Raw genomic sequence first — 109,972 nt, 5'->3', positions numbered from 1 at the left:
CCAAGGGGACACAAAGTTTTTGCGGCGGCCGGCGCTCGGCAGGGTGGAGCGGGGCCGTTCCCCGCGGCCCGGCCGTGCCGAGCCGGGCGGTGCCGAGCAGAGCTGGAAGGGCTCCGCGGCCGCTCGCCCCCCGCTCTGCGGCTCACCTGCCCCGCGGAGGGGGCCCGGGGGCGGTGGCTGCCCCGCCAGCGCCCGCCTCCCACCCCGCTGCCATTAGCAGACATTACCCTAAACACTTGCCGGTCGCCGCCCGTCTCCCTCCAGGCATTGGCGCGGCCGCCTGTCAATCAGGCCGGCGCCCCGCCGCGCCGGGGCTCCGCCGTGCCACAGAGACGAGCCGCGGCGGCGGCAGACACAGCCCTGGAGCGGGGCCGCGCCGCGCCGGGGGAGGCGGCGGAGGATGGAGGAGGAGATGCAGCCGGCGGAGGAGGGGCCCAGCACCCCCAAAATCTACAAGCAGCGGGGCCCCTACAGCGTCCTGAAGACCTTCCCCGGGAAGCGGGCGGCGCTGGCCAAGCGCTATGAGAGACCCACCATGGTGGAGGTGCCCCGCGGGCGCGGAGCGGGGCAGCCCTTCCCGCACGCCGCCGAGCCGCTGCCCTACGCGTCGCACGGCCCCTTCCCCAACGGGCCCGCCCGCCCCGCCGCCGCCCCCAGCGCTGCCCAGGGCCACCCCCGCCCGCCGCCGCCGGCCCCGAGCTCCTCGGGCCGCTACGGCCCCTGCCCGGCGGCGGCGGGGGGCGGCGGCGCGGAGCTGAGCGCAGGTACCCGCAACTCCTCTCCTCCGCCGCGCAACTTCGCGGGGCACTTTGCAGCAGGCAGGAGCGGGAGGGGGGCTGCGGGCTCCCCTTTCCCCGACGCGCACGCCCCTCTCCCGGGCGGCCGGCGGCGGGCTGACCCCCGCTGGGTCCCTCGGCTGGGGGCTGGCGGCGCCGGGCGCCCCGGGGCTGGGTGCGGGGGCACGGGACGGGCGGCTGTGTCCGCCCGTCGGTCGGGCATCGGCTGAAGTTCCCGGGGCGGGCGGGGAAGGGTCGCGGTGAGGGCTGTGCCACAGCCGCACAGGACTTGGCGGGGCGGGCGCCGCCGGCCGTGCGCACCTGCGGGAGGGAGCGCTGCTGTCACCGCTGCCGGCGGGGCGGGGGGCGGACAGGCGGGGAAACCCCGGGCCGGCCGCTCCGCCGGGGAAGGCGGCAGACTGGGGCCGGCTGCCGGAGGAGCTGCTGGTAATGGAGAGGCTGCTGATGGAGAGGTGGTGATTTTAACAGAAAGAAAATAGATCGGCTGCTTGCCTGCACCGTTTTCGTAAGATGCAGCGAGGAACAGGAGATCAAATTATTTTTATTTTTTCCTTCAAAGGTGTAAGATACCGTGATGCTGAACGTGTATCTTTCTTCTAGTGATGGCTTGGAGTTAAAAACCACGTAGATCTTGATATGCAACCTAAATTTGGCATCAGGAAATGGGAAATTGCATCTTTAAGCAGAGTACAATCAAAAATGAATTACAATAAATCCTATATAATTGCATAGGTCATTCTCTTTAATGAGATTTTATTAACCTGACTGTCAAGCTTTTGAGTCAGGCAGATATTTTATCTTCTTCAACTGATAAAAGTGTCAGCTATAAACCACCATATAAATATTCATAAATCTACACATCTGTGGCAGCCTATCAGCATCATTCTTTTGGACATTAAAAGCATTCTAATTACTTTCTGTCTAGCAGAGCTGAAATGCTGCCTGTTATAGTATGTGCTTGGCAGGCATGATTGCTTTTGTTTGCCATCACAAATAGCAGCATCCTATTTTATATACTGATGGTCCAGAATATATTCAGGGTTTGACTGAACAGGATGAATATTATGAAGCACCATCTGGTTTTGATAACATTGGGTATATTAACTCATCTGTTAATTTTTGACACATCATTGATTTATTTATTTAGAAAAATTGGATCCTGTTTTGGTATGTTGCTGTTTGCCTTTGTAACAAATGTGATGACATTTCCTTACTAAACAGGGAGATACGCTAGTTAATAGGATATATGGCTATGTTTTAATGCCTGTTTTCACTTAGAAGCAGCCGTGTACTGGAGGAATTTATCATGTCTTGTTACAAATAATTCAAGTACTTTACCAAAAAAGTTTAATACTTGAATAGATTAGCCTGAAAATTCACGTCTCTGACGCATAGTTCTGTGATCTGTGGCAGAAGGTCATCTTTTTTCATGAAACTACTTCTTGAAATGCCCAAGTGGTGCTACTTAGGTATTCTGTGTGGCTCACAATCAAAACAGTGATGATAAATGTAACACCTACATTTCTTTACAAAAGCAGATTACACCATGGAAAACATTCAGCTGTCTGGTAGATGATATACAACGCCATATTCACAGCAAAGCCCTCTGGGCTTTGGTGAGCAGAAGTTTGGACTCTCTTCTGCCTGTGTACATTGTACTAACCAGGCACTAGAGCGGACTGCAGAGTTTGTCATTGATTCAGTCCTGTGCTAAAGAAAGAGATAGTTGAGGAACTGCCATTTGTGCACTGAAGTTCTTTGAAGTCCCTGCCCCTTCATCTGTATGTTCAGGCTTTACTTTTACTTTCGGTTCCTAAATGGGTCCACACGTACCCTTTGCTCAGACTTAAGTACCAAGAGAAACAGCACAGGAGAAAACAAACCAAAAAACTTGTTACAGTGTGTGGAAGTGGGATTTTGTACAAGTTCTTACCAGAGGCTGATAGTTGTTACCAGAGGTGGCCCACAAAGGTAAGGTGACTAGAGCACCTCCCCTATGAAGACAGGCTGAGAAAGTTGGGGTTATTAAGCCTGGAGAAGAGAAGCCTGCATGAAGACCTCACAGCAGCCTTCTAGCATTTGAAGAGGACCCACAAGGAAACCAGAGAGGGACTCTTGAAGAAGAACTGTAGGGATAGGACAAGGAGTAATGGGCTCAAAGGGGAAATTTAGGTTAGATATATGGGAAAAAATTCTTTACTGTGAGGGTGATGAGGCACTGGAACAGGTCGCCCAGAATCGTGGATGCCCCATCCCTGGCGGTGTTCAAGGCCAGGTTGAATGGGACTCTGAGTAACCTGGTCTAGTGGGAGGTGTCCCTGCCCATGGCAGGGTCTTTGGAAATAAATGTACTTTAAGGTCCCTTCCAACCCAAAATATTCTGTGATTCTATAAAGCAAGAGGCAAGGTTTAGACCTCCTGGGTATTGTAATCCTGGAGGTAAGGGTGCTTTCCTGAGCTATGCACTGGTCCTTCCTGCTTGGTGATGGAGTAATACTATGCATCTTTTGTTGGAGGAGACACAGTGTTGGTAAGCTGAGCAAGGAGCTAGTTGGGACCCCAGAGCTGTATGTATGTGAAGTGCTCACATTGACCAGAACCTTGAAATCCTCTTAACAAATGTGTGAGCCAGTTTAGTAGCTCAAGATGCCTCTCGGGAGGCAGAGCTGGGGTTTTGCCCCTGAGGAGTGGGACCCTTTGCATGTGCTCCATGCATGGTCACTCTGCACTTTGCCCAGCATCTCTGGGTTTCCCACAGGACCAAGGGGCAGAGGCCCAGAACGCCTCCTAGCCAGAGGTTCATCTCAAGTTGTGGCTGTTGTAGGGAGGGACAGATCCTTCTCTTAGCAGGTGTCCAGCTGCATGTCCGTTCTCCACAAGGCAGTCACCATCCATGACTTGTACATTTTTCCCATTAGCTTATCCCTGGCACTTGGCATGTAAACACTTGAATTAAGGAGTGGAGTGCTGTAGGTCATGGTTTTGTAGGGACACCCATTTCACTTCAGTTTCAGAGATGTTTTTGCTGATACTCTTCACCTGTGCAGGCAACAGTGAGCAATATGGCTAGTAAAACACCATTACTGGCATGCCTAACTGTGCCAGCAACTTAAACAGTTAGCACAGTTGGTTCTTAATCTTCAGCCATGGCATTTCTGGCCTCATGAGATTCAGAGCTCCAAGTTTGCTTTCCGGAGCAGGCACCTCAAACACAGCCACAAGTAAGGATGCTTCCATATTTTTGCAACTTTTCCTAATGGTTACAGCTCTCGCCAAGAGCGACAGGTTTCTTCCTCAGTCCCTCTCTAAGAGACTACCCTCACTTCAGACTTCATCAGAACTGCAGGAAGACGGAAAGGAGGAAAAGCAGGTATTCTCCACCCAGTGCCACAGCAAAGAAAAATCTAGCTTGAGGTCCCATCATCTAGGGAAAAATCATGCCTGAGAAATGTCATCTTGCTACGAGAAATGCTGCACTGCAACACAACCCTTCTCTCTCCTCTAGTGAATAGTGGTTACTCTGACCGCTGCTGCTGCTGTGAGCCACACATATGGATGCATTCAAAGCCCCATTTTCTTACATGAAACATTAATCCTTTATTCTGATTATTTTCCTGCTATGAAGACAATGTGTATCTTTGTCTTTGGTAGCATGTACATTAAATAGTATCGTAATCCACCAAAGAAACTCATCTTCCTTAGGAAAGCGTGATGTAGACCTTGCATTGGGGCCTAAAATTTAAGGTGGGCTTTCATGGAAAGCAGAGAAGGAAGAGCAGAGCTGTCTTAGAGGTATTACCAGTCCCAGCAACCTGGCATATTTAACATGACCAGTTAATAAAGCTCTGTCCTACCAAGACAGAAAAACAGTTTGTTAAATGAACAGCAAAGGTGAAGATCCTTGTTTTGACCTTAACTGAGGAGCTAGGAGCCCTCATGTGGAAGTAGATCTGTCAGATCAGTACTGAAATGGCCAGACTGTCTCAGTGATCTTTATGCAAAATGCGCAAGAAAGCATCACATAGTCATGGGAGGTGTCAAATTGTCTCGGTTTTGTGACCCAAGTGTAGATATTTACAGCAGTGGTCATATCTAAAAACATAATGATAAAGTCTCTATGCTTAGATAAAGCCTGCTTTGGGGTGTACAAGGCTGCTGCCCCAGGATCTCAATTAATAAAAATATGATTATAATCAAATCAAGAAATACAAATAATCAGGTGAGAGGGCTGAATCACTTTAGGGTGAAGAGTGAGATGACTGAAACTTCTAAGGAACCTGGACTTCACAATCTTGCTGAAAATTAAATACCAATGAATACATTCCCTGCAGGGAAGAATGTATGGTATTCATAGCCACTCAATAGTTACAAAGATGACTTTTTAAACCAGCTGCCCAAGGATACCAAGGAAACTGTGGAAAAACCACAACTTGAATCCAGAGCCATTGAGACCAAACACAATGCCTTATTAATAAAGCTGTCTGGTCTAAGTATTGAAAAGATACTTAGGTGTAGGAAAAGCTGAAGTTATACCTGCCAATTTTTCCAGACATCTTTTCTGATGCATTAGTGTAATTCATCAGGTTGAGTTTCAGACATTTGCTCTTACTAAACCCTGTTTTCAGTCTGGCAGATGAATAGCTAAGAGACTCCCGTAGTTCAGCATCAATGAGAAAAAGATGTAAAGATGAATGCTGTATCTGGGAGTTGATACCTGATTTGCCATATGTATCTTCTGGTTGCTTGTAGTCTCAAATAATCTAGTTACGAATACTTATACTTTCAGCAATTTAATCCTGCTCTCTTAGTGCTATATGGACCTTATCCAGCAGGTCCACCTTCAGGCAAATGTCTAGTTAAAGTCAATAGAAGTTCTGTTCTGTAAAACTAAAGACTGTGGGGCCTGGGACATTAGAATTACGTGGTTGATGAGCATGGTAATAAGGAAAAGGAATATCACAATAAGGCTGTAATAAACTGTTTACCCTGTTTTAGTCCAGTGCAATGATTTCAATAGAATCCTACTTTCATAGAAAATACATACATTACATTAAATCAATTAAGGATTATATATTGGTGTTTATTCAGTAGTAATCACATAAAAACAACTTTTTGTCATTTCTTAAGTGATTAGATGTTGCACAGTGCTTGCATTTCTAATTACAATCAGTCTGTAAAAGCTGAAATCCCAGTTTCTACAATATATGCTAAATGGGCAGCATTTGTTTTTATTTTTTCTCCATCACAAAAATAACTGTAGTTATCATTTAGGGTTGTTCAAACTGTGGATACATGCACTATAACTGGTGTAGAAGTCGCTTCAGAGTGCTACCCACTTCAGCACAGAGCCAGATGTTTCCAGAATGTGTGCTGAGAGCGTCCCTCGCTGTTGCTGCCCAGTGGTACCCACAAAAAAAATCATTTGTGACCTAGCCCTGCTTTGTCATGACTCTCATTTTTATGTCTTTGAGTATGGGATGAAGTTAAGAAAAAAACCCAGTAATTGCTGTTATTGTGTCTTTGTAGTAGATCAGATACTGAACTGAAGACTAAATCAATACTGTCATTTCTGTATAAAATTTCAGTTACATTTTAAGCCATTATCACAGGGAATGTGCCTAATGCATTACATTTTACAACAAAACTAATAATTAATTTTGTCTTTACTGATGTCAGTGTGTATTATAGCATTCTTCAAAACTAGTATTTTGAATGTCAGGTTACTTTTTGCTGTTTTTTAGGAGAAACCATAATAGTAGAATAACATCTCTTATATTAATCTAATCCCTTTTTTATTGTTTCATTCATATTTTGTCCCCTTGTAACAAGGATATGCAAAGAACGAGTAACTGTTTTGTCAACAGGAACAATAATGATTAAAATACAAACAGGAAATACAATTTTAGGTCTGGAATCAGATTATAGGATTAAAATTAATGAAAAAACTGTTCTGTAGTAGGATTGCAAAGTTCCAATCGATATCATCCTGTAATAATTTTAAAGGGAAATGTGGGAAGAAATAAGGCAAAGAAAGCACAACTTGAGACTGTTAGTGATGCTTCAGTTTCTTGTTTTTCCCTTGGTTTATCAGATCCCAGCTAGAAAGCTGCCAAGTCACTGGGGTTCCATTCTTCTAATTTATATTACGTCTGTTGTGCTATTTGCATTGTAAGAGTTAAATACAGCTGGCCTTAACGTTAGTGCAGAAAAAGAGAGGGAGAGACAGCAGGTATGGAGGCTACAGAGCACCTGGCACCTTACTGGCACCCACTTGCAAAGGGAGTGGCAGTGCCTGTGCATTTTTTGGCTCCTTGGAGTTTGTAGTGTGGACAGAGGGTGTTGCATGCTTTGCACCAAAGGTGTGTTGGAGAAATCTGCCCTGGTTCATTTGAGCCCATTTACAGGGATGTGTTATGGCTCTTTAGCACAGGAGGCTGACTGCAAGGATGCTTAAAGTGGCCTTAGGCCAGTCCAGTCCTTCACACGCTGCTGGGCAATCCTGCTTGGCCTTGGGCAGCCTCATGACCCAGCACTGGGCTTGGGCTTGCTCTGTCCACCTCACATCACTGTTCTTAGAGTTAAGTCCTCAGGAGATCACATCCTCGGGTTTTGTGCCAGGGAGGACTCCTCTGACTGTGTTCAAGACTGAAAGCATTTGTATGCTGCTTCAGCCCTGTCCTCTTTGCAGAGATCTGGAAGATGGTACAAATGCAAATTAGTGTTGTTTCAAATATTCTTCAGGCCAGCTGTACTAACCTCAGTGTGAAGTAGATTTTCCACAAGACAGTGTATCTTCTGGATTGTGAAGAAGTACTGTGAGAAGTGCCACCTCTTAAAGGCCTGAATTCTGAATGTTTCTGTTATTTATGTGTTATCAGTGTGATGAGGCTATGTTTTCATCTCTACTGATGAAGTTAAGATAAATGAAGGTCTGGGGTGCTTAGTCTCATGCATCTGTGGCAGGTTTCAAAAGTAAATGCATTTATCACTTTCTAAAAGTCAAGGCTGCCTGAGAAGTGCTCTCCAAAATTGGCAGCACTTTAACCCACCAATCTTTTTTTCAAATGCAAAATGTTAGTTACATCTGTTTAGACACCTAGAGGAACTCAGCTATGAATAAGCTAAAAGAAATTTAAAAGACATTGTTTTTATTGGGGAACCTAACAGGTTATATTACATACGTCTTGGTCATTTTCTTTCTGAGTCCAAGAAGCATTGCAGCGACTTGGGCTATATACATAGACATTGCAGAAGTAGATCGTCCTACTATGTAGGTTTAGCTTGTAGCTGCTGTTGCTCCCTGAGGTGTGACACCTCCTGTCATTAGAGGTAAGGCTGACTAGATACAGCATCCTTATCCTACTTCCAGAGCTGAGCTGCTGTCTCCAGAAACTGCTGCACATCTCCATGTAGATTTTCCTGATCGTATCCAGAGCATCTTGAAGAACTTCACATGCTGCCCACTGTGTGATACTGACCTGCCCACAAACTCATAGGAGGTCAGCAGGACAGAAAAAATTCCTCCTCTGACCAGAGGAGCTTCATGTTGTACATTTGATGTCTTTGCTTTATTTAAGAAGAGGGTTTTTTGCTTATCACATGGGGTTTTGGATTGTTCTTGAACATATCTTGAACCTAAAGCATAAGGAACAGAAGCAAAGTCCGTAGAATTGGGTGTGGGTTGTGTGAAGTGTCAATGTGAAACAACTGCAGCAAAACCGAAAAGGAATAAAAACAAAGCTTGGAAGCCTTGTTGGAGAGGAACAGGGCAGAGGATGAAAATGTGGTGCAAAGTCCTGCAAATATGTACAGACAATGCTCTCCAGCATTTTGAAATAGACTTTCAGAAAAGTACTTACTTGAAATTTTACTTGTAGCAAATTGGATGGAATTTGTATTTTCTTCCCCATTTTCCTGACTTAATCCCTCTGAAAGAAGATGGCAGTAAGCTGTGTCTATCATCACAATGCATTTCTGATTAACAGCAAGGGCACAAGGGCACTCTCAAAATAGAAACAAAGTCAGGATTGTTTTAAATCACAGTGTTGCAGAAGTATTAAAGCAGAAGCCATAATTTTAATGTGTTCAGAAATAAAATGCATGCTACTGTAAACGGTTGTGTACATTCATCTAGCTGCTACTGCCTGGCATAACCTTTTGCATTAGGTTTCTGTGATTCATGTTTTCTTTTGTTGCAGAGAGTCGAATGATTCTGGATGCCTTTGCCCAACAATGCAGCCGGGTTCTAAGTCTCTTAAATTGTGGTGGAAAACTACTGGACAACAATCACTCTCAGTCCATGATTTCTTGTATAAAGCAGGAAAACCCAAATTATAGTGAAAGACAAGAGCAATGTCAGCTTGGGAAAATGGTCCATAGTCAGACGTCAGACATTTTAGACATAGAGATGCAGTATATGCAAAAGAAACAACAAACCTCAGCCTTTCTGAGAGTTTTTACTGATTCCCTTCAGAACTATTTGCTTTCTGGGAGCTTCCCTTCTCAGAACACCTCATCAATAAGTGATTTTAGCCATTTGGCAGATGTGGATCCACTTTCAACCTCTCCAGTACACACTTTAGGTGGATGGACATCTCCAGCAACATCGGAATCTCATGGTCATCCATCGTCTTCTACACTTCCAGAGGAGGAAGAGGAGGAAGAAGAAGAAGGTTACTGCCCTCGGTGTCAAGAGCTAGAACAGGAGGTAATTTCATTGCAACAAGAAAATGAGGAACTTCGTAGAAAGTTGGAGAGCATTCCAGGTAAATAATCTCTTACTATATAACGTTGCCAATCAGTGATTAAAATAGTTTGGGTAATAGTTTGTTGCAAGTTCTAGTCATTTTTTAAGTCATTTCGAACACTGGTATTTGTCTCCAGCCAAAATTCCTTTATCTGTGCCCAGTGGAAAATTGTCTGCTGATACTCATCCCTATAAACCTCGAGTCATAGACTAGTGAGCTGTGTTCAGGGATGTACTTGGAATCTCAAATTCCACATATCAGGTGATTTGTCACAGTAATTTCAAACATATGCTTTTATAACTCATTATCTGTCTTGTTCTTTAAGTAACATTGCAGCTTATAAGACTAATTCCCTTTTGGGCCTCTTTTTTTTGGTTACTTAAGGAAACTATTCAAAGGTACATCCATACTTTTACCTGAAATAAATTTGGCTTTTAACTTGAATAGTATCTCTTAAATTGCTGTTAGCTTAGTGAGAAGGATTAATACATCTCCTCCCATTCATCTTCAAATAAAACCTAATAAAAAAGCTCAACAATAATTTTTCCAGTTCAGCACTACCTGCATGACACTGGGAGAGAGAGAGGAAGAAGACAGAAACACCCAATCTAGTAGAAACCCCCTATGCAAAAAGCTTCTCTTGCCCTTTAAACCTAGGACTTCTCACTGTTAAGATGTGTCAAGATACTTGACGAGTGGTATTGGATAAGAGCAAAGTATCTTGGACCATATCTTCTCAACTTTCAGCACAGGTGAAAATACACCTCAAATAGTGATACTAAAAGCAAACTGGAATTTAGCAAAGAAAAGAGGCCTACAACACACTTCTGACATGTATAAACACTAGAGAGCTGCACCTTTGCTACCTGACTTTGAGGTGCTTAGGATAGATCCATGCAAAATTAAATGAACTAATCTCTAAATGGCAGAAAAACGTGTAATATAGCATGCACTGCAAGAGAGAAAATACTTGAAATCTGCTAACTGTGCAGAAAGAAGGCAGTAAGCAACTACTGCCCCAATATGGAGGGGCAGTTGAAAAATCTGAGCAAAAAGGAAGCAGCAGTCTTCATAATTCTCCCCAGCTATCAGTGATGTATTATGTATTATTTATATCACATTGTGTTTTTCTTTTGGGCATTGGTCCATAGGGGTGTAGACAAATCCCATAAGAAGCATTGTTCAGTGCAGAGAAAACGCAAAATTTAGAGTAATTCCCTCACCCCTCCCAAAATCTAGAGTTACCGTAACACATGCACTCTCACTGGTTTCAGTAGTGATTAGTACATCATCTGGAAACACTGCATGACAAAGGGAATTGTGTGCACTTGAAGTCCTGCTGCATCCTAGCTTCAGGTGTGTAAGACCAAAAATGATCATTTAGGATCTGTAATCTCACCTACAGCTTTCATTCAGTCTGAATGCAGTACTGAATGCGGTAATCTTTTTGACTTTGACTAAAGCATAATTTACATTTGACTCAAGTAGTATACCAGAAGGCCTCCTGTCCTGAGTTAAAGACACTGGTAAGCAGCAGTTTCACCTCTTACCCTGACACTTGGTTCCAGTGCTTCATTACACTGGTGAAAATATGTGCCTTCTTCCCCGTCTGACTACCTGAAATCAGCTTCTAGCCATTGACTTTTATACTTTGCTCCACTAAATTAAGTGCTCTCTAAGTCTTGGTACTTCTTCTGATTGAAGGTACTTAGAGACCGAAAACTGCCTTAATTTCCATTTTAGATAAACAAAGCAAACAGAGCTTCTTGAAACTCCTCAAATGAGTTGAATACTTCTTTGCAGTTCTTTTCTCCCCTTTTGATCGTTTCTTTAAAATTTGGGCGCTGGAAATGCGTACAACACAATCCTATCTGCCTGATCAACAGTGAATAGTCTCTTTGCTCCTACCCGTGGTTGCCCTGGTCAGTTGACTATTGGTCGTGCTGCTGAGCTTCTCGTTCTGTGCACATTTCTTCCTAGATGTGTGTACTTTGTATTTGGCGGTGTTCATGTACTAAGTGTTCCAGTTTGCTCTGCCTGCTATGCTTGCCCACTGTTTGCCAATTCTTCCATTTCTGTATCATCCAGAGTTTTTTTATTCTTTTTAAATTAACTCTGTGTCCTGGTTAGAAATGCTGAATGGTAATGAGGTTGTTAGACCCTGTTGAACCTTTCTAGAAACCCATCTATTAATGATGATTTCCACAATGACAAATACTTGAGTTGTCAGTAGCAAGTTCCTAATCTATATATGTTCTAGTCTACTGATGTTGTGTGTTGCTCTTTTTGCAATCAGCTAACTCATGGCAGTAAGTTAAATGCCCTTAAGGAGCCTAGGTGTCTTATCTTGTTCAACCCAGCTTTTTCAAGTGAATCTATAATCTCATCAAAGAATGACGATCAGGTTAATCTGACAAGATCTACTTTCCATAAGACCATTTTGATTGGCATTAATTATATTCATGTTCTTTAGTTCTTAGTCAGTTGAATCCCATTGTGATCACCTGTATTTTGCTAGGATTAATCCTGAGTTAAGCAGCCATTATTTACCTGGGTCATCATAGTTACCCTTCATCTCCTTTAAAAGCAATAACCATGCATAATCATAGTCATTTTACACGCCCCAGGAGTAATGAAACCCCTTGTTAACAGTGTATCAAAGGAAGCAGACAAAGATAAAGTAAATGTGCAAGGACGTAGGACTTCATCTGCCAACAAATAATCATCATCAGATGCATCTGTTGCTGTCTGGGTGACATACAGATAGATCTGAAGTGACTCGTGTTTGGAGAAGCAGTAAGAGCCACAGAAGCTGCCTCGGATTTTGCTATGTGGTAGGACAGAGGTTTGAGCTCCTCAGGCAGTCCCACAGCCACCACTGAGCAAAGTTAATCAAAAATCAACTAAAGGCATTGTCTAATTATTTTTGTCTCTAGTGCTGATTTTGTTCCAGTGAGCTTCTACTACCAAAAGAGCTGGCAGAAATTTTTCTGTTACTTGAAATGCCCAACTCTGTGTGTAAATAGGAGCAACACTCATTCTCTGAGCCCTTTTTTTCTTTGCCCATCAAGATGTTGCATGCCTCAGGAGGGAGCCAGAAATCCCTCTGCAGAGTGTTTCCCGCATCTATCAAAGTCATGATGGAAGACAAACTTTCTTCCCTGTGAATTTGTCCACCTCATGCTGGGCATCCAGAGGGCCAGGGAAGGAGATGAGTGCGGTGCAGAAGCAACTGAGGAGGCAGCTAGATGGGCATGAAGGCTGCCATACTGTCTCCACCAAGCCACCGAAAGAGCAGGATATTTTTTACATAGTGGTTTCCTTCTCATCCTTGGGGGAACTGGGCCAGAGCTGCTCGATGAGGCTGGCAGGAGACCCTCTGGGGCGGTGGTGATGTGCACTGTGCTGTCCCCATGGTCGCTGAGGCTCCCACTAGCAACCCTCTCAACAGACTATAAAAGCACCAACCCCTCCTTTCTGGTGTATAATATGAATAATTTTATCCTCTTCCTGAAATACTTTGCATTTCTTTTTTTTACTTTCCATATGCAAAAGCCCTTTTAAAATCCATGAGAGTTTGCGATCTAAAAATAGTTACCGCTATACATCTCTGCCTCTGGTTCTGCAGAGCAAGGCTCACAAAGACACTACTGAGAAGAAGCGTGTTTCCTCAGCAGATGTAAAGGCAATGACTTTTTTTCTTTTTTAACAAATATTACAGAAGACATATCTTCCTGTAGCTTTTGGACATGGAAAATAAGATTTTTCCCTTTTCAGGACTCTGCCCTGTTGCTGTAGAAGCCCTCCAGTTCTGTAGGATCTTTTTACCTATAGCCTAGCATCTTTCTTTGGGGATCACCACTGCAGAAAAACAATTACATGGGTAAAATATTGCATATATTTTGGTTTTTGCATGGGTCAAGGGTTTTTTTCTCAAAAGATATGATTTGACTGAAATAATACTTAAATTTGTGCGAAATCTTAATTGTTCCAGCTACAGAATAAATGAAGAAAAATTCATATTTCAGTTTTTGGGTTTTGGAGCAGTATGACTTCTTTTTCAGTTTCCCCAGTATATTTTTTTATGGAAAATCATTAACCAAACATTTTCAGGTTTCAGTTCAATTGAAGAGAAACATTTTCATTTAGTGCGTTATTTTTTCTTGTTTTGCAATTATCGTTAGATGATTTCTGAAAGGAGTTTGGCAAGGTTATCATTGGCTCTTTAAGGTTTTGAGACCATCAAGAACAGAGCAAATTAATCCATCTATACGAGGATAAAAGTGTCTCCTAATCTTTTGCCTCTGTATAGAAATTACTAGGGCTGTGATACATTCCCAATAGTGAAATTAAAGACCTATTTGTGGAACCACATGTAAGACCTGGATTTAGACCATCTAATATATCAGGATATTAAGCAGTTCTTTGTTATTGTCAGCATGATTTTCTTGCAGTTTTTGACCTAAAAGGAAGAAAATATTTCCAGGTGGTTAAAGGAAAGGCCCAAAATCATGAGTGAGGGTTTGCCTTCTGGTGGTCCCAGCTTTGCTGCATGGTTTTAGACAAACCAGTCTGAAAGTAGTGAAAAGGTATAAAAAAGTAAGATGAAGCACAACGAGGCAGTGATTATTCTTGCCTCGTTAGCCCAGCAGCGAACATACTACAGTAAACAGCAGAAGGGTGGGGGTGGAAACCATCCTCAAATGTAGAGAGCTGATCACCTGTAGAGACAGCATTCAGAGTGGCTGCAAGTAGCCAAAGCAAAGCGGGTTTTACGGGTAGAGTTAATATCAACGTAATTGAAAAAGTCAACCAGGTTTTCCAGGAGGTTTTGTGTGCCCAAGGCTTGACTCTTTTTCCTGACTATTGGATGATCTAATAAAAGATATTACTTTTCACTAGAAATCCAGTCCCCTTTATACTTTCAGAGCATCATATTTCCAAAGAGCCTACTACAGCCACAGCACAGATAAAGCAGCCATCAAGGGTTATGATGAACACTTTTTCATGTCCTTTTTTTTGGTCCTTTTTCTTGATGTTCACATTTAACCACTTCTTTGGTTTCCCTTGATGTTCTGGATGTTTTGGTCTGATCTGTGGCCTTGTTCTGCTGTTCAGCTTCAAAGTGTGAAGTTACTGTGAGAAGAGAGAACCTTGAGCACAGTCACCCAGTGTTTGGCACGAGAACCCCTTTGAACTGACAGCACAGCTTTGCTGCTTGCGGGTGCTGGCTTACTTTACTAAACCTGCCTGAATACAAAAACTTACTGAGATATATAATTGCAGCAGACCAGGGCTTTAATCTGTTTTCTCCCCGCTTCTGGGTACAAACTCATGAGAATTTGGGAGGTCAGATTTCTTAGCCTTCCTTGGGGAGCAGGACCTGGTGGGAGTTTTGTGGGGAGCTGCAGTTCAGCCTGGCAAGGATAACTCCCCAGTCTCAACTTGGGTTTGCCCTTTGCAGGTCAACATTTGTCATTTTAGTGACTCAAACGGCTGTCCCCACTCACTGGGGACTCCTTGATTTCCTTGTTAGTTATCAGCAGTAGAAGTGTATTGTAGAGGGGTTTTTACAGGCAATATCCCTTCAGCAGGGAAGACCAGAGTTCAAAGGGAGCATAAGAAGGAGTACCTTCTAATGAGTGAAGGGAAGTGAGGGAGCACAAACAAAAATAAAAGCCACATGAGCATGTGACAGTATCACTTAAATGAGAGATGCACAGCTGCCTTGCTTTATCTCTTTTCGGCTCTTGTTTAGGCAGAGATGTACGTCCTAGAGGCGTGTGGAAGGGGAACATTCTTATTTCTGGAAGAAATTAAAGAAAATTAAAACTAAAACTCCAGTGGCCTTTTAGATGCGGATTAATAGAAATTAAATGTTTTTCCACTCCACATGGAAAACACTACTGAGAGGGATTTAAAAGTAATGTGATTTTTGCTAGATTTTTTTCTCCCTTCCCTGTTTTTGGCAGGCATGTAGGTCATTTTAGGAAATCTTGAACACCCTTCTATACATAATGTTGATTATTTTGATTTCTCCTGTCTACTCTCACTAGAAATGGTTGCTGCTTTTATTTATTTTGATTTCTTCTGTCTGCTCTCACTAGAAATGGTTGCTGCTTTTATTTTACCATCCAGTTACAAACATCCAAATTTGTAGGGTCTTGAGCACTGAGATCAGTTCCTCCAGAGATCCTAACCCCCATCTCTCCTTGCCCCTTGTTGTTTTTCCAGCTCAACAACTTGCCTTCATGGACCATCCAGCTTTCGCTGGCTTTCAGCTGACTATTGAAATAAAAAAACCATATGAGCTAAAATAATCTGAGCCGTGTACACTTGTCCAAATCCCAGGCAGAGAAGGCATCTCCATTAATGTTGTAAGAAATTCACACAGCCATGTAGTTCGTCAGCACGTTCCCTATCATTTGTTACATCTTTTTGACAGTCGAGCATCAATTTAGAAATGCCCTGGAATGAACTCGGAGAGAAGCATCGCTCAAGGTCAAGTAAAGGAGGACACATTGCAATGCTGAGCCAGTCCTAACTAACAGCTGCTGGCCTGAGCGGGGTGGATGTAAATGTACACCCTTCCCAATTCTCCTCCTGGCAAGTCAGAGGTAAATTGTCTTAAGTGCTAAGGGATTCGTCTTCTGCAAAACACCAGGAGGAATACTAGCCAGTGTCGGCTACAGAGCACATAATCTCATTAGTGAACAGAATAACCAGATTTCATACTGTTTGTTTATGGGGCTGAAGCCACCACAGGCAGACATACTGCCAAGCTGGGGGTGAGCCATCCTTTCTCACTAGGCCTGTCTGATGCTGCGGGAGAGGTCAGAGATACACTTTATTTACCTTGGAGATGCACCTTATTTACAGCAAGCCTAAGCATCTCTTGACAGTGCTGTGCTTTGGCAATATGAACAGCCCTGGAGTGTTTTACACTGGGAGGCCACATTTTGGGGATGATAAATGAGAGCCCTCATTTTGACAGATACCAGTGCAAGTGATGTTGCACAGTAACATTTATAATGAGCAAAACCCCAGCCCAAACCAATAATAAAGATGTTCTTGGCACTTCATAAAAAGTTGGAAACAATTATTAGAAGCAAAGGTTAAAAAGAAAAAAGAGTGGGCAGTAACTGGGAAACATTAAAAGCATGTTATTGAAGGCCCCAAAAGACTATCTAGAAGGAAAAGTTTCATGCTGTTTACAAAAACAACCAGCTTAGAGGGAAAATGAAGGAACAGTTAGAAACATAACAGATAGATTAGAGGGAAATTGATGATGATGAGTAAAAAGCAGAAGTTAGGATCAGTGGCAAATTAATAATAACAATTAAACCTGGAGCACTGTCTTGAGAAGGCTTTCTTTTCCTGGCAAAATTAAGGAAAAATATGGCATGCTAATAACGGTATTGGACCATTATCAGATGGAAATAGGTTTTATCAATAATATGGAACTGCTTATTGAGTATTTCTGTTTTGGTACTTGTGAAGAGCAAAATAATGCAGTCACACTAATATAATGATGATGGTAAACAGGTAGAAATATTTTCCATTTCCATCATAACTCTGGGTGTTAGCACACATTCACCAGCAGCTTCATGTGGGACTGCAGTCTCAGCTGTCTGTCCCATCTTCCTCCCAATGGGGGCACAGCTGAAGAGCTTGTTAGTCAGAGCCAGAATTGTCAGACTTGCTGAAAATTATAAAGAGATGTGGATTCCAGCCCAGGTTATAGGACAGAGTGGTTCAAGAACAGAGATGTCATTGCCAAGAGAGCTGCAGCATGGGCTGCCGGGAGGGGATAGCTGCTTGGGTACACCAGCTTTTCGTCCCTTTAGTGCACATCAACTTATTACCAAAAGAACTAGGCAGCTGCTATCAAAGTGCGATGTTTTCAAAATTGTAAGGCTTGGACAACTCCCTTCAGGAACTAAAACAATATGTTTTGGAATATTTGGGATGCTACAGAAGACCAAAAGATGCAAATACTGTCTGGGTTTTTTTTTTTAAAGGACATAGGAGATGTTCTTTATGATTGTGGGTTCATTGGCCTGATATTGAGCCCAGACTAACTAATTGCACAGCTGATGCCAGCTTCAATTAATAGAGTTCTAAAAGGGAATAATGCCATTAGTACCAGGCCAAATATGATTTTGATGAGACAAAAACTTTGATTGATGAGGGTATTGCAGATATTCAGGGTGTTACATCATATTACAAAAAGTGATTTAAAAATACAAATATATTTGTATCTGGGAAATTGCTACAACACAGTTGAATTTCTGGAGGAAATTTTTGTGAAACTGTTCACAGCCCATGCTTTAATACTTTAATCCGTGAAAGAAAGCACACAGTCATTGCTCACAGCTTGCAAGCAGTGCAGAGGTAGCAGTGGATGAGGAAGATGCGAAGTGACAGACTTGGCCAATCACAGTGCTGATTATCATGTATTGAGGCACAGAGAACATCACTCTACTTGGTTTCAGCCCCTGGGAAATGTACACTGAGAAAGGCTTTTGGATGACACAGTGATTTTCTGCCTGAGTATTGATGCATAGCATGGCCAAAAGGGCCACCATGGCCTTCAGCTGTACCAGCATGTAAGCTGGCGTAGGGCCTGCTTTTAGCAGGAGCCCAGCACCTTGGGAACGTCAGTGTTGAGCTTAGCAAAGAGAAGATGAATAAATTACTTCACCACCAACTATAAGCATGTAACAAGCGACAGGCATTTTCCATTTATTTTTCCAATACTTTATAAACCCAGTTGAAAGAAAAAAAAACCAAAATGCAGACTTGAAATAAAGTTTATGTTTCTGAGGGTGAAACAGTACACGCTGTAACAACGAGCTGAGGGTAGAAACTGCATCACTGGGAGATGATGACTTGGGTTGTACTGTGTTTTACCCTCTGATGCTGTCTGGTGCAAGAAGGATTTAGTCCAGAGAGTCGCTGTGCTGTGTGGCAGCTCAGGCTGAGATATCACAGCCTGGCTTTTGTCATCGGCACATTTGGTGGCCACCACACTCACTGTTCAACTATGTACTAGAAATTAGGATACTCTGCAGAGAAAGCTGTGACAAGCCATGTCAAATAAGCTCTTGTTACAACATACAGATGCCTAGAATGCCAATGAAGTCTTAAAACTTGGATCAATAAACAGCAAATACCTGCCACCTCTTACACATGTCCTGCTTAGCATCTTGGCAAGACCAGCCTTCCCTAGCATGCCAAGTGCCCTGTAGCCCCTCCTCCTCACCCTTTAGCTCCTGCTAAGACCTTACTCTTTCACTTGCTGCAGGCCAGCTTACTTTGCCTCTTCCAGTGGCAAAAAGGTTGAGGAAGGAAAATTACTTCCTCAGGTTGAGGAAGGGCAGGAAAATTACTGCCTCCCCACAGTCTTTCTACTACACCATAACAAGCCAGTGTTATTTCAATACTGGTGTCTTTCCCCTTGGTTTCAGTAGGTACAGATCCTTGTTAGTGATGTTGGTGCTAAGTGGAAACGTGCATAAGAGATCAGCTCTTGGGATTATGATCTTGTTAACTCTAGAGACCACATCAAAGATAAAGATAAACAAAATTAATAAGCTAGTACATTTAAATGATTATTCATCTTCACAGTTGAGAGCCCCAGGCTCTTACAAAGTTATGTTTGCTGCAGGGTTTGGAGGAAATAGAGAATATTTGCAGAGCCATAAGAGGGACTGTATCTCAGTTACAAAACCAAAGCTTTGAGTTTCTGCCTCATGCTCCCCTCTTTGTGGCTTCTTTTAGGCTTCAGTTAATATGGCAGTCCAAGAAATCTGGATTTGAAAATAGCACCTGGTGTTTGAAAGGCTGAAGGTTTGAAAGGCTGTTGTACCAACAGCAAACTGTGCTGTGCAATGGCATTACAAGTCAAAAATGTTCAGCATCCTCAAGTCACTACAGTGATAAAAAAATCATACAGTTTTGTGGCCAAAACATTACTGCTTTTATGAAGATAGAGGGTTTTATAAGCTTTGTCTAGGTTTTAGTACTTTTGTGTTTCTCACTGGTAATGAGAAGGCATTTTATCAGTAGCATACAGTTAAAGTAGAGCTGTACTTCATCTGCTGGGGACACAACAGGTTAAATAATTTCCTGTCATCTCACTTGTGCCTCATCCCTTTGGAAGAACACAGGTAAACATATCTTTGGATAGCCTGCAGTGAAATTACTTACTGTGTGAAAAATCAGCAACAGGAGTAAATACACTGGTGGGCACATTACAGAGAAGTCAGTGTGGGGTGCAATAACGTAGGAATTTATTCGTCATATCAGGCACTTGGCATGGCTTCTGTATGCACACTGTCACGGGAGAGTGGAATGCTAAACTTTGCTTAGACAAAGTTTTAAGAAGCAAAGCCTTGCTGGTGAGTCTTGAGGTGCAGAAAGGACTCTCTTGCTTTCTAAACTCCTTCTCAGAGAAGGGTTTAGGTGCAGCTGAATCCTATCTTAGCCTCAGATTGTGTTAACTGTTTAAATATAAAGGAGTTATGGAGGTATGATTAAACCACTTTGTCTGCTGGGTTTTAATGATGGCAAAACAGATATATTTATATAAATTAATTATTTATTATGACAAATTAACAAACAGGTGAACAGATGAAAGATCTTAATCAGAATTATTTACTACACAGTGTAACAGCTAAAAAATCTATTAGTAGAGTATTATATAACAAAGTAATATAGTGCACTGTAACAAAACAATTATATTAAAGCTGTTGTATTGAAGCTAGCAAAAGAAACAATCATTAAGTAGAGATTGATATAACTCACCATACAAGACAGTGGACAGATCTCTCTCTTTCTCTTAACCCCTGGGGAGTAACGATGAAGAGGCGTCCCTGCTTCACGGGACAACCTCCACACTTCAAGGAACTATGTGGAAGAATCTGCCATAAGGAAGTTTGGACTGGGCTTTTATAGTTACGAAGGGAAGGACTGGTAGTCACAGACTTACAAGGTCACAGACTAGCTTATCTGTCACATCTTGTTTCAAAAAAAGGATGTCTATTCGAAGTCTGGTGAACCAGGATGGTCTTAGCATAATTTAACACCAAGACAGCACCCTGGCACCAGCAGCTGAACTGGCATGATAGTTTGCATGATGGCCTGCATAGTATGTATTATTGCATTTTAGGTCTGTTCAGGGTGGACTGTCCTGCCACACACACTGCTGGATGTAACAGCACTTAGCCCTCAGTAAAGAATCTGTTTTGCATGGACATTCTCAGCTATTTCAATGCTGGCTTTCAGATTGCTAGCTCGAGAGAAAGCCCAAATCACCACATTTTTCCGGGCGTAAAGGCTGAATGCCAAGAAATAATAATAATAAAAAAAATTTCTTCTGGGTTTTTAGCTGAAACTATGATTAAGTCTGAATGTTTTACAAAAACAATCCGTATGAAGTGTGAGAGTGATAAGGGACCTTAGACACTAATGCAGCATTATGACTGACTTGTGTAAGTTTTTGTGTAACTCTCCTGTGGTGTTTCAGGCTCAGGAGAAAAGAGCTGTATCTCAGAAATACTCCAGAGTTAATCACAGTTGTGGCAGCATCTGCTTAAGAGAGACCCATAATTGAATCATCCCTAATTAACCTTTCACCTCAACAGAAGGGAATAGGATGTTGGTACCACTACTGAAATGGATGAGAGTGATGGGCATGGAAAGCGGGAAAGATGAGGGAAAGAGAAATAAAGCAATTTGTTTAACACCTAGTTTTATATCAAATTTGGGAGGAGAGAGGGAATAGATATTAAGGTATATGAATCATTGAATCTCTTCAGTATAGTTAATCAGACTGTAGTTTAAAAAAACATTTCAGCATATTTACATGTTAATCAGTGCATTATTTAGGTCCAAGAAATGTTTTCTCCTTTGTATGGTTTGGGCTTTTTACAGTATTTACAGATTTTTTTTCTTATTATCGTTACTGCTGACCTAATTTGTATTTGTAATAATTATAATTTCAAACTAGGAAAAAACCCTTTGAAAACTAGTGGGCAGAAAATAAAAGCAATGTCACATAAATAGGAATTACATTTGTTGTACATTTATTAAATGAAATACCCACACAAATCAAAATAAGAAGTATTTCCTGTTAGAAATAAATCTCCCAGATGTACAAAACAGATCCTGAAGAACACTGCTTGATTTAGTATTGTTGTTCTATTTCATGCTATATAGCTAATATACAATAATTGCAATTTGTTTCATGCAGTGCCCTGCCAGACTGTTTTAGATTATTTGAAGACCGTACTTCAGCATCACAACCAGCTTATGGTACCACAGCCAACAGACCATCCAACTGAGGTAGTATACAGTGAAGACAAGCTACACCTTTTTATGTTTGAAAATTCATTGAAAACATGTTGGCAAATAAATAAGCACTGAAATAATATATTTAGTTGTAAAAAATATGTAAAATCTATTGTTAAACTGTCATTCTTAGCTTCAGTAATGCCCCAAATGGAGGAGACTAATCATTAGTGTAACCTAGAATGACTTTACTAAGCAATATGCAACTCCCTCCGTCAGGAACAGCTACACTTGCTCTGCTTCAGGTAATTTTTTTCTCAGAAACATCATTTTTTTGATAAAAATTTAGGCTAGAGCTATCTTGGTGAAAACTGTAGCTGGATGACTGGTAGTGACTGCACACGGCAGCTGCTGGTACACGGGGGCTGCAGCCCATGTGTGGGGGTTACCAACATGTTGTGCACAGACACAGACACATGTGTGTAGCCCTGACATGGTTAACACTAAAATACATGTTTTCTTCATTTTGCAGACAGACCCAAATATAGACTTCTGCAAGTCTGTGGAGAGCTCTTTTTTTTCAGAAAGATCCCAAACAAAATGTTGAGTGCGAACAATTTTGTACTTGATGCCAAGTTTGGGGATTTTTGTAATTATGACCTTTTTAAAAGTGGTGCAGTAAAAAGCAGGACATTTAAGTCCTGCCCTTCTCTAGAAGGTAAATAGATGTATAGGTCTCTCTATCAGCTCTAGTGTCATCATGGCTGGGCTTCACGAATGAAGATTTGAGGAGGGCTTTACCCACGTTCGTCACAAGCGCGCTGGTGGCTAAAAAGGCCAATACGAGACAGGCACATCCGGTTGCAAAAGGCACAGCAGAAAGACTCCTTAGGTGGTATATTCTGCAGGGCACGAATCTTTCTGCGTTGTCTTTTCTCCTTGAGAGTGATCCTGCGTGCTTTCTCAAAAGCATCAGCAGCGTTGTAGATGGTGTGTCTCCAGACCTCCCGGTTGGAGGCCAGAGTAGATCAGTTATGTAGATCAGTATGGCCAAGGCTGAGATGTTGTTTCAGGGAGTCCTTGTATCTAGTGTAACTCATGTTAATTTTGCTCCAGTGTCTTTCTATCCAGGCTCGTAAAAATGCCTGAAATTAAGTGGGTTTGTTGAGACTTTTCTCATTTAGACCATCTGCATTTGAGACCCTTGCTATGCATGTTTTTGTATATGTGTCACTGTCCATTCACAGAAAGAAAATCAGAAGAGGGAAGACTTAGGTATAGTCTGATCTCCCTTTGCACATAAATGATACGTAGTGCAAGCCTCACATAGTACAACTTACCCAAGTTTTGCTGAAGATATTTAGCAGCAGTTCAGGGTGTGCATCACTTTTTTCCTCCATTCAGTTTTATCCTGTGCAAATTGATATATACATATTTATATTTATATATAGTTAGTTGTTATCACTCAAATATATTCCAAAGATTCATTTATCATTTTTTAATGCTCTTTTTCTTAACCAAAATTTTCAAGTACTGTAAAAACTGAGGCTGTTCTGTAACGTCCCACAAGGAATAGCTTGTCACAATGTGACATAGTTTTTCCTTCAATTAAACACATAGATATTAATCTTTTATTCATGAGCTTAATCATATACAAATACAAGCATGAAGGCATTTGTATTTTGGGTCTTCCTTCGGGGTCTGCTTATTTTATTTCTGGGCGGTTTTCTGTTTGTTTTAGATTAATGAGTGCTGGACACACTAAACCACATCATATATTTAGTGAGAATGTTTTGCCCAGAAGTACTGTTCTTTCAGAGAAAGCAATTAAAGTGTGTCTGTAGCAGGATCCCAGTAATTGTTTAACGGAGTAGCATAACACTGTATCATGCCTTTGGAGAAGAATGAGGAAAAATATCCTAAATTTCAGGGGGAATAAGGGAGAAGCATTATAAAATTGAGGCTGAGGAAGTTATACAAAATTTATTACCTTCTCCTCAGTTAATAGTAATGGGAGCTCTCATGAAATCTAGACATTGGGCCTTTCTGCACCGTATTTCCATCAGTGCTGCATATACATAAACACAGCTTCTAGGATAGCTTGCTGCTCAGCAAAGCCACATATGAGCATCCATCCTTAATGCACATGAGCAAGCCTGGAGCCTCACGCTGGGCAATGGGCTTGCATCGCATAATCCCTGCCTGCCAGGGCTTAAAAGAAAGTGCCTACAGAGTTAGCTGCAGCTTGTACTTGGCACTGGTATCAGTAAGAATGGTCCTTGCTTCACTAGAGGCTTTTTGTAATAGGAAAAAAATAGGTTTCAGAAATCTAAGGTAGGAAAATAATTGACTTTATAGAAAAGGAATGAGGAGCTAGGTGCTGAAAAAAAAAGTACCAACGTGAGTATCACATGGTTCTGTATACTGCTGTAGAGGAACAAACCAAGGAAGTACTTGTGTCAGCTCCCTCAGGGATACTGTGTTTATAGTTGCTTTAGCATAAGAGTATAACAAACACCTCCAAGGAGCTTTCCATGCTTCCCCTCTGCTCTTCCTCCTCCTCCAGCCCCTTCACCATTTTGGCAGAGGACAAGGAGCTGGACTGGATGGAAGGTAATGTTCCTTCATGTCAGAGCTTTTTAGACTTAGGCTTCCCAGGGGCTTATGTACCTGCCAAAAATTAAAGCAGCTTCTTGTATCATGAATGAAGGGGGAGAACTTGATCCTGACCCTTTTGCAGTGTTATGAGGAGACAATGAAGTGCAAAGAGAAAGTCCTAAATTATAACAGAGCTAGACTATAGGCAAAGGGTCTTTCTCTTAGGGATTACAAGCTTCAGAGGTAATAAAGTGTTGAGTTGTTCTGGGAGGAGTGGCCCCTCAGGCAGACAAAGCCCATCTCTTCCTTTATATTTTGGCTTCCTTTGCAGAGTTTTGGATTTGCCCATAGCTGTCTTTGCCAGCAGCTTGCAGCAAGGCAAACAAGTAGCAGACGGTCACACAGGCTGAGCTCCCAGTGATGGTAACCCCACTGGGAGGTGCTGCTACTCTAGATCATACAGATTATCTAATGGCCCCCTCAGCACAGTCCTCACTAAATTCAATTTTCCATATATCAAGCTTGCAAAAAAATTAAAAGCAAATACCTGAGAAGAAACTTCAAAGATGCACTCAAGCGGTCTCCAAAGATGTTATAATAAATATATGAAAGAAGGCAAGGGTAGTCCTTAAAACAGCTTTGAGATATCAAAGGCCTGGAAGTGAGGAGAACTTTGCAGCGGTTGCCCACAAGTGCAGCATGTGGCTGATTGCCTCCATGAGCACCAGACCCTTGTTTCTGTGGCTCACTGCGAGTTCCTGTCTAAGCCGGGGGCTATACGAAGAGTTTACTAATTAGGCTTCTAGATTTATGCATTTTGATAAAGAGGTGCAGCTGTAAAAGTGAATGAGTCTCTAGGAGAGTGTAGTTTGGGATTTTTGTGTACTTAAATTATTTTAAGTATATTACCAGTACCATCTTACATTAATTGGGTAATCGTGGACTATAACATTTTATGGGCAACAAGAATTAAATACAATTTAGGTACAATTGGCTTAAGAGGGCTTATAAATGTGTGTGGATTATAGGAATCCCCATAATTAGTCCCACAGCATTCATTTAATGTTGGAATGTTGAAGCACACAAATTATGAAGGTTAAAAGCAAAATTTCTTTCCAGCTGACACAGTGGCATTTCTGTAAAGCTATAATTGGAGTTAATACAGCATTCATTAATAATAATAAAGCTTTTAGTTTCCATAGTTCCTTTATTTATTTTCTTTACATTTTTCACAGTAACATAACTGCTGTCAAGTTTCAGATGTGTTCTACAGAAGTAATAAATTTATTATAAAAATAGACCAAAAGAGTCACCTCTGAAGTAAACTGTCAGCTGCAATCAAATGATCCATTTGATCACACTCTTCAAAGACCTTTCTTATGCATTCTAACATATTAAGAAGAAATTTTATAGTTAAATAATATACCCAGTCACTGATTCTTAACTCTTTTGAACCCGCTTGTTAAAGTGGAAATTATCAATAACCAGTTCTCAAAATGTATTCCTTGTGCCTCACTCAATTTGACTTCTAGAAAATGGAAATGTAATTTTAAAAGTAATCATTTCTCAGTAAGAGCAATGTTCACTTTGGGTTGTGTTTCACTGTCAGAATTGTGGCTAATTAAAAAACATATCTTCTATTGCAACTGACATTTTTACCTATTTGTCTTGTAAAATAAGGAATGGAAATATTTCACTTTTCCAGGGGAGTAAGCAGTTGCTGAACAACTACCCTGTCTACATCACTAGTAAACAGTGGGATGAGGCTGTAAATTCTTCCAAGAAAGATGGACGACGGCTCCTGCGCTATCTCATCAGATTTGTTTTCACAACCGATGAGCTTAAGTACTCATGCGGCCTTGGAAAAAGGAAAAGGTCAGTGCAGTCAGGAGAGACAGGTCCTGAAAGACGTCCTCTGGATCCAGTAAAAGTAACATGTCTCAGAGGTACTGCATCTTTTCGCTCAGTGTCCACCATATGTGATCTCATTTCACCACATTGGCTCTGGCTCAGTAGAAGCATTTGGCTGACAGTTGCAGAACTAGAAGGGGTTTTACAGGCAGGTGACAAGCATCCAGAAACCCTCCACTTTCTTTTTATACATACATACGCGTATGTATGTATGTATGTATTATATATGTGTTTTGGGTGGTTTTGGATGGGAAAAACAAGGCTGCTTATTTGAGAGAGGAGAAATGAAAGGCCACATGACACTAATACACTTTAAACAAAGAAGCAAATCCAGACAATCCTGATTACACTCTTTTGTAATAAACTATGAGGGTAATTTTTAACCCTGATACACAAAAATAACCAAAGGAATAATTATAACCTAATGTGTAGAAGAACACAAGGCATCATTGGTGTTAGAAGCTAAACAAGTTTCAGAATAGGTTTGGACATCTTATAGGGTCAAGAACATCTACAGGTTAATTACCTACAAAGTGTATACAAATGTGTTGTTAAGAATTTAATTTCTTTTTTGGCATATTGATGCAACATTGGCTGAAAAAGTTGGAGAATAACTTTCCCCCATGTTTAGCTTGAAAAGGAGGGGGAGTTTTGCAAGCATTTTGCAATGTCGGAGAGTGAGGATATTGGACAATATAGAGGAAAGGGTACAGATTGTGAAGGATGTTCTGTACTTTCATTTCCTAAAATTGTTTGAAAGGCCTGTTACAAAGATTTGTAATAAAACATACAAACCTGGACTTTTTAAATCCCAATTAAAAACATCTTTTAATATCAACATCTGCATTTTATCAATGCATATGCTTATTATTTCCTTAATTAACTCATAGTTAACTTTTTAGTATTTTATGAGCACATACATGAAATTTTGGTTGAACTAACTCAAGAATGTTTAGTAATTAATGCAATGTAAAAAGCTATATTTGGTCAGTCAGTGATAAAAATATCTTTAGTTATTTAACTGGAGTCCAAGGTGGTTATATACACCAGATGGAGCCTCTTGCCATGCAGGGTAGAAGAATCCAACAGGGCTAAGTAGATAAGATTTGTGATTGGGGTACATTGATGTAACCAGGTAATGAACTCAGATTTTGCATACAGGCAAATTAGGCAAAGAGGCTCTTTTTATACTACAAAGGAATCTTTTAACCAGACCTGAATACTCTATCAGAGCTTAACTGAAGGGCAAGTCCATTGCACACTGTGCCATAGAGGTCTGGAGGAAGATTCAGAGTTCCAGAAGTTTTCCTGAGAACTGAAGGCTAGATACAAGTGCTTTAATATTTACTAAGTTACTTAAAATTTTACTTAATAATTTACACATAAGCAGAGTGTTGATACCCTTTTCTCCCACTTTCTTCCCCTGCCTCCCAAGACTACCAGTAAATCCACCTGTACATGGACTTTTGCTTATGGCCACTCTCCTTTCTGGGGTCCTGGACATAAAGAATGTGGGGAGTGCTCCTAGGGAGAAAGAGGAAGGGTAATTTCTTTAATTTTCAGAAGCTTGAAGAGGAAGCCAAAACTTTTCAGTATATAAGGACCGGCTAATAAAGCAGAGTAGAAAACTCTCCCTTTGAGCTTTTGTGCATGGGTGCAAACAGGACAACTTTATCCAGTGCTAAGAGCTGGCCACTGATTCCTGCCCATTTGCAAGCCAAGGTAACAAGTGTCTGACTAATTCTCAGCCAATGGCCAATTATACCTTTCCACCATAGCAGAGAGTGTAAATTGGTTGTCTCTCTGCACTCAGAGTAGTTTAAATATCTATAAACATTTTTAATATATTCCTACAACTGACTGGTGTCTGGAACCAGCTTTAAAACAGACTGGCGTGCTTAAATTATATCATTACTCCTTTATGTGGTAACCATTTCTCCGAGAAAAAGACAAGTCTGTGGAGGCACACATGAGCATAACTAGGAAGGAATTACTGTTGCCTGTGCGGATTTCCAGGGAAATGAATTTAAAACAGAGATTGCTATCACTTTTGCAGACACACTGCTGGAGGAGCTATGCAAAAATCACATCCTAATTGTCCAACAGATGAGATACCTTGCAGGCACAGGAACCCATGTAAAAGCACAGCAGTCCCCGTCTCGAGATGTGGTGACAGTAATGAAGTTACCTTACACCACTTATTGTGCTGTTGGCTTGTCAACAGTAGAAAATAGAATTTAAAAATATCCTGGGACACACAATACTGCATGAAGGAATAACTAATATTACAGAATAAATAAGAAGTTCAGTTTCAATATGAGCTATAGCGTATCCAGTATCTCTAATAAGGTGCCCTCACATTTAAAATTGGTTTTGGATGTTTCAAAGTCCAAATACACCTATTTGAGCTATGTCTAGGAGTTACAACTCCAGAATTGGTAAGGCACCTTGTGCAAGGTCTAGTATATTACATGTCAAAGGATCTGAAAAATAAATTATAAAAAATGTAATCATTACATACAAATAGCTGCATGTGGAAGCACCAGCTACTTTAATAGCCAAATTACATGCAGTACAATTCATTTTCTCCCGCACTGAAAACTATTGGAAGCCTAACCAACTCAGCCCTCTAATCTCATTTAGCTATTTCTAAGGCGAGTTTAGTCTGAAAAAATAGGTGTGAAATACAGGGAGAGGAAAAAAGCAGAACTTAAAAGGAAAAATATCCCAAATAGAAAGGAGCATCAAACAGAAATAATGGCAGTGACATTTTCCAGCAGGTTGTGGGCTCCTGCAGCCTGCAGGTGCTGAAGCAGCCAGCAGAGGGAGGTCATAAAGATCCACGACAGCAATCACCTTGAGGTATAAACACCAACAGGTTTCAAATTAAATACATCCCGTTCATGTTAGCTTTCACATGTATTGCACATGCTGAATCACAGCCTTCACTTCGAATTAGTTCTTTTTATTTCTGCCAGAAGGTATTTTATCTCCAGGTCCCATGCATCACCTATTTAGCTCAGGTATAACAGCATACACTGCATGTGGAGAAACACACTTGTGCAGCAATAAAATAGGTCCCAGTGGCATTATCATGGCATCCCCCATAATGCTTACTTCTGCTTAAGTAGAGCAGCAATATCCCCTTTTATTTCCTGTGAGCTTTTGATGCCTGGGTGATAAAGAATGCTGCAAAGACAAGCTGTTTTTTATCCTTGCATGTTTTCCTGCAGAGTTTATTAGGATGCATTGTACTTCCAACCCGGACTGGTGGATGCCATCTGAAGAGCAAATAAACAAGGTGTTCAGTGACGCAGTAGGACACGCTCGTCAGGGGCGTGCGGTGGGGACTTTCCTTCACAATGGGAACTCATATTATGAAGGGACTGACCATCCAGGATCACAGGATGAAGTCTTCAATAGAGGTATGCAAGATGGATCTGGTGATTGATGGCAGTGAGAACCACCTCATACAACAGTAGCAACCACTTAATTTAGGAGATACTATTTGTTAAACATACTTAACCCTGCTGTCATTTAGGAGTCCAAAGCATGTTTGAACACATACTGCATACATTTCAGCTTCTTCATCCTACCATATCCCAGTTAACAGAAAGAAATCCATTTCAAGTCCTTCTTAATAAGACTTCTCAGTGCCTATTATCCAAATACTTCATAGCACACTCAAAGGAAAAGTGCAGTTCATTTCATCTAGTTGTAGAGAAAAGGTCATTAAAAAAACTAAAAATGTCAAAAGAAACAGCAGCTACTATCTCATCTGCCTATTGATAACAACTCCAGATCTGGACCCAGAACAGCTGGGTGCTATTTGCTTTCCCTGAGTAGGAGATGTAAGAACTAGTCTGCACACTTACAACAAAAAAGAAGTGGTCTCCCATTTTCTAACAGAAAAGAACACAATTATAAATGCTACCTTAAAATACTGCACCAGATGAAAAATTCAGGGACTTCCTTAGGCAACTCTTCCAGGAAATTAAGCTTCCGGGTAAAACAGCAGCACTCATCAACAGCAGAATCCTTCAAAGACCCAGAACAATAACAGGCACTTCCAACAGCTAAAAAATTGCATTGTATATCAGATAGACAGTATATTTATCTAGATTTCTAGAGGAGCAGAGTTGATCATGACAGTTTTCATTAAAACAAGATTGCTAAAAACAAATTGCCATTTCAGAAGACAGATTTTCCATTGCCTGCTGCTATTCTGCAGCCATATTGTATAGCTTTAGAGGCTTCAAATTGCCTTTTCTTGGTTTTGCTTTCATTTGTGTTTTATATCCATTCCTTGAAAAAGATGAGACAATGTGCTGGTTTTGCTCAGAGTTGGATTCAGGGAGGGGTTGGGCAAGAAGAGCCTAGTTTAGACTTCTGTATTTGATAAACATGCATTCCGTACTATCTGAGAGCTATAAGAAAAGAGCTGTTAGAGCAGAATTCACAACAGTGCACAACATGGAAGCAGATACCAGCTTTAAAAACAAAAATCGGTCTACCAAAAACCTTTAATTTTAAAGGTTTAGGAGTCCATTGTCCCTCCAAATTGATGCACTCCAGAAATAGGCAATGCCAAAGAAATTGTACCCTTTCCTTTCCACATTGGGGTGTTTGCATCTCCTTACCCTTGTCTGGTTGCTCAGGCCCATGCAGGCATCCTTTACAGCCTGAACCAGCTCTTCTTGAGACAACATTTCCACACTAGCAGGTACAGGGAACTGGTTTTTGTAAAGAAAGCTCACTTCACTTTTGACCATCCTTAGTGCTACCTCATCAGTGTCGACTCTCCTGAATGCATATCTCACACTCCCCAGCTTTCCTCACCGCCTTGTGCAAGCCATGAGAATAGCTACTAATTGCTCCTTTTATCCATCTCCTCTCCTTCCCAACCTTCTCCCTGTGCACCAGGCAAGGCAGGAGGTACCCAGCCCCTTCCTCAGAGATCAGGAAGGGCTCTCTGGAGCGCAGCGCTCCTCTAGTCCCAGGCAGGCTGCAGGGCTGCAGCCATCTCTCAAAGCTCAGCTTGCCCACACAATAGCTTCTTCCTGCCATCTGCCTCCTCTTTGCCTGCGATTGTAACCAATCTCTCATGGCCCATGGGGCATCTCAGGACACGGGCTCCACCATGCACTGCCACAGACAGGACCTCACTCAGCCAGGATATGCTTTAGGCCCTTAAATGTCCAATACCTCTCAGTTCATTTTAATTTTGGTGATTTTTTAGAAAGGGTTTGAAAGGCACTCACTGGACCCAAATTAACTAATTTATTTTCTAAAAGTCAATTACCAATTTAATCACATAGAACCTCACTAGAGCAAGGGGTTTGGAACTGCATCCCCTCATTACAGGCAAGAGGTGACTTTCTTGGAGCGATCAACGGCACATGGTGGCCTCTAGAGAAGAAATTCAGTGTACAGAAATGTCACAGTACAGATATCCTATCGTAGCTTTTTGGTGTTGAACTTACACTTTTCTAAAAAGAATTATAATAGAAGATGTTACATTGCTCAGATGGTGTAAGTCTTGCTGGTCTATGTTTAATGTGGTGACACATACCAGAACTATTTGGTAAAACATGTCAGAATATGTGAGTCAACATTATACTGTAAATTTGTCCACAGCGATATGTATCATGCTGTATTTTTGTAAACATTGTGATGGTTTCCTTTCAGATATTTAATTGTATGATGTTAAAAATACAAACATTTCACTTTTAACAGTCTCAGAACAGATTAACTGGACTGGACAGACCTCTCATGTAATGACCTAAGGATTTGCTGAAATAACCAGTAAGCTTAGCTTTATTTTTAGTGTAAAAAGTGTAGCCAGCATCATGGAACCACTCACAATCCTCTACTCTCGTATTGTGCAAAATAACCAAAAGTATAGTATCATCCTGAAAGCCATTTTGGCAGTAGAAATGGCTTTGCTGGTTTGGACCTTTCTTTACAAACAAGATTTTGCCCTCAATTGCTTATGTGCACTGGCCAGTGACATGAATCATAGTCACAGACAGGCATTAACAGACACCAGCTCATATTTTTGTTCATGTTTGGTTTTAAAGTAACAGAGTATAAAAAACTTTTCTCAGTTGTCTGTCTTCAATTGCCATCATGACCACTTGACCCACCCATTTCATTTTAAAAACCCCAAAATTTCCACAACATCTTATTCCAGTTATTTTTTTCATGAGGTATTATAAATTCATACACATTGAAGTGTCTAAATATCCACAAGATGTTAGGTATAATACTATGGGACCTGAAATTATAGATAGCACATAAGCCTTTGCAGGGTGAGATATCCATATTTAAGCAGTGTGCTTTGTAAGCCAGCACATCCCTTCCCAGCTCTGGATGTAGACAGCAGGCTTGCAACAGAAGGAAACTGCTATCTATCATGCCACTCCAGAAAGTCCCAGGAGGATAGAGATTCTTGTCTTATCCTTCCATACGCTTTAATCTTACTGTCATTTATGTATCTGCCTTCTCTCAAACTTTGTGTAGCAGTACCGCACGCCCATCTGTGCCAACATGCCTTCGCTATATTTTCTATGACAAATATTTGTGGAGAAACTGTGATTAAAAAAAAAAACATTAATCCTGATATTTTTATTGTTATGGTGTAGTTAATTCTATGAATACTTTCTAATGATGATTGTACTGTGTAAAGTAAGTACAGGTTAGGGATAGACCTTTATCAGATATTGTACAAAAAAAAAGTGCATAGTGTAATATAGACTAGTAAGGTTTTTGTGACAATTTCTATAGGATGTGTGAATTGTTTTCTATGTGGCAACACACATTTCTTTCAAAGAATATAAAATCTTAGAGAATTTTTTAAACAGTCAATATTTTTTAATTATAAAGACATTTGTTACCTACAGTTTACTATTTCAGGTGTTAATTCTAATTTGAATATTGGTTTTATTACTACATACCTCCAGTTCCATTTGTTCTGTTGCATAAAAATGCACAATAAAAGTTAGTCTCTGGTTAACCTGTCTCTCTCTTTCTCTATAGGCATTGTTGTGTCAATGTGACAGCCATCACAACTGGTTCTGACTATAAATATATATTAAAAGTTTTAGACTTATGTTTATATAAAAGGCTAGAGCATTTTCTTTTGCATTAAATGCTTGTTTGGTATGACACACTGGCAAGCACAGTGAAAGATTATGAAGAATTCAAGTATGAATATAAATAAATAATTTTCATCTCAAAATACAACTACATATATTTATGTGTTGGTTAGATAGAAAGACTGTTCAAAGGAGGTACCCACCTGCAATCTTAAGACCTGGATTTTCAAGCAGTGAAGTTTAAATCCCATTTTAATTCAAAATTCGGTGATGGCTGAATGCAATGTCTCCTGTTCTCTTAAACACTTTAGAGAACTCTGAGTCCAGATAATCTGTAGAGGAATTACAGTGACAAACATTCACCATGGCAAACCCCTTCTGCAGGGCTGTGAAGCAAGATGGGCCTGACTGCAGGCTGGTGTCAGCCATTTGAACTGGTTGCCAAATATTGCCATAATAAAGCAACACTTTTCAGTGCCTGTAATGCTGCAAAATTAACTGGGATTGAGCAGGTAGTTTATACAGCCTACTGTATTTTTTTTTGTTTGTGAAATTAGTGAAAACAGTTATTAGTGAAACTCTCACCAAAATCATTTCAAATGATTCTGAGAAGTTTAGGCAAAAAAACCCTGTATTAACCCTTCTGGGGAAAAAAATTATCTTTGAAAAGCTCTGACTTCCCAGACTCCTGGGCTCAGAGGGTGGTTCCAGAGGCAGGACTGAACAGGAATGGGCTGTGGGGAAACCAACAGGGTGAAGGGGTAGTACAGGTAGCACAGAAAGCTGGCAGGGAAGGAGAGCATATAGGTAAGGAACCAGAGGCAGCAGCTGGGTTTGTGAAGTTTTAAAAGAGAGATTAGGTCTAACAGCAGAGCCTGTAAGAAGGTGATAACCATGAGAGTCAGTACATGAGGCTGGGCAGGCAGAGAGAAGTGGTAAGGAAGAGGTACCTGGGATGGCGGAAAAGCAGGGATGGGAAATAACTGAAGGGGAACAGGCAGTACAGATGGGGGCTGCAATTCAGTAATGTCACATTTTATCATTCTTCCACTAAATACCTGTTAAACATACTGGTAAAGCAATGGTTAAACTGTGCTCCTGCTCTGCCACAGTGCTGGTCCCCTCAGAAGCACAGCCCATCTGCTGGCAGTTATGTCTTTGCTGAAGCACTAAGATGTTCCCAAAGAGAACCTTTAAGGTCCAAGGCAGTCATTGAATCTCACGCATATGAAGGAATTTAGTTTTTACCTAATTTGTTTAGAACAGGCTCACATGCAAGCTGAGATTATAAAAGTCTTTGTAATCTTATTTTAATAAGACTACTCACATTGCAAAAGTCTTGCCCTGAGGAGTTCAGATAGGCAGGAATGGATGCTTTCTCTGCCTCCTTCCCTCTACTGAGGCACTGACTGAAGCCAGTGGACTGAGTGTCAGAATATGAAGTGCTTCCATCACAGTGAGGAGACTGAAACATCAGTCCCAAAGGAACACAGCAGGAGGCAGCATGTTTCAACATCAGCCTGCTGTGCTCAGGAACTGAGATAGTTCTACCTCTTCTTTCATAGGGGTTTTGTGAAGATCAATGCTACTGAAGAACCAGAGCTACAGTGCTAAGCACAACAGAAAAGCCCTTGAAGACAGCAACAAGCATGCAGAGTAGTTTGAGTGCACACAATACATAAAACAAGGCCAGATCAAATGAGGATAAAACAAATACCAAATAACTGATGGAGCAGCATCCTCACGCAGGAGGCTGGGGTGCTGGCCAACAGCAACAAGGTAGAGCAGACATAGGTACCCCCAAACACAAGGAAACTGAGATACATTTGCACAGCAGCATTTATTTTGCTGTCTTCTAACATCTGAGTTCTTGAGACACTGCCTTCACAATGTTCTCTTATCACAGCTTTGTGATCAATTAGCTCATGCAGCATGGACAATACAAGATGAGTGCTGACTTGCAAACTTTAGCTTCTATTTGGAAACATGCACATAGATGGCATCTCAAAGAGAACAGAGAAGAAAGAACTCATCTTTCCTTACACCTGACTCTTACTTATGTTCATCTGCACCATGGGTAACTACAAATGGTTCCCAAGTGCTTCAGCAGGAAGAAAGCTCCAGGTGACAATCATATGAATCTTAAGTTATTGATAGTGCAAACCAATATCACTGATATGATGACCACTCCTTTAGTGGGGTCTATTTAAAGCAGAAGCTCTGCCTTGGTTATTTCCTAGCAGCACAGTCCCTTGGATTACTGAGCAGATCTCTGTATATGACCTTGCTCTGTGAAAACAAAAACCCTCCTACACAGACTCTTCAACGTCTGAAGAAAAAAGCAGCTTCTACTGCAAATTTAATGGTGTTAAAGGAGAAAAAAAAGCCACACTAGTAGATTAATTACCTGAGTCAAGGGAAAAAAAATTCTGACATGAACTTGCACAACAATGTTGGGAAAAATGTAAAAAACCCTTTTGTCCTTAAAAATGCTTTAAACTTTCCCACTCATCTGACAGATATAATTGCCTCAACTTAGGCTGTCTTTGTAGGAAAATGGAAAGAAACAGGTTTGCTAATGACTCAAAGTAGTTTCCCATTAGAAAAGTTAATATTAAATTTAGTTCCCATTTAGGAACAGGGTCAATAGTACAGCTGAAAAAGTCTAATTAAACCTTTCAAAAATGCCTAGTAGTGTGAGTGAAAAACTGAAGTCTTGCAAAAGGATATGAACCTGAAAGAGCCAACAACTGAACTACTTACTGAACTGATAGAAGCAAGATTTTTTTTTTTTCATTTTCTAAATGATAATCCAAAATGAGAAGCAGAGGAGCAAGCAGTTCCAATACAGTCTCTTGACAAAAGGAATGTGAAGGAAACACCCAGGGTACCTTTCCGACCCACAGCATCAGAAAGACTATTCCAGGGCAAGACTAATTTCCAAGAAAAAAGTTAACCTTGGCATATTTGCAAACCCACCAAATGCTAGATAGAGCATCATTGTGCTTCTCCCTCGATGATCATTAGCGTCCAACTGCCCACCTAGCAGATGGAGCTCCTGGAACACAGATTTTGGAATTAGTCTTCTCCACCCAAACCCCTTGTTTTGAACTACCTGGAGACTGAAGTTCTACAGCAGAGGTCAGAACCAAGGAAATCATTGCAAGGCATAAAGGGGAAGGAGCAGAATGGGTTAAAGCCACAGCCTTACTGAAATGTCTTTCATCAAAGTTTCCAAATTGTCCAAATTCATTAGGATCTTCTTCCACAGTATTTAATTTTCATTTTTGCTGAGATCTCGGTTCTCTTTCATGAGAAGTATGATCAGTGAGGTACAAATCTACAGCCAAAGATACCTACGTACAATTATAACATGCAAAGACACAGGTTCGTATATGAATGTACTGGTATGTGCATCAAATGCAAGACGGGTTTTCTTTATGACTGCCTTGGAAAAAAAAAACAACCAACATTTTGACCCTAAACTTAATGGTTTGTGTTATCCAGAGTGGCCTAATTTATTTCAGCAGTAAACTGCTGTTCAATCAGTATTTTGGGTGAAAAAAATAATATTTCTCTAAAACATGGAGTATCTGTTTAAACTAGACACTGAATAACATTTAAGCCACCTCGTTTGAAGGAAGGAGAACCTAGAAAAGATCCTATTATGTCTCAATTCAGTAACAGAACTGAAGGAGTCTAAATTAAAAAAAAAAAAAATTCACAACAGAGCTCAGGTAAATCAATATAGGTTATTTACTAGAAGCCAAGCTGTCACGACTTCTGTGAAGGCAGAAATTATGTCCCTTTTCCCAAGGTTTTCAAAAAATGTTTAACTGAAACAGTAAAGGAAGGTTTACTTTTCATGATATTTAATAAAGTCCCTCATAAAATACTAGGAAAGATAGACAAAATTCATTCTCGAACAGCACTGTTAAGATCACCTCCAACCAGCCAACTGCAAGGTCCCATTTCAACCCATTACTCACAACTTAACATGATTATTTAAGAATGGCCTTTCAACAAATACCACAAATGGTAAATAAAGCATTTTGAGGATTCCAAGTTACATCATGTGAAAACACAGAGCTCTCTCCCTCTTTCAAAGTGGCTGATACCACTTGCCTGGTTATTCAGACAGCCCAAAAGACAGTCCAATATTTGGACTTGACGTCAAATAGACAGGAGACAAGGCCCTGAAGTCTCTCCTGTCTCTGCTCAGGCAAATCTTGGTTCATTAGGAAAACAAACAAACAAAACAAGACGACAAACATTCCTCGAAAAAGGGAGTCTCTTAACTATGAAATGAGGCATCTTTAGCAATCAGGACATTATGCTGCACAGCCAAAATCTTTCCTGCAATATGTTGCTTGACCACCTTACTTCTGGTATCTGATACCATACAGACAAAAACTCCCAAATTTTTCAAGCTTCTCTACTTCATCACCCAGGCTTCTGGCATTTTTGACTCTTCTTTCCAACCACATACAGATTTTTTAGCCCAATTACAAGTAGTTCTTTCCATAACTGGATAAATCACTGGTTTTATCAGTATTAGTGATAAAAAGCAGTACTTTAATGAATCAGAGAATATGTTAAATCCCTTCTAAGCTGACTGATTTCAAGCTTTTTCTTAAGAGGCTTGGACAGCTTTGCTGGGATTGTGAAACTACAGTTACTATATGAATCTAATACATAAAACCAACCTCTTCAAGGAATTTTCCCCATGCCCTTGACTATACAGAGACATGCAACCCATCTGTATTACTAACTTTCTTCATTTTGTCCTTATGTCTGGATCAGGACAGGTAGTCCAAACAGGACACGGTGCCAGTGGGGCCTCTGAGCCAGGCAGAAAGAGCTTTCTCTGTAATGGGGAAGAAACTGCACTCTTTTGAAGATGGGAGTGAACAGGATAAAAGGCAGAGTTGCAATAAAGTACAGAGTATTAATAAACAGAGCTTGGCTAACTGGGCATATTGCTCCCTCACCAACTGCATGCTATTTAACAGTGTGTGCACTGTCAGCATCACAAAGGCAGACTGAATAACTAGTACAAATAGATGGATATAACCTTTGTTTTGCATCTATAAAAGTTGTATGCATTTTGAATTCAGAAATTTAACAAATCATCAGCTGCCTAAAGCCACTGTTAGTGCTTACCTTTATAATATATATCAAATTGCTTAAATTAACAGAATGCAACCTTTACTGGCTATGTAACATTTTACTGAGTAATTACAAGTTCCAGACATGATACAGAATGTACTGAATTCAAGTGTAATTACAAAACAAAGAACATATGCAGATAAGTATTTAAATGTCTACACCTCACAAATCAAAATGACTTCCCCATACTAATATGGAGTAACCAAGACACAAAATGAAAAAGCCAATACACCAAAAAGCAAGAAGGGTGACTGGGGGGTAGCGGGTGGGACATGAGGGAGAGTGATGAATTTGATTAAGAGGCTGCATGGAAAAATAGATTTCAACTTTGACATTGCCTTTTGAAAGTTCTACCACCAGTGACAATCCTCACTGTTCAGTTTCAAATTTAATATAATTTTGGCAATAGCCAAAATGCTTTCCAAATGCTTTAGGCATTTTTCAAATTCTTCTCACTTAGTCCTTCAGCATATTTAATTTGAAGAGAAACTTACAAAATCCCCTTTATATTACATCATATATACATCATTGCAGTGCTTTTCTTCTGACTTCAGATTTGAAGCAGCTGATCACAACCTCAAAAGTTTTAAATTTAGTCTAAATTTAGATTACAAAAATCAAACTTATGCTAGAGTGTGCACCTGTATTCCACTATTTTAACAGACATTTTCTTCCCGTAACAGCACTTTGAATCTTGGCTATACAAAAATTTGACTGGGCTTACTGTCAGTATAATTCTTTTAAAAAGTAACTAAGACTCTTTATTTTAATTGGTGGCTTTAACTTACACAGAGAAAAAAAAATGTCCACAAGTACTTCATGTAATATAGAATATTTTCCACCTATCTATAATAATCTGCTATAGTATTTGTCTGTGGTATTTAAAAAACATACATAATTTTCACATTATATTTTAAATGTTTTAGTATCTTTTCATAATGTTATTTAATTAGAAATCTTGCTTATCCACAGATATTTAAGCAACTTGAAAAATACGGACTAATGTATTCACCAATGATTACAGTCCACTACAAGAATTATGCAGTCATTAGAACAGAGCACCTTTTCTTCCATAACATGTTCAGGATGGTTCAATCATTTTCTGTCTAAAAGAATTGATTAATTTTCTCTTTAATTCACTCCAGCTCCCATTTCCACAATTAACATTACTAACCCTCCACTCACCAAACACATACCTCACCAACAAAGCTCCAGACTGAGATTACACCATCACCCTTAGCAGTAAAACTAAGTTTTCAGAGGACAAATAGATTTGTACCTGCAAGGCTGAACACCATATTAGGACACAGTTAAACAGAGGCACTGATTTTCAGTACAGGAAAAAAAAAGATGAGTTTTTGCTGGGGGTGAGAAGAAGCAATTATCCAACCACTGGAATATTGCTAAAAGAAAGAGAATGTCACACTACCTAGTTTTATGCATTCTAATAAAATATTAATTTCTTACTGTTCCTTTCTTCTCCAATCATAATTTCTCATTTCTGGACAAGTTTTTTAGATTGTGTTCATCCTTTCCTTCTCCCAAGTGCTCAACATCTTAGGTCTTTTTCCTTCCTTATATTCTTTTCTTTTTACCACACACTTTTAGTTTGTTTTGCTTCAGCAAAGTCTGACTGACCGCAGTTTCTATAGTCCATACAATCACTTAGAGCTCCTGGCACATTTTATTTTCCTCAAAGGACATGCATTTCAAAAATCTGACTATTGTGCTTTAAAGCTTGGATTCTTTTTTTTTTTAATGTAATAAAGATTAGCCTACTTTTGATCTTACTTATTTGTATGTCACTAACAAGAAAGGAAAAATTACTTAAGCTGCACAATCCCTCTAAAAAAAAAATCTTTTTGGTACATCTCAACTTCTCATTTACATTACACAGGTAAACTGCAAGGAAGATGTTAGTGGTACCCTCTATTTCACTAGCAATAAGAACAGAGGCAGCACAATACTTAAGCTAGAAGAAAAATTAACACTGTCATTTTATATTCACTTCTGTAAGCCTTAAGGAATGTGCAGAAGCAAAGGTTTTGTACAAGAGTCAATACTTATCAATTGTTCTACCAAGACAAAAATGCCTTAAGAACATATGACTGTAAGAGGAAACACTTTGCTTTCAAATCTTAAACAATATGCTTCTGTGGTTTCTTCTACAAGGAAAATATCTAAATCAACTTTAGAAAAAGGATTACTTCATTGAGATGTTTCAAAAATTACCACATTTTCAATAAAGGCCTAAAAACTCTTGCATGATGCCTGTATTTGATGCACTCATCATTATTAGAGGTACTTCTATAATGTATATTTTTTTCTTTGTTACAGAAAAATCAGCAGAAATGATAAAAGAGAGAACATAGAACTGCAATTAGTGTACAATCTAGACAAAACATGCCTAAAAACCTACCCTGTGTTCTCCCTTATCAAAGAGGGGGCAGTAAAAATCTCTCAATAAAAACTGAGTCTGCAGACATAACTAAAAAACCTGCACCTACCATGAGTCAGAAAACTCAGTTTTGGCTAACATGGTTTGTAGCTTTTAAAACAGCAATCATTATTGCCAACTATGAATGAACAAGTACAGTACAAAATCCAGACACTAAGAGTAGAATTTAGCCCTGCTGTTAAAAACATAAGATGTTCATAATGGCTTGCTCCTCTAAAAGTAAGAGTCGTTTAAAAAAAGCAATAAAAGCTGTGTGGGAATTCAGGGAAGGAAAAAAACAGAGCCTAAAAACCTTCAGTCCAAAACTGAGTCACAGAAGGTGAAGGATGCAAATTTGTCCTTATATGTTCTCCTGTTCCCTAAATCCCCACTACTTCTAGACCAGCAAACAAAACAGCAAACAGACCCTGAAATACAGTACTCCACTGGAATATTTACTGCTACCAAACCCTTAATAAATGCTTTAGAAAGTGGAGGGGGAGAGGGAGACCACATCGAATACTGAATTCCAGTGTATAAAGGAGAAATTTAGACTTGAAATTCATTCTTGGGAGAAAGATAATCACTTCAAAATTTTATCTCTTACAGAAAAAAAATTCTACAGAAAAACACATTATTAGCATCCAGCCAACCTGGACTTAAAATACATAAGATCATTCAGTATATTGGAACACAAAGACAATTTTTTTCACACATTGCAAGTTTTAGAGAATTATGAGACACTGCACAGCATGTAAGCAACCTTCCACAAAGCAGAGAGGGAAGTATTATTTTGAACACAATTTGAAAAACCAGAACCTGCAAGGTCAGTCTACAAAAATAAATTATTTTAAAACACCACACTTTAATTGAAAAAATCCTAGAATATAACTTCATTGGTAGGTAAATCCCTACTCCTTTTCTTTAAAATCAACCAAAAAGAATCATCATGCAATTGCATTTGTGATAAAGAAAAAATTCACTCCTCCACACTTTTTAAGTTTTCTTTAATTCTGAGGATTCTATAATGTAAATGTATTTGCTAATAATTTTCCCCAAAAAACATTAAAACAAAAGTAAACTAAGTCCTGGACCCACATCACCTCAAGTTTTTTACTATAAACACAGTTAATGAAAAAAGTAGTAAAAATATCAAAAGTGTTAAAAGCAATCTGCAAATTCTAACATAAAAATTAAAATGTAACAGCTTGGAATTACTTTTCCTTTCCAACCTGACAGGCTACATGAATCAGTATTTTCCATCCTGCATGACATGTAAACTTACAGGGTACTGCTGAAACCAGTCTGCATGCCCTTTTGTGCTACGTCACCATCCAGGGCACTTTAAAAATGGAACTGGGTCCTCAAACTGCTTGACTGTAATATACCTAAAAACATTCAAGTTCTGGCTTCTTAAATTTAACATACTGTGTTGCTATAATTAATAATGAAACTGGGAAACAAGGAAGTTAATTCTATCTTGGAATACAAACAAAAGGCATGTGGATGAGTATTCTTCTGATTCAAATAAGGAAATTAGGATCAGAATTCAGATGAATTACATCTCTGATGAATAAAAAAAAAAAACATTTTTATAGGCTCTTGGAGCAGATGTCCTGTAAGAATATAAACTCATGTCTTTTCTTGAAAACAATATGGGAACCCTTTGCTATTGAGATAACATTTACTAACCTTGCAGGGAAACTTCTGCCCTGCAAAGTGCTTACTGGCACTACTCATTCATCAGTAACTCCAGCACACAAACCACTTCGATCACACTAGCTGTCTTCACTAACCTCCACAGGAAGAATATTTTCCCAGTTTTACTTCTCTTCAGGTTTTTAAGATTTCTGGAATGACTGGCTTACTAACATGTTTATTCAAATTAAAAATCTATATAAAGATTCTAGGGAAAAGAAAACAGGGTATGCGTTACCAGATTCCAGTGCTCTTCATGAATAAGACTAATACCAGCAGAGTGCATACTGAGATGAGATGAATTTTACATGGCCAGGTGAGAAGGTAAATTATTTATAAGGTGCTAAAATATGCCTTAATATTTGATACGGGAGACTTCCAAATTACCTTTGAACTGCATTTCAAATCATCAGGCTTAAATATACTAACTAGTTCTACAAAAGGAGAAAACCAGATAAAGCAAGCTTTTTTTTGAATTAGCCATAGTAAGGTATTATACTATAAAGAAGCCACCAGTGAATAGGGATTATGGACAAAGGTACTGAAGAGTAACTTAACTCTGGAATGTTTTTCTACTTAAAATGACCAGCATGCAAAATGCTTTGCAGTTGCCAAAAAGGCATGCTATTTTAAATTCTCATAATTCACTGGTAAGTGACACTTAGTATGAAAAAAAAATTCTAAAAAGCTTTTAGTCAAATCTGGACATATTGGTCACCAAAATTATTTGCTGCAATGCTTACAATTTAATTTTAAATTGATTTTTGAAGACTTGTGTTTCATATCAACATTTCTTCTTTCAGCAAGTCAGTCATTATTCAGCAACTGAGTTACTAGGATGGTCTTATTACTACCTTTCACCCATGAGCAAATTTTATGTTAAAGTGCATAAACAAATTTTCTCAGTGTTACTTATATACAGTTATTCCACTTATATTTCAACTTTGTGCTCAATACTCATGGCCTTATTAATAAAGACTGGGTCTCAAAGAGTCTGATACAACTTGGGTACCTACTGCAGAAAGCCTTGAGGTCAATTATATACAGTGCTAAAATCAATATTTCAAAGTTATAAACTAAGACCTTCTCTCAGGATTGTTGAGGACCACTGACAGAATTACTTTACTTTCCAAAACAAGTACGGTCAACTTTTAAAAAACAAAATGGTTTTGAATTCAGATAACAAATAATATCTAGAGATAAATAAATTAAGAATATAATGTATTCATTTGTTTAATTATAAATAGTTCATTTTTTACTATTGTGTATTCCAACTACATCTCTCGCACCTTCTAGAAAAGACCATATCTGGCAATAGAGCCTATTAAAATATAAAAAGCCAAAAATGCTAGGTAACTTTTAATAAGCACTACCATAAATATCCCTCAGATTACATCTGAAGATAATTACAAATAAGAAAACAAGTGTCAGAGCAGGGGAAAAAAGAACAAAACTAAAAAGAGGAAGTGCACCAAAATTCGTACACAGTAATTTTTCACAGTAGCTTAATATACTCTGGCTAAACCCATACAGCTGGCTCCACTGAGGTGAAAAATCTTATTTTTCTGAAGTGCAGTTGGTAATCTTGGTAATCGTAATGGTGGCAAAAAGCAGGTTTCCAGGTCACAGTACTTGAGAGAAGGCCAGCGCCCGTTTGGAAGAATTTATCTCATAGAAAAGAAAAACTATGAAACAATTGCACAATTGAAATAGTTTAAGGTTGGCAGGTTCCACTGGAACAAACTCCTCCTAGCTAATCTTAATATCTCCCAAGAACCTTTAATGATATCTTGAAAGAAACTAAAGAAGTGCAAACTGACTGCAAAGGGACACAAATGGAAAACTAAGTGTGTTATATAGTTTCAGGCAGCTGTATTTGCCTAACTAAATCTCAAGTCTTAAGTTCTGAATCACAGTAAATATATTCAGACAGACTCTCCTGTGGAATTTAACTCGAGTAGCTTTTGAAAACTGATTTTGCCATGGAAATTTTTGTCTGCAAGTCTAGCACTCTTCCAGAAACAGAAGCAGTGCTTACAGTCCAGGAAGCCTACAGCATAAGTAAGCGAGGTATGGTGCTGAGGTCACTGCAATTTCAGAAGCTCTTCAGCCCTTTACGTGACTTCTTTCCAAAGGAGTAGCAACCTGAAGATTTCTTCTGTTCGACTCTATAGTATCTCCAAATGACTCTATAGTATCTCCAAATCCACGTGACGAACATCAGGATTTCGTTGCTGAAATAAAATTTTAAAAAAACATACTGAAAATATTCACATTTTTGCACATAGTTACTAATAATGTATTTCTGGTATGATGCTGGCAACTGGACAACAAATCCCCTTTTTGGGTAACATAGGAACTATTTTAAAATGAGGAAGAGTTTCAACAAATATTGCCTAAACTATAAGCCATTTTTTGAAGTCATCTTTTTATTTAACAAATACTTCTTAACATCACGGCTAAGTTAGTTCTTATGCTTTAAAAAGTATGAAGCAGCTCTTGATTTTAAAAAGGCAGTTAGGTTTTATATAAAACTGTCCAAATAAACATATATATATATATATATATATATACACATACATATATACACATCTCACTGTCTTAACAGGTACTTTCCTGAATAATGGGTAAGATTGCTAAGATAATTTGTTCTATACCACTAAAGCTATTTATAAACATTCAAAATACTGTTTCTATTAAGAAATATGCATTTTCTGATATTGTAGAAATACGTTATCATTACATTGATTGTATTATCCATGAGAAAGTCACTGACTTCAGAACTCACTCAGTATGTGAACCTAACTAGCATATTGAGTAAAGTATAATCAACACCAACACAACCACTGAAATTCCTACCTATACCAAAAAAACATTATTAACATTTATAAAATAATTAGTCATGCTCTACTCCTCAAACACCATGAAAAACTGATTCTGCTGGTGCAATTTAATTCAAAAATAATATTTTGATTTTTAAACTGCACAACTGCAGGGACAGAAACTAAAACTAGAATATTTATCAAATGTAATAAGCAATGACAGATATGCTCTCAAGTAGTGTCTCATGGCCAGAAAAGGCAGTCATGGCAGGACTATTTGTCTGGTAGTCAGTATATTTGTAGTTCTGAATTCATGCCAGAAAGATTGACAGCCACAATATACCTGTACAATTAAAATGGAAACAATCCTTTGTTGCATCAGCCAAAGGATATTTAAATTACAGGATGAAAAAAAAATAAATTATAAGGAATTTGAGAGGCTTGTAAAAGAGGTAAACACTGCACTGCTTCAACAAAAGCAAAAGATGTTGAGTAACATTCCCATCACACAGATATATTTGATACAATGTTAAGCACCATATTAAAAAAAAATTGAAATTTGTTTTTATGCAGCCAAAACAGAATGCAACAGCCTATAAATAATCTGACTTTATGAGAATACAATAATATAGACAAAATCACTTCTATTTAATGAAAATATTGTTCTATGTTGGTATAAAATGGAACAAAATACACAAATGGATCAGTGGCAAAGTAAGGGTTTGCTGGTGGTCAGAACTCAGTTAATAATACTATAGGAATACCAACCCTTTCCCTCTCCTATATTTACAAATGAAATTTCAAAAAGTAGACGCAGTGATACTGTTTAAAATATATCACAGAATAAGCACATCCTATTACCCAGTTAAAATTTACCTTCAGGTCCTTTTCAAGTCTGTCTACTTCAGCTCCCAGTGTGTCAATGATATTGTCACCATGCTTAAGCATGAAGGCTTCTAATTCTTCAAGGGTTTTCACTTGCTGAATTTCCTACGAAGAAATTAAATTTAAGAGACTGAGATGACGGAAAGAAAAAAAAGGAATAACACTCTAGAGGGTCTTGACATATTTCAAGATCTAAAAAAAAAACAAACACCTAAACAAAACACTTCAGCTTTTGCCATTTCCTTCCAAAACATCATCTGTTCTTATGTCTCAAAGACACAGCATCTATTCAATGGAAACAGCTGGCTCTACCGTTACACCTGCATTTGATATGAAACCTTCTATCTTAAATTGATTTCCTCCTTAACTTTCCAAGTAAGTTTAGAGAATTTAATTCATTTTCTAGAAGTTTCTGGGGTATTCATTGCTCACAGCAAGGCAGAGCGGGGTACCCCTGTGTATTCTTTCCCCATTCTTGCTATTCCATTACACTGTCTGTTCTGGGCATCACATAATCAACTCATCTGAAAATCCAAAAGGATTACTACAAATGCTGCTGCAAATACAGCTCCTCCATAGTGTCAAAAACTTGAAGATAGTTGACAGGAAGTAAGAATAGGAGACCCACAGCATATGCAACTGAAGGAATGAAGTTAAGGAAGACAGTTATACCCCACCCTCCAAAAAACCATAGACATCAGCAACATCAAAGCAGGTGTTACATATTGCCTTAGAATCATACAATAGTTTGGGTTGGAAAGACCTGAAAGATCACCCAATTGCACCCCTGCTGCCATGGGCAGGAACACCTTCCACTACACCAGTTACTCAGGGCCCCATTCAATCTGGTCTTAAACACTTACAGGGATGAGGCATTCGCAACTCCTCTGGGCAGGCTGTTCCACTGTCTCACACCCTCACAGTAAAGAAATTTTTTCTTATATCTAATTTAAATCTATTATCTTTCAATTTAAAACCACGAGCTTTCTTTAGAAATCTCACACTAAACTGGCCAGAAGCCATCTACCCTGTAATATCTCAGCCACAGTTCAGGCAATACAGCTGCAGCATGTTCAGTTATTGCAAACAGATACAGTAGCTACTAAATAGTTAATTCTTCTTGTGTATACAATTACAACACCAATTTTTTTCCCCTCCCCACTGCTCTAAAAGCGAAGAGGAATAATGTAATTAAGCAAGTTTAAAAGATCTCAACCACAACAACCCATGACTATGATCACATCAAATCTAACAAGAAAAAGAAACAGGACAATCTGAATGACAGCATTTCAACAAATATTTCACAACTGTAGAAAGAGTAATGTCGACAGCAATACTAGTTGAATGAGCTAGTTATTTGAAAATGTACAGATCAAAAGGCAAGCACAATGTCTGCCTTTGACTTTGGATGGCTGAGTCCTACCTAAAGTGGCTATCCTTCAACAATGGTTTTATAGCTGACACAAGGTTACTACATGAAATAACAATGACCTGTGTAAGAAACAGTTGCCAAACTAGTAACAATCAACATCTTTTGCAACAAACTAGAAGTATTGGAAGAACTAATGAAGGTTGTGTGCAATCACCAAAAGGAATAGCAGGTAAAGAACAAAAGCTAACAAAGCCTTTGAAAAGAAGAGTAGCTTACTAAACAATGGCAACGGCAAAGCAACTGGCAAGCAAACTGGCAAGCAAGCAAACCTGCAGTGCCTCGGTGGTACAAAGCTCTTCCTCTCAAAAATGTATTAAATTGAAATCCAGTATATGAACAGATCAGTTATTGCACTATATATACATACATACTTTCTTATTTTGACATTAACGTGTTTTAAAAACTGGTATATTGACTAATGGTTTAAAAATTGCAATGTAAAATTTAAAGGTAAACTCAAATAACTTCTAAGTTGTGTTTAACAGACAGACATACAATGCAGATATCTGACATCTACATTTCATTTTGAAAGGGCAGCAAAGAAATAAATCTTGTAGGTTCACAAGCAAATGTAAGCAAGCAAAACATTTTTCTCACTTAAAACTCCTTTTAATTTAGGTAAATTATTATTTGCTTCATACTTCACAGCTTGCCATACAGAATCCAGCTAAGAGCAGTTTTGCATTTCTATATAGAAAACAGGGAATAAGAAAAGCTACTCTGAACTACAGTAAAATCAGATCGACACTTAAAGATGTTTAATTGTTAAACATTGTAAAAATGCTAAGTCATGTGATGCAAGCAATCCATATTCAAGCCAAGTCTGAATGGCCAGACCTGTAAAGCCTAACACTGCATCATCAACAGCCAATGCAAATGGCTCTGCCAACAAAAGTGTTTATTTGCAAGTGACAGGCTTCTAAGTTTAACTATAGATCTTGTAATTCAATAAAAAATTTATTGGAATAATTATATTCTCAAAAATTTTTTTTTACAAGTCTGTATTTTCTAACAAAAAATAAATTAAAAAAATCTGCCCTCCTAACCAGGCCTTGCTCAGCCCAAAAGTGGCTCTGTTTCAGCAGCACATTATACAATTTCATGTACAGACATTTAAAACACTAACACAAAGTAAGAATATCTGCAACCCTTCAAAATGAAGAAGTGAAATATCTCTCACCTACTTGCAAATCTTGGGTTTAGACATACTTCAAATTGGAAAGTATCAAATACAAGTGTTACAAAACCATTTTTTAAACATACTTGTAGCAGCTGCTCAATGTCCTGTTTTTCCAGGTAAGACCGAGTAACAACACGTCCATCAAAGTCTACTTCTGCCTTGAATCTCACTTTGCTCATTCCCATGTCTGTGGCTTTAACATCATGAATTGCTCTGAAACATATAAATTTTTAAAGAAAATGTAAAATAACATAAATCAAACCACTAGCTAGTTTGACTTCTGATGTTAACAATATTGTCATAGAAAAGTGATCCTTTTAAAAGGCCACTGTCTTTAAAAAAATATCCTCATTTTACCACCAGTAAATACTGATTTATATTTAAGTGGTTATATCATTTCCACAGGTTTCTGCAACACCAACACATCTATAAATGGCTCACTGCAATAAAAGACAGACTACAAGAATCATCACAGATTTAGAACTAGATTAACAGTATATTTAAAACAAACAAAAATTAAAAATGTGAGAACTTCCCTATTCCATGTTAAAAGTTTAAATTCACCTTATTTGCTACTGCACGGAAGTTTTTATGTGTATACATGACACTAGGTAACCATCTTTAAGTACCCTCAATTCTGAGGGAAGAAACAATAATGCATTGTTATTTACTGAAAGGAAACATTGAAATTATAGAAGTGTGCTTTCCTACACTTGGTAAAGGCATCAACTTCTGAAGAATTTTCAGATACATCTGTTATAAGAAAAAGCTATGGATATTTTGTTTGGAACTCATTTTTGATCATACTGAACAGTTGATCATGACTTACCAAAATACAGCTGTGTGTAAATGCTGAAATTGTATATTTATCTAAAGGTTTCTAATCAATACTAGAATATGAAAGCTGTAATATGCTTATATTTTGGTTCTTTGAAAAATTCTTTTTTTCTATAGCACAGTTTTGTTCCAGTTTGTTAGATAAACTCAATGATGTGTGAATATAGGTAGCAAACAAACAAAAACTCTATTTTTCAGGGATAAGAAGCAAATTCAAGACCAAGACACATTGTAATGCATTTCAACAATGAAATAAATAAAAAATAAAATACTCAATTTTTTTCTAATGAGGTTGACAAAAATTCAGTTTATCTTTAAAGCCAAGAGAATTTAAAATTGCCACTACAGAGTAAGTTTCCACATTTTTCCATCCACGCCAGAAAAAAAAAAACAAGTGGAGACTAAAATAAGGGATATAAATCACAAAAGTTTCAAATTTTTTAAATTCTTGCCTCTAACATTCCCAAAGCAAAGCAAGTATAAAATATTCCAAAGACTTTTAGTTTTATTAACAAAAAATGCATTCTTGACAATTTTTTAATTCTAACATAAAATTTAGATTCAGCAACACAGCTCACTTCAAAGTACCAAACTTATTCCTCGTTCATTTTGCTAAGTTGTGCAATTTCACAGAATCTTTACATTTTAGCATGCCCTTTGCCTTAAGCAAATTTGCTCTTCCCAACTAGAAATGTTTCTTTTCATCTGAATGTTTATAAATCAGAACTAACTTCACAGTAGGTGCTGGAAGAAAGCAGAAGGCATGTTATCTTGAAAGGAGCCTGTTAGAATGAACAGCCAAAAAAGAACAGGAGACGGAAATTTTAAGATGAACAATCACAGGAAATTTTTATGGAATACTTCTTGTAATACTCAGGGTAGAGGAGAGGTAAGCATATTAAAAAAAAAAATAGAGCATGAACTAAATATAGAGACACCAAGAAATAGATCTTAGTAAATATTTAAACAGATTAAAAAAAACTGTATATAATTAATAAAGGTATATAATAAATAAAGGTATATAATAAATAAAGGTAAATTTATACACAAAGTTATATGCACCTAAACATAGGTAATAGAAAAAAAGTCAGTGTTCTTTTATCAGTAACTCAAAAATTTGCAAGTATTAAATATTTCTGGAATACAGTACTTATTATAAAAGTTTCACTTATTCATTCCTATTCAGATTTGTAGAAATAGTACTGTATTTTTAAGTTCATGAAGGAAGCTAGAGATGAAAGAAAAAAATTACTCCTATAAAAAAAATTAAACTTGCAATTAACTCATCAGCTTACTTGTAGCAATAAAGACTTTCCAGCTCCATTCAAATTTACACAGCTATTCTGTGGGAAGATACCAAATCAAAACAGTATTTACTGGAGTAATCTGGCTGGCATCAAACTACCTGGTCACAAAGAGGGTATTTAAGACAACAGATGTGGTTACTGAAGAGAATTTGAAGCCATGTGATTCAAAAACATTGAAGACATATCAAGTGCCTATCAGACCTAAACAAGAAGATAACAAGTGATATTTGAGATTCTCATTAATCAGTAACCTGATAAAAGTCAGTGAAATGATGCACGTTTTGCAAATGTGAGGGGAAAAAAAATCTACCTTACTGCACATAATCTGTCCAGGAAAGATAAGACTGAGTCGAGAGGAGAAAAATCACTAATCATTCAAAAATGCAAATGTGTATGCTAAAACTTAAGCTAGAAACTTCCTTATGGAAGCTACTGGATGGTTAGTAGACACTATTAATTTCAACTAGGGAAAAAAGTAAATTTTACATTAAAGAAAAATTTGTCAGAGAACATCAAGTTATGGGTTTGAGCAATCAGTTGTAATTTTTTTTTTCCTCCAAAACAGAATGACAGATTTTCCACCACAACTGTAGCACACCTACGCAATAGTTGTTACAATGAAGTAAAATTAAAGATTAAACCATCACTAGGAATAGTTTATGCCTAGGAATCTACGATTGCAATGCATAAAAACAGAATCAGGACAATCTATACCTCATCACATATTTTATTTCACAGTTCTGAAAAGCTAATCTCCCACAGTTCAGTTAAGTTGAATACGAGAAAGATTTAGGCACCAAAAGTGTCAATGAGAGTTAAGAATGGAATGTTTTTACATCAAAAATAAAATCAAATCATTTTCCAGCTGAGAGCAACTCTGAAAGTCCATTCTGGATCACAAGTTAAATATGGGATACAACTAGATATTACCCAGAAAAATGAAAAGAAAGGAGAAATAAAGAGCCACAAGCCTAAAGTAGAAATTACGAAGTCCAACAAACTGATAGATGAAACATAATACAAACCAACTTCTTTTAAGAGATTGGAAATGCACGTGACAAATGGTACAGAGAAAGGGGCAATTGTGCATTTTCCATATGAGCTCTGGGAGATGGTTTACAGAAGCACAGAATATACCAAGTTGGAAGGGACCCACAAGGATCATTGAGTCCAACTCCTGGCCCTGCACAGGACCATCCCCAAGCATCACATCATGTGCCTGACAGTGTTGTCCAAACGCTTCTGGAATGCTGGCAGGCTTGGTGCTGTGACCACTTCCCTGGTGAGTCTGTTCCAGTACCCAACTACCTCCTGGGTGAAGAACCTTTTTCTAAAAAAATCAAAGCTGATAATATAATGGATCTAAGAAAGAGATAACTGAAGAAAAAGTGCACACAGAAGGTGTGAGAAGTACATAAACATGTTTCAGCTTCTAACCTCAGGAAAAAAACATGCAGTTTCTCATGAAGTCTTCACTTCTTTTATTATTCATACTTTTTTAAAATTAAGGTACTTGTTTTAAAAAAAAAGTCTAAAACAAGAAGGAGACGAACTAGGTCTGCTCTGTTGAAAAGCTAGAGCCATCTACAAAATGGAATACAATATAAAATAGTGCTTGGCCTAGGAGAAATTTTATTATTTCAGCCTGAGACAAGCAAAAGCCATCTGCTCACTTTGGAAAAAAGAACTAGAGAAACCATGTATGAATAATCGTGTGAACTCACCTACTCTAACACAGCACCGCTGACAGATGCTTCATCATTCAGACTATTTCAGGGCGACCACAAATACTTTAAAATAATTTAGTTACTGACGTGAAAATTCTAACACAATTCTATTCCAAATAGGAATCTTGTTTAGTTTCTGGAATGAAGGGTATGTTGTCCAGACCTCTTGCTTGCAACTGAGATGATGCAGCACTTAGTTTCTTTCAAGTATTCTGGTATTAAGTAATGGGCTTAGGGTTTTTTCCTCCACAGGTCAGAAACGACTACAAATAAAAAAAGCACTAAAATATTTCAGCTGATTTACACAGTAGTACATTCCTGAATAAAGACGAAAAAGGGGTTTGCTTCTAAATCAAGGTTAGTAGGGTTAAGGGTAAAATAGCTCCTTGAAAAGCATTTAAGCAAAATTTCAGAATTACAATGACCTGTAAGTTTACTACAAACTGCAGACTTGCAAAGAAAATTAGCACTGAGTTAATTTTATAAGCATCTAAAATGCAGAATCTATTACATCATAATACTACTGCAGCACTTGTCAATTGCTACAGAATTCCAGACACTGAATATTAACTAACAGAATTTAAATATTTAAGTGCTAATAAACTATAAAAGTAACAGAACAGTATAATTTAAGTGCTTGCATTTCATGCATTTGAAAAGAGTTTTAAGTTTGTGATGGTTTCCTCACTAAGTCATTGTCAATTCCTGTAATTAATGCTGTTAGAACATATCTGCAATCTTATTTCAGCTGTGGAACATCCGAGAGGTACAAGTATTCACTTACTGAAAGTTTTAGCACAGAAACAGAAGTTAGCTATAATAACGATTCTAAAATCTCAGTACAGAAGAATCCACACTAAAAATAATCTCATCAGATTTCTCTCATTTAAAGTGCTTGAACTATTTTTTCCAAATGCTATTTTCTTGCTTTTTGTTGTTCTTAGTAGAGACTGAGCTGTAAAGATCCTTACCTTACTACAGGATCACTTTCCAGTAACTCAGTGAGTCGCTGCAGTTGTTCAGGTTCAATGGATCGTCCCAGCAGGGCTTCAGTGTTAGTGTAGATTAGAAATGCTGAGACAGTTCCTAACAAAGTTCCAACACCTAGAGACCCCACGCTGTCATAATATGGGTTTCCTAAACAAGATACATCAAATTAGTTTCACAGAGCTTTTCTAAAACATAGCAGAGAATTTCAATTTCACACTGAAAACAGAACACAGTTTTGAGAGATTGTTTTGGGTTTTGCTTTTTGGTTGATTTTCTTTCTGGTTTGTGTTTTTGGGGGGGGGGTTGTTGGTTGGTTGGTCCATTTTTTGAGGAGTTTTTTTTAATTCAGTGGCAATCCTTTCCTATGTGGAGGAACAAGATGAAGCTGAAAGAAAACAGGCTATCTTAAGATAAAGTCTTAAGTTCCTCCTGTCCCTTGGCCACTCCTGTCTCCTGCACGAGTAAACTCTTGTCAGCTATATGGGTTTCTATATAATAAAGGTATATAATAAATAAAGGTATATAATAAATAAAGGTATATAATAAATAAAGGTATATAATAAATAAAGGTATATAATAAATAAAGGTATATAATAAATAAAGGTATATAATAAATAAAGGTATATAATAAATAAAGGTATATAATAAATAAAGGTATATAATAAATAAAGGTATATAATAAATAAAGGTATATAATAAATAAAGGTATATAATAAATAAAGGTATATAATAAATAAAGGTATATAATAAATAAAGGTATATAATAAATAAAGGTATATAATAAATAAAGGTATATAATAAATAAAGGTATATAATAAATAAAGGTATATAATAAATAAAGGTATATAATAAATAAAGGTATATAATAAATAAAGGTATATAATAAATAAAGGTAAATTTATACACAAAGTTATATGCACCTAAACATAGGTAATAGAAAAAAAGTCAGTGTTCTTTTATCAGTAACTCAAAAATTTGCAAGTATTAAATATTTCTGGAATACAGTACTTATTATAAAAGTTTCACTTATTCATTCCTATTCAGATTTGTAGAAATAGTACTGTATTTTTAAGTTCATGAAGGAAGCTAGAGATGAAAGAAAAAAATTACTCCTATAAAAAAAATTAAACTTGCAATTAACTCATTAGAAGCCACAAATAAACAAAATTACAATCTTTATTGTTTTAAAAAGACAATAGTTGAAAAGGGATAAATCATCACCCCTCTTTAGAAACCTTCACTGTGCAGCAAAGACATACTTTGAAACACTTGCCATGCAGACCATCCTACCTGCATGAGTTAGGTTTGCCACACTGCTCAGGAGCAGCTATTGTTACTGAAGATGACACTAGTGCCACTATATATCAAAAGGAAGGAAAGAACTGCTTCCTTCTGCAGCTGTGCACCACTTACTAAGGAAGCCCAAATTATGTAATCCCAACATGGCACAAAGTGATAACTGACTGCAATAAATATTCTTCTAGTAAAACATAACTTCATTTGTACGCCAAAACAGCTCAAAATGAAGTTAGACCCATCTGCTTACAGAGTACAAGCATCAGAAAAAAGAGCAGAGACACCTATAGAAACTAAATGCACTGTGTTCCTATCACACACAAGAGTAAATCCACATCCTGCTTTGCCTCTGTGCAGAATTTTACCTGTTAAAGAAGTCAGACCCATACAGGTAGCAGCTACAGCCACGCTCAAAACTGCTGCAGCATCCTCCAGTAACACCACATTTGTACTAGGATCACGACTCTGCACAACTGCACATACAATAAAAAAAAGTTAATTGCTTTGGAAAGTTTAGCTTTACTACATTACGCACAGTACTTAAACTAGACTAACAACAGCAACTTTAAAAAAATTTCCATAACTATATAGGTGTAAACTGAATTTTTGCAAATGCACACACTTCTGAAAGCATTTATAAATACACAGAACAAGCCGAATTATGGAAGCTTCTCAAAAACGTTTGAAAAGTTAAAAGGGGCATTTATCCTGAAAAATACGAACACTTCAGCCAACTATTTAAGTAGCAGTACTTAAAACAACAGGTTTTCACCTAATCTGTGAAATGTTATTTGCTACTAGAATAGAAAACAGATCAATAAAGCAAGGGGAAAGGGAAAATAGAGAAAATTGTTTCTATCATTATGCTAGTGAACAGATTCTGTTTTAAGTAACCACATACCTTACTGCTATAATGACACATACCATATTGATAAAATGACAGGCCCTTGGCACGAGCACTCCTGCGAATTTCATTTATAGCAACAAGAAGGGTAGCTGAAACAACACCAAAGTTGTTGCTGAAAATGGTTAGAGGCAAAAAGACTTGTTTCCATTTTGAAGAGGAATTTCTCTTTATGTCATAGCAATAGATCATCAAGGAAGCTCTGATTATTGATAACTTTGAATAACAACAAAGCATAGTTACTATCTTTTCTATGTGTCTCCATACAAATCAGAACAGTTACATTCTCTGATAGTTTAATACAAAAACGGCACTCCATGTCTACTTTCCAAATTATGTGTTCTTTGACTTATTATTATATAGACATTTAAGAAAAAAAATGCTTTCCCACTTTTTTTTTGTTTGATTACAACTATTTGCAACAGAGTTCAAAACTTCACTGTGTAAACAAGGATCAATTATTACTGTAATTACTCACACAGTAATCTTAAGAAATTACAAATATGTAAATAGAAATATTTCTTGAAACTGCATACCTCCTTCAGATACCAATGACCCTGCTAAAATGCAGTATGCCTGTATGGAAAAAAAAATTATTATGTTATATGCATATTTGTACAGATCTCTTCATCACAGACTACCTAAACACAGCATTTCAGAACCTCTGTGCCGTGTAATTGTCCCTAAACAGAAGGAAACCAACAATATTTGCATTATGCAATATATTGCAATAGGAAAGGAGGACCTCTTGGGAGATATGAAGGAAGACGCAGGGTTTAAAGAACACTTTTGCTGCAAGATCAGCTGTAGTTTAACAAGGTTTTTTTTCTTAAAACATATTCTCATTAAGGGTGGTTTGAGTTAACTGTGTTGGGATTCAAACTGACTCAGAAAGAGAATTTCAGACTATGCTATTATTTTTTATTAAGTCACTTGTTAAATACAATACCAAACAAGATTAGCTTACCCAGAGAAGAGATTCTACAGGATGAGGGTGGAGTAAACCTATGATCCCATGATACCAAGAAAGTCCTGCACCCATCATGAAAATGCCTACTCCACTAATCAGGGAGGCAATGTAGCGCATGTTTGTGAAACCATACCTAGATGAAAACAAAGGAAGTGATTTAGGAATATAAGATTCTGTATCTCTGCAAACATACCTCAAAGTTTTTCTACTAATTTTCACATCTTAAATTATCATCATATGACTTGGCATCTATTTAAGACAAAGCTACTAAATCCCAATCTAATTCAAGGGGAAAAAAAAAAGCCACTTGAAAAAGGGATCTCGTACATGCAAGAATATCAAGCATAGATATTCTCCTAAATTGTTCTTAAATAGCTGAATTGGGTCTTGTGCAGAGATTGAGAATTTTACAACTGTAAAAAAAACAAAACAAACAAAAAAACAACAAAAAAGCCCTAAACCCCACCAATATTCATGTCAGTTTTACATGCTAATGAAATGCTACTTCTAAATGAGAACTCTAGCCTTGTAGGTGGCTGGTCTACATAATTTATATTGCTAATTTAAAGGAAATAAATCGTATACATCTTTCAGTAGTAGATAACTAGGGACATTCAACACTTGCAGTTTTTAAAAGCACAGTTCTAAGTAGGAAGAGTTAAAGCAGTGTACCTTTATTCTTTTTTTTCCTGTATTAACTGCTACTACAAACAATACACTTCTTTAGCCACATTTAAGAAACCATTATGTTGTTCTATTGACTATATTGAGAAAGAAGGGAAAGAAGTGAGACAGAGGAAGGAGATACAATGAATATGTGGAGAAATTTAAGATTTAAATGTTTCAAATTTTAATGATGCTCTTAATGAAAAAAAGTTTAACTAATTCTGTAAATTACATGTATTTTTGAACTAGTGTTTACAGGATGAATGACTTGTCCAAACATATGAAGTATAAACCAGGTCAACACCAAGAAAATGTCATGGAGAATATAGCTTATAATTTTCATGACGATGTAAGAACTTATCAAGTAATATCCCTATTACTCAGATAAAAACAAAGAGCAGTTTAAGTCAAATACATCTCCTTATGGTAGGAGTAATTGCCTTGCAGCAAAGCACTTGTTAAAAAAAGGAAGAGGACAGTAATTTTATTTTTTAAAAAATCCTGTGATTCACACGAACAGTGTTTAGATCTATTCACTGGAAGAGGCAGAAGAGCCCAGAACAACTTAGAGAAATAATGTCAATTAAAATAAAACATAGCAAAAGCATACCACAAAAAAAAAAACAAAACAAACCACACATGCACAAAGCCACTGAAGCTACAACTACAACTCCTGAAGCATGGGAGAAAACCCTTTTCTTATTTTATCTATTGTAAAATCAGAAACAAAAAATTTCTGAAATGACACAAAACAGCAGATTAAAAAGAAAAAAAGTGATGCAAAAACAAGAACAGATCTTACTCCTATATATAGTTAACAAAATCTTTATTTACTCAAAAAGCTTACGGATGACTAGGGTCAGGTGTCCTTGCAGACTGACTGATGCCCAAAGCTAGCAATGCCTATATAGGACAAAAGGAAAAAGACTTTGTTAAAAAAAACCTGAACATGAAAATAAATTAGAAACATTCTATATCAACTGAACTTCAGAGATAAAGGCAAATGCAATTTCTTGACCTGCATATATGTTTTGTTATTGACATTTTACTAGAGTTGGAATATAATCCTCAAAATCTGTCATCTAAATATACCACCTCCAAGAAATTGTTAGTTATACCAATAAATATAATATATATGCAATTACATGGTGTGTGTATATATAATTACTGTTAATTATAATTTTAGAATTGCAACTAAAAGTGAACATTACATGCAATCAAAAGTGTTGTTGCTGTGCTTCAATGTGAAGGAATGAAGTTTCTCAGGGAACAAAGCTGTTTAAATAAATCCCTCTTGAAGAGAAATTATATTGAGATTGTGGTATAGCATGGTGATGACATACTACATTTAAAGCATCTACTTTACACAGCAGGTTTTTGCAGTCTATTTTTAAGGAAGACAAAAAAAATCTTGCTATCTAAATTACCTATCTGCAACATATTTAATTCGGCACGTATTAAGCTACTGATGCAGTAAGTTATAAATCTATACCTCAATTTTGCAAAGCATGTGTTTTGTTTCAGGACTATGAATTACTGAAACATAATAACAAGTATTAAAACTTAGACACTTTAAGTAGCAGCAGCAAGGTGCTTTGAGGAAGCAAGGTGTCTCCTGTGTTTTTCCCAAAACCACATTCTCAAATATTTGGGGGAAAAAAAAAAAAACAAACCACATTTCAGTGGAACATCCCTTCAGCATATATAATACCACTATCAAGCTTGGTTCACCTATAAATTGACACACTTGGCCACTTCAAGGCTGGTCTCCCCGTAAATTTAAGTACTAGCAGCTGAGTTAGTAGCACCCCATCTTCACTTTACATCTGAACAGCTGAAAGGTTGTGTAAAAACAACAAACAAAATGTGAGTCCTCAACTCAGTCTTTCTGGATACAGAAGCATACTAGGTCCAACTCAAGCAAAAAGGTTGCTGAAACTATTCTAATATGCTTTTCAAGATATTCAGTCTGCTCTAAGGTCCCATATACTCCTCAAATTTGCATTTTAGTAGTCACAAGTTACCCAAGGACTCCTCTTGCTTGAGCTGCAGGAGGGTTTCAGTCACTCATCTTTAAGGGTTGGGTTTTTTTGTTTCCAAAGCCTCGCTATATCAAACACTGCAACAAGACAGATTCTTACCACAATGGGAGAAGGGAAAATTTCAAGGTCTCACAACATATGCTTCAAGCATATCATAGAAAACAGTGGAAAAAACATTAATTTTATCTCTGCACACTAATATTATGTGCCTAATTCTGAGTTTGCCACACCACTTATCAAAGTAAACATGCCAAATATGTGGCTACTTGTGCTGTGAGAGGCTGATAAGGTAATCAAGGAACAGAAAAAGAAACCAAGATGCTCGAATTCTCATTATTCTACCAAGAGATGACTAAGCAACAAGTTTGTCATTGTATTATAATAACTGACAGAAGTATTTTGAATTAACATTTAACCAAAATATTAACCAAAATAAGAGAGACACTTTGTACACCATCTTAGTTTCACGTTCCACTCATGAGCCATGAGCAGCTGAGTATAGTTCTGCTTACTGCAACTCCTCTCTTTCAACATATTTCTAAAAAAATTTCAAAATCTACATTCTGACTTGTCTTGTTTTTACATTAATGCAAATTAAAAACCATCCAATTTTAATTTTTATTCAAATGCAATACAGCTACTATAAGTATCTTTCTTTATTCCTGAAAATTATTACAAGTACAGAATGGGAAAAAATACTCACCTGGTTACATGTGTCTGCTAAAGAATGTATGGCTTCTGAAAACATACTTGCAGAACCCGTGTAAACCCAAGCAAGTAGCTTAAAGAAAAAATTCAACCCATTTCTGAAAACAAGAGAAGAAAAAAGCTAAAGAACAACAGAATATTTGGTGTTTAATATTTTCAACAAAACCACAAATGCTGTATGCATTACCTGCCAGAAAGTGGTAAACCCAAATATCAGTTTAATCATTAGAGACCTGTACAGATAGACAATGCATACAGATTTTCTGCATGGTTACTGTTAAAAACACCCTTTCAGCTAAACATGATAAGGTGTTGAGTTTATCTGAAGGTACATTTCAGTTGTGCAGCTCACACCTGTTGAGATGGCACAACAGGCACTCAGCTGGTATTTTATTTCACCCCTACAAATTCCAAAGTTGTGAGGGAATTTTATATCCTAGAAATCTAATTCTTATTTGAACCTTAGCCACACTAGGGTTTTCAGATGTTGGGCCCAGCAAAATCAATCTGTTAATGATGTTAAATATGTTGGTGATAGGACAGAAAGATGAAGAATGCTACACAGGAAATAATTACAAAAAACATAGTGGGTCTACAGAGCCATTAAGGCTATTCGGTGTTCCATGTTTGACTAGATATTCACATGAATAACACAATACAAAAAAGTCAGTTTTAAAACAAATTCAGCACTGTATTTGAAAATAATAAGCCCTATGAAAGCCTAAATTCTGCTGAAGAAATACCACAGCAGAGAAAAAAATAATCCAAACCCAGCAGATTCTGAGAAGGCAGCTAAAATACTCTGAACAGGTTTGAAACGAAGTTATCTTTTACACCAGTGACCACCAATTCAGAAAGTATTTTCTCTGTTGTACTGCACTGAACTGACTGATTTAGCTACCTCATTTCTATCTGCATAGACCTGAAAGTAGGAAACTGAACAGAACACAGATCAAATCTACTAAAGGCTGAAAGATTTATTGTAAAGTTTTGGACATTGTGCCAAGAAATACTAAAACCAAAAAAAAACAAAACCCCATGATTCATTAGATAAAATTCTATACAACTGTTTATAACTGTAAGTTATAAACAAAGTCCACTTAGGAGGCAGACATTCACCAGCAAAACGAAGGGAGGATTGTTGAAACAGTACATATCTTCCTTCCTGTCAGAAGACCTGTCAATTTTAGCGTAAAGTCTAAATTTAGTTGGTAACTTTAAAATATACCGATACGTAAACAAAATCAGCATTTCTTTGAAAAGAAATACACAAATGCAAAAGTAGATCAAAATCAATTATACAAATCAAGTTTCCCAACTTCACAATTTCAGTTATAATTGCAACAAATTCAAATAAACCTATTCTGACGGAACTGTAAACTTGAAAAAATTAAAGGGCATTAATACTTGCATTTGCAGATCTATCATTCCAAATTTGTTTCAAAGATAACCATCTCATAACTCCAAGATGAATATGTGGTACATGAAATACAGAGAATTGAGAAATATATATAGGGAATTGTGCCATCATGTGACTGCCCATTTTTTATACTCTTATCTCACAGCATATATCTTATCACATTAGCCATGATGATCTCACAGCATAAGATACTGATCTAGACAGACCTGGTGTGATTAACCATCTCTGTCTAGGTACATGAAATATTTAGACTTTTGAAGAAACAACAGTAAAAAAATAAATGTCAGAATTTAAAAAAAAAAAACCAAACTGAAATTATTCAGATCCATTATGAAGCTATGGAAAAGAAATCTTCTATTTAGGCCTTGGATTTGATAAATAAACACACTTATTTCCAAAGAAGTGGTAACATTACTAACATCCTTCGCCACCAGTATTTTTAAAAAACTATTATATGCCGTGCAAACTTTGTACTGCTTAAAAGGTAAAGCACTAGTGTGACAGTGAAATCACTTCAACAACACCAGACTCTGAAGAATGTTTTGCTAGTAACAGATTTGATAAAAAACATTACCCTCCTGTATTTCTATAACAGAGCTACAGAGTTCCCCCTCACACACCGAATTCTATTCACAGCATAGAGCATTCCAGTGCAGCTGGTCTATACTTTCACACACAGATTCACAACACAACTCTGCTTTCAATTGAACCACATTTCATCCTCACTGGGGAAGGCTGAAGTTTGTTAAAAGTCTACCAAATCATTCCAACTGAAGAAGTTAAGACAGATTGGGTTTTCTTGACACAAAGCCAGAAACCATTAAAAAGAAGACCAAGACCACCAACAAAGGAGCACTGATGGCGGCCTTGACTTAAACCTCTGAAAAGTCATCAGGTATTTGAGGGCCAAGAGTCACTTGAACTTCTAAAAAAGCTCCACAAAAAGGTGTCTGAGCAACACAACAGTCTCTACAAACATCTGCTGGCCTGGCTGCCAGGCATTCATGTATAAAAATACCTAATCATCCAAAAGGTATTTTTGCTATGTTTATAGCAATGCCCTACCTACAAAGCAAGAGGACGGGTCTATTTTCTCTATATCATTATAAGAAACAGAAAGAGGTAGAAATGATCACAACACCCCCTCTTTTTTTTCCATTAGAAACATCTGTACTAGCAATTCTTACATGTTTTTAACTTAGAAGGCTCTGAACAGTTACTAGTAGAATACTCAATAAAGTGGGAGGTTTTCAGTCAAGCGAGCTTTGAATTTTAACTCCCTAAGTAAAAGAATATAGTTTTGTAGGACCTTAAAAAGTTACTTCCTGCTCAAATTAGTTTTGTTTCCTGTGCCAAAACAAGCATTTTCCTCTGTTAGTATTTTGCTTTCTTATATCAACAGTGCCTTAGCAAATAAATAGCTTTGATAAAAATAATTTATTTTAAAACTATAAGGTTTCATGGCAAATAAGTTTTAGTCATCATTTCCTGAGAGAAATTTAACACACTTCTCCCTATTTCATGCCAGATAGTCTCTGTGAACATTTGCTTTACATTAGTTTGTTTCATTCAAACTTTTAAAACATGTGAAAGGGAAAAAGCTTCTAAAATATCTCTTTTTCAATTAGAGAAGAAAGGAGTTAAATAACAGCATAAAGAGAAAAGTGAATTCTTTTCTGTTGGTTATGCAGAAGACTGTTTCAAATGTATGAAAATCTTCCTCTCAAGAAGGAACAAGAAAAAAAGGACAACTTTACTGTCCCTTCATGTCCTTCAAAATTTTACTTTAATAAACTTTAATCTCAAAAAAAACTGCTCTTTTCGCATCAGACATTTATTCAATACCTGATCTGTATATATATTGATGAATGTATTCACATGAACTCTCCCATCAACAATGAACAAACAAATCTATTAACTTCAGTTACAGACATACAGATACCTTTATCTTAAATACACACACTGTTCCTATTTCCAGGATAATAAAAATAAATTGCTTTATACTTGCATAAACAAAATATTTTTTTTACTTACATGCAAATAGCTACCATTACCACCTTCCCTGGTCCCTTGAAAAACATAGTTGCTGTACTGGAGCGTGGCTACATAAAGAAATAACAGATTATTAAACAACTAAATCTTGACCTCATGAGACACCTACCACACAAATTATTAAATAAAAAACTTTGCAATGCCCTGTATTGCAGAAGTGAAGCTACAATCCTTGAAGACAACTAATTCTCTACTGAATGTTCAGTCAAACTGCAGTTGGGTCATATATTTCAACAGATGGACGGCTATAAAACAAACAACCAGCAAAGTCTCCAGCAGAGGCCACTGCAGCCATAAGGCCAGGCACCAGCTGTGCAGCAGAACAATTATGAAATCATTCCACACAGCAGAGCACCAGGATCTCAGGCATGTATCTGCTTAAGCAAAGCAGAAGGGCCAGTAGTGCATAGCCAAAAGTATTAATCTTTTGGGGTCCTTTCTTTAAGAAACTTATTTAATTTCTTTAAATTAACAATATATTTGCTATAGATATTAATAGGTTATACATGAAATCACAAGTATAGCTACAATTTTGATAAGAAGCCAACCGGAAAAAAAAAACTTACTGGTGGTTTACACTGTGGCAGTAGGAACCCGTCTAAACTGTCATCATAACATTTACTACTGCATTACAATCAGAGATGGATCTGGTATATTACAATGCAAATAAATGTTCCTATAATATTCAGTTAGTTAAGCTTATGCAACCATTACACAAATTTTCCTCCAACAAGTGTCATAGTACATGTCATGACACTTTTCTAGCCAAAAACTTGTAAGCATCCTTACCTTAGTATTTCCAAAGAACTCCCTGTATTCCCACAACAGCCTTTGGTTTCTAAATAGATCTGCAATATAAAATTATCATCAAAAATATGTACTAGTAACCAGTAGTTTCAGGAATTTAAGTCTACTTTTTTTATGCAGCAGCCAACTTCTAATAAGAGCTACATGATCTATCTTAAGTGTAAAAAAATTTCTCCTTTGGTATTGTTAATCAGAAACACACATTGTTATACACTCATGCAAAATGCCAAATACAATGTTATGATCCTATACACTGTTGTCATTTATACCAACAAAGGATGATGCACAGAAGGAAAAAAACTCAGAATACACTTCACCAAATTCAGGCATTTTATTTATATCCAATAATTATTTTGCAGGTCAATAAAAATTTTGAAGCTACCGACTGCACTCTCAGTACAAACACATACAGATAGTTTAACAGGTGCCTGCAGTTCTAATCTTTTTACTGGAAGGGTGTTCCTATGGCACAACTGTTTTAAAGAAATTGAAAGGACCTCTAATTTTAAGGCGTACAACTTCACTAAGTACCTTGAAGCAGCATTGCCTCTCCTGTGATTTTAACTGACTAGACAGATCCAAATACATTAAAAAGTACTGATTTGACTGTATCTGTTATTGGTAATACCAGCACGGGTAAAAACAATAATATTAAGTAAAAAAAGACAATTTGGGGGTATTTCTCCCCTTCTGAAACACAAAGGCAAGTTGAATTCATTTTAGAGGAAAAATAAATAAGTAATGGTATGGTATAGAGATTTGGATCATTTTTAAGTATTTTCAAAATTCTAAATCAGAAAAAAAATGCAAACTCACTGAAAATGTAAACTATCATCTAAAAATTGAAAGTCCCCCAAAAGAGTATGACTATAGATCTCAACTGAAGGTATATTCTTGCTATAGCACAAAGATGATAAATTGTAAGATAGTAACAGACTGTATCTGCATAGATCATAACATGTTATTCTAACATTATTCTATAAAACCTAATAAGCAATTGCTAATTCCCAATGTAGATGTTCTCAGGGAAATAACACACTATCTGGTGGATTTCCAACAATCATACTTTGTTGTTTACATTTCAAGTTATTTGAAAACTCTGTACTCACTTTCTCTGTACTTGATCTCTGCCTCTTTACGCCGTTTTCTTTCTCTGGCAAGAGCCTCTGGACTACCCCAAACTTCAAGAGACCTGAATGAAATAAAAGTAACATAACAATGGTCCTCTTCATGCAACTTTTTTTTCAGTTTGACTACATTAAAAATGCCTTTCCTAAAGCAGAACAAAGTACTCTTTCTGATAAGAACCCCCGCAGACTACAGTACACAATAAAAAGCTCAGCAAGAGGGGGCTGAATACAAGCACAAAAACATACCCTCCAATTTTATATAATATAATTACATAACAATGTAATTATTACAATAATTAGGATACAAAATCTGTTCATATAGAAAATAGAAAACATTATTTCCCTTTCACATTGCACACCTAACTTTTGAAATTTTTTTTCCTCTCTCTCTCTCATTTAATCCATTTTAAATAATTCAAACATTTTCCTTCATAAAAATGCTCTTACTTTGCCTCTACATCTGATCTCAGGTATACGGTGAAAGTCTCAGTGTCATCATGGGGACTTCGTCGTTTAATTTTCCTCAGCTGGTCTAAATCACTAAACAAAGTGGACGAAGAGTTTAGTGCAGGAAAAGGTTCATATTATTCTAATTTGACTTTTATATCTGGGTGATGTTCCACAATTTTGATATTATTAATCTGCTATGCACAAAAAGTGAAGTTGTTAACTTCTGTCAAAGAGAACATATATACCACATGAAGCAAGTGATCTCCATGATACTACTGAAAACCATTGTGCTTTTCACATCATGTCCACACACCATGAAATACTATACACTGAAGACAAAGTAATAACATTAAATAATAAAACATCCAATAAATTATCTGCATGTAACTGATAATGTGCATGTGCTAGACAAGAGGGTTAATGAATTAGCATCTCTAAACAGGCGTCAGAAGTCATGTGACAAGAAAAGTTAGGAAATTTAACCCCAAAACCTACACACACAGCACAAGCTGCAAAAGGCTGAAGGTAACAAAGCTACTACGGGAAACAAATTAATTTCCTGTGCTGGCTAACACATTAGGTCATCTACACTGAAAAGCATTAAGGATTTTTTTTTTTAAATACAACAGAAGATCTAACTTTTAGCCCCACAAATTATCTAGTCCTTTTTTCTTTTTTTTTTTCTTTATTCTTATCCCTTTTGGTCAATCCAGCAAAACTTTAACTAGTTATGATAAATATAATGCAGAGGACCAACCATTATTTGTCACTGTATCCTTGGCAAAGATAACTATAGTGACACACAGTATAAGTAAAAAATGGGGAGGAACAGCAACAGCACAAAAGTTATAAACAAAGCTGCTACCCCTTTAGATTTAATATGGGTCACATACATAACATGCATGAAATCCGACAGACACCTCACCTAAAACAATACTCAGTAAGACCTGCTGGCAGGTATGGCATGTAGTAAAAGGCAGTAAACATGAATCAAGTAACAATAGTTAGGTTACAGCAAACCAAATTATATTTTATTCCAAATTACAGACCTCACGTAACATGAAGTTTCCACTGATCTTTTAGAGATGTTCACATCAAAACATCATGACCCCAAAATGCTGAATCGAGTTATTTGACATCCCTCCCATAAAGCTGCTCTAGGAGTTGGTCTCCCCCCAATTAGATTTATGGTCATATAAGTACAAATAAATTACTTTACGAAGCAACTATCGAAACATGCAAATTCAATGCAGGCTCCTAATCCACTGTAACACTAAGTAAAAAAGAACTAACTTCAGCCACTTAAAATTATGTATACCACAAAAACGCTTAGAAAAAGTTGCCATGCCAAATCACTCTACAATCACAATTACTTTTGTTGCACATATGAACAAATATTCAGAATTTAAATTTCAACTCAAACTCATCATACCCATCATACCTGGACTTAAGACAAAACTCATTTATTGCTCTGACTCCAGTGATGAAGTTATTTTGGGTGTATTTTGGTCCATACTCTCTTTTTTTAAGGACTGCTTTCACTTAAAAACAGAAACAGATAAGCAAGTTAAATCATTCATGAAAACTACAGCAGAAACTTCAAAAACCAATTCAGTCTAGTCTCATACCTCGAAGGTGACATGTGAAAAGCAATGCTTGCCAGTGATACAGAAATCTACAGAGAAGAGAAAGGAATCTTCCTCATTGTGGAAATGAGTAAGAGTAGAATGATTTATCTCCAAAAATGCTACTTGTTCAGTTGTAGTTCAGGATGCTCAAGCATTCCACATACCTAACTGCCACTGTCAGCTACTTCTCCAACTTCAACGTCAGAGATGGTGCTTGGCTACAAAGGTAGCATTTAAATATGGCAATTTGGAAACCCCTGCTCTAGCAACTGAAATAGCAACAGATAGCTGCATTTCAATTTTTTCCAATACTTAACCAATTCCACCTTCTGCAAATCAGATTTTTGACCTTTGCAGACCATACAGAGAAATGAGACAGACTGTATATGTCATTGTTCTCAACTATTACTTTCAAAATTAGTACACTTACCATTGGGCATTTATAGCAAAAACATATATTCTTTATTTATACTTCTCTGTATGTCTAGAAGATGTACTTTTATCACATCAGATTTTCACACACAAAGAAAAGAATACCACATATATTTAGAAAAATTCTAAACAGAATTTTAAATTTATGCCATAACTTCATCTTATTTTCAAATGTAAGTCACTATACACTCACATCTATTAAAAACATTATGCTTATTGGAAGAAGAGTTATGTTTTCTGACGGATATAACATCACAGAACACAACTGAAAACAAAAAGCTCAAATTCTACCCATGAGAAGACTTTAGAGCATGCACGAACTTCCTGCATATCACAGGACTGATATGATTTCTCTAGGTAGTCCAGAACTACTACCTATGTCACAGGATAGTTAGAGAAAGATACTGCTTCTAAAGACTTTGAGAAAAGACAATGTAGAACTCCAGGAAAAAATACTATTGAGTTTTGAAACCTTACTGGCAAAATGTATTGCTTGACACTCAACAATGCACTAACAGTACAGGTATTAATATTTATCATAATAATCTGATTTCTCTCATCCAGTTTGAACTTGAACAATTTTTTAAGTACCTGAGTAATCACATTCATCCCACAATGCTCCTGAGTGAAAAGTGACAAAAAAAAAAAAAAACTTTGAGATTTCCTAAAAACAGTCCCTCATTTACTAAGGTTAGAACAGGGTGAAAATATTTAATCAAGAATGCTTCCTATCTTTTCTTATTTAAAACAAATACATACCCAAATCGTATTAACCTTACTAAAAAGTAACTTGTGAATTTATCAAACACTTATTAACCCATCTTTCAGAAACAAAGGTAAATTTCACTAAGATAAATTACTATAATTGTACATTGCAGAATATCTCAATAATCCTACTCCTAAATTCAAATAACTGCATAAAACTCACAATAAATGTGGGGGGAAAAAATCCATTTGGTATTTCCAAGAGAAAGACAAAGCTCAATAAAAGATGATGTAAATAAAACACTTAGAAAAGCACAGTTTTTTAAGATCCTTTAAAATGTAATGGTCTTAATAACATTTGGATCAGAGCACCATCTTAAGATTAGAATTCCACTTCCTAGGCATTATCAAAATCCTTAACCTAAATGTTGTTCCTTGTGCATCTATAATCTACAGAAGGAAAACTCTTCTTACTAAAAGATGTATCTATTTTCACAACAATTTCACAGTAATTTCTTCTTGTCTACCTTGTATTATCCCCCTGCATGCAACTACGTGACAATAAACCTAAAGAAATAGACATAAAGCACGTAGACAAAAGTGCACAGAAAATATACATAGACACTGATAATGTTAGGAAAAACTATTATTATTTGATGTTTCTTTAAATTTGAGAAAGACAGGGAGGACTTTGGAAGGACTTTCGATACACAAAAGCAAGTTTTAATAGCATAATTCTTACAACATAAGAATAGAAACTATCGAAATAAAGATGGAATGAAATCAAGTTATGACAAATTAAAAACATGAAAGTTATGTTCTTATTTTACCCACTTACATTTTTAAACAATGTAACTGAAGACAAAAGTATATATTTTTGCTTGTATTGGGTTTGCATGGCAAGGTTTGGTAGTGAGGGGTTGCATGGGTGGCTTCTGTGAGAAGCCGCCAAAGCTGCCACTGTGTCTGACAGATCCAATGCCAGCTGGCTCCAGGACAGATCTGCCCCTGACCAAGGCTGAGCCCATCAGCAACAGTGGTAACACCTCTGGGATAATGCATTTAACAAGGGGAAAAATACCATTGGGCACAATGGCAACTCCAGCCAAGAGAGAGGAGTGAGAACATGTGAGAGAAACAGCTCTGCAGACACCAAGGTCAGTGCAGAAGGAAGGGGTGTTCCAGGTGCCAGAGCAGAGGTTCCTCTGCAGCCCATGGTGAAGAACCACAATGAGAGAGGCTGTGTCCCCAATAGAAGACGTAACACTGGAGCAGTGGATGCCCAAAGGAAGCTGTGACCCTGTGGGAAGCCCACACTGGAGCAGGCTCCTAGCAGGACCTGTGGCCCCACGCAGAGGGAAGTCCACACTGGAACAGGTTTGCTGGCAGGATTTGTGACCCCAGGGGGCCCCACGTTGGAGCAGCCTGTTCCTGAAGGACTGCACCCCATGGAAGAGGGACCAACACTGCAGCAGCTGATTAAGAACTGCGGTCTGTGGGAAGGACTCAAGATGGAGAAGTTCATGGAGGACTGTCTCCCATGGAGGGACCCCACATTGGAGCAGGGGAAGAATGTGAGGAGTCCTTCTCCTGAGGAGGAAGGAGCAGCAGAGACAATGCGTTATGAACTATGCCCAGCTCCCAGTCCCCATCCCCCTGCACTACTGGGGGTGAAAAGGTAGAGAAACTTGGGAGTAAGATTAATTCCTGGGAAGGAGGGAAGGACTGCAGGAAGGTGTTTTAAGATCTAGTTTTCATTTCTCACTACTGTACTCTGATTTGACTGGCAATAATTTAAACTAACTTTCCCCAAGTCAAATCTGTTTTGCCTGTGACAGCACTTGGTAAGTGATCTCTCCCTGTCCTTATCTCAAGCCATGAGCCTTTCATATATTTTCTCTCCCCTGTCCAGCTGCAGAGGAGAGTGATAGATCAGTTTGGGCTGCAGTCTGGCGTCCAGCCCGTGTCAAACCCACCACATTACTACAGACACAAACAGGAATATTACAGGACTCAGATTAGGCATTTCCTGTGGTCAAAATATATTTAGAAGCAACACTGATTAGATTAACTCAGTACTAAGAAAGAACAGACGAAGACTTAGAACAAGGAACAGGGGAAGATCAAGTATTCAGCTTAGCCACATTAAGTCTGAGATGGTGAATGGACATGCCTAAAAACATGCAAGGAGAACAGACCATGATAACAGATGAGAAAATAAATTAGTCTTTTCCTGATAAACTCTGAGCTTAAATGAAACAATTAAAAACAAACACAGAAGAGTGAGTAATTAGAAGGAATACTCCTATATTTGATTTTTCAGGAACCCTTTTTAAACAAATGGGTATCAAACAAATCTGACATACAAATGTGTTTTAAAAATGTTATTCACATAACTTCTTTACCCAATTGAAAAAGAACCACAGTTTCCTTACATGCTTTTTTGACTACTAGTAAACAGCAGCAAAGCTTCAATGCAGTAAACATTTCTTTACCTTTTACTTGAATTGGCTGTTTAGGTGAAGACTGCTTTTGACCTGCATTGGTTGTATCTTGTCCTGTAAAATAAAAGTAAAGATCACTGTAAATATGGAAGTAAAGACTTTCATTGACATAACAACATAAGAATATATCTTAATATTGCTTTTCACCCTGACCATTAAAATATATTTGGTAGATTTCCAACATTTAAAACTCTCAAAAGACAGAAACAGTAAAAAAAAAAAAAAATTAGACATTTAATACAGCATTGATCAATAGACTCCTAGCAGCTTGAAGAAGAGCACCAACTTCCAACATACTTCAGAAAGTATTCTGAATTTAAAAAAAATATTTTAACAGTGTACTTATAGTTTGGGACAAGCTTTTATAGCTTATGGCTGTATATCAGAGCGTCTCAAAGCATTCAAGCTGGGATTCAATTTTAAGGGACTGAAGCTTCTTCATTTACAAAAAGTAAGCTCCTTAAAATAGAGAATATTTAAACTAAAATCCACAACTCCTCTGTAACAAGATGGAGCTAGAATGAAAAAGTATTTTAGCTGGTTTTGAAACTTGCGGATATGATTCCATAAAAAAAAAAACAATAAAATATAATTTACAGTGGTTAATTTAATCTTAATATTTGGAAAATTATAAAATCCAGTAATTTCAGTGAGATTTCTATTTAGAAACCAGAAGTACTACTTGAAAACACAAACAAATATTGCATCCTTGTCTCATATATCTTGACACAGCTTTCAGAACAAAATTATTATAATTCTAACACATCAAACCAACATATCCACTCTTTTGTGCCCTACCGCTCTCTAACACTGGAGGTTTGCCACTCATCCATAATCATTAACAAAATTAAAAATTACATCACTGAAAGTGATATAATAAAAAAATAAAGATTTTTCAAGCAGGTTAGTGTTAATTAATGTGATATTCCTAGCTTAACATGCTACTCAAAGTACTCAAAGATCAAATATTCTTGAAGGTTGGACTACATAACTATCTTTCCATCAAGGAAATTAGTTAATGCCCTAACAGCAATTGAGGACTAACCCTAATAACAATTAAAATATACTTTCTTGGAAAAATAACACATATAAATTCATGCAGCTGATCTTGTTACACAACAAATAAGGCTGCACCATAAATAAATAGCATTCTTTAAACAGTCATCTCTATTGGTTACTGTTTGACTTGAAAACAAAACTAAAAAATCCCTTTGTTGTTCCTTTACTTTCTTTTCTTACCTGGTTTAAAACACCAGACAGCTGATGTATGAAAAAAGTTTCCACTAAGACTGTTTAGGAAAAACTGAGTGGCATCGTCTTTTCAAAAAAATGTGTACAACCATTTATATCATTAAAACAAATATCACAAACACCATTTAACAAAAGATCAGGTCACAAGATTTCAGAGGGGGAAAAAAGAGGTACAAAATTATTAAGATTTATATCTATGTACATCAAGTACCCTTTTGAAGACTACCTCAGCTTATAGACTAAACAAAATCATAGTGCATCACTGAGAAAAAAAGATACGGAACACCTCAATTCACAGTCACTGTTTTTCAGACAAGTAGAGATTGATATGATAGAACCTTCAAAAGTGAACAACATTTAAGATTCACTTTTGTACTTCCAAACATGAGAAATGTAATACTCTTACCTGGCTACAGTTACTAGCTTTTAAAGACTGTTGCAAGCCTCAGGAATTTACAAGTTACTAAAGAAGGAAGGAATATCTGCTACCCTGACAATGAAGAGAAGGAAATTTTCTTTAGAAGACCACTTGGTTGAAGACAAAAGCACAAAGAAAGATAGCTCTCATTTTAAAAAGCATCTGTTATCTCTTAAGCACAGTAGTCTTCCAAGCCTGTATCTGTGCAGTCCTACAGTTAATAAGCATCAAAAATAGAGGATGCTATGATGGAGCAAGGACAATACAGTTCTGAATTTCACAAGCACCTATCAAGCACAAGATTGACAACTGAACTGAACAGCAAGGAGGGCCAGGTTATGTACAATGTATCAAATGTTTAATGTGAACAATGCAGTTCTAACAAGTGCCAGATTAGAAAGCTCTAGCAGATGAATCAGCTCAACCTTCTTTACCAGTCATTTATAGCCTGGCCTGGAGAAGCCACAACGCTCAACAGTCACATTCATTCAACCTCTATCATTAGTTCATTTCACACAACATACCTGAAATACTACCAAAAAAAATTCAAATACACAAGAAAAGTGATGAAAGATGAGTAACACATTCCATTTCTTATCCCTTAAGTTATGTAAGCCTTTCAACATCCACATTTTATCCTGGCCACTTTAAATTTGATTCCTCTAAATTTAAATCCTGTAAATACCAGAATGTCAAAGAAATAAATTTCAGCATTCCTCCCCGCTTATGCATTTGAAATTCATACATAAACACCCACAAACAACAAATACTAAGAAATCTGCAACCATAATATCACACAATTGAAAGAAAAAAGTTATCACCAAAGACATTAAGTTTTTACATTTTTATAAATACTCCTTATTTTAGCTTAGTACTACCTGTTTCAGCCTTATTTAGTGTTTCTTCACGGGCTGATCTATTTGTATCTTCTGATCCAAGATCTTTTTTCTGACCATTGGATGTGTAAACTCTCACTTGACTCATCAACTGCATGGGCAGGCGATTGCATGGCAGAATATAAGACAGGCTCCCGCTTTTCACTGAAGCTTTCCATCCTAACAAAGGGAGGAAAAAAAGCTGTTTCAGACAACCATTTTAGAAGGAAAAAGAAGGAAAAGCAAAATTGGAGTATATACCATGCTTTCACTGCCTCTCTTCAAGCATCCACTTTTAAATTTCATTCTAACACTAGGGATTTTTACCCATACAATACAGTATGGATATGGATTTTTCCCAAGACCTCTGGATGATCTTAGGATGTTTAAAAAAAAAAGAAAAAGAAAAAAAACCCAAACCAAACCAACCAACCAAAAAAAAAAAAAAAAAACCACAACAAAGCTATCTGACAAGATGGGCTTACTAATATATTAAGTCACATTATAGTCATATTGCCTCAAAATCTTTAAAAACCAAGTATTGATAAAAGAACAAATACAGACCACTACAAAACTAGTTAGTGCTGCCATTTCGTACAAACCTCTGTATGAACCACAGTTTATCAATTAAGAAAAACTGAACTGTGTGCATTACCCACTTGCTACAGAAATTACGTAGAAAAGTACATAATATTGTATAAAACACTTTCTAAAAGCCCATTGAGAAATCACCCTAGGTAGGCAATCTTCTATTTCAAAAGATTAGCCAAAAGTAGAGTTGCATGCAGTACAGACTAACCTGTATCAGCAACCAGTTTCTTTTAGGGAACACAAACACTCCTATAGAGAGGGCATATAGCTCCTCCAACTAGAAATGCAGCAGGGAAACTGGCTGCTTTGGAAAGCACTCCCCAAAAGAATAATTAATTTTTTTAAATAATCAAGCAGTGCTGGTAAATCAAGTCATGCAAAGCATGACCACTCATATATGAATAACACACTGTTCACAAAAAAGGTAATATTTTTATAGAAGTGTTTATTCTGTAAAAGTCTCAAAAGCTTTCCTTTTTTTTTAGCCTTCTGCAGTACCAAGGCACCTGCACGTGTGCATGCATTGACCTGACCCTTACTGAAGGAACAATTTCACCAAAAAGGGCAGATAAGCTCTTACTGATTAACACTTGATGCAAATGGGACAAAAGCCCTGAATACTCAACTCAACACAGCTCAATGAATCAGCTTACTGGCTACGAATTTATAAAGCACTACAATAAATATATGGCACAAGATGAGCAGTGTTGTCTCCTAAGCTTTGGTGTTACTGCAGCAGTTGAAAAGGGTAAACTTCATCAGCACGTTTAGAGGACGTTTTTCTTACTCATCCACACACGCACGAAACCGTTAACGGGTATTTGCTGCAATTCGGCGGTCAGTGGCTAAAAGAAGAGGGACAAAACTGGCGAGAATTCAAATGTCGTGAGATCTGTAGTCTAAAGGAAAAGCCGGGTCTCGCTCCTCATACCAACACAAACCCTGTCAGGCCGCGCTTCATTTTATGTAATTCCTGCAAACTTCGGCCCCAACACGGGCATGACGCGCCCGCCTTGCGTCAGACGGGGCTGCCACGGCCCGGCCGAGGACACCCGGGGCCCGGCCCTGCGTTCGCAACAAAAAACTTAGGCGTTTTCCTTCCTGTTGTCCAAAAATTTGGACGTTTTCCCTTCTTTTTAAAGCCGATTCGCAGAACGCAGCCAGCGCTCCCGGCCCGCCGGTGCCCGCAGCCGGGAGCAGCGCCGCTGCCTCGGGAGGAATGCCGGCACTCGCTGTGACCCAGGCGAGAGCGCAGCTCCATCACAGCTCCCTGAGAGCCCCGGCCGGGGCGGTGCGGCGGGCCGGGGGCTCCCCGCGGGACTCACCGTGGCAGGCGCGGGGCCGCGGCGCCGCCTGGCACCGCAGGTACAGGCGGTAGAGGCCGCGGCAGCCCCGCCGCTGGGCGGCCAGGGCTGGCATCATGGCGGCGGCCGCTCGGCAGCGGCCGGCGGGCGGGCGGCGATGCGCATGGGACAAGGCCGGCGCGGCGGCGGCGGCGGAGCCCCGCTGGCCCCGGGCGGCGGTGGTAACCGGAGGCCGGCGGTGGTAGCCGGAGGCCGGCGGTGGGCGGCGCCGCGGACCCGGATGTGCGGGGGAACTGCGGGGCCCGGGCGGGCGGGATCCCCCGCGGCCGCCGCTGACTCACCCGCCCCGCGCCTGCGCCGCGGCCGCACCTGACCGCGGGGAGCGGCGGCTCCGCCGGGCGGGCTGTGGGAACTCGGCCCCGACCGCGCCCCCGCCTCCTCGGGAGAAGCTCCTGCTCAGGAACTACTCATTTACTGCTGCTGGTGGAGGGATAACGCCTATGGGTATGCGTAACATACGTTCTAAGTCTGTTAGCACAGCTAAAAACACGTAAGACAGTGGGGGTTTATAGGATCACAGAATCAATTAGTTGATTCAACGAGACCATGGCACTAAAGTGCTATGTCTAGTCTTTCCTTAAACATCTCCGTGGACGGTGACTCCATCATCTCCCTGGGGAGCTCATTCCAATGTCTAATCATCCTTTCTGTGAAGAAATTCTTCCTAATGTCCAACCTAAGCCTCCCCTGGCACAGTTTAAGACTATGTCCTCTTGTCCTGTGACTTGTTACCTGGGAGAAGAGAGCAACCCCCACCTGGCTACAACCTCCTTTCTGTAGATAAAGTCCCTCCTGAGCCTTCTTTTCTCCGGCCTAAACAACCCCAGCTCCCTCAGCTGCTCTTCATAAGACTTGTGCTCCACACCCTTCACCAGCTTCATTGCCCTTCTCTGAACGTAGATAACATTAAACCACGTATGCTAAACTTGTTTGCATGATTTCTACGTGAAAATGAAATCCTAGCCTAAGCCCTCCATTAAAACACACTTCCTGGATCAGTGCTGATAAAAAAAGATCTGATTAAAAACAATGTCTTTCTCCAGGGAGAGTGCCCTGTGGCTGATCCTGCACTCGAGGGTTGTAAGGACTGCCTGTGCACAGCTGTGACACCTCCTCCTGCTCTGCTCACCTACAGCCTGGCTCAGGACCGTGCCTGGAATCAGTCCCGCTGGCATCAAATTACTTTTTATAGAAGTTTTTTTCAGAATAGCTTCAATACTAGTTTACATGATGCTGAGAAAATGTCTCAGGCTTCCTTGTCTTCATTTGCACCCTGGGAGGAACGTGGGAGCTAACCAGAAGTTAGCTTGGCAGGGAATTTGGATAATTAATGTACCTGATAATCCACAAAGCTTCCTCTCACTGAGGAGAGTTATAATGGCACCCGCTGTTAACACACCCAATTAAATTTTGAACAAGGTTTGCTGGCACATCTTTACCACCCAGCTACTGAGTAACATTGCCAGTGCAAGTTTTCCTAGAAGCGCAGTGGAGGCAGATCGAAGTAAAATACTTGCATGAAATAATTAACACCCATCTTCCCAGTAGTCCAATTGCAGCCATACCAAATGAATCAGGAGTATTGCAACAGATGCTGTATCATTAAGTACCAGATGTACAGCAGTGGAGTTAAATACTAAATAGACTGCAAGTTGTAAAGTAGCACAGGTGAGGTCAATTCACCTCTTTTAGTTGGGAGTCTAACATGCAGTTGATATATATTTTGCTGGCCTCTTGTTATTTTGGCAAGAGCCTAACTGCAAAAAAAAAAAAAAGAAGAAACGTGAGGGTAAGAGTTCACTATTTTTTTTTCCCCACATAAAGATGTTCTAAAGAAGATAAAAATTCTTGAAACATTTGCAGTTCCTGTTTCTGCTATACTCCAGAAGAGATGCTAACTTTAGGTTTATCGTTTCCTCTCTAAAACCAAATGGAACTACTATTTCATATTCTTTTATCCATCAGAATAACTGAATTTGCCTTGCCTGATTTTGTTGGGGTAAATATGAAACAGGAAGAAAAATAATAAAACTGAAATGCCACAGATAGATTAATAGACACTAACATTGTGGTGGTCAATTGGGATTTACACGATCAATTGTTCTGTGTGACCCTTTATATTGACAAACACTGAAAACTGATGGAAACAAGAAACAGGCAAAAGAGCATCAATAACAGACTGTTCTGCATGGGATAGCCAAGTACATAAAGCAATTGATAATAAATTATCAAGACTCATGGCATGCAGCTGCAGCCTCCTAAGAAAAAAATATCAACCTTAATGATGAGCATCTTAACCATTAGTTATCAATCACTAGCAATGAATAGAGAAACTCTCTAAATGATAGGGTATTTTGGCACATACGAACTACATTTAACAACTTTTTGCCTGTGGCAAGGACTACTATGTACAGCCCAAGCAAATTGGTGAGATCTTGTTTTCATTCAATACAGTTGCAATTGCATCCTAAGGTTTAATTTTGAATAATGGTTATTCAATGGCTATTTTAAGCTCCTATTTCATAAAATCAAGCCAGTTAAAAAAAAGTGCAAAATCTCATTCCCATTCAAGTTGCTAAATGCTGAACTGATAAAAAAGTACTATGTCTATATACCATGCTTGTACATGGGCTTTTGTGCCATCTGAACCTCTGTCTAGGGGACAGAGGTTGCTCATATACCAGTTGCGTGAAGATCTGTGTATATTGCTCATACGAGGAAGGAGGCTGGCTACAATATGAGTCATTTCCTCAAGCCTCCTTTTGCAAAAACTCTAGAAACTTGTTGTATACAGCATATTACCTTGCCTATAAAAAATTATAAGTTTAAGTTGCCTTACCAGGTCTTCAGGAAGAACAACGACTGTGGTAACAACCTTTTAAGATTTAGAACCTGTTTTATGGAGACACTTGAAAAGTTTACATATAACTGCTTGCAGATCAAGAAAGAGAGGTGACTGGATTGAAATATAGACCTTTGGAAACTTTTTTCCTAGTTCCTGTTTATTTAAAATAACTAAGTAACTGGCTGGATTTCTCGAGCTGATGAGAAACAGTCCATCATGATGAAATTCTCCAATATTACTGCCTAGCAAGAAATCTGTGATATGTGAAGGCTAATAAGCAGTGAAGAATTTTTAGTGTTCCTTATATGAAAAATGAAGTAATATAAAGCCAATTTGAATATTTTTTAATCTGAAATTCATTAAATATTTCAGGTTCATACAGCAGAGCAGACTTGAAATGTCCCCAGATCCACAGCAAGAGCTGATGGTAATGACTTAATATCATTTAAATTACTCTTCAGGATTCCCATCGTATCCTGCCTTGTGTATCTCTCATACAGCATAGCAAGGGACAAAAAATGGAGAAAGGAAAAGGGAAAGACTTTATTTTTGTACTTTTTATGATACTACACATATATAGTTAACACCAAGCAGCTACATACAGATAGTTCAAAAAAAGTATGAATACATAAAGTGTCCAGTGATCCCAAACAGCCCTTAAGTTTTTCAGGTAAAGTATTTAAATTCACAGAAAAACTAGAGAGTACTTTGTGGCAGGCAGGTGCATGAGGGGAACAACTCTTCCAAGGCATAGACTGGTGAATCTACAGAAGTTTGCATAACACCACTCTGAGTCATGTAGGTCTGTAAAGTTATTTCATGGTCACTGGATCAAAGATCTACATAAACTAAAACTAAATATTTTTATTTCCAGCACATGGATAAGTGTTTGCAGTTATTCACATGCAGTTCGTTTACCTGAAAACCAGCAGTCACATGCAGTTTCTTGAACTGGGTGCAGCAGTACTCAACCCAGCAGCAGCAGCAGCTACTGAGTGCCAAAGGAAAATAAATCATGAAGAAGCATTATTCTTCTGGAAAAATGAAATGGAAAATGACTCTCCTGTAGCCATAGACTCATGAGGAGCATATTACATTACTAAAACGTTTAGCTTCGTAGTTGCAAACCAGCCACTAGAGGTCAGTGGTTTGGAATAAAATTAGCACAAGAAGGAAGAATTCAATTTCATTTCAAATGGCCAAATCATATAAAATAAAATTTCCCCCCGTTGAGTAAGGAAAAAGGTTAGCAGTGCTTACCTTCATCCTAAAGCAGAAAGCTAGTTTAAAATTCTTAAAAACAATACTAGGTACATAATATACCAAAAAAACTACTCTTATTCTCTACAGTTATTTGCAGACATGCATAAGAATGCAGGACTGGAAGAAGCTTCTTGCATCATCAGGTCCAGTCTCCTGCTACTCCACCCGTCCTATAATCCCTTACATGACCAAAGAAAGGACCAGCTTAAAAGCAGCTTGATTCTTTTGCTTATAAGAAAAAATAAGAATTACAAGAATGTTAAATAAGCTCAATCAGTACTTTTAAAGTGTATAAAGGCAGGATATTAAAAAGATCTGTGCAGTGCAAGAATCTTCTTTCAAAACTATTTCCATTATAAATGTGTAACACTGCAAAGAGAAAAGGCTGACAGAGGGCAGGAAGAGGCTTTTTCATCATAAAGTGCAAAGTGTATATCCAAATAGGAAAAAAACCCTCATAATATTATGTTTTATTTACTCATTTATCCACTGCTGTAAGCATACATACACATTGATGCAACTAAACATCTTACCTCTGCCCCACAGTGATGTTAAAAAATGAGAGATAATTAGAAATAGAACCACTGGATGCTCAAACACATGCACACTGAACTAATGCTTGATGCTATAACTGTAATTTTCTAAGATTTCAATTTTTCTCTGTATTATAGAGTTACACAACTGAAAATTCTAGTGGACATGAAAATTCAGAAAGTCAATCCTAGATTTCCATCTGCTATTACAAAAAAGCTGTCATTAATGGCTTTGATTTAAACTTTATCACTGAAAGGATTCACAATTTAGTCAGAACATAACTGAAGTTGCTACAGCAGAAAGTATGTTGAAAGGGATTGTAATAGGAAACATCTGTCATCTCAAAACACTGTTCGGATTTTCTAGATTGAAAAAAAAGTAAATCAAAAAATGTTAAAATACTACATTACAAATATCATGTTCTATGCAAACACAGAGTAGGACAAAACCCCATGCAGTTTCACATATGAAATCTTCCACCAGATTGCCAAAAAAAAAACATAGCAAAGCAACATGGAAAGAGAAATGAAAAAAAAAAAGCCAAGAAGCCCAGTAATAATATAGACCAGAGCATTTATTTCTTTACTTTTCCACTATAGGAGCTTCAAACATAATAGAGAAGAACACATAATTCCACTGCAGCTATTTTCCGTTTTAAGGAAACCAAGATTAGCCTGTCAGTTTGTGTACAATGTAGCAGCATCTGAACATGCTATTCCAGCAGTATTTTAATAGAGAATAAATTCGAAATAATTTACAGCTTGGAAACTTAAGTACTGTCCAGAGGATTCTGATTGCATGAAACCATGAATGGTGAACTGGGGTTTGTGAAAGCAACAGAATACCCAGTAGGATTTCCAGACCTCTTTTTATCACAGAGATGAACTTTTCTGCGTTCTCATTATTTTTATCCCCATTCTTCTTCCTTCTCTTTCTATTGCATTTCGACCTGTGTGAAAACTATAGCTGACTTTGCTTTAGCCCTTGCAGATAATCCAGCCCTGCACCTTTTTTAATTTCTGATTTTCAGCTTAATTTTCCTGTGCAATATCTCAACTAACTGATGCACTGTCTTCATCCAACATACTCTTCCTCTTCACTTTAGCAAAGGATCATGAGTGAATATTCATAGGAACACATACAGCAAATGAAAATACCATGATCAGCACTTGTTCAAGGAAACCAGTTTCCTCACCCAAGGCAGGAGTCTGGACTGTTGTAGAACTTCACTCACCCCAAAGCAAGATATCATGGTCAGACACATGAAAACTGTTATAGACATGAACTTAAATTATCTTCAATGAAGAGCAAAGTCTTTCATGGCTCCTTAAAATACAATTCACACTACTGTTTTTACAAAACCACAGCTGTATGGAGGTAGCCAGCTGTGGTAGAATAAAGCCCAGCTCATTGGCACTGGGGTTGAACAGAAGTCCACTAATAAATGTGCCATCACAAACGAGCTAAGCCTAGCCCATAAGAAGAGGGTAACATAGGGTCACATTATTAACCACACCGGTTCACAATTTTGCTTACAAGTTGCAAAACAAATTATTATTATACTGATATAAATTCCAAGTAAAAAAGCACTAGCCACAACTCATTTTCAGTTCAGCAGTGGCACTTAGGTAGTGGGATTTAATCAGACATAAAATAACCTATTTTAAAATTAAAAGGACAGGACTTCTGCCAAAACACAGGTGTACAACTTTCTCTATTAACACCTGCACTGAAAATATGGCAGTGAACTGGGCACATAGGTAGATTTTTTCCCACAGAAGTTGGGGTTAACTATGCCAGGTGTAAAGCAGAACAGTTCAAATGACTTAAAGACAGGGATCAGCTTTTTTTTGGGTTTGACATACACATTAATCTTCCTGTTTCTCTAGAAAAAGCAAATGAGATGCCGCAATGGCTCACTGCATCCTACTCTATTCTAAACATACACACACACACAAAAAATCAAACCCAACACCCAACATGCACCTACAACATTTAACAGAAAAAGCTGTTGGTCAGTAAAAAGTCACTCACAGATTTGAACTTAAACAAGTGCTGTTTTGCAACACAACACTGATAATACTTAAAATCCAGAAAAAATATACAATCTGATTTCAAGAACAAAACCATAGCCGTATCAATACAGAAAACAATTTAATTTGTTTCAAAATAAATATTTGACATACAAAGCACATACAGTGAAAAAGGGTCACAATAAATTACAAATGGAGATACTTGCTCATTCACGGAGAAAAGCCCTTGATATTTCCAATTTCATATCATCAAATTTATCATTCTTGCTGATTTAAGCACAGCACTGAACAAATATGGATCCCAGTGCTTTCTTTCACAGGTACTGGTATGGATAATTTACTGCAGTGATCCAATTTGAAAATCAGTAGGGACCAGTAAATCACTGCATAAAAGAAAGAGCGAATGAGGTGCTTTTTCCTTAGTGTCAGCAGCCTGCGATTATTATGTTTATTAGATTTTCTTGAAAGTGCTTCACATTTTTTCAAATATGCAGGAGAACTATATTTCCCCTCTGAGCCCTTACATTAGCATTTTGTGCCTCAGTCCTTGAATACAAGTAAAAGATGAATTTTTCAATTAATTTTAAAAGTTTATACCATCTGGATGGCACAGAACTAAGCAATGAAACTCCCTTACCTACACAACATCTGCTATTATCACAGAGCTAGCTTCCGCAGAGAAGTTAGTAAGTAATGCTGACATTTTATGAGAAAGATTTTTGAATCCACATTTAAGATTAAATTCTATTACATTATCCATACTGATAATGCATCTTTGAAATAAAGGATTGCTTAAGGTTCTGTCCTTAAAAGGCGATTTAAAACAGCGAGGCCTGACTGCTCCTGTGACTTTAAGAAAATTACAGCACAATAGAGGTTACAATACAATGATACACTAGCCAATTTCAGTATATATAGTTTAAACATAATAGATGCACTGCAGCAATTAAAAATTATAGACAGTTATAAGATTAGCATACCCTACTACCATCTAGCACATTAAGTGCTTGCCATCTTGTTCTGTTGTATTATTTTTCATCAGTGCAGAGATGACGATACAAGGAACCATACCTAGCTCTTGCATGTGGAAATCAGTTTTTGATACTGCTTTAACAGGGCATGCTGTCTAGTTCAATGTCTTTTCTGCCCTTAATCTGAGCACTGTAAGGTACAGTACTTTTTTAAGTATTTAAGCCAGCATAATTGGTATAATTTTGGGAGCAGGACCAACAAGTCATGTGTGGTATAGAAACAAATCAGTTTCCTCTGGGCACTTGTCCAACTCTCTTTGTCCTATTTCCTGCTCTGCCAGAGCTCTTACACCCCCTCAGGAAAGTGCTCATTTCTTCCATGTCTCCATTCCTGTCTGTAAAATGGACAAGAACTATACTTCCTTAATAAACATGGGATCTGTACAGCAAATGTTACACTACAGGTGCCTAACAAAGAAACAGTCCAACACAGACTGTACAAAATAACCAGACACGTTATTTGTTTGGACAGTACTATAACATATATAGTTAGCAGCTCAAAAACTGTTGGAAGAAATAGTGGCTCACGATTGTAATGGATTTTTTTTTAAAATCTCTAAAACATGCAACTTAAAATATTAACAGATATTGCTCACCTTAAGCATCCATCAAAGAAGGGAGCAAAATATAGAACTGACAGCACAGAAATTACAATAAAAGTATACAATTAAATAAAAGGCGATAAAGGAAAGGATGGATGTATTGGTGAGTCACTTGGTGTGTAAGAAATCCCAGCTGGCATTAGCTATTCCAAAAGTCTCCAATGGCTCTTGATACTTTATTTACCTACAGGTGACAACAGAAACTGTTATGCTGGAGCGTCACTTCTACTTGTTTGTGCAGAGCAAGGGGTGGGTCTACTCACAGAATCTATGCAACAGCACTTATCTTATGAAAGCTGAGATGACAAAAAGCAATGACCAATGTGATTTATACCAGTGGAAACAGTTACCTAACACTAGGTAGGTAACCTTTCAGTAAAATAAAAACTCTTCTGCTTCACATTTGGGGTTGACAGGCATTTTATGGTCAGTTGCAAAATTTCTCTGCGATCACAGATTTCTGTCACAGCCTCTGTATCACAGCTAGGATACAACCAGCAATTCATATCTAATTTAATCATTAGTGTAGAAGCAATCACAAACCATGGCAAGTAAGCAGGCATGAGGACAGAATGTTTTTGCCAGTATTGAGGAAATGCACAGTTATCACTTAGGCAGCCAAAAGGCTGCAGTAAAAATCAAAGCTGATGCAGAGTACAGGTCAGTTGCCCTATTTATTTAGTTTGAACATTATTCTTATAACATTGTTCCATGTTTTCCTGGCATGTCAGAGAAGATAAGTTTTCCAGGCCACAAGTTGCTCATTTGTCAAGCAAATCCTTGCAAAACCACAAATATACTAGCCAAATCATATCAAATCAAATCCCATTTATGAAACATCTTCCTCCTCTTTAAGGAGTCCATTTTTAAGAGTTAATGGAAAGAGTTAACAAGAAATTCAGTATCCACATTTAAGTTCTACTTCATGGCACTGTCTTCCAACTCTCAACTTGCTCATTGTCGTTCACTTACTCCTTTTAATCTTTCTCATCCATTCCTAGAGTTGGATCTCAAGACTTAGCATCCTTCAGTTACAGTTGCAATATGTCAGATCCAGTTTAGACTCATCTCTAATTTAATAACATCATATAATTAAGGAACAGTAGACTGCACCTGTAACTGTAGTCCAACCACAAAAATTTGCTCAGAAGTAACATGTTATTCTGCTTACATTAACTACAGATTTATTTGCCTTCCACTCCCAGCATGGGGGACCAACTTAGATGACCGAATTAAAATCTTTAAATCACATTGGTCCAAAGAGCTGAAGAGAGCCTGAGGTCTCTACTCAAAAAACACATCATGTAACATGAAACAGGGTCTAGGACTGTGCAGAGGAACTGAAACAGTAATAAGTAGGTCTAGATTTTTTGCTCTGATTAGATACCATTGTTGCAGTGCTTATTTTAGGGTTAGATTTTGAAGGAAAGGGTCATACATTTTTGCATTTTAGAAGGCAAAAATTCCCTATAAGATAATTTAGAAATGCACAAGACATTATATCCCAATTCAAAAGCAGCAGTGGGAATACAGGAACATGCACACATACACACAGGAAAGCATTCTGCTCAACTTCCAGGTTCAAGCATCAGTATGTTCTGTTAGAGAGAAAATAAGCTTGAAGAGCCTAGCAAGTTACATTTAACACTCATTTTATTGCAGTAGAAATTTTAGTTTTTATAAAATCCTCAGGATTACAGGATATACATATAATGAAACTCATTGCAAGTCTTTAGCAGCTGTAGAGCATTACTGCATGCAGTTGCTTCTGCAGTGTGCAAGTGTTCTATAAACAGCTAATCATGTTCAGAGAGCAAGACAAGTAGTCAAAGAATATCATATTCAATTAGCAACTGGATAATCAATACCAAGAGGTTGAGCAAAAAAATGAAATAAATTTATAAATACATGGCTCTGATCTAACAAACTAATACAACTGAAAAGTCTGAATGATATCCACATCACAAACAAGATAACTCAGTAGTTACAGGAAAATACTCTACTTCAAGACTGCTTTTGAAAAAGTTTCACATAAGATTTCTCTGACCATGGAAGAATAGTTAAGTTCAGTGCTATAGAAGTTTACAAAAGGCCCTTTAATTTTATGCAATTAGAATACTAACATTAACTAGAGAAGATTAGGCAAATATTTTGCCTTGAATTTATGGAAAGAAGTTTTGTTCAGACAGATAACATTATTTTTCCACGACCTACCTTTCAGCTGCTGGGTGAATACATAATCAGCACTCAATTTAATATTCACTCAAATTAATATTCACTTCTGTAGTCATGACATGGCTTCAGGTCAGTCATCAGATGGATTTATGCCAAGAAATCCTACACCCATTTGTTTCAGAAGCTGCCTAAACAGGTTCAATCCTTTATGCAAATTTCCGATCACAATGAGACTCTCAGAAACTGGAATAACAATTCATATAGATCTAGCCACAGATTAATTTTCTAAAAAGCTAACATGCTTGAATTACTGCAGTCTCAAATTTTTGTGGACATATAAACAAATCTGCAATGAGTCTGCAAAAGTTACTTCATTTACACTGATTAGTTCATTTGAGACATGGTTAAAAGTTACATCTTTGGCTGAAAAGCCTACAGGTCAGCAGTTTGGCTTGGTAAAACATCTTGTTATGACAAGAAAACTGCAGAGTTTTCTGTGATCAGAGTCTTGATATTTCTTCCAACCGTGTAATGTAAGACTACGTCACAAGGTAGGAACTTGGAAGAGTTCTTTTTAAGTAGTATAATAAAAATAACCTCTCCTTCAGAAAAGGTGTTATCTGTGTCAGCTTGATAGATTTTAATCCCTTGTGTTAACTTCAAAGTGGGCCATATCTCTACATTGAGTATAGTAACTTGGACAAAATAGTTCTACAGATACATGTAGTAAGCAGAAGAATACTGTCCAAAGTGTACTGCATAGGTATGTGTACCAACTGCTATCCACTGGAGATATCCTACAGTAGCTATAGTTCCAACTAACATAAACCAAGGGAGCATAGACCTCTTATAGTTTTAATTAATCTCAAACAATCCTTGATTCCAAAAAAAAAAAACCCAAACAAAACAAAACCCTGTATGATTGGGTATGTTTTAGAAAGGATGCAGCTAATTTGTTTCACCAATTAACAATACAATACAGTAACTTTAAGTTTACATTATTTGGTTTTGATATGCTAAATTTCATATTATCTCCAAGAAAAGCATATACATATTTTTAAACAGCCTGGAGTGAGACCAGTGTAAAATCAGAAATTTCTAATCATCAGCAGAAGTGCCAGCTGCTCATAATGTTCACAAAACACGAGTGCCTGAAATTTGGCTATGCAACAGTTGGTGCCAATCTGCTTATAAAGGAAATGCTGCTGAGGCATAGTCTTCTTAGAAAAACAGGGCACGAGGGCTTCATTATTAAGTGTTCAACAACAATCCTGAGCTCAGTGAAGAGAGTCCTGAAAAAATCAGATTTAAAGAGAGTTTTAAAATGCTACAGCATTTATCAGAAGTGTTATCTAGATCTGTCTTTTTCATTCACTTCTTTCCTTAACATCACACACATACACACTCTAGCTAACAAGTTCTTTGGACCAACTCAGTATTGCAGTATCTTGCAAGAGCTTCAGAATTCTTGGCTTTTAAACATTAACATTTTAATTAACTTTATATCCATCCCTGGCTGGAAGCTGCTGAACTAAAGACAGCAGAAAAATTCCACCTTAAAGCCAAAACAAAAAGACACTATTGAAAAAAAAGAGGAGGAAAGAATAATGCTTTATCACAATTAGTGTAAGGAGTTGGGAGGCAACTGTGTATGTGTGCTGTTTCTTGCCAATATGCAATAACAGTGCACTCTAGAAGCAACTATTAGAAGACAGACATAAGAAATAAAACCCAGATCACCAGTTTCCCTTAAAACTACAAAAATGCCAGCAGAACATTTTGGATAAACTAGTTCTATTGAAAGTCAGTTTTACTATTGCACAGCTTAGATTATTTTTAGATACTAAAGCAATTTCACAGATTTTGTTGTTGTTGTTAAAAAAAATAAATATATGTACCAGGATGGAGCAATTAATTTCTTACAAAATGGTAGGGAACAGGAGGCGATTAAGGTTATGATTCTCAGACTTGTCTTCACATATCACAGCAGCCAAAGCCACTTCCTTGGCACTTTAGCAAACCATTTTCTAATCGAGTAATGATTAGACTGGAGGGTATGTTAACAAAAATCTTACATTTTGCAATGCTTGTCTTACAAAACTAAGAAAGCACTGACCTGGGAAAATCCTCATAGAAATATTTACGGTTTCAAAGTCTAAAGCAATATTGGCTTGACCAACTTTCAAAATCAATAAATTCTATTTCAAATATAATTAACCTGATTTGTGAATTTAACTAAAGGAGGTAATGAGCATGTTTAACTACAGATTTTTTTTCTGTCAATATTACACAAGTTCTTAAGTGCCTATTCATATACAGACTTAGCCTCAGATATACCTGAAAATCTAAAAATAAGGGTATCTTTCTGATAAGAAAGACTTTATTCTCCCAAGGTGTAGTTTTAATTACACAAGCATGTTCTCAAAGCTCCCATTCAAGAACATTGATACATTTCTGATCAGTTACATGAAATAAATATAACCTTGAACCAGCATCCAGGTGTATTTTGCATTCTAAAATTACCATCTGCAGATTTAGTACTATGAGTTATGCATTCATTTTAGAACAAAAAGTTTCCAAATGCCTGAGCACTACACAGTTAAACACTAACTTCCAAAATCAATTCAGTACTTACCGACAGTACGGATTTCGCCGAGAAGAGTAGCGTAACGTAAGAAACCTATAGTAAATGAATGGCTGGAGCAGGCTCCCTTGTCCACTGAAAGAGAATAGTTCAGTAGAGCTTAGCAGTGACAAAAAAAAAAACCCAAACACCAAAATCAGGATTTTTCCTAACAAAAGCAAGCAAACTACTTGGGTTCAAAAAAGAGCTAGATTTGGGTCACGCTGGTTCAGAAAATCTAGATCTGACAAGAAAAAGTACATAACCATACACTTTTAAATGCAGAAACTTACATTATAGAATAAAACTGCTCAATCAAGCACTTAAAGAAGTGCTGGTTTTATATTGATTTTATATTTATGAAGTTTTTTTTATATGTGCCATTTCTGGTGGTGTGCAAAGAATCACAGAAATGATGGTGACAGATGCTCAGTATCAAGAAAAAGCTTGTTGGTCAATCAGGGAAACTGGCTGAGATAAGTAGTGCAGTTACAGCGAGTAACTAGACTCGCAGCACTTTGACTATCTGGACCATATTTCTAGTATCTTTTGCAAAACTTGTCAGAACACACTGGAGACAATTATAGATGTATTCAGACATGCAAAGCTGATATCCAGTTATTTCAGTTACACTGAAATTAGGTTTTGATGTTTTACAAAGTTGCTGTTACACATGATGGTGCTATAAAGTAGTGAAAGTATAGCATACAAACCATACACAGCGAAGCACAGAAATGCCCTAAGTTTTAGTGTCGGAAGCTACTTTGAAAAACACAGCATTTAAAAGTTCTATTTGAAGTTGAACATCACAGTTCCAGCAAGAACTCCTTCAAGTATAAACAACATCTTTACCCAGGAGAAAAAAATATAAAGCAAAAGGAAAGTGAGCCACGGGAGGAAAGAACAAGGAAATCTTGAACCTGTACACTATTTACAAGCAATTTAATATGCTAAAACAATTTAAAGAACAAAATCTCACAACAGCTGCATTTAAACATTATATGATTTTAAATTTGGCATGATCTTTTTTAAGCTTCAGTATCTACTAGATGACATATCAAGTAGCAACATTTCACATACTACATTTTCCATAGATAGAAAAAAGAAAAAAAAGGAAGTTATCCCAAAGAGAAGTTCAAACCACTTGGAAGTTTCAATACTGGATACAGAGTGGATACAGTTGGTAAGTGGCCTTAAATGAAATGGAATCCTTGACACATGAAGTACTGAAGCACTCAGCTGACATATCAAGAGATAAAGACAAATTATGCATTCTGTCAACTTCCAAAAAGATAAAGCCTCTCTTCTGCTGACCGTGAGACCACTCAAGACAAGTGCTCTTACTATGCTACAACTTATACAGAACAAAGGGTATATTCTCCCTGCAAATATTAAAAGGCAATGACCCAAACTTCAGTGACTGGCAGGTCACCTATACAACTTCAGTAGGATTCCAACATGCATACACTCAAGATCCCTAAAATTAATTCAACAGGATGCAAAGCAGGCATAACTAAATGGAATAAAAAAGCCCCACAAGGATCACTGCTCAGAAGTAACACAGGAGAGAACACAACCTACTACTGCTTGCACACTTTTTGCATATGGAAACTTCGTGCCACTTGAATTTCTGGAATCTAATTGTCAAAAACAAGAGCTTAATTTCAGTGAAGCTGAAGATCTTAATATTCTATTACACTAACCAAAATTAAACTTACTGAACAATGTACTGATAGAAATGCAGGTGAATGCAAGTTGCGAGCCCAAAAAATTTCAATGTGACTCAACAATGTCACCCACGCTATGAAAGAGGAGGGGTTTTTTGTGCCCAGTTATGTCATAGGGAATGCTTTTTGATGTCATGATGCACCAACTTAAGAAGCCTAAGAATCAAATAAATTTTACTTGAAGTTCAAGCCCTGGTCAGCCAGAACAATACAAGTGGAGCACTATGATCCAGAGAACTCACTTGCAAAAAGTAATCTTGTGTAGCAAGTTTCTAATTATTGAAATATTTATCGTAATTCTTACCTGAAGAGCATAAAAACTGTAGCTGGCATGAGGAAAATTTCATTGCAAGCAATGAATTTTAGAATATTCTGTTGATTAGCATTCAGTTTCTCTAAGAGATTTCTCAGAAAAGGCAAACTATTTGAACTTCGTGCCTTTAAAGAAGAAAAAATGATTTACAGAAAAAATATGAGTTACACCTATCTTCACTAGCACAGAGAAGTCAAAATACAAACAATTGTCATTTACAACTCATTTCAGCATTTTAAGACTTTACCAGAATTGAGATTAATATCCCAAAGAAAACCGTAGGCTTGGAACTCCATAATTTACAAAGAGTTCAATTAAAAATATCAGGTGTTGCAATCCCCTCATGCACCCGTTTTAGGTTCAACTGCACAGAGAGAGCCACAAGCTTTATTCTGTCCACTAGGTGGAAGTGCCCATGGTAGCAAGATAGCCCAGTTAGGAGCACCAAAGACTGGAGTTACATTAAGTTGCACAAGGCAGTGCATTAAGCAGCAAGTCCAACTGGCAAGTATTTTGCTTGCTAGTTTGTTACCTTACTCCTGAAACAGAACAACAAAATTCACAGGCTATGGTTTAGTTTGAAAAAGACATGTCTTATGTTTCAACTTAACTGCTACACAGCTTTTGTTTCCTTCAAAGGAAAGCATTTGAAGAAAAATAATCAGTGTCAACTCCAACATATCATTGAGTCATTACAGAAGGGGAAAAAAACCAAAAACAAATCACAAAACCCAGCAAACTCAAAAAAGTCTTCTCAGATTCTCTGTGCTGACATTCCACACAACAAATTCACTCTAATTCCTCTACCACGGCCAAAGGAAACCAAACCGTAGCTGCAGCTTAAACCTGTTTATAAACCCCAAGAATACCAACAGTATTAATCGTAACATACATCATATCATACTTACATCAAGAACCTTCTTTGTGTATGTGGCAGCATGAAGCAATGAGAACAGCAGAACTGGAAAAATACTCACTGAAATAAGCAATAAGGAAAATTATACGTTTTATTTCTCCATGATGTTATACTACACGAGTCATAGCTTGGTGGCTCTTTGCAAGAGGTTGGCTGGAATGACCTATACTGGATGAAGATATGTATAAGTCTAATATCTATATTTATAGTTCTTCCCTTTGCTTCTTACACCTCTTTGCTATACATTTTTATTAACTTCAAAATATAGGTGTCTGCAAGTATGCAAAAGTATAACGTACACCATTCATTACACACTAGTGCATTGCTCCTGAAATGCAGTCTTTCTGCATGGAAGACACACATGAGGTTACTACTTAAAATCTATTAAGTACATGTAGTCATAATATTTTTTTATTAAAAGATGCTACAAAATTAATTTCTTTACCAAAGAACATGCAGTTGCCAGCCATTCACATTTCATAGAGCAAGAACATAGACATTCCTCTGCCAGGGAGATTTTTAAGAGTCAGATGTGAAGTGTACATAGCGTGGCATAAAGAAAAGTCAGTTCTGACATGTCACCTTTGACAAGCCACAGGGAAAGTATTTTTTGCAGACTTTATCAGTTTAATAACTTATTTGAGAAAGCTATCACTGAATAATTGTCTCTCTACATGACGTATGTCCTCCTACAGTGAGAAGTCATATATAAACCCTGTATTGGCAATAAATGAAAATTACCAACTTTACCAGGATGACACAAGTAAAGGATACTTGTAACAGGGTAGGAATTCACAAAGATAAGGGAGTACAACAGGTAGTGGCAGCTGTCCTCCAGCAAAGCCTGGGCCAGAAATGCCCTGCTAAGCTGAAAGTGCGGTAGCCTTTGATGCAGTCGGAGGGCACTAGTAAGAGCATTTGCCAGCAAGGCACGCTGATAAAAGCTTGCTGCTTCATGCAACCTGCAAATCATCAGAGGAGATGTTACCATATGAACCAAGCTCAGAACTCTTCCACCCTTGAGAATTGCATCACAGCTGCACAGTACCTGAGTATTTCTATTATCGTACAGAAGCACTATTTACAAAATACAACTCAAAAACTGGTAACACTGACTTACTGCAGGTGCCTAAAGTAAAACAACTCAATATATTATTGCATAACTACACGCAAAATCATGCATTTACTGCTACTTTACAGTTGCTCAACACATTTTCCAAACACTTCTGAAAGTGTTTTAAACCAATCTAAAATTTGTAAGCTGTTCTGACAAAAAGCATCCAAGTAACCTGAATAACAGCAATTCACCCTTATGTGAAAAATAATTCTATGCAAAGGGACTCTGGTTCATAAATTTTTAATGCTATTTTACAATATTACAGTACATACCCTAGAAGAGGCAGGACAAATAAAGCTGAGCAGTAAACTGTGAACAAGCGGGAAATCCACATTGCTGTATCCAACTTGTTAGCCATCAGAAATTGCTACATTGGAAAAAAAAAAACAACCCCAACATAAGTTGGTATGTTAATATTTGCATAAAATGAGCATTCTTCCCTGCTATATTAAATTGCAAATCTTCTTCCAACCTTGAATATAAGCAAATTATAGCTTGAAGTAGAAAGCTGCTTTTTGTTCTGTGATACTTGACTCATATGATGCTACTTGCCAGATCAAAAACAGCTCTGCTTCCTCAGAACCAAGAAGCTCCTTTGTACACTACAACCAAATACAGCAGTAAGAACTTCTGGGAAAGTAGTTTTTCTATCCAAATTGACCTGATTAAACAGCCAGCTCCACAACTGTTACCACATAAGGTCTCCAGACCTGATTTTTGCATCTACTCCTTCAAAGTTCCTTTTAGAATACACTGCACACACCTTGGGCTGAATCTCCATAATTCTTAGCAAGGGGAAAAAAATAAAGGGTCAGGTAAAGTTAGCATAACTACATGCTTATTATTACAAGGAAAGAGGCATCGTTTTGGCCTACATATTCTTGGCCTCAAAAAAGCAAAAGCTTTTTACAGGAATCTTGCACTTCTCCTGTTGTTGAGCTCTTCTTAACCACAGCCCTTCTCAGTCTTGATATATCCATGGTACCAGAAAGGCTCTAACAAAACACAGCATGCTTTTGGCTATTATGTGCCTCAGAGTCAAAACATCTGCTTCTTTGCATCTGAGAGTTCAAGGTTTTTTTCCAAATTTGAACCACCTTTTAGAGATTCTTTGTTTCCTCTATATTCCTAGTGTGTCTCTATGGAAATGACCAGAAACTAACTAACCTGCAAGCATCTTCATAACATGATCTAGTGTCTTACCTGCACAATATAACTACAGAAATGGCATGAAGCTGTGTCGGGAGGTTTAGGTTAGATATCACAGAAAGCTTTTTCACCCAGAGGGTGGTTGGGCACTGGAACAGGCTCCCCAGGGAATTGGTCACAGCACGAAGCCTGACAGAGTAGTAGAAGCATTTGGACAATGCTCTCAGGCACATGGTGTGACTATTGGGATGTCCTGTGTAGGGCCAGGAGCTGGACTCGATGATCGTGATGGGTCCCTTCCAATTCAGCATATTCTATGATTCTGTGAAATACAGACGCCGCCACACCGAATCACTTTCGATTGAGACATTTTCAGGAGCGGCGGCGCACCAACAGCACGCTTTCAATCAGGAAGCGAGAGCTGCTTCCCCCTGCCCGCACCCGGGCGGGCAATGCCACGCTGCGATTCCAGCGGGACCCAACCCCCCGGCCGCTGGAGAAGCACCGCGGCCGGCCCAGGACCCTGAGGCCCGGGAGCTCCTTACCACGGCCCCGCCGCCGGCCCCGCCTGGCATGGGCCCGTTCTGCGTGGAGTCCGCCATGGCCGCACCTGCGGGGAGAGAAGCGCCTCAGTTTGAGGGACACGGGCGACCGCCGCCTCCCGACCCCCGCTCCCGGCCCGGCCGCGACCCACCGCAAGCGCCACACCGGGCACGGCACACGCTCCGCCGGATCCTGCCCCCGGATGCGGCAGGACGACACTTCCCGTGGACTGCGGGGCTGCCGGGCAATGTAGGCGGCGGATGGGATGCTCCCGGCGGCGGCACGGGGACGTCCCGGCGGGTTCCCGGCTGTTCTGGGACTGCGGCTGCCAGGGCGAGCCCGCTGGGGAGGACACTGGCCCCTTCCCGCTCTGTCCACAGCAGCCCCGACAGCTGGCGCTCAGCTCGGTCTGTAGGGTTTGTAACAGGGGCACTTTTGCGGGGTGACAGCAACAATGTTAATGCTCGCTTCGGCCCCAGGTTGGGGAGTGTTTGCTCACGGAGGGCCAGCTTGGCTTTCCAGAGCTGTGCTGTGCATCAGCAGTGTAAACGGGAATCGTAAGATCACAGGACCCAGGCACGGCTCTCCGCAGTTCTCTGTGACATCGGTGATGTCATGCAAAACCATCAAGGCTGTGTCCGTGTGTTTTAGTGTCGTTGGTTCTCCATAATGTAGAATGCGGGGGGGGGGGAGGAGGGACGGGAAGCCTCTTTAAAGCCACGTGTGCCTAAAGATTCGTACTGTCAGTGATATTGCATTAAAATGCAACAGTTTTGTAACAAGTTTCCGAAATGTTTGGTCGGTAATCGCTAAACCGTAAAGCTAAGGAGCTTCAATCAAGTACAGGTATATCCGCGACATTGACAGGACGACCAAGCTGGAAAGCATAAAGCAGAAAAAGCCTTCTGCTCACTCAGCAGCATGTAGCATATGTAATTTGCAAGGTCTTGGAAAGGGTTTATCCTCCCTTCATTAATCTAACCCTTGTCTTTAATATTGATTTTTTTTTTAATTATTTGTGCGGGATAGCTGTGTGAACATGTTTCTGTTCTCAGCTGGAAGTCTGTAACTCATCTAAAGTGGTATCAAAGTAAATGAAAACGAAGTGCAGGCCTCAAGACCAACACTTTGAGTTTTAGCTCCTATAGCCTCATGCAGTTTGTACTTCTAACTTTCTCTCAAGGATGTGCAGCAGGTTCCCCCTTCTGGCAGCATGGGTTCTGGGATGGCAAGCTGTCTGCTCCAGTTTCTCTAATCGTTCCCAGATGCTTTCAATTACTCTTCAGCGGCAAGAAAGTCATGTTCTTGGGACCAAGGATCTTGGAATCAACATCTGCAATCTGCCTTATTTCTGGCTCATGATGATTAAACTTGAAGATTGATTTGAAGACACTCAGGAATAATGTGTAATGAAGTTATGTTGACAGGAAAGGAGCAAAAGAGAAGTCAGCTGATAGGGATTCTAATACCACAACAATTACAAGTAATCTAAGACTTTAGGCTAATTAACACTTTTTAAATTGAAGATGCAGAACCTTATTTTCCACTTCTTTCCCAACTATTCATCTCTCACTAAAGTGACTGAGAAGTAGGCATAGGAACTACCTGCTGTTTGGGGATTTTTTTTCTACAGGTGGAGGAGACTAGTAAACAGCACTAGAGAATTAGGACTTTCAGTGTATCTGCTGGGCATTCTCAGGTGTGTAATAAAAAAACTGACAAACATTTATGCTAAACCAAAATAAAGGCTTTGAATATAGCCTTTGAATATAGTAAATTTAAGTTAAACCAATACTAGTTTATTTTATTGGAAAATGAAATATTAATGCATCCAGGAGACTTATTTAGATGCAACTGAAATGTGGAAATACATGTTGAAGACCACCAGATGTTTAATTGAAATATCACAAGGGGAAAAAACCTAGTCAGTCTTCAAGATTATTTGTATTTCCTAAATGGAGCTAGGATGACAAATCCATGTCTTTTGCAGGAATGCTTATTTATTTCTTGGTATTTATAATTTAGGAAGTACTTAATGCATACACATGCAAAGCATTAATTTCTAGAATCTGGCTTGCTGTCTATTTGTCATAACACCAAAAGTAGTCTTTCACATATTTGCCTTAATTTCATTTAAATAGAATGCTAAGCCATTGTTTATTCCCAAAAGTTAATGGCTTGAGAAGTGTCCTATTTTGGAATACTTGATAAGCAATATCCCTCTTCAACCTTTGTAACCAGTCCCCCTTTTCTTCAGGCGGATGTTTCTTTTCCTGACTTTCCCCTTCACTTTTGTTCTGCGCTTGTTGTTGCTTTTCGTTTGATATAGTCTCTCCTGTTGAGCAACTCGAACCACGCTACTGTTTACTTAACTTGAGAAAAGACATTAAATTATGTCTTAAGAAATCAAGAGTCAGCTATTGGCTTCTCCATTTCCCAGTTCTCCTCTGCTATGATATTGCTGATTGAGCAGAGAGGAGAAGCAGAAATTGATCTGTTTGTTGTTAATGCTTTTGTTTCCAACAGTTGTAAGGGTTCCGTAGTTCTTCCATAGTTCTATAAGTTCTTCCATATCATCAAGGCACCAGTTTTCTTTCACTGGTGATTGATAGTTCAGGTATTTAGAAGAGTATTCCTGTAATTGCTGAGGACTTGTCTCCCTCATTAGCAATATAGTCCCATTTCTCCTCTGTGGCAGTGCAGCACACGGACATAGCTGAAATTGTAACTAACACACCTCTGTTTTCCTCCAGTAAATTTATGAGTCTATCAGAGAATTACTCACAGTAATGATACCTGGGATCAGCTTGCTTTTAATTTAAAAAATTATGGATGCAAAGCAATGTATTTTGACCTTTTATGCCCAGATGTATACACCTACTTCCACTAACCAGCTTGATGTTGCAGGGGAAAAAAAAAATAAAACACTTGCAAAATAATTAATATATTTTAGAATTATATGGAAGAAATTATGCAGTGCTTTGCATTTGTTTATCAGGGCTGAGACTGAGAGGCTGAGACTCTCCAGGGGCAGTGCAAGGTTACTAATGCTCACAACATCACCATTAGTTAGATGTTCAATGAAGACTTTAGGTTAAAAAGGTTAGTAATTTGCTTGTAGGCACATGAGCAGTACCATAATTGGGCTAGAAGTGGAATATACAACTCCACAGTCCCCATCGCCAATTTTTTTCTTAGTCACTATGTGTTTTCAGATGAAATCATATGCAAAACTTTATATGTCATTTGAAGCTAGTTTGAATATCCGAAGAAGACTCTTCTGGTGTTTCAAATTAATTACTGAGAACCTCATTACAGACATTATGGAAATATTTTATAAACAATAATTCTTATTCAATGCATTCAGCCATGATAAATATTTTATAGAACCAGTATTTTGCATTACATGTTGTTTTAAATTTTAACTTTTTATTGTCTTTTTAGTAGCATCACCGTCAGAAATATGCTGTCTTTTGTGGTCTCCAGTGGCCTCAATTCTTAACCATCTTAACAGAAGCTGATGTAGCATTGTTTAGGTGGTGTTTATCACCTTACAACAACGGGCATTGAGGTTCAGATAATGATTTATCTATTTTGTCCCTCTTGATTTGAAAGAAGATACTGTTGCTAACATCTGTATACATGTTTTCATTTATTTCGAATAAATGAGAGAACATTCCTCCAAGGTCGATAGGATTGCAGTTCCTCACAGCCAAACTAGCTCCATTATTTGTATATCAGTAGTGTATAGCATAAAGCACAAAGCTAAAATAAGGTTTTATGCAAAGTTGTAATGAACAATTTGGTTCTTGTTTGTGGTTATCTCAAGCTGGCTGTCCGAATCTCAAGAAAAAATAAAGGACGTTGGGTAAATGCCTGTTACATTTTTCAGAAAAAGAAACAGAAGTCTTCTGTCTCTGTACCAGATTGCTTTGTGATTTTTGCTCAATGGTCTGTAGCAATATCAAATATGTTCTTCTTCCTTGTCCCTCGCAGCTGGAGTTTCCATTTACTCACCCTTCCTGGAAGCAATACCCTTTTAATCACCAAGTGTGTGCCAAAGCAGTGAAAGAGAGAAGCCAAAACCTTTTGGAAGATGTGCAGAATAGATGTGCAAAATTCCTTGCAGTTGCTTTCTGTGTCAGCATTTTCATAGCTCTCAACATTTTGTTATATTCCTGTATTACTAAGATAAATGAAACATAAGCTGCAAGTGTAAGCTTAAGACTGTACAAAGAAATATGATAAATTTATATATATCTTTTGTAAGATTGGGAGTATGACACAAGGATTGGCATGTGATTGAATCGGTCTTGCCAGTGTATTTTATTTGCAATGTCCAACTCACTAAGGACATGAAAAATATTGCAAATTTAGGAATGGAAAGAAAGATGGGCAAGTGTTATTTTAGTAAATTATTTAGAGGAAGCTTAGGAAGATTTTAGAAATCTGGAGCAAGAGACCATATCAACAAATGGAGGAACATGGTGAATTATGGATGTAAACTTGTGACTATCTGTAGTGTTTGATTATAAGTACCACAGCAGGAAAGATTGATAAGCATCCTCTTGCAAGCTCAGAAAAGTATCTGAAAGTGTATTGATCAATGCTGAACTCTTTACTGAGTTGTTGGTAAATGGCTCCCTTATCTCATACTAATCACAGGCTATACTGAGGGAATAAAAAGAGGACAAGGAACAAAACTCCAAAGCTTTCCAAAGGAGAAGTTCTGTTATGATGCAGGGAATGTTAGCTCTATGTTTGCGTAAAAACATGAAAAGAAATATTTGCTTTTTAAAATAATATCTGTTATATCATCTGAGCAAAAACCCCACAAAGATGGATGACAGTAACACTCAACATGGTTCTGCACTAATAGCTAAAAACTAATAACACTATAATCTGTGGTCCAGTGTTTTTTAGCACAGATACTATTATTATATTTCTGCCACTCATTGAGTGCAAGCAGAAGTTTGCAGAAAAGTAATTAGGGTTGGAAGCTGTTTAAGCTGAATAAAATGAACTACCAAGAAATTTTCTGCTTTTATCTGAAGGTGACACAAGGTAAAGACTTCTGCCAACGTAAGTGTACCATTCAGTATGTCAGGAATCCCACCTCGATCACATACAAAACTTTTCTTGCACAGTTACAACAAACATGAGGGCTGCACATTTTTTGTTCTCTGCACCCCCAGAGCTCCCTCTGGTTTCATCCACAGGCATCTTTAGCCTTTGTCCATGTCTGTCAGTATCATCTGCACTCATACAATCATTATAAGGGTACCTAGGCAGTAAATGTTTTATAGAAGACCTTATTAAAATTAGAGGAGGCTTCAGGGAAAAGCTTTTCATTTTGAACAGTTTTGCACAATCCAGTATGTCTTCCTTACTAGGGTAGGTTCAAGTGATCTTATTTATTATATTGTATAAGTTGTTCTTGATCTTTTAATACATAGTCCAGATGCTGAATTTTCAAAAGCAATTTGCAGTACAGAACTCTGAAATCAGTAACTTTCTGCATTTTTCGTGCGATCCCATTCAGAAATTCAGTCACAGAAAACTGAATGGGTGATTACAGGATAGGAATATGTGGAAGTATTTTTAACGTTTGATATTTGATATTAACTTTTTAAGCACAGTGGACTGACATGTCCACTGACATGTTCCACAGACATTTTATTGCTTATTTTGGAGTGGGAATAGTTTTATTCATTGGTGTTTATTCCTTAACAGTATATCCAATTTCAGACAGCAGGCAAGTGCTCCAAGGGTTCAAGTTCATAAAATTAATCCCTCTTATTCTTTTTTTTTCTATATAACTAGATTAATTCAGATTTATAAATATTGCCAAAAAAAGTATATGCATATTTTATCCAACTGTTTTTTGTGGCCTCTGATAATCAATAAGAGCTTAAAACTTAGAAAAGATAAAGAATACATGGAAAGACAATCAAGTTAATTAGATTTGTCCTTCCAAACCATCATAGGTAAAGTCCATCCATTTAAATCTGATTTAATCATGTGCTGAAGTGGCATGAAATTGAATGAAATCAAGCTGTCTATATCCCAGAAAATGTTCTTGCTGGGATATAAAAATCCTCAAGGATACCAATTAGTCAGATAGTCTACTGATAAGTCAAGGATAAGTTTTTCACTCAGTCATAATGCTTCCGATTTATGTATTGACCACAGTGACTGGCAATGGAAGAGTATTATTTGAGGCTTATAACTTTTTATTGAATTCAGCCTTCCGTGCTGTGACTTTTGCAGAAATGACCTATCTTACCTTTTTTCTTTAGCCATCTTTGCTTGCTTATCTATAGCCAGTATACTTTATTAGGAAGGTAAAATACAGGGGGGGTTAGAGTTCAAGAGTGTGGCGGTCTGGACAACCAGCGGAAAATTGGAACTCCAAATATGTCACTCCCCTTCTGTTTTTCCTTCTCCCACCCCTCTCAATAATGAAGGGGCAATACGGAGAAACATAAGAAAAATAACCATTTACTAAAGTAAATAGCAGTAACTAAAACGATACAGAGGAAATCCCCCTCTGCAACCCAGGCAAGGAGAGTTCTACCTCCTGTGCTTAAAGAGACTGTCCATCAAAAATTACATTTAGGATAGAATACATAACTGGTCACACCCACCTAATGCTAACCCACCTCCTTTCCCTGTACCTAGGACAAAGAGATATCTTGCATTTGCACGAAGGGAATTATAAGCAGTCTAGAGAGCATCACAAGTAAAATGAAGAGTTAAACACCGAGTGAGATTATTGACATGGATGACAGCTTCTGAAATATAATAGTCAATTTATTAACAATCAGTGACTTGGGAAGAGAAACACAGGGAATTCAGGGCATGTCTGTAGAAAACTGTCTGTACTCACTCTTAGCTTCTTCACTAAGGTTTAATGAGACTTTTGGTGAATTATACCATTTATTCTTGCTGACAGAAATTTTGTTGAGTTGCACAGTTCTGAAAAGTAAGCAAATTTTCCTAATCAAAAGATAAAACTGAGATCAAAAAAAAAGTCTGCTTTAAGATTGCTTTATGTTACAGTTTGTCCAAGATCACTAGAAATAGTTCTTGTCTGGTACCTTTGTTTTAATCTTCATGGATGACATTAGAGAGAGGGTTTTTATTAAAAACCCTGAAATATTAAAAAGTCTGGCAAGCTTGTCACATGATCTCTTTAGAATCTTTTGTCTGCAGCAAGAAACAAAGTGTAAAATAATTCTGACAGGAGCTGGAAAAAAGTTCTGAAAGTTCACCTGATGCAACAAAATTCAAGGGCTGCACAGGTACTATCCCAAGAAAGATGCCTAAAGGAAAAGATACCCAGCCAGTGCTCGGTATAATTCCTATGATAGCCCACTGGGGAGGCAGAAGCTATAAGAAAATATCCTCAGCAGGTAAATTCATAATGCGTGAGGTAGGAAACATGGGAAGATGTTCGGCCACTGAGAGTCATTCATGCTAAGGATTTTAAACAGCATTCTAGGATTAAGACTGGCAGGATGGAAGAAAAATAAAATGGGAAAAGAAGATGAAAAGGGAAAAGTTTAATTTCCATACTAAATTTAGCAGAAGTAAAAAAAAGGTATTAAAATAGCTGAAGGAACATCAGTCTGGAGAAGGTTGAAGTGTAAGAAGAAAGCTGCAGCAAGTAGTGGGCTTAGTGACAGGTATGTGCTTGAGAAATGGAAGATGAACAACAGGAAATGAGAGAACAGTTTACATGCAGGACTGTTCCTGTTCCTTGTGCTCATAATTGCATAATGGCATAGGTTATAGTATGGAGATAGGGTTATCTGCAGTGTTGCAGATAGGAGGACTTTTCAAGACAAATAGACTGCATTATCATGCAGAAAAAGCCCTGGATGAGTTCAAGAGCTTGAGAAATAGAAATAAGATCAAATGCAGTAGTACTAAATGCAATATCATAACCATGTGGTCCCAAGAAAACTTCTAGGGGAAAGAAACATCGTATGGAATTGACCTAGGTGAAGCTGAAGGTACAGGACTACCAAAGAATGGATATGAGCTGCCAAAATGATAGGAAATCTGAGGGATAAAATGATCCTCTGAGCAATAAGAATAAATTGGGAAATATTATTGCCATTGTATGTGGCACAGATGAGACCTCATCTAGAACACACTGCACATTTCTGGTGACATAAGTTAAAAAATAAGGAAATGTCACAGATTATAGTGATTTGTATTCTTCAGAGGAATAGCAGATTTTATGAGAGAACAGTAGAATTAGTTGGTAACAACAGGACAGCCATGTAATTACTTAGGCTGTAGTTGATATAAAAATAAATGGGTATAAATTGCTAATCACTTATTTAGAGTGGAAAAAAGAAGAATCTCTAAGAGCCTTCCACTGTAAACAGTGGAATTAAAATATCTAAATACTTTTAAAATGGAGTTTAGTAAGTTTATACAGCTTGACAAAGCAGAGGATTCCTTTTGTGATTTTAAGAAGAAAATCTCTTTGAACCACCCTTGAAGCTTTGAGTTACTTGTATCGGTTCACTGGGAGATGTGAAACAACATCAGGCATGATTGTGTCTACTGTTTTGTTTTAAAGGACACTATGAACATATCCACAAAATGAAGAAGATTAGTGTATCCTTTGAGATCTGCTGCTGATAGTGCTGATACACTAAAATTCTAAATAATTATTAATTTTTCATAGCAAAATGTTTCTCCATCATGTGTATTTATTCTTCTGTGATTTTTTTTAAATAATCTCAAATCAAAAGAGTACTCTGCAATTTCTGAGGGAAAACAATTTTGCAAGATGTCTGGAAAAAGGCATCTCTGAGGTTCTGTGACTGAGATGCCATAGGGGATCCCACAGTCAAATGATTAAAATTTCCCTAAAAGTTTGCCCCCCACTTTCAAACTGGAAATAAAATTCTCTTAGAAGTGTCTAGAAAACAAGTCACAATGCAGGAGAAAAGTCTGTCAGTGCTGTATCCAAACACAAGGTAAAATTTTGTCTGAATTTCCTAACACCAATCTCTCAAACTTCATTGACTTTCCAATCTTTGGCCTCCTTTTGGACCTATTTTGGGCATGCCAAGCAAGTCAGAACCTTGTTCATCAGCCATAATCCCAAGATCAGCTTTTCCTCAGTAGCTTACTGATGCTTTGGACCTAAGGTACAGCTGAGGTAACAGCCCAAAATATGAACAGAGAGGAGGTCACAGAGCTTTTCCTCTTGAAATCCACAACAAAAATGAGGCACTTTTGGCCAGGACAAAAAACATTCACTAAATTAACATGGAGGAGTTGTCCATGACCCAGATAAGGATTCTGTCAGAACTGTAGAGTTCAGAACATGGTAACCATAAAAGCTCTGACTACCCAAATGAACCACAGTCCTTTGTAAAACCTGCTTCCTCAAGAACATTTTCCAGTGCATCTGCTTTTATGAAGACCTCCACGCAAAAGAAACAACTAAAGATGTTTTTCCAGAACAAATATGCATATCGATAACATTTGCTAGTCTAATGATCTTACTATCCCATACTGTCAGTGTACACTTCTAACTATTAGATATGATCTGTTTTTTACACCAGTTTTAAACCAGAGCTGCCTCAGGCATAAACCATAAAGTTTAATTATTTTCACCTCTGAGCATTAGCTCATGCAATAAAATAAAACTTGTGTCAATCAAATATTTATTAGTCTTGGCTTTACATAATGTTTATCAGAGGATTTATCACTTAGCAAAAGAACTGGAAAAGAATAATTCAAAAGTAAAACATGGATGAGCCAAAAAAGAATATAAGGAAGAAAATGTAGATCTAACTGTGACTTCTGATTAATGTTAAATTTATAAGTGAATCAGCAGATTTCTATTCCTAAAGTATTTTTACCTCTAATTAGAAAATAATTTAAAATAGCCCTGTGATATATGGAAAAATCAGCATAAGAAAACAAACAGCTTTTTGTCCTTTTTTGTGCTTGGTCAAATGCATGCTCATCATGAGGACAAAAATGTCATGTATATCCTGTTATCAGGGTGATATCCTGTGTTCCAGTGCATGGCCTAGAGAAGAGATGAAATGCTGAAAAACTAATAAAAATGAGAATGGAGGACCAAATAGTAGCTAAAGGGAAAGGCATGGTTAGTGGTCAAACATGTTAAGCTAAAAGAATAAACTGTGGTTTCCCATCTCCTCTGAAAACACCATATCTTTCTCAACAAGGGATAGCAAGGCCAAAAGACAGATCTGTTTTTACTATGCCCCTGCCAGTGCTGGAAAACCTCACAATTGATTCTGTTGTGATAAGGACATCATATCAGATGAAATTCAAGTCTTCCTCTCACTAAACCCCAGTGAATGAACAATCTGGGCAGTACAACCTCAATAACATAGCAAATCAGTAGAAAACTTATTTCTAAAACATAGTTTGTAACTCTAGAATTAATAAGAACTCTTACATAGTAGATGGGTGATGAACTTGGGTAAATTTCCTGTTTCTGCAGTTTTCTCAGGGTTCAGTTTAACGGCAATTTAAAGCATTATGATCTGACAGTTTGTATTCTGTGTATACTGGAAAAAGTAACTTCCCATCATGCCTTTTCAGGCATGCTCATTTATTATAAACCAGATTTATTATAATCCAGATTTCTAATTATCCAGAAACTGGACTGTGTCTAATCATTGTTTTTGAAAACTAAATGGGCCAGTACACTTGTACTTTCTCAGTGAACAGTTAGAGATGCGCTTACTTTGGTTGATATGATCTCACTTACTATGACCCCACTTCAGTCAGGGCCTCAGACTGCAGAAGTCCAAGAAGAAAAAAATAAAACCACCTTTTAATCTGAGCAAGTGCAGCACTCAGCAAAGTCCCAATAGCCTTTTTGAGGCCTTTAGAGGTGGTGATATCAAAAGCAGTAAAGCACAGAATGATGATAACCGCAAAATAGTATGTTCATCATTTACTGTATAATTATCTCATAAAATTTCATTGGAGATCCTCGCACTAAGATTCTTCTTGTTTAAAGTATAAACCAATCTAATACTGCTAAAAAGGTCACTAGAAATGAATAGTGAATAATATTTATGACAAGAAGGATAGATAGGAGAAGTATTTAATGTATTGAAGGACTTTTTCAGTGGTGTTGGCATCCCAGTATTTCTGGCATCTGCAAATGTAGAATTGTATGATATCTTGAAGGAATGGTATTTCTCAAAGAACAGTGAAGTTTACTAGGAACCAGAAATAGTGGGGGGATTTCTTCTTAAACTCTTAAGAGAACTTCCATGTAATTATCTATTCTTTTGAAAATGGAACACTCATGCCATCTACTCATGTCTTCCTCAGATTCTGCAAGACCAATAAAAGGGGCACATTGATATCCAGTGAATAGAAATACAGTATTGCATTCTGGATTTCATCTGTTCTGTGCATTCTTTATATTCAACCCATAATATTGAAAGATTGTTTTCATGAACCTAGTTTGTTCAGTTACGAGTCATCTGATTTAGTTCTGCTCTGGAGATCAGTGTGAATACTTTTTCTTTCCTATTTGAGTATTAAGTATTAAGCCATCTAGTTTGAGAAATACTTTAGACTATGTCTATCATATGTATTAGTTATACACGAACAGAGATAGTGTTTAAATTTCTATCAGTTGCTAAAAGCTTTTTCAGTAATGCTATCAGCAAGGATCCATTTGAGTAAAGGCATTAACATCTGGTACCAAAATAGAGCTTTATTTTATGAAGAATAAACTTCCTAAGGCTAATACCAAACAGATGACTTGGGTTTAATCTTTTGGTGAGATCTCTCCTCTAGAGATCTACTGCGATATCTTGTTTTAAAATCGTGAGTGAAAATCAGCTTAGTAGTTTCATGTTTGTTCCTTGTAGATATTTGTCCAGGTAAAAACGTCTCCACACAATGCAGTGTGTTTAAAAAGTAAAAGCAGCTAGAAAGAAAAATATTTTTCTAGATGAAATGGTGATTGAGTTATAGTTTAAACTACCACAAGAACCCATGCATGAGGAGGCTAAATTTCACTCCTTTTGTGCTACTGACTTAAATCATTATGTGAGCATAAACAACAGAACCTCTGTGCCTTAGCATAATAACCATTAATGAGGCTACTGAAGGACATCCTTACCAAATGTGATGGCAATCTTAATTTAAAGAGCTACCTGTAGAGATAGTTTTCCTACCTATTTCAGGAAGTCATGGAATCCTGGCCTTTCTCTGCAATCCATCCCACAGAGTCATCCAGCAGTCCCTAGATAAGGTGATGTTGCAGATATTATGTGTTGGACCAGAATAGAAAGTGTAAATATGGATTAAGTAGATTCATGTGATGGATTCACAGCTCCATTTCTCATTGCACCAGAAATCCAGGGTAATCAGGGTGATGCTGAGGGCATATAAACTGTTTAATAAAAAAGATTCAGAAAGTGAATTTGTACAGTCATGATAGATTGTCCACACTGCCAGCTCCTCCTTTGGTCTTTGTTCTTCTTTAGGTTACTCCCATTCATTTTCTCCAAAGCAAATTTGTAAAGGAGCTAAAAAGCAGCATGAACACAAGTTGTTTGGTCATTTGGAGTCAGTCATACTGCCTAGTCCTTTTTAATTTATCAGTATAGATTACCTAGCCTGTGAGTTGTCACCAAGACACTGATACAAAGGCACCTTCTGACTTATCCTGGGCAAATGTGGCTCTTGCCTGTTACTGAAACTATGAAGCCATAGAGACAACACAAAACCTATATTCTGACCCTTTTTCTTCATGTCCATGTCATGCACTAGGCTCAGAGTGGCTTTATTGATGGAACTCTTTAACTGGGAAAATCAATGCTATTGACTCTACACAGTTCCTGTTGGTTTTGAAAGAAATTTCCCATCATAAGAGAATTTACTCAAGATCCAAATTGCTCTTGATAGGTTAATAATTACTGTACTAATTAAAGATATTTCTGCTGCAAGATTTTTTTTACTAAAAGCTATAACCAAGTGAAAACCTTTCACACCTAAACTCTGATTCCATCACAATGGAATCAGTTTCTCCTGGATGTTTGATGGCATGGCAGCAAATTCTGTCCAATGCTTTTACCTATTAACCTTTCAAGATCCACCCAAAATGAAACCATCAGGTAAGAAGAACTTACTTCTTCTTTCACGTGTTTATAGAAGATACTATGAGAAAATGACTCTCAAGAGAATTAAATAAAATTGACCAGGGTCTGTTTTCTCAGTGTATAGATAAAATATTCAACCCCTGCCTTTATACCCTGCCAGGACTACTTATTGGGAATAGTCTCAGGTACATATTTTTCAAAAAAAAAATGTCCATCCCTGGGAATGGGCCAAAAACCTGTCTATGAGCACTGTAACAATTTAATAGGTATGGAAAAACATACAGGCCACTTAGATATAAAAATTATTCAAAATGTTACTCAAAACCAAATAAAATCACAGTCAATTACAGTGTTTCATCTTTAATTCTTACCATCAGTCTGGCTATCGCCGCACACAAAGACCAGCCATATCCTGCTATCAAGCTGTCCACAAGCTCCTTTTACCAGAGAAAAACAGACATATGATCAGATATATTTTCCTGAGATGCTGCACAGTACACAGCCACATAATTGAATTATACCACTGGTCCTGACTGTAAGCAATGAGCCTGGCAAGGCAGGGTTCTAGGCTAACTGTCCTAATGGGCCATTTCTGTTGTTTGTTTTCAATAAAAAACCTCCTGCACTGTGTACCAAGATTTAGGGTCCTTAGAGAACGTTATTAAGTTTGATATATTTGAGGTCTCTTCTAGCAACAGCAGACTTAATGTAATACAGCAAATTTTGAAAGGTAGTCTTATAGTCTTATATTCCAAATATTTGCATAGTTCCATTCAAAATGTCTGTCTATAACCTATTGCTGAACGTGGCTGAGAAAAATGCTGTGACTGGCACATATTTTAATAAAAAGTATGCATGGTTCATCTTTTCTGTTTATTGTTGGTATGTTGGTAAAGAAAGAGTACAAAAGACTCTGTTTCTTTTGAGGATTTTTAAGTGTATATTAGTCTGCAACCCGAGGAGTATACAGTCTGTAAGTGCTGTCTGTCTCTGCACAGAAGGGTGCTACAGAAGACCAATGACTAGGTTATCAGCTTTAACTGCTTCTAATGGAGCTCCTGAAAACAGCCTGAGATGAAATTAGGGGAAGGAACCTGCAGGTAAGAGACTGTGATACAATATGGTGGAGGTGTGGAGCAGGCATGCTCTGTGCTCCGCCACCAGACCCTGCCTCTCAGGAAGTTAAGGTGGCAGTAAATAAACTTTGTTTGTAAGTGTCAGTAGTGGTTAACCAGAAGGTACACACTTAGAGAGAGGAAAGCCTGAAATGCTGATAAACGAATTTATATACCTGTGGAGAAAATGCAGTTATCTGTGTACTTTAGGTACTTCAGCAGATTTTGTGGAGGGCAACACATGTTCTGGGTCACATAGAGGGGAAGCTGCTATAGTGTTTCTCTCTCCCCTCCTACGAACCATAATGCTTATGGATCAGAGAAGGGTCTTGAGGATTGCTCTCCTGCCTTAGGGCATGTCTGTCTACACAGCTCAGTACAGCACCATTAAAGATACCTGTAAAAAAGATAATTCAAATTAGAAGTTTTAAAGCTCTCTGAGGAGACTAAATTACAATTAACTCGGGTATCTCCATACGGTATCTGTGTAACTGAGTGCAGCCTGCAGCATCAGAACAGCAAAACTGGGGGTCTTCCCTGCAAAGAAATAAGGCTGCAGGAGCAGCACAAAGTGTGGTTCCAGAGAGACTGAACACTACAGACATAATAAATTGCCTGGTTGGTGACACCGGGAAGTTGCATGAAGCTTAGTAAAGCTTTCAAATGGGAAAAGCAACAAGCAACCTCTAAAAACTAATTGACGCTTTTG

At 37.8% G+C, this 109,972-nt stretch overlaps 3 protein-coding genes and 1 long non-coding RNA gene across 9 annotated transcripts; 2 read left to right on the top strand and 2 right to left on the bottom strand.

Moving 5' to 3' along the window:
- The first annotated feature begins 323 nt into the window (after positions 1–323).
- On the top strand, positions 324–31,256 carry BEND4 (BEN domain containing 4). Of its 3 annotated transcripts, XM_051790037.1 has the most exons (6): positions 324–764; positions 8,996–9,562; positions 21,801–21,892; positions 26,142–26,382; positions 29,125–29,209; positions 29,581–29,696. In XM_051790037.1, the coding sequence occupies exons 1-5, from the start codon at positions 401–403 to the stop codon at positions 29,181–29,183; spliced, it is 1,323 nt and encodes a 440-aa protein (XP_051645997.1). In that variant the 5' UTR covers positions 324–400; the 3' UTR covers positions 29,184–29,209; positions 29,581–29,696. The 3 variants fall into 3 exon arrangements, with proteins under 3 accessions (XP_051645997.1, XP_051645998.1, XP_051645995.1); XM_051790038.1 differs by lacking the exon at positions 29,125–29,209 and having other exon boundaries at positions 26,142–26,311; positions 29,581–31,256; XM_051790035.1 differs by lacking the exon at positions 29,125–29,209 and having other exon boundaries at positions 29,581–31,256.
- A 10,784-nt stretch (positions 31,257–42,040) lies between these two features.
- On the bottom strand, positions 42,041–76,341 carry SLC30A9 (solute carrier family 30 member 9). Of its 3 annotated transcripts, none has more exons than XM_051790026.1 (18): positions 76,103–76,341; positions 74,190–74,366; positions 71,634–71,696; positions 67,815–67,914; positions 66,371–66,463; positions 65,903–65,985; positions 64,776–64,834; positions 63,969–64,036; positions 60,510–60,612; positions 58,612–58,667; positions 57,096–57,231; positions 56,665–56,704; positions 56,149–56,220; positions 55,590–55,697; positions 53,910–54,075; positions 49,151–49,280; positions 46,447–46,560; positions 42,041–44,982 (listed from the first exon to the last, which is right to left on the bottom strand). In XM_051790026.1, the coding sequence occupies exons 1-18, from the start codon at positions 76,197–76,199 to the stop codon at positions 44,938–44,940; spliced, it is 1,710 nt and encodes a 569-aa protein (XP_051645986.1). In that variant the 5' UTR covers positions 76,200–76,341; the 3' UTR covers positions 42,041–44,937. The 3 variants fall into 3 exon arrangements, with proteins under 3 accessions (XP_051645986.1, XP_051645988.1, XP_051645989.1); XM_051790028.1 differs by lacking the exon at positions 76,103–76,341 and adding an exon at positions 75,565–76,038; XM_051790029.1 differs by lacking the exons at positions 42,041–44,982; positions 46,447–46,560; positions 49,151–49,280 and adding an exon at positions 52,738–53,201.
- A 111-nt stretch (positions 76,342–76,452) lies between these two features.
- LOC127472225 (uncharacterized) lies at positions 76,453–100,323 on the top strand. Of its 2 annotated transcripts, XR_007904911.1 has the most exons (4): positions 76,466–76,585; positions 79,359–79,413; positions 84,640–84,809; positions 99,009–100,323. It is a non-coding gene; the product is annotated as an uncharacterized LOC127472225 (long non-coding RNA). The 2 variants fall into 2 exon arrangements; XR_007904910.1 differs by lacking the exons at positions 84,640–84,809; positions 99,009–100,323 and adding an exon at positions 79,861–79,985 and having other exon boundaries at positions 76,453–76,585.
- TMEM33 (transmembrane protein 33) lies at positions 82,919–95,230 on the bottom strand. Its single transcript, XM_051790104.1, has 8 exons — positions 95,164–95,230; positions 95,015–95,079; positions 93,593–93,687; positions 92,978–93,165; positions 92,196–92,263; positions 91,279–91,412; positions 89,260–89,343; positions 82,919–87,916 (listed from the first exon to the last, which is right to left on the bottom strand). The coding sequence occupies exons 2-8, from the start codon at positions 95,069–95,071 to the stop codon at positions 87,787–87,789; spliced, it is 756 nt and encodes a 251-aa protein (XP_051646064.1). The 5' UTR covers positions 95,072–95,079; positions 95,164–95,230; the 3' UTR covers positions 82,919–87,786.
- Positions 100,324–109,972: the final 9,649 nt, after the last annotated feature.

Source organism: Manacus candei, unplaced genomic scaffold (assembly GCF_025592945.1).
Source record: "Manacus candei isolate 608988 ecotype Guabito, Panama unplaced genomic scaffold, ASM2559294v1 h1tg000028l, whole genome shotgun sequence".
Taxonomy (NCBI): domain Eukaryota; kingdom Metazoa; phylum Chordata; class Aves; order Passeriformes; family Pipridae; genus Manacus; species Manacus candei.
This window is presented reverse-complemented; position numbering and strand designations above follow the sequence as displayed.

What these genes read in the sequence shown, in the direction of transcription:
- BEND4 (XM_051790035.1), top strand. Translation starts at nt 401, where the DNA reads ATGGAGGAGGAGATGCAGCCGGCGGAGGAGGGGCCCAGCACCCCCAAA. An exon ending in CGGCGCGGAGCTGAGCGCAG is followed by an intron (nt 765 to 8,995) that starts GTACCCGCAACT and finishes CTTTTGTTGCAG; the next exon opens with AGAGTCGAATGATTCTGGAT. An exon ending in AAAGTTGGAGAGCATTCCAG is followed by an intron (nt 9,563 to 21,800) that starts GTAAATAATCTC and finishes TGTTTCATGCAG; the next exon opens with TGCCCTGCCAGACTGTTTTA.
- TMEM33 (XM_051790104.1), bottom strand. Translation starts at nt 95,071, where the DNA reads ATGGCGGACTCCACGCAGAACGGGCCCATGCCAGGCGGGGCCGGCGGC. An exon ending in GGGCCGGCGGCGGGGCCGTG is followed by an intron (nt 93,688 to 95,014) that starts GTAAGGAGCTCC and finishes TTTCCAATGTAG; the next exon opens with CAATTTCTGATGGCTAACAA. An exon ending in TTTGTCCTGCCTCTTCTAGG is followed by an intron (nt 93,166 to 93,592) that starts GTATGTACTGTA and finishes GATGATTTGCAG; the next exon opens with GTTGCATGAAGCAGCAAGCT.
- SLC30A9 (XM_051790026.1), bottom strand. Translation starts at nt 76,199, where the DNA reads ATGATGCCAGCCCTGGCCGCCCAGCGGCGGGGCTGCCGCGGCCTCTAC. An exon ending in AGTTCTTTGGAAATACTAAG is followed by an intron (nt 64,037 to 64,775) that starts GTAAGGATGCTT and finishes TTCTTTATGTAG; the next exon opens with CCACGCTCCAGTACAGCAAC. An exon ending in GTAATGGTAGCTATTTGCAT is followed by an intron (nt 60,613 to 63,968) that starts GTAAGTAAAAAA and finishes TCTTGTTTTCAG; the next exon opens with AAATGGGTTGAATTTTTTCT.